The following is a 144,179-nucleotide window of genomic DNA, read 5'->3' as shown; positions in this document are numbered from 1 at the left end:
TGCACCCACTTGCAAGTGTAAAAATAAAGGACACTACTGATACAGATTTTGTCTCGGATTGCAATTATTGAAGTGAGTGAGCTTTGTTTCTCACAATTGGGGACTCTCCTGGGATTTTCTTCCATCGACGGGGAGAGTGGCTGACCTTAGACACTGGGAAGACGCATCCCGTTCCCAATTGATGAGCGGTTCGTGTCCCGGTTTGGTCTGCTCCCTTGGGCGGCTGGTACGGATCCCACAAGAGAGATATCTGAATCAGACAGTGATAGGAGGTTGATAGAAAATACGGCAAGAAGGGGCCAGGCAACTCTGTGCACAGACCAAGGAAAGAAAATTGACTTTTAAGTATTGCCTTGGTGGCCGGGATTGAGTTTTAGTAGTTAATAAGGGACTAACGAAGGAACTCAATATGGGTTGTGCCGTGGGTAAGGAACAAGCCTCCGGGAAAACAAAAGAAGAACAAGGCAATGGAAATGGAGGCGGGGTCCCTTACAACATACCTCCGGAAAGTCCTTTGGGCAGGAGGTTGTGGAATTGGAGAAATAATACTTGTACAAGCGAGAAAGATGATTAAATATTGTTGCTTTGTATGGACTAAGGAATCCATTCTTCGTCCCGCTGTCTTCTGGCCAAAGTACAGGTCAGACGAAGACTGGGTTTGTAAATATCTGAATTTATATGTCAATGTGTGAGGGAGAGAGAATGAAAAGAGCTGTACAGCTGGTAGAAAGTTTAACCCTTTGTGATTTGGTTTGAGTGAACATTTGTTTGTTGGTGATTGAATGTTTGTGCTTTATTCCCTGGAGCTTGAGTTCCAGGACTGTTTTGAATCTGATTTTTATTATGGAAACTTAACATGATTTCTTTTAAGGTTAGGGATTCTATCGAGATTATGAAGAAAAAAGAATGATAACTCCTGTTCTTTTTACAGATCATGACTGCCTTACTATCAGTTTCTAACTAATCTCTTTTATCTTTACATAAAAGCGATTTATGGAGGACCGTTGAAATTTCAGTTCAACATTAAATTGTAGTAAAAACAAAATTCTATGGTTAATGTCTGTGACCTTGGATTCAGCCATTGTTCATGCATTAGAAGTTTTTTTTTTAAACTTGAGTAGACAAATTCTTTTAAGGCAGCTCTGATTATTTTACGGCCTATAGTATTGTAATTGAGCAATGATTGGTCAGGACTACTTAAGAAAACTAATTTTGGATTTAAATTAAAGGACTAAAACTGGGTAATTACAGTGAATTTCAAAATTGTGAACTGTATGCATTTTACATTTTAAATATTAAATACTGAAGAAATCAACATAAATATATAAATATATTTACAAGTTAGGAACAGGCTTTAGAAGTTAGTTAAGCATGAATTAATGAATTGGTGTTTGAAGTTATGGGGGGCGAGAAATATTGCAATATTTCTTTAAAAAAAAAGAAAAAAAAAGGGAAGAGCGTAATGACTTATCCCCTTCGGGAGGTACCAATAGGGGACAAAGAGATTGCGTTTGTAAGTGCCCCCCCTCACCAGTGGGGAGGTCAGAACATTTAAAAAGGAAATGAAGGTCCTGGTTGAGGATCCGGTGGGGTTGTCTGAACAAATTGATCAATTTTTGGGGCCCAGTCTGTATACCTGGGCTGAGTTAATGTCTATTTTGAATATACTATTTACTGGGGATGAAAGGGGACTTATACGAGGAGCTGCCATTAAAATATGGGACAGGGAATACCCGATTGGAGATGGGGATGCTGGACAGGGAGAGGTGAAGTTTCCCCTCAGAGACCCCAGTGGGAAAACCAAAACCCGGAGCATAGAGAAGAAATGAGGGAATTGAAAGACCTGGTTCTAAAAGGAATAAGAGAGGCAGTTCCGAAGTCACGGAATTTGACTAAAGCCTTTGAAGTTAGACAGGAGAAAGATGAGACTCCCTCAGCTTTCTTGCAAAGATTAAGGGACTCAATGTGGAAATATTCTGGAATGAACCCTGAGGACCCAGTGGCACAGGGTCTTTTGAAAGTACATTTTGTGACAAAGGCATGGCCAGACATACAGAGAAAGATACAGAAGATAGAAGGGTGGAGTGAAAAACCATGAGATGAATTGTTAAGGGAGGCACAGAAAGTGTTTGTAAAGAGGGAGGATGAGAGACAAAAACTGAAGGTGAAAATGATGGTAGCTACGGTTGATGAGGTAGTTAAGAAAAGAATGGAACCAATAGTGAGCAACTGGAGTGGCGGGTGGCAGCATGTAGGGCAGAGAGAGAGAGGACAAGGGGGAGCATTTGATAGAGGGTATGAGCGACAGGGGCAGGGATGGAGGTCTCCACAGGCAGGATGTTATTATTATGGGAAGATAAGGCATTTTAAACGGGAGTGTCCTGATCTACAAAGGGAAGAAAGGGCAATTCCGCTTATGAATTTTGATGAAGAATAGGGGTGTCAGGGGTTCCTGCCCTCGGGGTCCCACAGGAACCCTTGATAAACTTGAAGGTGGGACCCTGTAGGGAAGAGGTAGTCTTCCTAGTAGATATGGGGGCGGCACAGTCATCGCTGAATTTTAAACCAAAGAAGGTAGAAATGTCGACACGGTCAATTACTGTTTCGGGGGCAAAAGGGGAAGGATTTACTCTTCCAGTATTTGAACCTATGATGATAGAAGATCCTAAGGATAGGGTCATAGGGGAACTGCTGTATATTCCTGATATAGGAAGTAACTTACTGGGGAGAGACTTAATTATCCTTTTAGGACTGGAGATTGGAATTCAGGAAAAATAATTAGTTGTACAACTGGCGATGTTGACAGAGGATGTGGAGAGAGAGAGATAGACCCTATAGTATGGGCTAGAGAAGGGAATCGTTGAAGATTACAGATCCCTCCCCTTTTAATAAATTTAAAACGGAAAGGGGACGTTGTCTGTGAACGACAATATCCTATTTCCATAGAAGGTAAACGGGGACTGCAGCCAGTAATTGAAGGACTGATTAGAGATGCACTGTTGGAGCCATGTATGTCTCCTTATAATACCCCAATTCTACCAGTGTGGAAATCTGATGGAACTTATCGATTAGTGCAGGATTTGAGAACATTAAATCGAATAGTACAGATCAGGCACCCAGTGGTGTCAAACCCCTATACGTTATTAAGTAAGATCCCCCATGACCACAAATGGTTTAGCGTGATAGATTTAAAGGATGCCTTTTGGGCTTGTCCCTTGGCAGAGGAAAGATTTGGGACTATCCCCCTATGAAATCTTTTTTGGATTACCTTATCTGGGAACGAATGGAGAATTGCCAATTTCCGAAACTAAAGATTTGTTTTTAAAGAAGTATATACTGGGCTTGTCCTCCTCTTTGTCTTTCCTCAGGAATCAGGGTCTGTTGGCACAGACTCCGCCCCTTGAATTCACCGTTCATCCCATCCAGCCGGGAGATTGGGTCTTAGTAAAATCATGGACAGAGACTAAATTGCAGCCAAACTGGGAAGGGCCGTACTAGGCTCTTTTGACTACTGAAACGGCAATAAGGACGGTGGAGAAAGGCTGGACTCACTACACTCGGATCAAAGGGCCAGTGGAATCTCCAGTTGAGGAAGAAGTCTGGACAGCCGAATCAACGCAAGACCAGCTGAAACTCAGACTAAAGAGACTTTGAGTAACTGATTATACAGTGGCGACGCAAGCGCGGGATTATTTCTGTAAGATTGTATATTAAGACTTTTTGTGCTTCAGTTTAGAATTGGGAATGCTTAGAGTTATGATGCTAACCCTCTTAGTATTGGGATTTTGTCAAATATCATTTTCATATGTATTATTAACGGTTCCTGAGTCTGATAATCCACAAGTAATAGACGCTGATGCATGCAGCTTAGTAAATTGTGGGGATGTAGATAATCAGAGACAGTACTGCAGCTCTGAGATACATCTTAAGTCCTATGCGGATGGTACTTGGTATAATGGTCTCGTCACAGTACACTGGCCCCCCCTTCCGACCAGCTCGCGATTGTCCCGATAAAAAGTGTAACCCAATATACCTAACAATAAGGAAAACCACATGGCACGAAGCAATTCTGGGGGGGGGGGCACTTATGAGATACAATTAAATGAAACATTTGGGATCGAAATGAAAGCAAATGGGAAGGATTTCTTGGGCTGTTGTTTTCGAATTAGTGTAGGACAGGGAAAATGGGCGGAATTATTGGGTAATAAGATACAACCTTTCACCCCTCCCGATGACCCTAAAGTAGTAAACATTATAGAGGTAAAGGACTTGAAACAGACCATAGAAATAGAAACTGGGTACGGGGATGCAATGCCTGGGTTGAATGGGTAAAGTATACTGTAAAGAGTCTGAACAAGAGCAATTGCTATGCATGTGCCTCCGGTAGGCCAATGGCCCAGGTGGTTCCCTTTCCGTTCGGGTGGAAGTGAGACAGGAAAGGCATGAAATGTATGATAGCCCTGTATCAGGATGAGACTGCATGGAATAATAGGAATTGTACCTCCCTATCTCTGATATTCCCTCCCTTGGAGAAGAAAGATGCAAAAGTCCCCCCCACGTTTTCCGCCGCAGTTGGAAATCACACGTTGTGTGTGTGTAGACGAGGTACAAATCGGTCGAGAGATTTGGGGGAGCTGAAATTATGTACAGAGATTAAGAATGTTACCGAAACGGAGAAGGGAGGGAACTACTCAGCACTAAAGGTTCCCCGAGCGGATCTGTGGTGGTACTGTGGAGGCAAAATATTGAGACCCACGCTACCTCCAGATTGGAGAGGGATATGTGCAATTGTACAATTGGCAATTCCATTTACCCTGGCATTTGAGAAGGAAAAGATAGTAGGGAAAAAGGGAAGGGGTAAGAGATTACTGTTAGATACTTCTTTTGATGACAGGATTATCTTGATTCGGTAGGAGTCCCTAGGGGAGTACCTGATGAATTCAAGGCTCATAACCAGATTGCAGCAGGCTTTGAGTCAGCTCTCTTTTGGTGGGTAACAATTAATAAAAATGTAGATTGGATAAATTATATTTTCTATAATCAACAGCGATTTATAAATTATACAAGAGATGCGGTTAAAGGAATATCAGAACAGCTTGATGCGACAAGTAGGATGGCATGGGAAAACAGAATAGCCCTTGATATGATTTTAGCAGAAAAAGGGTGTGTGTGTGTGTGATGTTAGGAGGAAGCTGTTGTACCTTTATTCCTAATAATACTGCACCTGATGGTTTAATTACTCGGGCCTTACGTGGATTGACTACTTTAGCAGAGGAACTGGCTGAGAATTCAGGAGTAGACACATCTCTCACGGGATGGCTTGAATCCTGGTTTGGAAAATGGAAAGGGGTGGTGGTTTCTATCCTTACTTCCCTGATAGTAGTAGTCGGGGGTATTGGTGGCCATTGGCTGTTGTATCATACCCTGTATACGAGGGCTCACCCAAAGACTGATTGAAACAGCCTTGATGAAACAGATGCCCCTAAAAGGGAATCAGACAGAGGAACTTTATCGACTAAATAATGAGGAGATGAGTGAAACCAAGATGGATGAAATCTCTGGAATGATGCTTGCGAATTTCGGGAACGATGTTAAAAAAAAATGCAGAAGATAACAAATGGTAATTAAAGAAAAAGGGGGAAATTGTGGGATATAGGTAAATTAATGTTATTTCTGCAATTATAAGTTTTGATACAGAGTAAATTAACTCACATCAGTGTGTAATTGTTTCAGCCAAGAGCTGAGTCAACAAGAATGGGGACTATGTGGAGGAAATACATAATTGTTTTCGTCTCAGCTAAAAATGGTATGTCAGCATGAGACGTGATTGCAAAACAATGGTAAAAATACAGGCACTAGATAAAATGCTGGGAAGAGAGGCCTGTATAGGTTTCCCACTTGTACGGAGACATAGGAACAAACCCTAATTAAAGAGGTCATAAAGGTCAGAGTGGCCTCTGGAGAAGCCCAGATGGAAGGAATAGATACTGATAAAGAAAGAATATGCCTAACGATGACCTGCAGTGGGATGACGTCAAACGACCTTATGGGGCCAGAGATAGGCATTTGTCACGGACAAGGCCAGATAAACAGAAGTTGTGGGATCAGTCTTAGGGAAATGAGTGACGTAAGCGGAGGGGGGGGGGGGGGGGCAAACAATGAAATAAGAAAAAATAAGTAGGGACTCAAATTGTATAAATTTCGAGAGTTTGTTGAATTTGATGTGTATTTGTCCTCTGCCTTGTCTGGCATTAGACATTGCACCCACTTGCAAGTGTAAAAATAAAGGACACTACTGATGCAGATTTTTGTCTCAGACTGCAATTATTGAAGTGAGTGAGCTTTGTTTCTCACAAAGCCTTTTTCCTGAGGCAGCATCTGTTAGCAGTAATCAAATTGGCCTTAAAACCGCTCAACCTCAGACTTTTCTGAATCTGTGGTTTTATGACAGGTTATAAAAGAAGGACAATATAACCTTGTTAAAGGAGCAGCATCATCACAAGTACCAACAAGTATTGAAGAGCTGCTGGTCACCGATTCTCTAGCAGACCTTGGGCAAGGGAGCGAGTTGCTTAATTATAATAGGTCATTAATTGTTTGATAGACATAAAATGGTGTTGATCATCCAGTGCAGAAAGGGGTGAGAATATGGAAGACCTATTTGAGGGGCCTTTGGTACTGGCCAAGGTGAAAATTAACAAGTACAGGCAATGGGTCATCTAGTGAGGTGATGGCCAAGTAGTATTGCACTAGACTATTCAGCTGGGAACTCAACTAAAGTGTCTGATTCGGAGAGTTCTGATATTCTTGCAATTCTTTGGAAACATCAGTTTATGACACTATCAATCCCAAAACGTTACTGTGACTTGGAAGGAGCAGAATTTATTCTACTCCCTGCAAACTGAAGCCAAAGGGTATGAACTCTTTCAGCCAACTGTTCCAAATCCTGATCCATCTGGAGGATCAATGGCAGTCAGTATGTCCAAGTGCATACCAGTCCCCACAAGACTGTGTCTGGGCTACCACAGCAAATGTAGACTATTCTGGAAGAAGGAAATACTGTCTTTGCTCAGAGTCTGATCCCAGTAATGACTAATCACAGGTCATGGACTTCCATGGTTTTGTGAATTTAGAGTATAACATAAGTAAGCAATTAGGTCATAATCTGCAATTAAGTATTCATTTCTTTGTCTGAGAGAGTTTCTGGTCAAAAATGTTGAGATTGTGCGCTACCATTGTGTCAACTTGATACCATGTTTCTGGAATGTCAAAAAAATCAAATGTGGGGATCATAGTCAGATGCGTATGCATTCTCACACCTGAGGCCATGAGTTTCAGGGGGAAGGGCTCCAACATCGGCATTAGATAACTTGCTTGATTAGACCTGCAGTAAAAGGCAGTATGCCCTTTGAAATTCATGTACAATTATATTATTACTGCTATATTGTCCCCAGAAGGCTGCGCTTGAAGAGACAGAACAATTCTTCTCCATCACAGCTGTCAATCAAGAATTGCCAGAAACCATTGCAAAAGTTACTTCCACCAGTGCAAACTTTCTAAAAGTTCTATTGTCAGAGCTAACATCAGAGGTGTAATAATTTCCAGGAACAGTAAAGCATCTTGGCCTGAAGCAATTAAGCCTCATTAGGGGAAATTGATTCATATTCCCTTTGGGCACACCTCTTTTCCCTTTAATTACTACACTTGGGTACCACGGTGCACAAAGATAATTCAAGCAGTTAGTGAGAAAGTCATATGAATTGACCAGCCTTTAACAAAAAAATGATTCTGAGAACATGAAACTGACACTCCTTCCATAATTAACATTGACAATGTGTTGAGTCATTATGTCCAGAACGACAGTGCTTATCAGAATTTTTAAGTATTAGAACAAACTATATGTTCTGTGTATTATCAAAAATCTAGTGATTAGTATCGTCATGTGTAATTTCTCCTTTTAGTATTTTCACAAAATTATTAACCCATTTAACATTGTGACTTAGTGAAATTGTTACATTTAGACATGTAGATCCACTTTCACACCCTCTTCAACCTTTCTTCCAATATCAAGTGCAAGATACTCACAGATATGTTTGTTAGAATCTCTCTATTACAACAAAGAAGTTCAACCAACTGGTGACTTTACACACGCCAGCAAAAAATAATGGTTATCCAAAATCCAAGATTAAGTCTATTGTCTTTTTTCCATCTAGATTTATTTCAGCTGGTTTTCTCCTTCCCATTTCTTAATCCGCTCCTACATGTATCTTTTTCCTCATTCTCTGAGTCTTTCTCCATCCTCTAATCATTTCTACATCCTCCCCTCCATCACATTTCTCCTACCCTCATCTTTTCCCTTTAAGTCATCTCTGTTTTTATTTTCCAAACCCTTCCTCAACTATCTTTAAATTCTCTGTGCACCATCTCTTTCTCCATCCACTGTTCCTTTCCATATCTCCTCATGTTTTTGCTATTCAAAATGAACCCTGCAAACCTGCTGTTGTTAACATCAGGATTCTTGTTGCTGATGCTGCGTCCTGTTCCTGGTGATACCTTGACTTCACGTTTAAACTATATTTATGTCTCTGCTACTCCGACTTGTCAGGAGCTCTGTCACAAAATGATACTCAATCTTCCTGCTGTAAGAGGTCTCATGCTCAGCACCCGAAGTCAGACAAATCTTAACAACCTTTGAAATACCATTGCCAACTATTTATGGCTATGCCATGGACTCTGTTCCATTTCTATTGATTTTTCTACAGATCTTGCCAAAACCTTTCTTTCAGGTAACACCAAACTGCTTGCACCACCTAAGGCTTAGACCACCCTACATTGAACTTTGAACTTCTTATGTAATATCACCAGCAGTACACAGAGCAGGGGGTGTGCAAAATCCTAGTTAGTCCTTAAAACTCATTATAGTAATCTCAATTCTCAATCTCACATTTTCTAACTTCCCCTCACATCCTTCTTTCTTGTCATTCTTCCCATTCACCCTGAAACATCCTTGACAATGTGAATAATCTTCAGACTTGAATGCTATTTGAATGAGTAATGACTTATTTTGGGTACAAGTTACAATATACAGTGACTCTGCTAACAAACTGAAAATGAGATCCAGTCAATAGTTGTCTCAGGTATTCAGAATTAGTGGAATTCTATACAATGAGAATTTGGTATTTGAAAAATACACACCTCAAATGGTTTGCGCTTCTCCCCTGATTTTTCTTATATGTTTTAATTTACAGGACAGTGTGGTATCAAGGAATCATGGAATAGTACAGCAATAAGGAAACAGTTTGGCTTATCCAGCCAGCTCCAGCTCCTTCAGAGAGCCTTCAAGACAAGTTATTACATTTAAGAATTTCATGTCAATTGCAAATGACAAAATGCACACAAAGTTAAAGTCAGGAATGTTCTGTATATCAAAAGTAGCAATGATCCCAAAATGTTATACTTTATCAAACTTCTGTGAAAGTCCAAATACAGAACATCAATTGTATAGCTGTCTGCTACTTCAGCAATATAAATTCAGTCAAGTTAGTCAAACACTTTTTGCCCTTAATAAATCCTTCTTGGTTCAGTTTTATCATTCCGTGCACATCCAAATGGCTGTTAATTTTCTCCAAGATTATTGCTTCCCAAGTATCCTCCAATGATGTTAAAATGACTGGCTTATAAGTTCTTGTGTCTATTCTTCTCCCTTTTGTTTTGAACAAGGATGCAACATTTGTAACCCTGCCAATGTGTTATGTTTTATTGTGTTACATTATTAAACATGATATAAATCTGGCAGCCTCAAGACCAAGGCTGTGCCAAATATCAGGAAAACATGGTAACACCTTAATTCAGAATTAGGGGGTGCAGGAGAACCAACGGATAAGATTGCAAAACATTTTAGGTTATTAATGATGTCATTGTCAATATTCTTTTAATTTTTGCTTATTGGACTTAATAATATTTTCCTACTTCAGTGCAAACATTTTTAAAATGAGAAAACATTTAAAATATAATAACTGAAGTTGATTTGGGCAACGCTTGCTTTGGGATAGCCGAATTTGAGAGAACATGCCAGTGTTAGCTTTCTCTAGAATCCCTACAACATGGAAGCAGGCCATCTGACTCATCGAGTCCACAGACTAATCCATGTAATCTGCACATCCCTGACAATTTAGTATGGCCGAACCACCTTACTTGCAAATCTTTGGACTGTGGAAGGAAACCAGAGTACCTGAAGGAAACCCACATAGTCACAGGGAGAATGGGCAAACTCCACACAGACAGTCACCCAAATCTGGAATTGAACCTGGGTCTTTGAGCCACAGTGCCACATACTCTCAAGTATAAATATTTGCAAGCGTGACATAACTTTGAAACTCAGTACTTGGTATTTTACAAATATACAAAAAGCAAAAGACATTTTTGTTTAAGTTGCTACACATCAGTACAAGGAAGGAAAGTAGAAAATAGGACAGGAGGTGGATATGTTGATACAGAGAGGGTGGTGGTGTGCTGCTTGTAGTGAATGGGAACTAACGGAATTAAGTGATGGTAACTGATAATCTAGATGTGACACCTTTGAGTGGAACCACCTCCACTGCACTGCAAGTATCCTTTAGTAAAAGCAAAGTTACCAGACACTGGGTGGTTCTCCCATTGGAGAGAGAGAGAGAGAGAGAGAGATGATTGTTTGTGGTTTAATCTGAGTGACACCACAGCTTAGGTGATGGGAGAGGTTGAAGAAGGAGAGTCCTTCGTTGTAAACTTAGAAAGTGCAGGAATTGAATTGATATTGTCAGTATCACTCTATTTTGCAAACCAACTGAGCTAACTGACCCCCAAGATTTAATAACATACAGCTCAAAGAAATGTATTCATTCTCCTTTTCTGTTTGCTCCTGATATTTATTGTGCACTGTATTTATCATGATGCGGCATATTTGATATCTGATCAATGATTATTGTCTACTTAATTAATCATTCACAGATTAGTGATGAAGCATCTTTGAGGAGTGTGTTTTCCAATTGTGTTCATGGTTAATTCCATTCTGGTGGGCATTGAAACTGACAGAAATCTAGCACATAAGATGAAGCTGTAATTGTTTTGAATTTATGCTGCTTACTAAAAAGTGACAGCAATTTATTTTGTTGGAAGTTTGGATATTAATCAATAAAATCTCCTGAGGCCTCATTAATGGCCTTTTGGAGAACAAAGTGACAATTTCCTTTTAAATGAAATTAAAATAACGAGTTAGCAATTAGCTCACCCACTCGAATGCAGTTAACTCAATATGATTTATTTATTTCAGTACAGATTTTGTTTCAATGGTCACAGTAGGTAGTTTTGTATTGTCTCTGATGGGGTTTTTTTTGTGTATATGTATGTTCAAAAGGCCAACATCTCAAATACCTGAGAGTGATCAGTAATCTAAACATCAATCATTGAACTAGGCTTCTTGTGGTGCATGGTTCATGTCTGCACTTTTGAACCAGGAGGGCTGTTCAGTTTAGCAATGGTTGCCTCAGTGCCAATTTTTAAAAATTGATAGTCAGCTGCACAAAATCTCCAGTGATTAGCCATCTATACATATCCGTCCTTCTCTTAAAAAGTAAAAATGTTTTGTTGTAATTGTATAAACCCTTGTTAAAACTGCATCTGAAATATTGTGAGCTCATGATAGTCAGGCTTGTACTGTGTCTTTATTGAATTAGCTGTAGGATGGATGCTTGGACCTCAGCACAAATGTCATAGAACTATGGCAAGGCAGGAGGCATATTAATACTGTATTGCCTTGCCATCCCAAATATCCCCCTTTTAATTTAAATAAAAATGTGCTATTATTTATGTTGTGAAATGCTGAAGTCACCCATTATGCACATAATTACTATCAAGCACTAGCAGTTCATTATTCTCATCAGTCTCTGCACTTGCATTGTACATGCAATCTGTAAATTGTTGGTCTCTCAATGGGACCTGCCTGCATTAGTATTGGCTGCTTACCTTTGTCTTGAGAATGTCATTTCCATTGTCACCTATTATTGCTAAGGCACCTATTGCTGATCAATTTCCTTTGTTGGGGTGCGTTGAACCTAAAGATCTGATTGCTGATCTGTACTCTGTGTAGATGTTGAGTTCCCATCTTTCTGACCAGCTGCCTGCAGTGAAGGAGCAGCTTCTCCAATTGTGCTTATGCATCTGCATTTTGTGTTGTCTCTGATGGGTTTTTTTTTGTGTATATGTATGTTATGTATAGCCGATTGTTCATTTCCACTACATATTATTGAAGTGAGAATTACTTTGAACAGGCCCCAAGTTCCAACGTGTCCTGACTCTTGTTGGGATCACTGAATATTTTAATTCTGATTGGCTCTGTCATTCCACATGTTAAAATTCTGGCTTGCCTGCCTTTGGAAAAGTAGCCTGGATGCAGTTTTTGACTAAAAATTGGTGTGTTTTCTACTCAAGCATTGCCTTGCATATATCTGTAATGGATTTCTCCATTACTTTATGATTCCTTCGGCAATCTTCACTGCCCTCTCAGTCTTTCCACTTGACCATGGAGATGATGTATGGTGTTAAATTTCTCAACTGTTGAAGAAACGGGTGAATTCTTCACTGATGAACTGAGGACCATTATTGTTCATTGTAATGTCTTGAAAGCCTTAACAATTGAAGGGTGCTTTGAGGCATATGATAACTTAAACTGTAGTCATTGATATGAGTTGGTTTACCTCCCAGCATTCAGAATAATAGTCTATGGTGACAAGGTAAGCAGATTATGCAAGAGTGAAGAGATTTAGTCTCAGTTTCATTCATAGTCTGTCTGGAATGTTATGTGTCACCAGCAACACTCTAGCTTGCTTATTTTGGTACTCATTACTACACTGCACAGGTTGATGTGGTCCATGATTTCCATTGCACAGGTTTGACCAAACACTTCTCTTGCTTTCTTCAGACTTGACGGAATCCCTTGGTGGCTTACATAGTTTAGTTTCTCGCTTCTTAACCGCTTAGGGATAATATCTCCATTTCCTTTACACAATTTGCCATCTTGGGCTATCCAATTTGTTTTTTTAAACAAAGGTGTATTCATTTATGCCTTTCTTTCAATACTTGCTGCTAGTTCACTTGATATGAATAGAGCATGTGACAGTGAGATTAAATGTCTCTGGTGAGTCAATGAATTCCACAGCATGTTGAGCTACTGCTTCATATTCGATACAGAAGATTTCATACCTTGTCATAGTACCCTCTACTTTCTTCACAGGGAGTGCTGCTCTTGACAGCATGTTCATGATGTACGGCTTGTGTGTCATTTTCAGACGATATTATTGTAACTGGGTAACATTCTTAGACACGTTTTCTAGGAATCCCTACAGTGTGGAAGCAGGCCATTCAGTCCATCAAGTCCACACCAACCCTATTCCTGTAACCCTGCATTTCCCATGCCTAATCCACCTACCCAGCATATCCCTGGACACTATGGGTAATTTAGCATGGCCAATCCAGCAGACCTGCACATCTTTTGGATTGTGGGAAGAAAGCAGAGCAGAAGTAATGGGGTTGTTGTCATGGGTGACTTTAACTTCCCTCATATTGATTGAAACCTCTTAGTGCAAATAGTTTGGATGGAGCAGTTTTTGTCAGGTATGGCCAGGAAGGGTTCCTGATGCAATATGTAGATAGGCCTGCTAGACGGGAGGCCATATTGGATTCAGTGCTTGGCAACGAAACATGCCAGGTGTCAGATGTCTCGGTAGGAGAGCATTTTGGTGACAATGATCACAACTCCCTCATCTTTACTATACTCATGGAGAGAGATAGGAGCAGATGGTATGGGAAAGGATTTAATTGGGGGAGGGGGAATTACAATGTTATTAGGCAGGATTTGGGGTGCCTAAATTGGGAACAGATGTTCTCAGGGAAATGCATGACAGAAATGTGGAGGTTGTTTAGGAAGCACTTGCTGATAGTGCTCTACAGGATTGTCCCACTGAGGCAAGGAAGGGATGGTAGGTTGAAAGAACCTTGGGTGACAAGGGATGTGGAACATCTAGTCAAGGAAGAAGGAAGCTTAATTAAAGTTGAGGAGGCAGGGATCAGACAGGGCTTTAGAAGGTTACAAAGGTAGCCAGAAATGAACTGAAGAATGAACTTAGGTGAGCTAAAAGGAGGCATGAGAAAGCTTAAGCTGGGAGGATTAAGGACAACCCTAAGGCCACTTATGTGAGGAACAAGAGGATGGCCAGAGTGAGGGAAGGGCTGATTAGAGATAGTGCAGGGAATTTGCCTGGAGTCAGAGGATGTAAGGAGATCCTGAATGAATATTTTGTTTCAGTACTCACTACTGAGAGGGATCTGATGTTTCTGAGGACAATGTGAAACAAATTGACATGCTTGAACAGGTTGATGCCAGGAAGGAGGATGCACTGAAAATTATGAAAAATATAAGGGTAGATAAATCCTTGGAGCCAGAAGGCATATACCTTAGGTTACAACAGGAAGCAACGGAAGAGATTGCTGCATCTTTGGCTATGATCTTTGTATCCTCACTGTCCACTAGAGTAGTTCCAGATGATTGGAGGGTGGCAAATGTTATTCCCTTATTCAAGAAAGGGAATAGGTATAATCCTGGGAAGTATAGACCAGTCAGTCTTACGTCAGTGGTTGGCAAAGTATTGGGGAGGATTCTGAGAGGCAGGATTTATGATTACTTGGAAAACCGTAGTTTGATTAGAGATAATCAGCATAGCTTTGTGAGGGGCAGGCCATGCTTCATAAACCTTATTGAATTCTTTAAGGATGTGACAAAACACTTTGATGAAGGTAGAGCAGAGGATGTAGTGTACATGGATTTTATCAAGGCGTTTGATAAGATTCCCCATGGTAGGCTCACTCAGAAAGTAAGGAGGCATGTGATACAGGGAAATGTGGCTGTCTGGATACAGAATTGACTGGCCCATAGAAAACAGAGGGTGGTGGTTGCTGGAAAGTATTCACTTTGGAGCTTGGTGACCATGGTATTCTACAGAGATCAGTTCTGGGACCTCTGCTGTTTGTGATTTTTATAAATGACTTGGATGAGGAAGTGGAAGGGTGGGTTAGTAAGTTTGCCGATGGCATAAAGATTGGTGGAACTGTGGATAGTGTGGGCTGTTGTAGGTCACAATGGGACATTGACAGGATGCAGAACTGGGCTGATAAATGGTAGATAGAGTTCAACCTCAAAAAGTGTGAAGTGATTAAATTTGGAAGGTTGAATTTGAATGCAGGATACAGGGTTAAAGGCAGGTTTCTTGGCAATGTGCAGAAACAGATGGATCTTGGGGTCCATGTCCATAGATCCCTCAAAGTTGCCACTTGGGTTGATCATGTTATCAAGAAGGCATATAGTGTGTTGGCTTTCGTTAGTAGGGGAATTGAGTTTAAGAGCCACAAGGTTATGCTGCGGCTCTGTAGAGTCCTGGTCAGACCACACTAAGAATATTGTGTTCAGTTCTGGTTGCCTCATTATACGAAAGATGTTGAAACTTTAGAGAGAGTGCAGAGGAGATTTACCAGGATGCTGCATGCACTGGAGGGCATTTCTTATGAAGAAAGGTTGAGGAAGCTAGGGCATTTCTCACTGGAGCGAAGAAGGATGAGAGGTGACTTGATAGAGGTGTACAAGATGATGAGAGGCATAGATGGAGTGGATAGTCAGAGACTTTTTCCTGTGGTGGAAATGTCTATCATGGCCAGCTTGATTCACCCCGCAACTGTGCGTGCACCTTGCAGACGTGCAATTTACAGCTCTGACATAATTTTAAGGCAATTGGAGGAAGGTTTAGGGGAGATGTCAGAGGTAGGTTCTTTACACAGTGAGTGGTGGGTGTGTGGAATGCACTGCCAGCAGTGGTAGTTGAGTCAGATACAATAGGAACATTTAAGTGACTCAGATAGGCACATGGAAGAAAGTAAAATGTAGGGTATGTAGGCTAGTCTGATCTTAGAGTAGGATAAAAGGCTGACACAACATTGAGAGATGAAGGGCCTGTACTGTTCTCTGTTCTATGTTCTATACATGAAGAATTATACTGACAACAAATTTAGGAGTGTCAGGATAGTTTGCAGTATTTTGTATTTGCATGTGTTTGAAGCTACATACAACAGGGATCATGCCTGCTGAGACATATATGTTCAACTGTGCATTTTTAAAATGTGACATTTGGGTTGGGTTGGGTTGGGATATATGGTCGGCATGGATGGGTTGGACTGAAAGGTCTTTTTCCATGCTGTACATCTCTATGACTCTATGACTCTATGACATCGGTTGTAATGCAGAGGCCAAGAATGGTGTCAATGATACCAAATCAACATTGCCAATGACTGACATCAGACCCTGCCTGTCTGGCATATTTTCAGCAGATCTTCACTGTACGTGGGCTAAGACCTGTATCAATAGAATGGCCAGCTTGATTCACCCCTCAACTGTGTGTGCATCTTGCAGACATGCAATTTACAGCTCTAAGGGCGATCATAGCACTTAAAAATTGGCACTGACTTGAGCAATTTCTTGCCCATAATTTATTGCTGGATAGAAATATTTTTTAAGATGTACAAATGGCAGTTTATATTTAAAAATAAGTTTAAAACTAAGTTACTGGGTAGAATGCTTGGAAGTTTAATTATGCATTGATCATCCTTCTAAATTTAATAACTTCTGCTAAATTAAATAACTTTTTTTAATGTTTGCTGTACAGCTTGCATCGTTAAAGAAGCTAGTATGTTCCTATCAAACCAACATTCTCATGTCAACCCAATCAAAACTCTCCATCTTGTTCAATGTATAATTTTCTAAAGTAAACAGAGAAATTGACAAACTGAGCCACATAGAAGAGCACATTTCTATCAGAAACAGAAATAGCCCATTTCGCTCTTTTCTCAGCATGGCAGCTTCAAATAAATCCCTTGGCGAACGTCAGCAAGTACATGGAGAGTGCATTTGCAGATTGGGAAAAATTATAGCTTAGCTATGGCAATCAGGCCAAATGAGTAGCTTCAGGAGATTCAGGGCCTGCAATAGGTTAGAAATTCTCTGGTAATGGGTCAGTGCTCTCAGGTAGAGTGCTAATACCAGAGGGTAGGAACTATTACTGTTCAACGATTAACTTATACTTTCTAGATAACTTTGCAGCAGTTTATTGAAACTGAACTATGTGACTTGGAATTGAGCATTAGATACATGTTAGTATGCATGTCCTATTAAGTTGTTCAACTCAATTTTGAAAATTGTGCATTGTAGTAGCAAACAGCAAGAATTCTATAATTTCTCAAAGGGATTTGCACGACGTGAAAATATAACATAGTTACTTTTAGCTTCTTATTCTTGTGTTTCACACTTCATCTTTTACTTACTATAATAACCCAATTATATTATTTCCCCTGCTTTTCATTATCAAAACTGTTGATAAAGCAGGGTGTCAAAATATTGTAAGCCATCTCATTTGGCATGGAGCATGAGCAAGAATTCTGCTGCCAAACATCCAGATATATCATACAGTGTTAATTTGTAACAAAAAACATTCTTAGTCCTGTATCCTCAGGTTCCAGTCTGGCAACATGGTTCAACATATTGTACATTAATGTATCTATTTAACAATTCATTTATCACTAATCATGCCCATAATGAAGAAGTTTTCAGAGCTTATTTAAACACAAGTTTATTTCTTTACCTTAGTTTGCTTATTTTACCATTTATCTTATGAATAACACCTCATCGATTGGGATGCAAAGTGTGGCAGCACATTTCTGGCTAAATATTCACACAAAGGAAACCATTTGGTTCACCTCTGCTCACTAAACAAGGGGGGAAAAAAAACAATTCACCATATCATCACCACATCAAACAAAGCATGCATTTCAGGTTTCAACATACATACGGTCATGTGAGCAAGGAGAAAGAGTAGGCCATTCAGCCTCTTGAGCCTACTCCACCATTTAATAAGAACATGGATCATCTGATTGTGACTACAACTCCATTTTCCAGCCTAACCTAAAAAAAAACCCTTTTATTTCACAAGAACCTATCTCCCTCTGCTCCAAAAATACCTTGGAAGACAATTACTAAGGCTCCAGACCCTCTGTGAGAAAAATAAAGACCTCACCTTTGTTTTAAATAGGCAACCGCTGATTTTTAAACAGTGACATTTGATTTAGATTAGCTTGTAAGAGAAAGCATCCTTTCCACACCCACCCTGTTCAGGACCTTGTACATTTCAATGAAATTTCCTCTTAGTCTTCTAAACTCCAGGGGGTACACGGCTAGCCTGTCCAATCTTTCCTCATACAGCAAACTGTCTATTTCAGGTATTAGTCTGGTAGCCTTCTCTGAAACATTTCTAGTGCATTTACATTCTTGCTTCACCTCACATCTCTTACATTGAAGACTGTTGTAAATATTGACCATACTTGCCCTGAGCTCTTCTTGATATCCCTCCAAAACTTCATTTTCACAGGTTTAAATTCTCAACTCACAGAATCCCTACAGTGTGGAAGCAAGTCATTCAGCCCATCAAGTCCACACTGGCCTTCCAAACAGCAGCCCATCAAAACTCACCCTTCTTTTATCCATGAGCTCACATTTCCCATGTGAGCCTGCCTGCACATCCTGGTCACGATGAGCATTTAGCATAGCCAATCTACCTAACCTGCACATTTTTACACTGTGGGAGGAAACTGGAGCAACCAGAAGAAACTCATACAGACACAGGGAGAATGTGCAAACTTCATACAGACAGTTGCCCGAAGGTGGAATTGAACCCAGGTCCCTGGCACTGTCAGGCAGCAGTGGTAACCACTGTGTTACTGGGCTGCCCTTTGTCATTGTCCTAATGTACCAGCCAACCTTGAATATTGTCCTGGATTAATGTTATCTGTGCCCTTTGTCATATCATAAAGTTCCTTCTCAGGTTCCTTCATCTGCGGATGAAGTCTTCAATGTCTTTTGTCATAACTCAATCCTTTGTTTATGGAATTCCTCTCTTAACTCTTCTCTGTGCTACTCTATGATTTACTTTTCCCCAATATCTTGATGACCAGAAGTCAATGCAATTTTCAAGCAGTAATCTTATTATGGGACTACAAAGCTTTAAAGTATTTAGTGATTTTTACCTTACATATTCCTACCTAAATATGTCACACACATTTTTAAAAGATTACTCATTTTAGTTTAGATCTCAAACATGAGAATGGGGGATGTAGTAATTGGAATGAGATTGGCCAGTTGGATATCATTGAGTATGCGTTCCTGATTGAGGCTGTTACCCTGGGACAGTCAGGGAGCCCTGGCTGACACATATAAACATGACTCTCAGAGATTCTCCTCACTCTAGGAACTGGCTCTGAGCTAGCTGGTCAGAGTCCATTTACTGTGCACAAGTAAATAAAGAATGAATTGGTGAAGGGATGCCAGCCTCCATGGAGTTATTAAAGAGGGATACTCCAAAGAAATTGAACTCTGTTTCATTGTAAAGGAACAAACAGAATTAAAAATCAAGACATTTATAATTATTCACCCATTTATATATGAGTTCCTCTGAGAAGCCCCAGCCTTGACAGGGAGGTCATCTTTCTTCTACCAGCTTTACAAATTGAATTTTGTGGAGTGGTTACATGAAGAAAGTACAATTATCCCACATTGGAGTTTTTCAAAATCTGTCATCTCAGCTGCCTGAAGGTGTGGGAAGGAAGAGGATGAACTGCATGGTATCCAACTGTTAAGAAGAACGAATTTGAATTCATCTTCACATTAGCTTACGTTTTCACCAGTAATTGTTTGTCTCATTAAATCTATGATTAATTCCAGTTTTCTGTTAAGCTATACCCAGAAAGTAAAATCTTTGAAACTCTCAGGATATGCAGTAAGGTTCTGTTTAATGGTGAGGCAAGGATAATGTGTCTGTTTCACACCTTGGCAATTTATTTTCTCATTACTTTTCTTGGTTGGTTTGCTCTCTTCATCTTATCTTGTGAAGTTAGAAGTTCCATGCTGGGTGATAGTGCCATCACCCTCCAAGTTCTTGCGTAAGTGATTCTGACTGGTGAGCCTTGACAGATATTCTCAGCAGGCTGTTAGCTATTGGGGGGGAGGGGAATCTCAGACATTTCCTGCATCTTCTTGAGCCTGCAACTACAAAGCCACATTGAGAAATGATAACAATGAACGGTCGAGAGAAAGTATCCTGAAAGAGTTTTGCTTTCCAAGCCATAGGGGTCTGAGTTCAATGGCAATTCCTGTTTCTCAGCCAAGACTGGATTTGATCTGAAATACTGAAGCCAGTGAAAAACAAAATTAAAGACCAGGAATTCAATTACACAGGAGTTGACTAATCCACTACCACTTGCTTTCTTATAACAACCGAAGGTTTAAATGCAATCTGCCCTTTCCGGTGCAAAATTTTAGAACTGTTACGCTAACAAAATAAACAATTATAAACATCTTTAGGCTGTGATAACATGCAAATTCAGGCATCTGCTGTCAAAAAGGAACAGACTGAAAACCAGATCCTTTTGAACAACATTGTTTTTTTCTCCCCTGGTTTCTGTAAGAACTAATAAATATTGAAATCAAGTTTGGGGAATCACTCATTAAGTGTGACAGTAAATGAGTGTCAATTTTACAAGAAGTGAATCAAAAGGTTTCTCAACTTGGAATCTCTTGAGGGCATTTATGACTGTTGGCATGTCAGAAAGTGTCATCTGGATGCTGGGCTGTAATAAAAAAAATCACAGACATCAACAAAAATAATCCCCAGAGTATAGAAATGGAGAATAATACAGCATAGAAGAAGGACATTATGTGCTTTAAGCCTATGCTGGCTCTTTCGAAAAGCAATAAAATCGCAAAAGAATAAGAGCAAGCACAGATTATATGGCCTATCAAGCTCGTTTGGCAATGCCTGCACTTATACAATACTGGCTAGAGAAGGGGGGTAAGAATTCCAGTTCTATTGGGATTGGTTCAGTAGGATATGGAACTATTATGAACCAGGCATGTGGGATTTCAGCAGGGCCAAGACAAATATTGTGGTGGGAGGATTGTTTATGCATTCAGAAAGGTTTAAGTCTAACTGAATTATAATCACTACCAACAAGTTACTCCCCCACTGATATCCGTCTGAGTTGGTAGTCTGAGCACAGACTCAGAAGAGAGAGAAGCAAACTTGGAAATAGAAAACAGAAGACCAGTAAGAACAAAGGCAGACAATGTAAAGTTGAGGTAATAAACAACAGGTAGGTTGTTCAGTAATCAGTGAATGAATTTCAATGCAATAAATCTAGTGAAAAATGTAGATTCACTGAGGAATCTGTTCAACCATTGAAAATATCTTAGCACATTCATGACTGAAGTCTGGTTCAAGAAAAGCAGCAATTGCTTGTAACATTCCTCATTAAAGGGTTTTCTGATTGGATAGAGAGGGTTTAAAAAGTGAGAGAGGTCATAATATTGGCTAAAAATAGCAGATTTGAAAAGGAATGATTGTCTGGAAGGATTATCAAATGAAAATAGCTGGGTTGAAATATGGGGGAAAATGGGAAAATTATACTGATGGGAATACACTGTATGCCCACCAACAGCCTGCTATGGGAAAAATGTTGTGAAACTTGAAAGGGCTCAGAAAAGATTTACAAGGATGTTGCCAGGTTTGGAAGGTTTGAGCTATAAGGAGAGGCTGAATAGGCTGGGGCTATTTTCTCTGGAGCATCAAAGGCTGAGGGTGACCTAACAGAGGTTTATAAAATCAAGAGGGGCATGGATAATGTGAAAAGTCAAGGTCTTTTTCCCAAGGTGGGGCAGTCCAAAACTAGAGGGCAGAAGTTTAAGGTGAGAGAGGAAAGATTTAAAAGGGATCTAAGTAGTAACTATTTCATGCTCAGAGTGGTGTGTATGGAATGAACTGCCAGAGGATGTGAGGAAGGTTGATAAATTACAACATTTATAAGGCGACTGGATGGGTCCATGAATCAGAATGGTTCAGAGGATATTGGCCAAATGCTAGCAAATGGAACCAGATTAATTTTGGATGTCTGGTCAGCCTGGACAAGTGGACTGAAGAGTCTGTTTCCATGCTGTACATCTCCATGACTCTGACTCTAAAAGAGCAAATATGTATAAAAATAAGAAGACTATAAGACTAGAGAATATCAACAACTTTAATATTAACTCGCATTAAATTGGCGCTAAAGGTCTATAATTCTCATCATGTGTCCAGGGAAATCACATTTTTAAACAATGCTAGCAAATGGAACCAGATTAATTTTGGATGTCTGGTCAGCCTGGACAAGTGGACTGAAGAGTCTGTTTCCATGCTGTACATCTCCATGACTCTGACTCTAAAAGAGCAAATATGTATAAAAATAAGAAGACTATAAGACTAGAGAATATCAACAACTTTAATATTAACTCGCATTAAATTGGCGCTAAAGGTCTATAATTCTCATCATGTGTCCAGGGAAATCACATTTTTAAACAGCATGTGGCAAACCAAGTAAGAAAAGAGATAATTCTGAATTTAATTTCAGAAATTAAATTTGGCAAAAGGGGGAATAGGTATAAGTGGTGGAACAACTTGGAGGCAGGGATTATAATTCAGTTAGATTTAACATTGCTCTAGAAAGGAACGAAAATATACCAGTAATAAAAGTTTTGAATTGGGGATAGCCCAATTTTTCTGAGCTGCAATGTGATCTAGTATAAGTCAGTTTAAAACAATACCAGAAGTGAAATAGTGTCTGAGCAATGGAAGGTATTCAAGGTAGAGACAGCTTCACATATGAAAAGTATGGGACACCAGAATATAGAAATGATACCCACTCTGCCCAGTCCTTGCCTGTATCAAAGAGCAGTAAAATTAACAAAGGCAACACCCCATCCCCCCAAAACAAAACAAAAAGCAAGGAGAAAGAATAGGGTTGATTTGAGATTGGAAAAAATAACTTTTGGGTGGTGACTAAAGACACGGCATGATTTCTCCAGAGAGTTACTGGAAAACAAAAGAGACCACTTGGCCAGTCAGTTCCATGGAGCTCTCTGAGGGCAATCAAAACTGTTTCTTTCTGATGTGTTTAGTTCTCCTAAGTCTCCAAAATTTCATTTGTAAAACATTCATTTCTGTACACACTACCCTCATAGTAAGGAGTATGAAGCCAAATATGAGAGTACTATACAAACCAGATATTGGTTATAACCTGGCTTGATACACTATAATTATTTAAAGAATATAATGGCTGGAAGAACCAAGCGTCATAAAATAGGTGACAAGATTCCAGGATTTAATGGAAACATCAATAGAAATGCTGCTGTACAAACTTTAACAAAACAGACACGCACAATAATGACAAATAGATAAATTGAACAATTATTCTAAAAAGTGTGAATTTCTACTTTAAACTCAATCCATTGACTTAGCTTAGCTCAATCTATTTACTGTGGCATTTACATTGATAAACATTATACTCATTCCTCAAGACAGCGCTTTTTAATCCTGTCTGTGGTTCATTGGTCAAAACTCAAGCTGATGGCTTATCACTACCAATATTTCCTGCTAGTCACAGTATCAGCCTCACTGATGGTCACACTCATGATTCCATGATCCATCACAGTTAACTAAACATTCCCTTGGTGTCTATTCCAGTGTTGCATACCTGGTCTCTTTACAGAGTTATTTGGTCCTATCCAATTCTCCAGAATTCAGCCAATTTCTTTCAGAGCATTTAGAACAGAGTTATTTAGCTGGTCACAGGTGATATGTTTTTGACAGCTTCTAGGTTCAGACTTCCTTGTTTTAGTGACTTTTTAAAACCAATATAAAATACTTCTCCCGGTAGCATACCTCCACCCACAAGACATTATCTACATAGCAGATTTGAAGATTTTTCATTGCCAAAAGTGTCTCGGCTGGCTTAAAAATTCAAGGATTACTCATGAGAACACATAATCATATGAAAATAAATTGAAAGTAAACAACTTCTAATTCATCATAAACTGAAAAGCAAATTGTACATCTTAATCCTTACTATTATCTAAAATAGAAACAATTATAACATCTCCTCACTAAAAAAAAGTGGTGTCCATCATTGACTTATTTTTAATGAACATCGTGGTATCTCTCTTATCTTCTTACCCTATTACATATATTTTATATGCTAATATTAACATTGTTCACTTGCTAACTACAGTCATTTATGACTTTGTTCATCTTCTCTAGAGTTTCTCCCTAAAGACAAATGTTTCACCCTTTCTGGAAAGCTCAGCAGGTCTGGCAGAATCTGTGGAGAGAAAGCAGAGTTAACATTTTAGGTCCAGTGACTATTCCTCAGAATACATCTGAAGAACTGTGTTCTCATGAAGAATCACTGACCCAAAACATTAACTCTGTTTTCTCTCCACAGTTGTTGCCAGAATTGTTGAGTTTTCTCAGCAATTTCTGTTTTTGAACCTGAATCCTCTCAACGGATGGGAAGTTGTCTGTCCTGTTTTTTGAGTCCCGTCATAGTTTATTTGTGTTTTCTCATCTTGGAGGCCATTTTATTTACATGTTTATCAAACTTTTGCTAAAGGTGTTTTGTTTAACTTTCCATTATCCCCCTCAATATAAAACTATGTTCTCTTTTGTTTGTTTAGGTTTGTGTAATCTATGGTAAAATTTTCCAAGTCCAAAGTTGTCTGACTTCTACTTACATTTTAAAAGAGAGATAAATTCTGGGACAGCTAATTTCTCCTAACTTTAAAAAAGTTAGTTCTGGTTAACACACTTTCTATTCCCTCCGAAAACAAACAAAAAAAATTTATTATATTGGGCGACCAAACTAAATGCAAAGCTCCTGATGCAAAGATCAAGCATGTACAAAATCAACTTACCTCTATAAAATACATTTCAGGTAAAACCTGATGGAGGTATTGAAAGAGTCAAAGACGAAGAGTTTGTGCTCAAAATGTCGATTCTCCTGCTCCTTGGATGCTGCCTGACTGGCTGTGTGTTTCCAGCACCGCACTCTTCAATTCTGATCTCCAGCATCTGCAGTCCTCACTTTCTCCTAGGAGGTATTGAAAGCCTTTTAAGGCAATGGCTGACAATGAGATAAAAAGGGAAAATGTGGTCAGGTTACCAAATGCATGGTAAAAGGGATATTTAGTAAGGTGTACCTTTAGAATTTTTTTTAGAATTAGAATCCCTACAGTGTGCAAACAGGCCCTTCACCCCAACAAGTCTACACCAACCCTCTGAAGAGTAACCAACCCAGACCCATTCCCCTACATTTACCCCTGACTAATGCACCTAACACTATGGGCAATTTAGCATGGCCAATTCACCTGACCTGCACATCTTTGGATTGTGGGCGGAAGCTGGAGCTCCCGGAGGAAACCCACGCAGACACTGAGAGAATGTGCAAACTCCACACAGACAGTTGCCAAGGTTAATGAGAAGCTTACAAAGGTGGAGAGGTATGATCATGGAATTCCAGGGCTTAGTATGTAATTCTCTTCTTTTCTTTCATCTGCTGAATCATGTAATTCATCCTTCATATCAGCTTAATTCAATTATTTTTCTTCCCACACTGTAGTTTTCTTTAGATCATTTGAATTTGTGCACATTGACAATAATAATTTGTCACAATATCCAGTTTGATGTCAGCAGTAAATTTTAACATTATGATTCCATGGCATGCTTCACAATTCTTCCTAAAAAAATTGTTGCCTAGAATGTCTATGGATGATTTTGGGCTAATAATTACTCAGAACTCTTATTTGGTAAGGACTTGGATATGACTATAAAAATATAAGACATAGATGCAGAAGTAGGACATTTGGCCCATCATATCAGCTCTGCCATGAAATGAAATAACGGCTGATCTGAAAATCCTCAACTCTATTTCCTTGCCTTATCCCCATAACCATTGATTTTTTTTTACCATTAAAAATCTATCTCAGCCTTGAGAATGTTTAACAATCCAGCCTCAACAGCTCTCTGTGTTCAAGATTTCCATAGATGGACTACCTTTTAAGAGAAATAAAACATCTTCTTGTTTCTGTCATAAATAGATGGTCCTTACAATGAGATTATGCCCTCTGGTTCCAAGCTCTCCCTCAAGGGGAAAAAAAACCTCTCTGCATCTATACTGTTAAGCCCTCAATTGTGTATGATTTAATAATGTCTCCTCTCATTTTTCTAAACTACATTTGTTACAAGACCACCCCCGCTCAAACCCTCTGCATGAGAAAAACTCCTCAAATCCCTGGCGGGGATTCTCTGAATTGCTTCCAATGCTGTTGTATCTTTCCTTAAATAAGGGGAAATAAACTGATAACAGCGTTCCAGCTGTGTGATCTGACGAGTGCATTACATCATTTTAGCAGAACCTTCCTATTTTTAACACTCCATTCCCTTTGAGCCTAACAATCTATTTGCCTTCCTGATCACCAGCTGAACTTGGATTTTTTGCTTTAGTGAATCAGGCAAAAGTCCCACAAAATTGTCTGTGCTGCAACTATCTGCAGAGTTTCTTCATGTAAATAATATTCAGCAACTCTATTCCTCCTGTCAAAGTGCATAACTTCACATTTTCCCATTTTATATTCCATCTGCTAAGTTTTTTTGCATTCACTTGTCCTGTCTCAATCCCTCATATCCTCACTACTTACCTTCCCACCTATATTTGTGTAATCCATAAATTTTGAGAAAGTACATTTACTTTCCTCATCCAAGTTCAAATAACTCTGGTCTCAGCACTGATCCCTGTGGCACTCTACTGGTTACAAACTGCCATCCTGAAAATGCCCCGTTTATCCCAACTTCTATTTATTCGTCAAATCTCTATCCATGCTAATATACTACCCCCAACTTGTCGGCTCTTATTAAGCATCTTCATGTGTGATATCATATTGGATACCTTTTAGATATCCAAACATAATAATTTTTCTGATTCCCTCTTACCTATCCTGCTGGTTACCTCCTCAGAAAGTGCAATAAATTTATCAGGCATGATTTTCCCTTCATACAGCGATGTTTACTTTGTTTGACCTATAATGTCATAGTCATAGAGATGTACAGCACGAAAACAGGTCCTTCAGTCCAACTTCTCTGTGCCAACTAGACATCCTAAATTAATCCAGTCCCATTTGCCAGCATTTGGCTCATATCCCTCTTACCCTTCCTATTCACGTACCCATCCAGGTACCTTTTAAATGTTGAAATTGTATGGATTTCTAAATTCTGTGCTTTATGATGGACTCTAACATTTTTGCAAAACTAACTGACCTATATTTACCTTTTTTTTGTCCTCCTCCTTTGTCATTTTTCTAATTCTCTGGGACTCTTCCAGAATAAAAGGATTGTTGGCAGATTACTACCAGTACATCTATTATCTCTGTAGCTACTTATTCTCTTGTTGGTGTAATATGGCCCTGCTCATTCAGATTAAGAGCTTCCATTATCACATTACTCAAGAGTAATCCTGAGGAACTTCAGTGTCTGGTTTACTGAAAGAAAACTGCTGCAAACTCTTGTCCTTTGTCAAATATCTGTAATCAGTGAATTTTTGAAATGTAGATGTGTATTTTTTTCGAATGTGTGGAAAACTTGTTAAACTAACAGACTTCAATAAATAAAGATAATTGTCCATTTTAAAATTCATCCCAAATCTAACACAAGACCTAAAGCACACTCTAGGAAGATACAGTTGAAGAGAATAGGATTCTTTTACAAGTTATAAAAAGAAATGGAATAGCTCACAATTCACATGGCTGTCTTACTTTTGCAGAAGATAATGTCACAGGCCTGATAAGAATTCTCCTTTGTATTTGAAGTTTAACTGTATTCATTAGCTAAGTCATTCACCGAAAGTGCTCCAAGGACTTTCTCAAAGGTCCAAAGTCGATTTCTTTTAGTCTTATTATCAGGAGTACAATTTGCTGTTTTGGAGTACATGCAATTGAAATTACTTGGAGACCTTAGAATATTTTAATAATTCTTAGGCATAAATGTTACTGCTTGTGTTGTTATTCCTGCAGCCAACATGCAAAGCAACATGGTTGCTTCACTGTGCAGCATCTATTAATTGTTTTTCTCCTTACCAAATATGACAGCGTTTTCAGATTGGTAAACCATATACATATAATGCCTCATTACTGATCCATTGATTTAAAACATCCATCTCAGTGAGTTAATGCATTAACTTTGTTTCTCTCAGGAGATGTATTCAATTCAGGAATGTCTTCTGATGTTCTTTGAAATATATGTAATTAACACCTCTTAATCTGAAATGTACATTTTTGCCTAGTAAAATAGTGATCAGAATTTTACCAGCCCCTGAGTGACATGGATTTGCAAGACTATTGAAACAAAGTACATTGCAAATGGAAAAATGAGATTCTCGACGTGAAAAAGGTCTGATTTTCTGCTTTAGGTCTCAATTGCTAGATGAGAATCTTGTTGTGAATATTGAGGGACATATTTGCATCCATTATAATATTATGTTCTAATCCTGCATCATAGTATTATACAGGTAAAAACAATGACTGCAGATGCTGGAAACCAGATTCTGGATTAGTGGTGCTGGAAGAGCACAGCAGTACAGGCAGCATCCGAAGAGCAGTGAAATCGACGTTTCGGGCAAACGCCCTTCATCAGGAGTAAAGGCAGAGAGCCTGAAGCGTGGAGAGATAAGCTAGAGGAGGGTGGGGGTGGAGAGAAAGTAGCATAGAGTACAATAGGTGAGTGGGGGAGGGGATGAAGGTGATAGGTCGGGGGCGGGGGAGGGTGGAGTGGATAGGTGGAAAAGAAGATAGGCAGGTAGGACAAGTCATGGGGACAGTGCTGAGCTGGAAGTTTGGAACTAGGGTGAGGTGGGGGAAGGGGAAATGAGGAAACTGTTGAAGTCCACATTGATGCTCTGGGGTTGAAGTGTTCCGAGGCGGAAGATGAGGCGTTCTTCCTCCAGGCGTCTGGTGGTGAGGGAGCGGCGGTGAAGGAGTCCCAGAATCTCCATGTCCTCAGCAGAGTGGGAGGGGGAGTTGAAATGTTGGGCCACAGGGCAGTGTGGTTGATTGGTGCAGGTGTCCCGGAGATGTTCCCTAAAGTGCTCTGCTAGGAGGTGTCCAGTCTCCCCAATGTAGAGAAGACCACATCGGGAGCAACGGATACAATAAATGATATTAGTGGATGTGCAGGTAAAACATTGATGGTGTGGAAGGCTCCTTTAGGGCCTTGGATGGAGGTGAGGGAGGAGGTGTGGGCGCAGGTTTTGCAGTTCCTGCGGTGGCAGGGGAAAGTGCCAGGATGGGAGGGTGGTTTGTAGGGGGCGTGGACCTGATCAGGTAGTCACGGAGGGAACGGTCTTTGCGGAAGGCGGAAAGGGGTGGGGACGGAAATATATTCCTGGTGGTGGGGTCTTTTTGGAGGTGGAGGAAATGTCGGCGGATGATTTGGTTTATACGAAGGTTGGTAGGGTGGAAGGTGAGCACCAGGGGCGTTCTGTCCTTGTTACAGTTGGAGGGGTGGGGTCTGAGGGCGGAGGTGCGGGATGTGGATGAGATGCATTGGAAGGCATCTTTAACAACGTGGGAAGGGAAATTGCGGTCTCTAAAGAAGGAGGCCATCTGGTGTGTTCTGTGGTGGAACTGGTCCTCCTGGGAGCAGATACGGCGGAGGCGGAGGAATTGGGAATACGGGATGGCATTTTTGCAAGAGGTAGGTTGGGAAGAGGTGTAATCCAGGTAGCTGTGGGAGTCGGTGGTTTTGTAAAAAAATGTCAGTGTCAAGTCGGTCGTCATTAATGGAGATGGAGAGGTCCAGGAAGGGGAGGGGGGTGTCAGAGATGGTCCAGGTAAATTTAAGGTCAGGGTGGATTGTGTTGGTGAAGTTGATGAAGTATTATATCCCCAGCTAGTGGAGTGAAACTAAACAATGCCTATTCCCAACATGAACGTCTGACAAGGCACCTGATAGCTGTAACTCACCAGCATGTTCTCTGGGCAGCCACCTTGGTCAGCATTTCCCAACATTTCAGGGTATGCTCCATGGGCAGCAGACTGCATGCACTCTCTCCCCATAGATGTTGACAATGGACACACATCATCATTATGGCATAATACAGACTCATTCATTGAGTTCACCACTCCTGAATTGCACTTTGGAGCTCAATGACACAGGATGTTGGCTCCTGTCATGTAAGGATGCAGGTATTATTACACTGAGGAAAATAGCAAATGGTTAAGACAGCACTCTGCATCTACATTATGTACATTAAAGTTACAGGCACTTACATGTCTGAACTCAAGCTAAACAATTCACACAGCTTCTGAAATGCTGCCAGAAAACAGAGAACAATAAGATGGAGCTATATACTATTCGGTCACATGTCACGTTACCGTGATGACATCATGAGCATGTCCCTTGTTTGTATATTCACATACCTGCTGTGAGACATAACACAACCTGTAATATACCTTGTGCTGATTCTGTGATTCTGTGGGAAGGTATATGCAATTTAAACCCCATACTACATGCTGAATTGTTGATGCCAGTATGACAGCTAAAGGTGGACTAAAGAAATAGTCTTGCAAGTATTGCGCATTTCCTAAGACTAAATATATTAAAAAATGAAATGAGCCAAAAGAGGAGCTGATTGTACCTTCTAATACAGATCCTTTCTTGCTGCCAATATGTCATTAACTCTTGATGCTGTGCCAAAATGGTGAATTATTTCATCATCAATGCTCAGGAACCTTCATGTATCCGTTTTTCATTTCTAAGTGTTCGTTCACATTATAAGTGTTCATCCCACAGATGTGCTGGTTGCAACATAATTCTGTGTTGCAATTGTCATCACACAGATTATGTGTCACTTCATGTCAGATTCGTATTTTTTCCATTCTTTCTTCAAAGACAGACAGTTGATAATTAAATGGGTGAGAATGAATTGGTCACTCCTTATATACACTGTCCTTCTTTTGCCCCAATACTTTCTTTTAAGCCAGTTTCTGTTGTACCTTCAATTGTCTTACTTGTCTTTTGGAAAACTTAGAAGCAGACAAAATAGTCAGGAATTCTGCACAACAGATTCCTGCCTCTAATATTTTTCCCATCTCTCATGAAATACTTGATTTTTTGACTGGTAATTCTATCAGTTGGTCACATTTTGCTCAATTTGCATATGCTTGAATCATTGAAACTTTGCTAATTAAAACTTAGCTTGTGTCATATCTATATTTACTACAAAAGTATGGGATATCATACAGAGTTTTCACAGTCCAATACAAAGTCAAAGCTCATATGATGAATGCTTTGGCTGCACCTGACTCAATTGGTCATACTAACCTACTAATCAGAATCAAAGCAATGTTTATATGATGCCATTATTTAATATATAGAATTCTCAGAGCGCACCTTGTCTGAAAAATGCTCTCAAGCAAAATTAAATGGCAACAACACTGCACTATCAAATTAAATTATTTATGTGTCCAGGCACAGAAATGTCAAAAATGTTAATAGAGACAGCAACATTAATCATCAGCAACAGAAAGAAATTTTACACATTGTGAAAGTGCTGACAGCCTTAAAAAATTAACACCACAAAATGATGACAGTGAGAAGGAGACATATAGAAGCTGGAATTATTTTTTTTCCCAGTGAACTGCATTTTACAGGAGTCTTAACAAAGTATCAATCATCACTAGCCATAACCATGCTGAAAGAAGAAAACCTACAAATTCAGTAGCTTGTGTGTTGACAAACACCTGAAGTGGTAACATAATGCATATTGCAGAAGTCCATTTCCAAAAAAAAAGGCACAACCTCACTAGGAATTGGCTAAGTGTCAATTTTGGCAAATTTCATCAAGGGTTTCTCTCCACATGGCTCGGAGGAGCAAGCAGTACAAGGTAACTCCTTCTGATTTTCATGGCTGAAATTTGTCACCATCCTGCAGGCTTCTGAATGGGAAATTACTTTATATAACTCAGATGAGATGAGGTAATAACAAGATGTTAATATATCCTACACCAGCATGCCAACTGCTTGTGATTCATGCACAAGAACATATAGATCCCCCTTTGCTGCAGTTTTTGTAGTCTTTATTCATTTAAGTAACAGTCTGCGTTTTGATTCTTCTCACCAAAATCTCTTTCTTTCCCTCCTTAAATTCCATCTGCAAAGTTGTTGTTTACTCACTCAACTACCCATATCCACCCATATCCTGAAGATTCCTCATGTCCTCATCACAAGATGCTCTCCCACTTATTTTTGAAACATCAGTAAATTGTACACAATATACTCTGCCTTCACTAAGCCATTAATATAGATAGTAAATAATTGATAGACTAGGCCTTGATAGACTAGGCACTCCACTAGTTACGTCTTCCTCAACAGAAATCCTTCACTAATCCTGTTTCACTGTGTATTAACCAATCTTTGAACTATGCTAATCCATTACCCACAATACTGTACACTCTTATCCCATGCAATAGCTTCAATTTGCCTTTTTGAACTGGAACAAAAGTTTGGTGGATAGGTGTTCCCATGTGCATTCCCTGTGATCATATTGCAATCAATTAAGTTCACTTTCCAAACTGCAGCATAAATGATTGCTTCCTTTGATACTTAGTATGTTTGAATTTGACTTGATGAATGCAAATGAAAAGCCCAGAGACTGTATGTTTCCTAACTACCTAACTTTGCATTGTCAGCAAACTTAGTACGATCACACTCAGTTCCCCAGTCTGAAATTTTGACAGACACTGTTAATAGTAGCTATGGATGCTGCTCGGAATGCAAAAGATAAATATAAAGTTAACTTGAGAAAACAGAGCTAGTAGTTAACAGGAGATGATAGACAGAAACCTACAGGCTTTGAATGACATAGGCTATGGTGAGATGTGTATTGGAATTACAGGAGAAATCCAACAATGCCTGTCTCAACTTCAGAAGCATCTCACTTCACCTTTGATGCATTTGATGAGCTGTGTGCCGAGGTCTTACTAGGCAGTAGCAAGCTGTGAATTAAGAAGAATTTTAACTTGTTGAAAGCCTTATTAATACCATAGTTATCAATTACCTCATTAATATGCAGCTTCCTCTCTTACCAAATGTGCTGAAGGAGCTCAATTTCACAAATTCTCAATATCACAGTCAGAACAGGAAGCTGGTGACTTCAGCTTGCTGCTGGCTGCAAAGACCATCCATGTTGGACACTGGACACCAACATCTCAGAGCACCTTCCCTAGACACAGGTTTCACACACTTCTCACGTCCACGGGCATTGGCACCCAAAAGGTGACACATTTACAATGCACTTCACTGTGTTAATCTTCCAACTTGGGCTGCACTAGCAATATAATTGTCATGCTGTTGCAAGGACACTGTGTGCTCAGGAACATGCACACAGCTCATGGTCTGGACCAGACTGCAACTCCTTGCTCTTTGCTAGCTTTCACAGCATTTAATCACATTGACTTTTCCTGGGTGCCCAGAGCATCCCTGTCTTTATTGCTTTGCTTTGCCTTTATGCACTTTGATCCATTAGCCAGAGATACCAGGCTCATATTATCTCTGACATGTGTTGCTATTTAGTGCAGGAATAATGGCTGGAAACCTGTCATGGTTGTCAGCAGGTTTCACTTAAGTTAAGGGCAATAGCCTTCACTCTGAAGGGTCTTGGCACAGTGAGCCATAGGTAATGTTCAATACCAAGCTAGGAGTTTAGGTTAAAGACAGTCTATCAACCAGGGTCAATATCCTCTGCCATCTGAAATCCAAATATACCACATCTACTGGTTTCCCTTCATCGATTCTTTTACTTACATCCTCAAAAACTCTCGGAGATTTCGTAAGTATGATGAGCCTTTCATAAATGCCTGGCTTTGTCTAATCCTGTTATTTCTTACCAAGTGTTCTGTTATCATTTCTTCTATAATAGCATTTTTGCCACTACTAATATTACATCAATTAATCTGAAATTCTCTACTTTACTTTCTTACCCTATTTATTAAATAGTGGGTAACATTTGTCACCCTCCAATCTGCAGGAACTGCTCTAAAGTCAATAAAACTTTGGATGATGACCAACAATGCAACAAATATTTCCATGGTCACTTCCTTCTGTACTCTGGGATACAGATGATCAAATGCTTGTCGTCCATCAGCCTTTCACTCCATTAATTTCCAGAGTACTATTTTCTTATCAGTACTGGTTTCTTTCAATTCCACCTTCTAAGACCATAAAGCTGCTCTTTTGTGAAGACAGAAATAAAATGTGTTCAATTCTTCTGCCTTTTTTTGTCCCTTTTATAATCTCTCCAGTTTCTGACTGAAAGGACTTACATTTATTTTTACTAATTATTTCCTCTTCATATATTTATAGAAGCTTTTACGGTCAGTTTTATGTTCAATGCAATTTACTCTTATATTCTATCTTCTCCCTCTTGATCAAACTTTTTGTTCACTTTTGCTGAATTCTAAAATGTTCCCAATTCTTAGACTTGCTGTTTTCTTCTGGCCGTTTTGATCCATTAGCCAGAGATACCAGGCTCATATTATCTCTGACATGTGTTGCTGTTTAGTGCAGGAATAATGGCTGGAAACCTGTCATGGTTGTCTGCAGGTTTCACTTAAGTTAAGGGTAATAGCCTTCACTCTGAGGGGTCTTGGCACAGTGAGCCATAAGTAATGTTCAATACCAATCTAGGAGTTTAGGTTAAAGACAGTCTATCAACTGGGGTCAATATCCTCTGCTCTTTGGTTCTAATACTATCTGTATTTTCTTGTGTAAGCCATGGTTGAGCCCCCTCTTCTCTTTTACTTTTGTGTCAGACAGATGAATAATTGTTGTTATTCATATATTGGAAAACCATCCTGGCATGGTTCCCTTAATTTATCTGGAAGATTGTCCCACAACTCCAACATCATGGGGTAAAGAAAATTTAGTCCAATGTGCTAACTTTTGTGACTATCTGATATCACTTTACTCTCAATAATGTGGTTGCTTCCACATAAGTGAAGCATAATACTTCCATCATTCACCAATAAACTGCATGTCTTAACAGAAGATTTTTACATCCAACAGTCTAATATCCAATGGGAATTCATGCAAACAACTTATTTTTTTGAATACAATTTTCACATTTTGGCATAACTAAGATTCATGACCATGTTTTGAGGGGAAATAAACTAACTTGGAAGTTAAGCTAAAATCACCCCTTGATGCTCAAGCTAGTGATTTATTCAATCATTCCTTCTTGGTTTATTTCATCAGGATATCTGTCGTGCTGTGGTGTTGTGAATGCCATTTAAATATTTTTAAATCCTCAAAATAAATAAATGTATTGCAATTTCACACATTCTCCAACTTTGTCTTATTTGCCTGAATGTTCATACTTACACTTCATGATAAAATTACCTTCAATTTAAGGTGATTGTAGCATGAAATAGTGCTGATAAAGTCTGTGGGAAAATATAATACACTACAGTTAGCTGGAAGTGCAGAATTAGATACTACAGAGGCATAGAATGTGTACTAAATGACATTTTGATGTAAAAGAAATCAACAGCTTCTCCACTAGAAAAGACAAATAAAAAACAAATTATTCTTGTGACAGCATCAAAATGTAAGTGGGGCATAAACCTTCAGTGAAAGAAATGAGACAATAATCAGATAATTAAAAGAAATGGAGATGACAACAGAAAGTCCAAAGTACAAATATGGATTGTTCATTGTGTTATCATAGCTAATTTATTGCAATAATATATCAGTGCTTTTCACATTAGATGACTTTATTTGAAACTTGGAAGTTATTAAAAGATGTCAGCTTCACAGATGGTTTTATAACACTGCTTATTATTTTTCTGTCTTGTTATCACGATGTATGAGTTTACTGGTTTGTTCCAGACAGTGAAAACTTTTCTGATGCACATCCTTCTCAAAAACAAAAATTATTCACAGGAACAAAACATTTTCAGAATTGTCAGCAGAAGAGAAGCTGTAGAAATATAGGGCTGAAACAGAACTAAGCAGCATTGTCACAATGCAGAATCCTATACAAGCTACTATCTGAAGAACTTCAATTTTGAGAAAATTGTATCAGTCTTTTCATGTGTTAGGTTTCTTTTAAAAGTCATTTAAATTTGAATTTTTATTCAACTGGGTCAGAAACAGAAATAATCACTGGGACTACTTTGAAAACTAAATTGAGAAATATAATTGACTGAAATTGAAGCCTCTCAGAGGATTACTTTCTATGCAATCTTTGATTATCTATCTTTAAGTAATTCAGCCTGAATTCCTTATTTATTTGAGCCACAGAAGTCATGCTATTTGAAACTCTTTCTACTACAGATATACTTAATAAATGTTGCATATTTTAAATCTTCTTCCTTTTATTGTGCCCTTCCATATCCACAACTTTCTGCAATCCTGATTTTCTTCACTGAATTCCCTGCTCTCCTTTTGCGATCTTATGTGAAACCTTCCTTCGCTGTCTTTGGGTTGCCGGTAATCTTAGAAATTATTTCATGAGTACAAAGAGGACAAAGTTAAGGCAATCACATTGTGCAGCCTGTTAGTATTTCTCCCATTGCCAGGCTAAATGCTTCATAATGTAGTGCTATCCCTGTGATTTCCGTATGGTTGGTAGAAGATCGTAGTTGATGTTCAGCTGAGAAGATGGCAGATGACCTTGAAGGGTGACATCAAGCATTCTGGGTCTAGGCTGCAGCATTCTGGTTTATGCTCACAGTGACAGATCAGGAGCAAGAATGCTGTCACCCTGAGGGAAAACAACAGGTCCACACTCCATAGAGCCACCATCACTCTGCTAACACCTCATTACTTCCAGTAAAAATACTGTGATTACGTAGATTCCTACAATTCCCTTTTCAATAATGATATTCAGAACCATGAAGGCAGCAATATAAGCTTGCTTAGCAACAAGTTGGGATTATATGACCACAGTGTGAACTTGTATGACAGCAGTGTGAGCTGTTATGATTTCAGTGCAATGGAAGATGAAGAATGGACTGCATCATGCCAGGTTTCACAGGGAATGTTAATGGAGATGGCCACCATGTTGTCAGAATGGACTTCACATTCTATGTAATTAACTGTGTAAAGTTGGTGTTGGACTCCATACTGCTCCTTGATATTAAGTACATCTTTCTGGCAGGTTTTCCATGCACCAATTTGTGTATGCATCTGGCCACCTTTATCTGTAGCCTGGTTCATCAAAGTTAATACCTGAGCACACGGGTATGTAAAATGATTTTGCAGTGAACTTATACCTCCACTATTCTTTTCCCAACTTGATTTCAGTGCACACATGGGTGTCTCACCACACAAAGATCATCAGAACATATTCTCCGCACCATGAGCAACCACAATGTACTTTAAAAGGTGGATATTGAATTGATGACATTGGTCACCCTGATTTGCTGGTGTGTGCAGTCAATGAACATGGTATGGAATACTGGTTATGTATAGTAACCATGGAAGTGAGCAGCAGATATGAATTTGACATTCTGTCTGCATTGCAACCAATGAGAGCATATTAATCATAGGTAGGCAGTTGTGTAGATGTAATGCCACCAGGCTAGTAATCCAAAGGCACAGGCTTATTTCCTGGGAACAAAGAGATCAAACATGGAAATTAAATCAATTAACAAAATCTGCAGATAATAAAGCATTTAATAGTGACTGTGTATTCATCACCAATTATTGGAAATCTGGAAATCTGATGGCCTAAGCTGGTTTAGCCTACCAGTGTCTCCAGGGCCATATGAACGTAGTTGATATTTGACTGATGATAGTTTTATCAAACTGTTACAAAGCCAAAAATAAATTAAACTGGACAGGCCACCTGGTATCTATCTAGGCATCAGAAATGACAATGGTGCATTCAGCAAAGGTCTTCTTCAGTAACATCTGAGAACTTGTACCAACATTAGGAGAGCTTTCCCCCATACTAGTCATAGAGTCATAGAGACATAGAGATGTACAGCATGGAAACAGACCCTTCGGTCCAATCCATCCATGCAGACCAGATATCCCAACCCAATTATGGTTCCACCTGCCAGCACCCGGCCCATATTCCTCCAAACTCTTCCTATTCACATACCCATCCAAATGCCTCTTAAATGTTGCAATTGTACCAGCCTCCACCACATCCTCTGGCAGCTCATTCCATACATGTACTACCCTCTGCATGAAAAGGTTGCCCCTTAGGTCTCTTTTATATCTTTCCCCTCTCACCCTAAACCTATGCCCTCTAGTTCTGGACTCCCTGACCCCAGGGAAAAGACTTTGTCTATTTATCCTATCTATGCCCCTCATTATTTTGTAAACCTCTATAAGGTCACCCCTCAGCCTCCGACGCTACAGGGAAAACAGCCGCAGCCTGTTCAGCCTCCCCCTGTAGCTCAGATCCTCCAATCCTGGCAACATCCTTGTAAATCTTTTCTGAACCCTTTCAAGTTTCACAACATCTTTCCGATAGGAAGGAGACCAGAATTGCACGCGATATTCCAACAGTGGCCTAACCAATGTTCTGTACAGCCACAACATGACCTCCCAACTCCTGTACTCAATACTCTGACCAATAAAGGAAAGCATACCAAATGCCTTCTTCACTATCCTATCTACCTGCGACTCCACTTTCAAGGAGCTATGAACCTGCACACCAAGGTCTCTTTGTTCAGCAACACTCCCTAGGACCTTACCATTAAGTGTATAGGTCCTGCTAAGATTTGCTTTCCCAAAGCGCAGCACCTCGCATTTATCTGAATTAAACTCCATCTGCCACTTCTCAGCCCATTGGCCCATCTGGTCCAGATCCTGTTGTAAGCTGAGGTAATGCTCTTCGCTGTCCACTATACCTCCAATTTTGGTTTCATCTGCAAACTTACTAACTGTACCTCTTATGCTCGCATCCAAATCATTTATGTAAATGACAAAAAGGAGAGGGCCCAGCACCGATCCTTGTGGTACTCCACTGGTCACAGGCCTCCAGTCTGAAAAACAACCCTCCACCACCACCCTCTGTCTTCGATCTTTCAGCCAGTTCTGTATCCCTGTATTCCATGAGATCTAACCTTGCTAATCAGTCTCCCATAGGGAACCTTGTCGAAGCCTTACTGAAGTCCATATATATCACATCTACTGCTCTGCCCTCATCAATCTTCTTTGTTACTTCTTCAGAAAACTCAATCAAGTTTGTGAGACATGATTTCCCACGCACAAAGCCAGACCTTGCCGTTCCAAATATATGTACATCCTGTCCATCAGGATTCCCTCCAACAACTTGCCCACCACCGAGGTCAGGCTCACTGGTCTATAGTTCCTTGGCTTGTCTTTACCCCCCTTCTTAAACAGTGGCACCACGTTTGCCAACCTCCAGTCTTCCGGCACCTCACCTGTGACTATCGATGATACAAATATCTCAGCAAGAGGCCCAGCAATCACTTCTATAGCTTCCCACAGAGTTCTCAGATATACCTGATCAGGTCCTGTGGATTTATCCACTTTTAACCGTTTCAAGACATCCAGCACTTCCTCCCCTGTAATCTGGGCACTTTGCAAGATGTCACCATCTATTTCTCTGAAGTCTATATCTTCCATATCCTTTTCCTCAGTAAATACTGATGCAAAATATTCATTTAATATCTCTCCCATTTTCTGTGGCTCCACACAAAGGCTGCCTTGCTGATCTTTGAGGGGCCCTATTCTCTCCCTAGTTAGCCTTTTGTCCTTAATATATTTGTAAAAACCCTTTGGATTCTCCTTAATTCTATTTGCCAAATCTATCTCATGTCCCCATTTTGCCCTCCTCATTTCCATCTTAAGTATACTCCTACTTTCGTTATACTCTTCTAAGGATTCACTCAATCTATCCTGTCTATACCTGACATATGCTTCCTTCTTTTTCTTAAACAAACCCTCAATTTCTTTAGTCATCCAGCATTCCCTCTACCTACCAGCCTTCCCTTTCACCCTGACAGGAATATACTTTCTCCGGATTCTTGTTATCTCATTTCTGAAGGCTTCCCATTTTCCAGCCATCCCTTTACCTGCGAACATCTGCCTCCAATAGCTTTCGAAAGTTCTTGCCTAGTCAAGTTTGACTAGAAAGTTCTGGTGTAATAACTGTCTGACATAATAATACTGACCGACAATATTCCACCAGCAGATCAGGCCCACTAGAGGTTGCACCACAATGGTGTACAGGAGAGAGTTGCCATGGGAGTCTTCAACACTGACTCTGGATTCCTGAAGCTCCTTGGCATTAGGTCAGCCATAGCCTCAGAAATCTCCTGCTTGTCACCACCCACCACCTCTTGTCAGATGATGTATTGGTATTCCTTTATTTTGAATACCAATTGGAAGGAGTACTCAACAGGGAAAGGACACACAATTTACATTGGGGTGAAGGACTTTCATTCCCATCATCAAAAGTAGCTCAATAACACTGACCAAACTGCCTGGATCCTCGCAGCAGCATTGGATATATATATATATATATATATATAAATGAGGTATAAACATGGTGAAGCTACAACACAGGACTAATGAGATATCAAAAAGCAGAAGCAGCATGTAATGGACAGGGCTAAAACAACCCTCAAGTAACAGAGCAAATCTAACTCTGCACTATTGCCACATCCAGTCTTGAATGGCAGTGGGCAATTAAACAACTAACAAGAACGGCAAGAGTTCAAATAAAAATAGCTGAGGTATTTTTATCCATTATCAGCCAGATGTGCTGAGTGGAAGGCCAATCTAGGCTTTCTTCTGATGTCCCCAGCATCACAATGCAAGTCTTCAACTAATTTTATTCACTATATGTGGCATGAACAGTGCTATTAATCAGCATCTGCTCAGCAAAAACCTGTTCAATGACACCCAGTTTAGGTTCTGCTAGGGCCCCTCAGCTCCTGATCTCATTACAGCCTTGGTTCAAGCATGGACAAAAGAGATGAATTCCAGAGGTGCAAGTGACAGCCCTTGACATCAAAGTTGTATTAGACCGAGTGTGGCATCAAGGAGCCTTTGTAGAAATAGAATTAATGGGTATCAAGGGGCAGACTCCCCACTGGTTAGAGTCATACCTGACACATAGGAAGATGGTTGCAGAAAGACAGTCTTCTCAGCTCTAGGATATATCTGCAGGAGTTCCTCAGGGTAATGCCATTGGCCCAGCCATCTTCATCAATGACATTCTCTCCAGCATAAGATCAGAAGTGCAAATATTTGCCAATGATTGCAAGATGTTCACCATCAGTCATGACTTCTCAGATACTGAAGAAGTCCATGTTCCAATGCAACAAGATCTGGACAATAGCCAGACTTGGGCTGAAAAGTGGCAAGTAACATTCGTGACACACGAATGCCAAGCCATGACCATCACCAATAAGAGACAAGCTAACCACTGCCCCTTGATATTCAATGGTATTACCATCACTGAATCTCCCACTAACAACATCCTGGGGGTTATCATTGACCAGAAACACAAGTGGACTCACCACATAAACACAGTGGCTACAAGAGCAGGTCAGAGACTAGGAATAGAGTAGCAAGTAATTCATGTCCTGATTCCCCAAAGCCTATCCACCATCTACAAGGCACAAGTTAGGTGTGTGATGGAATACTCCCCACTTGCCTAGATGAGTGCAGCCCAACAACACTCAGGACAAGTGTTCAACACCATTCAGGACAAAGCAGCCCACTTGATTGGCACCACATCTACAAGCATTCATTCCCTCCACCATCGATATTCAGTAGTAACAATGTGTACTATCTACAAGATGCACTGCAGAAATTCACCCAAGACCCTCAAACAGCACCTTCTAAACCCTTGGCCATTTCCATCTAGAAGGATAAGGGCAACAGATACATGGGAACATCACTGCCTTCAAGTTCCCCTCTAAGTCACTCACCATCCTAATTTGGAAATATATCACTGTTCCTTCAAGGTCGCTGGGTCAAAAACCTGGAATTCCCTCTCTAATGGCATTGCTGGTCAACCCACAGCAAAGGGACCCGCAGCGGTTCAAGAAGGCAGCTCACCACCACCTTCTCAAGGGCAACTAGGGACGGGCAATAAATGTTGGCCTAGCCAGCGATACCCATATCCTACAAATGAGTAAAAGAAAAAATCAAAAATTGCTGAAAACATTCTAAATTGCAAAGACTATGAGTCCTGTCAAATTCCTGTCATAGTGTTGGAGAATTGTACTCCAGAACTAGCCATCTCCCTGGTCCTTGACTGACCATTCAACTCTGTAACCTGTAACTGCTTTTGTCCCATGCTCTTTAATCCCTTTAGATCCATATCTATCTGCTTCTGACAAATATTCAAAGTTTTGGATCCAGTTGCTTTCTGGTTCAGAGAATTCCCATTACTCTTAAGGTGAAGAACTTGTCTGAATGAGCACAGCTCTAAAAATGCACAAGAAAAACAGTATCATTTGGGAACAGACAGCTCGCTTGATTGGCACAGCATCCATCAATATAAACAATAGCCTCCTCTACCATTAATATACAGTGGCAGCATTACAATCTATCATTAAGGTACATTGTAATAACTCACAAGCACCCTTTAATGGCACCTTCCAAAACTGTGAAGAAGAACAAGGGCATCAGATGAATAAAAGTCCACCATCTTCAAATTCTCCATTAAGCCACGTGGTTTCCAGAGTTGGAAATGCATCATTCCTTCACTGTATTTGGCTTAAAATCTTGGAACTTCTTTCCTTGCAACATTGTGAATATTCCTAAACCTCAAGCACTGCAACTGTTAAAGAAGGCAGATCATCACTACCTTCTCCTGATTATAATGTGGAGATGCCGGTGTTGGACTGGGGTGGATGAAATCAAAAACCACATGACACCGGGTTAGAATCCAACAGGTTTATTTGAAACAGCAAGCTTTCGGAGTCATGTGATTATTCACATTGTCCTGATTAATTAGAGAGGGCCAGAAATGATGAAAATAGCTTGTTTTCAAATGTCATGTACCGTTTACTTCTCCCTCCCTTCCTCCCTCCGTTCCTTTCTCTATTTTTCCTTTGATGTAATGTTCGAACTATCTAACCAAAGGAGAGGATGAATCATCAAAACTAACAGATTGTCAGCTTCAAAGTTTAAATAGTAGACCACAAGTCAGAGGAAGTCATGAACATACTTTACTGCAGTTAAACTGTATCATGAATCTGGTATTCTGTGCTGTTTATCAGGAATGACTTGGAAGTTCCGGTGTTGGACTGGGGAAGACAAAGTTAAAAATCACACAACACCAGTCATGATGTGTTGGTGTCAGTGTCGGTGTCGGTGTCGGTGTTGGACTGGGGTGGATAAGGTTAATAATCACACAACACCAGGTTATAGTTCAACAGGTTTATTTGGAAGCACTAGCTTTCAGAGGCCGCTCCTTCATCAGGTGATTGTGGAGGTTAAGTTCATGTTCACAGAATTTATAACCAAAGGAGCCTAGTGTCATGGAAATGTGATAAACAATCTTAGATTAAAACTTTCATCTTTTACAATGGGAGATGCTGTGTTCTGTTCATTGATATGTAAATCCCAGAACTTCTTTTTAAATTACATTCTCAGGATGGCTCAACGTTTTAAACAATAGGTGTGAAGTCTGTCTGTGACCCAATGCTACGTCAGGCTGAGAAGCCGTCTATTCCTGATGAAGGGCTTTTGCCTGAAATGTCGATTTTCCTGCTCCTCGGATGCTGCCTGACCTGCTGTGCTTTTCCAGCACCACTCTAATCTAAGCCCTCTATATAGTTTTACATTGTTTGAAATGGATTCATGCAGTTTTTGAGCAAAATAAAATGTAATTCTGCAAAACATATTCACCCCATAATCTTGTATATATGTGTATGGAGAAGCGGCAGATTGGGTATGCATGCGAGTGTATGTGTGTGGGTATGGGTGCACATGATAGAGTTGTGTGTATACACGTGTGTGTGTAAGCTTGGTTAAGTGTGTATGTGAGTCTGATTGGGTATGTTTGAGAGGGTGCATGTATTGGTGTGAGTGCGGGGGGTGTATGTGTGTGCATATATGAGGGAGCTTGTATGTAAGGGAGGGTGTGTGTGTGTGTGTGTGTCTAGTGTAGTGGGGTCACCTGTAGCGTAGTGTGACATGAAGCCAAGGTCCCAGTTGAGGCCATTCCCATGGCTACCGAACTTTGCTATCAGCCTCTGCTCAGCCACTCTGCATTGTTGTTTAAAAAAAAATGGGTTGGACTATAACCTGGTGTTGTGTGATGTTTAACAGGAAAGAAGAGATGTTTTTAAAGTAGAATCTTACAGGAATCTGAATTATGTGGGCCACAATGTGACTTGTGGCAAAATTGATCTAGGAGTCCAGCAAAGCCTTCCTGATGTCCAGAACATCTTGAACCATCTTTTATGCTTTTGAAAAGCAGAATAGCAGGTATTTCACTAGGCAGGAACAAGTTGCCAATTAAGGGGGATTATTGTTTATTAAATGGATCAGTTCATTGTATTACTATTCAGCTTTCCAACTTATCAAGCATTGGAAACAAGCCACATATCGAGAATTGACCCGGGTTCAATTCCCGCCTCAGGCGACTGACTGTGTGGAGTTTGCACGTTCTCCCTGTGTCTGTGTGGGTTTCCTCCGGGTGCTCCGGTTTCCTCCCACAGTCCAAAGATGTGCAGGGTCAGGTGAATTGGCCATGCTAAATTGCCTGTAGTGTTAGGTAAGGGGTAAATGTAGGGGTATGGGTGGGTTTCGCTTCGGCGGGTCGGTGTGGACTTGTTGGGCCAAAGGGCCTGTTTCCACACTGTAATGTAATCTAATCTAATCTAATCAATACATGACACGGATACCAAAGCAGGTATCTGGCACATTTAATTTGCCAGTTGCTTCAAAAAACATCCATGTTTTGTCTAAATCACAGAGAATGATCCACTTGATCCTGTTACATGGGAAGCAGGGATGATATGCAAACCAGCTTAAAGGTTTACATAGGTCTGGGAATGTGTGGGGAAATGACATTTGCAAGAATAGGGAGCCAGTGGAGGGTTGTTTAGTGGAGAATTCCAGTTATAATTCACATGGTTGCTCTCAATTAAGTGTCAATTCTCTGTGTGTGATGATCTTTGCCAGAGAAACGTGCAGTACTCTGCTAAAGAGTATGAAGGGGATGTAGATTCAACAGTAAAAGGTAACTGTTAGACTGATATTGTTAGGTTGTTTTTCAGACAATAAATGCTCAGCACATGCAAAATGCATTGAAGTAGTGATTTAGAGGCAAACAATTAGGACTTATTTAAGAAATGAATTACATATATCAAGGTTGGAATTTAGTTAGTTTGGATTGATATATTATGATGAATGAATGGTCTTCTTCATTTCTAACTAGTTTATGATATTGTAAACAAACTGCAGGCCAATAACAGATTTGTGGGGAGTTGTCACAGCAGTTTCATTATCATGAATCACAGCCACAAAGTTCTGTTCTACACTCTCTAATGCCTTCACATTCTTCTAGAAGTACAGCATCCAGAACTAACCAGTTGAGATTGGGTGAGTCAATTATCCATTTCTTCAGCACAACTTATTTGCTTTTATACTTTATGCCATTAATAGAAATCTCAGATATTGTATGTTTTATTAACTGTTCTCTCTGTCCCTCCTACTGCTGTGAAGCATTTATGTATATATTATGTATATATGTATATATTATGTATATATGTATATATAGACCCACATCCTTCTGCCTTTGCTCTCCCCCCACCGCCACCTCCTTAGAGTTGTTTTAATTGTGAAAGTTGTAATATAATAAATCTAGATTTTAAAAAAAAAGTTGCTCTCAGTGACAGGAGCTTGAGAGGTGACCATATAGAGATTTATTAAATAATGAGGGGTTTAGATAAGGTGAGTGGCAGGTGTCTTTTCCATAGGTGAGGGATTTCAAGAATAGGACATATAGAGTCATAGAGTCATAGAGATGTACAGCATGGAAACAGACCCTTTGGTCCAACCCGTCCATGCCGACCAGATATCCCAACCCAATCTATTCCCACCTTCCAGCACCCAGCCCAAACCCTTCCTATTCATATACCCATCCAAATGCCTTTTAATTGTACCAGCCTCCACCACTTCCTCTGGCAGCTTATTTCATACACATACCACCCTCTGTGTGAAAACATTGCCTCCTAGGTCTCTTTTATATCTTTCCCCTCTCGCCCTAAACCTATGCCCTCTAGTTCTGGACTCTCTGACCCTAGGGAAAAGATTTTGTCTATTTATCCTATCCATGCCCCTCATAATTTTATAATCCTCTTATAAGGTCATGCCCTCAGCCTCCGACACTCCAGGGAAAAAATCCCCAGCCTGTTCATCCTCTCTCTATAGCTCAAATCTTCCAACACTGGCAAGATCCTTCTAAATCTTTTCTGAGCCCTTTCAAGTTTCACAACATCTTTCCGATAGGAAGGAGACCAGAATTGCACACAATATTCCAAGTGAGGGGAGAAAGATTTTTTAAAAATGTGGGATAATTTTTTTACACAGAGATCAGTGTGCGGAATGAACTTCTAGAGGAAGTGATGGGTGGGGGTACAGTTACAACATTTAAAAAGCCATCTGGATAAGTACATGAATAAGAAGGGATTGGAGGGATATGGAACAGGTGCAGACAGATGGGACTAGTTTAGTTTGGGATTATGTTCGGCATGAACTGATTGGACAAAAGGGCCTGTTTCCGTGTTCTATGACTCTATGACTCGATGATAGTGACAATGAACTCTCCAGATTGTCATTTAAAAAAAAATCTGAATCCCCACTGTACCATCAGGAAAGGCCTTCCTTGCATAATCTAGTCTCTATATTATTTCAGATTCACAACAAATTAAATCATTTAATTTCCTTGAGTGGTAGACCTTGAGCTGATCATTTAACTCCATATAGCACTGTTCTGATGTGTTGAAAGAGAGAACAGCAGCAATCAACCAGAACTAGCTCCTTCAATGTTATTTTGCTGATTATTTATGGTAGTCCCTTTTCGTCAAAGATCACCAGGCATTTAGCCCTTGTCTGATCTAATCAAGAAGTAATATTTAGCTATTATAATTCAAACAAATATTTATTTGGGAAACAATAGCCATTGAAAAAATTGTACTATCTACTGTAGCTTATTGCTCCACCACAAAGGCTACAGTTGTCCCAAATTATGTTACCAACTTTCACATTAGCAATAAAAAAATTATTGTACATGATGCTTTCTTTCTATGATAGCTGATATATTCATAATATTTAGACACTTTACAGTCACCTTATCTAATTCAATAAATTACCAAACATTGTTAAAGTAGTAACATTTGTTTTGTAATTGTTCTTTGAGTTTAGTTCTAAACCTTTGCAAAAAGAACTTTTGACATGACATCAGGTCCACTTGGAGAGCAAAGCAATATTTAAGTCATATTAAAAAATAGGGAATATTGAGTCAGTTTCTAAACTTGCACCAATTCTTAAAAAAAAAATTCAAAATCAATGAAGCATAATTATTAAATCTTTCCACAACTGAGTATAGGAGAGTATTCAATTTTGTGATACATTTCCAGTTACTCTGTATTCCACAAGCTAATATTTCACTGCTACAGCACTTGACTACCAGCAATATTTGAAGAATTTGAATTAGGTTATTAAGCTATAAGATCACTTAACACTGAAAAACTTTAAAATTTATACATGAACAAAGTTTGAAGTGAAAATAAAACACAAAAGATCTCAACTATAATGTTTTGACATTTCTTCACTTCTTCTGATTATTTTCTAATATTTTTACTCTTGTAACCATTCAACTTTGAATATATTTCTATGTAAACCATTGTGTTACTTTTATAGCATTTCCACTTTTCATTTCTTAATTTTCGAACATACATAATGCAAAGAGGTTTTTATCGGGCCAGTTACAATAGGTAGAGGCATATATTTTGTTAGGATGAGAAATGCATCATACCAAGCAATATATTCTTGTGTTGCTATGATACAGAAGTGTGTAATGTGACCAATTCCTTAAAGGCCACAGAGTCTAATTGCTGTAAATAGTAATTAAGTCCAAAAGAAGCCAATTACTTCTGAAGTCAATTAGAAGCCAATTATTTCTGAGTAGGCTAGCTGTAATAAATGACTGATGTCCTTTTTTATACTTGTTTTTGAAGATTGTTTTCATGTGTAACAATGTGCAACAGTATAAAATATGACCCAAACCTAAAATGTTTGATCAATTCCAGGACTGACTCAGTGGTAACACTGTACTGTTCAAGTCAGAAGGTTTTTAGCTCAAGCCCTGCTCCAGGGATTCTAGAGAATAATCTTGACTGACAGTCCTGTGCATTATGGAAGGATTATTGCACTGTTGGCTATGTTGCCTTTCAGATGAACTGTTTAACAAAGTTCACATCTACCCTCTCGTAAAAGATTGCAATTTTCAACAAAAGGCCTGTGAAGTTCTCTTGATTTATTTATCTCTCAATCAATGCTTCAAATAGATAATCTGATCATTGGCATTCCTGCTGATTGTGGGATATCACTATGTACAAATTGGAGACTAGATCTACTACGTTACTTGGGTAACTGCACTTCAAAATTAAATCACAACCCTGAGGTTGTGAAAGAGATAATATGGAATCAAGTACTTTTTTTTAATGTGATACATGGATAATAAAAATTCTGGTATTTAGAATCCCTACAGTGTGGAAACAGGCCTTTTGGCCCAACAAGTCCACAGTGAACCTCTGAAGACTATCCCACCCAAACCTATTCCCTATTACTTTACATTTACCCCTGACTAATGCAACTAACCTACACATCCCTGAACACTAAGGGCAATTTAGCATGGCCAATTCACCTAATCTGCGCATGTTTGGACTGTGGGAGCCCTATATCTTTTCTTAGTTTAACTGAATGAATGTGCAATGATCATAGTATAATCATACTCTTTTAGGTTGGGTGTGTTTGCACAGTCGGTTGAGGGAAGATGGGAGAAGACTGGTACTGGTACTGTTACTACATTAGTAATCCAGAGACAGAAGCCTAATGCACTGGGGATATGAATTTAAATCATACCAGTGCTGGTACAATTTAGGTTTTATGAATAAAATCTGAATTGAAGGCTAGGCTTGGTAATGGTGCACATGAAACGATAAAAAAAAATTGATCCATTGAAGTCCTTTAGGGAGGAAAATCTATCGGCATTATCTGGTCTGGCCTATATATGGTTCCAGACCCATAGTAAGGCTTTAAACAATTTTCTAAAATAATCTAGCAAGGCTCACAGCTCAGGGGCAATAAGAGATGGGCAACAAGAATTGCCCACATCCCATGAAAGAATACATTTAAAGAAATGACATGATAGTGAATCTAGCACAGTAACATGTGCCGTCCAGAAAACAGTATTAAACTTGAATGTTTGGGAATATGAAGCACAATTTGCTTCATTCTAAAACTATATTAAAGTCACAGATAACATAAACAAAGTTAACAGACTCACATACAGATACTTTTTGAAAATTTTTATATTTTTAATCAGCACATCTGTGACGGTTGAACTGCAGTTCAAACAACCTAATTATCATCACTGACATTTAAAATCTCTCCTTGCTTCAGGGTATTTTTCAGCACTTTGATCATAATTAGTGATGCAGATATCATAGAACATGTGAATATTACTACAATAAAAAGAAACAAACATCAAAATAAAGAACTAACCAGTATTGCTGATTGCTGGATTCCAGCATCAGTTGCAAAAAATAATCAGTGACCTACTTCAAAGTATTGCTGAGTGATATTGTTATATTACTATGATAATATGCAGGTCAGAATCGGCTATTCTGTGAATTTTAGCTTCCTAACAGTGAAACTTTGCTTTGAATCCATCTCAGACAGTTGGTACAAGCTTTCTATTTAAGAAATCTATCAGACAGAGTTTGATGGCGTAAGCTTAATTCCAAGTGAATAACAATTAACTGGAAAATAGCAATTCTTATTCTTGAAAGAACTGTCACTAATTCTGCAGTCTCCAATTTTAAAAATGTAACTACAAAACACAAGTCACATTAAATAGTCTATCGAGATTGAACTCATAGTGCTGAACTTGTGCTCTGCATTGTCTGTCTCATGTGATATCTCATATAGTGTTTCTACATTCTGTAACTGAGTGCCAGATTTCTTATTTTTTCCTCAAAAATTTAAAGTATCAAAAATTCTTCTTGTGAAGATTCTTGGCTGGATAATTCATGCCCCAAAGTAAGAATTTTAGAATAGAAAATCATGTATCACATTTTGAATTGGAGGCTTTATTCTTCTAAAAAGCATTTTGCAATTGTTTTATGCTTTAGTAAGATCTCTCCTACTTACCATTGATTATGCCAATTGTAAACCGATACTGCAGCAGAATATGGCACATGGATAATCATATAATATGAGAAGAGTTGTAACCCAACTGAAGCCCAAGCCAGGTGTATGAGTGTGGAGATCAAAGTTAATTTCTGTTTAATCTGTAGGCCATATGCACTTTTTAAAAAAAATACTGCGATTTAAAAGGAAAATAAGTTTAATTGTACTGTTTTCAATTATGTGAGTCTTATAACTGTGTTTTCCTCACTTTACTAAGTCTGGTGACTCAGAGCTAAAGTAAACAGACACTATGGAGGCTACAAGAAGCCGAGCATGTGAATATGATTGCAGACATTTTGTGACTGCTGAGATATTGTAAAATTTATGTAAATAAACTTGTACACTTTGAAGCTTTTGTCAACTCTGCTGCAATTCAAACATATTAAATATACAACTAGCCAACAATCACACTTTCTTTTCACAGTCTCGGGTCACTGTTCAGCATTTTACCAGAAGATCACAGACTTATAAATTGTTACAGAGCAGAAGAAAGCCAATTGGCTCATCATGTCAACATTGGCAACAAAGTACCTCAGAAGTGTAGTCATCATTGTATTTACGAAATAGAGGTTATCAATGAACACACAGAAAGTGCCCATAAATAGTAATGTGACATTAAGAAATTCATTTTTAAAAAAATGTTTTGATTCATGGATAAATATTGGATAGAACAATGAGTGTAGCTTCTATAATCTTGTTTCAAGTAATGTTATGAGATCTTTCATATCCCTCTGAGAGAGTACAGAGGTTTGTTTTAGCATCTCATCAGAAAGACTGCACCCCCAAAAGTGCGGTATTCTCAGTTTTGAGCTGAAATGTCAAACTGGGTCTTTTAGATTCAAGTTTCTGGTTGTCACAAACTGCTGATGCAGAGGAAGATGTGTTCCAAATTAAGCCATTGCTGATATAAATTAAGTATAATAGGTATCGCTGGAAAACTAGTGAAAACTGATAAAACCTAAGCATTTAATATTTTGAAATGTCAGTTTTCAATTATGATGTGGAGGTGCAGGTGTTGGACTGGGGTGGACAAAGTTAAAAATCACATAGCACCAGGTTAGAGTCCAACAGGTTTATTTGGAAGTAGAAGCTTTCAGAGCACTGCTCCTTCGTCAGGTAGCTCCGAAAACTTGTACTTCCAAATAAACTTGTTGGATTATAACCCGGTGTTGTGCGGTTTTCATATTAGTTCAGTCTTTTTAAAAAATCCGACTCCAAAATCAAATAGCTTTCCAGAGCAATAGACTCGTTGGTGCATGTAGCTTACTTATTACATTATCATTTGGTACACTTCAAGAGATTGGGTCATTCCTGGGTCACAAATTCAAAACACAGATTTAGATCACTTTCTGGAGAATAACCCTGTGCCACATTTACAATTGTCAATTGTAAATATCCTAACTGAGCTGTCAATGAACTTTGTGCTAAATTACTGGTGTTGAGTTTGATGGATGTTGGGAACTGACTGGTAACTATCATTATCAATGGAGGAAAATTATTATGATAGGATCTGCTGCTGCCATACTGAACAGTGAAGGCAGAACATCAGATAGACTTATGGCATAGAGAAGTAACCAAGCTGTACCCAATCTGATTCCTGAAGAAGGGCTCATGCCTGAAACGTCAATTCTCCTGCTCCTTGGATGCTGCCTGACCTGCTGCGCTTTTCCAGCAACACATTTTCAGCTCTGCACCTAATCTGACATAATATTCAAAATCAACATTATTTAGAGACATGTCGCAAAGTACAGAATAGACAGGTGCTAACATTATTGAGACTATTCAGATTGGTCAGCTTTATGTATTGCTGCATTGCTCTATAAACACTTGTAATTGCCAGGGACAAGTTGTTCATGTATGTGTTCCAGGGGATCACATTCACAGCTGCACCAGAGGTTCAGTTCAGAGCTAACAAATCGGTAGCTGAAGGCATCCTGTTAATCAGATGGCATGGCAAATGGATTCAGGACAAAAAGCTCTAATCTTTACAACTTCAAAGTGTGATGATTACTTCTAACATCTGGGAACTGGAAACACAACTAGTAGGCAGAACAGCCAATCTGTTATTGGAAATCATCTTCTAGTTCTCCTCAGTTTGTTAACAAGCTGTTTAATTAGAATTTCACGGCGAGTGAGGTCTGATGCACACACTTGCTTTGAAAATAACAGGGCAATGTGAAGACATGGGATGTCAACAAATCATCTGGTTGCTCTATTTTCAAAGTGTAGATGCATTTTGTTTTGCCATGGGCAACTGAAAAGAAAATGCCATAAAAATTATTTTAAAACACTGCAGTCTCAGCACCAGACATTTCAATAGGCCTTTCCATTTCTGTGCCAAATGGTCAGCAGCTTCCCCAATACATGTACACATTCATTGTAAGATCAAAGCAATGTGGTTGTCTGAACAATACCACAAACAGACCAAGTGTTTCCTGTTTTGAGAATCACTCCCTTCTTGGATATAAGACTTTATTCATGTTTGTTTTCCCAGAATATTTCTACTTCATTTAGATTGCTGACTATATATTTTCAAACTGATTAGTTGTTATCATCGGTTGGGGGTCATTGACCTGAAGTATTAGGCAGAAATTTCCAGTTTGTTGACGGGCGAGAATGTGGAAAACTGCACTGAAAACAAAACTAAAATCAGAAGAAAGACAAGAAGAAAATAGCAGTGTTCTACTTAAGGTTCAATATGTTTTGAATATTGTTAACAAGTAGTAGGAGTTGGGAGGTCATGTTGCGGCTGTACAGGTCATTCGTTAGGCCACTAGTGGAAAATTGCAATTCTGGTCTCCCTCCTAAAGGAAGGATGTTGTGAAACTTGAAAGCGTTCAAAAAAGATTTACAAGACTATTGCCAGATTTCAAAGGTTTGAGCCATAGGGAGAGGCTGAATAGGCTGGGACTATTTTCCCTGGAGAGTCAGAGGCTGAGGGGTTACCTTGTAGGACATTTATAAAATCATGAGGGGCACAGATACGGTGAATAGCTAAGGTCTTTTCCCTGGAGTAGGGGAATCCAAAAGTGGAGGGTATAGAATTATGGTGAAAGAACAGATATTTAAAAGGGACTCAAGGAGCAACTTTGTCGTGTGGAGGATGGTGTATATATTAAATGAGCTGCCAGAGGAAGTAATATAATTGGTTAGTACAATTAGAACATTTAAAAGTGATTTGGAGGTGCCAGTGTTGGACTGGAGTTTACAAAGTTAAAAATTACATAACACCAGATTATAGTCCAACAAGTTTAATTGGAAGCACTAGCTTTCAGAGCACTGCTCCTTCTTAAACTCCACAACTACCTGATGAAGGAGCAGTGCTCTGAAGGCTAGTGCTTCCAAATAAATCTGTTGGACTCTAACCTGGTGTTGTGTGATTTTTAGCATTTAAAAGGCATCTGTATGTGTATCTGAATAGGAAGGGTTCAGAGAGATATTGACCAAATGATTGCAAATGGGAATAGATTCATTTAGGATTTCTTGTTGGCATGGACGAGTTGGACTGAAGGGTCTGTTTCCATACTGTACAGCTCTATGACTCTAAACAGTGAACCTATATTTCCATCTCAATAATTGTGCATTCACCTCATTTCTATGTAGCTTTTAATTCTCTTCACCTTCAGACCTCTATCTCAGTCCATTCTGGTTGGGCAGTCAGCAGGATATGGCACTGCCCTCCTTTCAACCACCTCCTCCACCAACACCTCCAGATCAATGTTGGAAATCTGAGGAACTAACGTCACCAGAAATTGCTGGAGAAACTCAGTAGGTCAGGCAGCGTCTTTGGACAAAAAGCAGAGGTTAGCTTTCAAGGCGGCACGGTGGCTCAGTGGTTAGCACTGCTGCCTCACAGCGCCAGGGACCTGGGTTCAATTCCTGCCTTGGGCAACTGTCTGTGTGGAGTTTGCACATTCTGCGTGGGTTTGCTCTGGTTTCCTCCCACAGTCCAAAGATGTGCAGGTTAGGTGAATTGGCCATGCTAAATTGCCTGTAAAGTTAGATGCATTAGTCAGGGGCAAATGTAGGGGAATGGGTCTGGGTGGTTTGCTCTTTGGAGGGTCAGTGTGGACTTGTTGGGCCAAAGGGCCTGTTTCCACACTGTAGGGAATCCAGTGATCCTTCTTCAGAACTGCTTTTGTTTCAGATCTTCAGGGTCACCAGTTCTTTGTTTGATTATTGAGGAACTAACTTGTCTATTTTTGGCTACTTCCTTGGGGATAACAGTGCAGGATTACAATATAAAGGTCAGTTCCTTGTTTGCAGCACCTGAATTGCGATGGAAATGAGGTTTAAATATGGTGCCAGTAACAAATACTTTGACCTCTCCCCCTCTTGATTACACAGGATAGGTTCCAAAAGGACCAATTGCATGATTGATGCAATGAATGTTGGGAGATTACATGAAAAAAGTTGCCATGGGTTATGCTAGACAAGGTGCCATAACTCTCACTCAAAAAAAGAGAAAATGTAGCCAACTATTCATTCTTGTCTCGTTCTGTGCTGCTTGAACTTTTCAATGTCACCAGCATTTTGATCTCTGGTTTGCAGAACAGGAAGCATTTTGCTTTAGAGTTAATATCAATATTACTTAAAATAAAATAGCGCCAAAGGCTAAATTATTGAGATAATTTTCTGGACAATGTTGAATAAGTAGGGAATAAACATTTATTTGAATATTATAAAATGACAGCCCTTCCTTTGCAGAACTGCTAACTGGAGCAGGAGCATTTAACTGCAGGTGTTTGTCAACCTTTTCGATAAAGTCCTATCAAGCACATTAAGAGGTTGTCATCTTAAAGCTGTAGGGATTTAATTATAAAAGTAATCCTTGATCCCGAGTCTACAAGTTGATGATCCATATTGTGGCAACATGAGCTGTACTAATATGTATAGTCTAGGTTCAATTCCTGGTCTGTGCTGTGCTCGGTCATCTCAGTGGGAGCATTAGTGGAGGTGTTATCACTGCCTTTGGGCTAGAGAAGGGATCAGCTTGGTTTAATCTGATTATTTGCTTTATGGCTTTGCTAGAAAGTGCAAAATTGCCCAGATTGGAAAAGATAAGATCAGGTTCAGCCGTCCCTTAATCACCCACTGAAATTTCCTGCTGTGCTCAAGGATGACTGGGTGAAGTTATTGCTCGGGCAAATTAAATGTCTTGTGGCATGAGAAGAAGAAAGAAAAATTAAAGAAAGAAGGAATTAGATCATTAGGACACGGTTAAAAATGAGCTGCTTATTATAACTCGCATCATATTCTGTCATTACTTAAAATTTTCTTTCATTTATAATGTTTTGTTTTAAACAATGCCTCCTTATGGTATAAATGACACCATTATTGAGTTCTGTCTATAAAGAGCCAGAAAAGGTTCAGTAGAAATATTGAAAAAATCTGAAGCTGTCTTTGTATTGACACTGTATGTTAATTCTGTTCCATTACATTGTCAAACCAGTAAACTTTCTAAGCTAAAATCCCCTAGGATGTTGTTGATACTTGCTGAAAAACATGATGATGCAATCTTAACACTAGTCATGCCTGCCCCGAGAATTTTTAAATTTTAATTCAAAATGATCAACCAAGCAAAGAATAATTTGCTAAAGTTTGAGAAGAGTCAGAAATTATATAGAAAAAAAATTAACACAACAGTAAACGAGTTTTAAATTTTGAGTGGGAAAACAATCTGCCTGATAAATATTTTATTGACAACAGGCATTCTGAATAATACTCTAATTAAAGTAGGAATATTGAGCATAGTTTCTATTTAAGAAACAAAAAAACACAAATGATTGTTTTGCTGATATTGTAAAGCCAAATCATAACTCAGAAATTGCTGTTGGCCAAATATTCCATTTGTTTAAATATAGGTGCCAGTCAGAAAATGTAAATTGTCATAAACCTTGCTTGAGGCATTAATAACATCTTTTCAATGCACAGGCTGTATAACAACAATTTCTTAACAGGAAACTTAAAGTGTATATCCCTAGATATGATTTGGAGATGCCGGTGTTGGACTGGAGTGTACAATATTAAAAATCATACAACACCAGGTTATAGTCCAACAGGGTCATTTCGAAGCACTAGCTTTTGGAGTGCTGCTCCTTCATCAGGTGGTTGTGGAGTATAAGATCATAAGACACAGAATTTATTTGCTATAAATTCTGAGTCTTATAATCTTATACTCCACAACCACCTGATGAAGGAGCAGTGCTCTGAAAGCTAGTGCTTCCAAATAAACCTGTTGGACTATAACCTAGTGTTGTGTGATTTTTAATTTTGTATCCCTAGATAAATATGGATATTTATTCATTTTAAATAAAATTGGATTTTTATTTTTCATAACGCCAGCAGTAGATTTTCTCTGTGTAGTCATGGTCACTTTAGAATTAGGAAATGTCTGACTTGAGATTTTTCTGAGGCTTTCTGTGCTTCTAGTAACTACATTGTTACCTGTTATGATCTACAGTTGCCTCCAGCTGAATTCTGTTGTTATGTTATGTTAATGGATTTAGGCTTTTTGGAGGGTTCTGAGTTGTCTTTTCCTGCTATGTATTTATAAAACTAAGTTTCATTTACTGCTTCATTCTGTGTTCTTTCTTCATTCTCATGCTTAGAATTAAGCATATGCTGCTTTGCAGTATGGTGACAATATTGTCTCATTACCTATCCATATTCATTTGTTGAAGATCATTTGGTTTGATGACAATGATATGGGAATTGGGCGCAAGGCATTTTAAGCTTTCAGTACTTCTGGGTCGCATCTACAGGCATGCACTGTTTCACTTAGGAAATAGTTATATTAAAATTAATACAGAAATGTCAGCTTAACTCACCATACTGCACAACCATCTTAGACTCAAAAGCACACTCTCAAATGACATCACATAACCTTGACTAGCACTTCAGAGCAGTAGTGAAGACAAGATACATTTTCAGCACTACGTTTTTTAGCTTAATGACATGGAAGATAGAGCATCAAATTGACATCTGAAAGGTTGCACCTCTGACAATTCAGCACTCCCTCAGTATTGCATTGAAGCTCAGCCTTGAATGAGATTTTTACATACAACCATCTGACTCAGGTGTAAATTCAGCAACTGAGTCATGCAGCATCTTACTAAACAAACATAGACAATTCTTCAATAAATTTTGTGAAAATTGTACATGCTAGATTGGATGCGTAACAGTGTAGCATATAAGATTATGATATACCCTAAGTGCTGCTGGCCCTGGCTTATGCTTGACTTTATTTGTCACTCAGTTTGTCTGAAATATCTCTGCACAGGAGCATTTTTTCCCTCCAAGCTGTTGAGAGTTAATCCTATATCACTGCATAACTAGGCTCAGATTTAATTTATTATTTTTCTTGTAAATGACGCAAAGCTGTTTCACCTTCTCTGTATTTGGAGACAGATTTGCTTTAACCTTTATAAACATGCTGAATCTTTTACTTCAAAAATACCCTTTATAAACTATAATGAAACAAATTGCAACAGCCATTTTTTAAAAAAAATGTTTGAATGGAAAGCCCACCATTATGGTATCACCAAATGATTCAAGCTCTTCATGTATCAAACATTTAATTTCTTTCTGTGCAACTCGTGCAATGCAAAAGACTGAATTACAAAGTAAGATGCAATTTTAAAATCTGATTGTCTTAGAACTCCTTATTATTTGATGGCCTTTGCATACCTGTGAGTACATTATAATGAAGTTGGTGAAGAAAATTCAGATTTTTACTTTGTAGAATCATAGAAACATACACTACTGAAGTGGTCCTTCTGCCCGTCAAATCTGCACTGACAGAAATCTACTCTAAATCTATACTAGTCCCACTTTCCAGCACTTGGTCCATATACTTATATATTATAGCATTTCGGGTGCTTATCCAAGATTTTTTTTAATGCTGTCAAGTTTCCTCTTTGACCACCTTCCTAGGCAGTGCATTGCAAATCCACACACCACCCCCTCTGGGTGAAAATAAATTGTGTCAATTCCCTCCAAAACCTCCTGCCTTTCACCTTAAAATTATGCCTCCTTGTTATTGACACTTCAATAATAACTGCTTCCTACATAGCCTGTCCATATCTCTCATAAGCTGATGTTATCAAGTCCCTTATAATGTTCAACATTATATTTGTTTCTTTATGGAGAATGGCATCAGAAAGCATAAGTAATGCTAGAATTAATCTAATGTAAAACAGTATCACTCTAGGAGGTGCTAAAGTATTACAAATAAGCTAACCATGACCGCAGCATTGGAGTTTTCCTGAAAGTATTGTGATTTACTTGTCCTTGCAAAAGTATGCAGAACAGGCATGTTATTGTCAGTTTCTGACAGACATTGACTAATAGTAGTCTGGGCAAGTATTCAGAATTTCATACATCATAATGCAGGAAACTTGTTGAATTGATTTCTGAAGGCTTGTATCATGTACTTGCTATCTGGCTTGTGCTTGTGTTCATCCTTGGTGCTGAGCACATCCCCAGCAGTGTGGCCTCTTATTATGTTACATTTATTGAAGCAACGTTCTTCCATTGAGGTGTGACGGAATGCCTGAGCTGCAGAGAGATGATGCAGTTGTCAGTTCATTTATCAGAAACAAGCCCAAGTTTACTTACTCACTCCAGTTCCATGGCGATGTGCAGATTAAATTGTGCTTCAGAGCGAGGAATATTGCAATTCGATGATAGCTTCTTTGTGTATTACAGACTATACACGAAAGATACAACAATTGTTAATTGTTATCCACAAATAATTACTGTGCATTCATCTTTATTCTGTGAGCATAATTGGTCACTTCAACATTTCACATGTGTAAAAAGCTGAAATAATGCGTCAGAATGAAATTAAGGACAGACAAAATGTTTGACTTGGAGAAATTGATTGTAGCTTATTTTAATGGCTTAAAAGACTCACTTACATAGCTTGCCTGATTGACTAAGAGGTCATTTATACTCACAGTAGAACTGTTCTAAATTAGCATTGCCCATGCAGCACTAACACTGATCCATAATGAGTCCTATTACTACCTCTGTGGGTTCCATTTGCATTATTTTGCTTGCTGTTTCTCACTATGTCAGTCAAGAGTGTTTTTGCACCGTTCGAAACAACAAATGCAAAATGACCTGCTCAAGCAATCATGACTTTTTTTGAATAACGTGGACTAGTATAACACATTTCAAATTCACTTGGCAGATGGCCTCTTTCTCTCACTAATTTTTAACTCAATGTAACTAACCTTGCCTTTTCCCTTTAGGTCTGTAGGTCTTTCAGCTTATCTCAGCTGTACACTCTGACTTGATTTCTTTGATTCTTTGTCTCCCTGTTTAAAGCAGCAATGCAATATACTGATACTGACAAATGGACTCTGAAGTTATAAATCGAGTCAGAGAGTCATAGAGATGTACAGCATGGAAACAGACCCTTCAGTCCAACTTGTCCATACCGACCAGATATTCCAACCCAATCTAGTCCCAACTGCCAGCACCTGGCCCATATCCCTCCAAACCCTCCCTATTCATATGTCCATCCAGATGCCTTTTAAATGTTGCAATTATACCAGCCTCCTCCACTTCCTCTGGCAGATCATTCCATACACGTACCACCCTCTGCGTGAAAAGGTGGCCCCTTAGATCTCTTTTATATCTTTCCCCTCTCACCCTAAACCTATGACCTCTAGTTCTGGGCTCCCCCATCCCAGGAAAAAGACCTGATCTATTTACCCTATGCATGCTCCTCATGATTTTATAAACTTCTATAAGGTCACCCCTCAGCCTCTGATGCTCCAGGGAAAGCAGCCCCAGACTATTCAACATCTCCCTATAGTTCAAATCCTCCAACCCTGGCAACATCCTTGTAAATCTTTTCGGAACCTTTTCAAGTTTCACAACATCTTTCCAATTGGAAGGAGACCAGAATTGCACACAATATTCCAAAAATGGCCTAACTAATATCCTGTACAGCTGCAACATGACCTCCCAACTTCTGTACTCAATATTCTGACCAATAAAGGAAAACATACCAAATGCCTTCTTCACTATCCAATCTACCATTGACTCTACTTTCAAGGAGCTATGAACCTGCACTCTAAGGTCTCCTTGTTCAGCAACACTCCTTAGGATCTTACCATTAAGTGTATAAGTTCTGCTAAAATTTGCTTTCCCAAAATGCAGCACTTCGCGTTTACCTAAATTAAACTCCATCTGCCACTTCTCAGCCCATTGGCCCATCTGATCAAGATCCCGTTGTAATCCAAGGTAACCTTCTTCACTATCCACTACACCTCTAATTTTGGTGTCCTCTGCAAACTTACTAACTATACCTCTTATGCTCACATCCAAATCATTTATATGGGTGATGAAATGTCGTGGACTCAGCACCGATCCTTGTGGTACTCCAGTGGTCACAGGTCTCCAGTCTGAAAAACAGTCCTTCATCACCACTCTCTGTCTTCTACATTTGAGTCAGTTCTGTATCCAAATGGCTAGTTCTCCCTGTATTCCATGAGATCTAACTTTGCTAAGAGAAAGTGAGGACTGCTGATGCTGGAGATCAGAGCTGAAAATGTGTTGCTGGAAAAGCGCAGTAGGTCAGGCAGCATCCAAGGAACAGGAGAATCGATGTTTCGGGCATAAGCCCTTCTTCAAGAATGAGGAAAGTGTGTCCAGCAGGCTAAGATAAAAGGTAGGGAGGAGGGACTTGGGGGAGGGGCATTGGAAATGCGATAGGTGGAGGGAGGTCAAGGTGAGGGTGATAGGCCGGAGTGGGGTGGGGGCGGAGAGGTCAGGAAGAAGATTTCAGGTTAGGAAGGCGGTGCTGAGTTCGAGTGTTGGGACTGAGACAAGGTGGGGGGAGGGGAAATGAGGAAACTGGAGAAATCTGAGTTCATCCCTTGTGATTGGAGGGTTCCTAGATGGAAGATGAGGCGCTCTTCCTCTAACCATCATGTTGCCATGGTCTGGCGATGGAGGAGTGCAAGGACCTGCATGTCCTTGGTGGAGTGGGACGGGGAGTTGAAGTGTTGAGCCACGGTGTGGTTGGGTTGGTTGGTCCGGGTGTCCCAGAGGTGTTCTCTGAAACGTTCCGCAAGTAGGCGGCCTGTCTCCCCAATATAGAGGAGGCCACATCAGGTGCAGCGGATGCAACAGATGATGTGTGTGGAGGTGCAGGTGAATTTGTGGCGGATATGGAAGTGTCCCTTGGGGCCTTGGAGGGAAGTAAGGGGGGAGGTGTGGGCGCCAGTTTTGCATTTCTTGCGGTTGCAGGGGAAGGTGCCTGGAGTGGAGGTTGGGTTGGTGGGGTGTGTGGACCTGACGAGGGAGTCACGGAGGGAGTGGTCTTTTCAGAACGCTGATAGGGGAGGGGAGGGGAATATATCCCTCGTGGTGGGGTCCGTTTGGATGTGGCGGAAATGACGGCGGATGATACGTTGTACATGGAGGTTGGTGGGGTGGTCGGTGAGGACCAGTGGCGTTCTGTCCTGGTGGCGGTTGGAGGGGCGGGGCTCAAGGGCGAAGGAGCGGGAAGTGGAGGAGATGCGGTGGAAGGCATCGTCGACCACGTCTGGGGGGAAATTGCGGTCCTTAAAGAAGGAGGCCATCTGGGTTGTACGGTTTTGGAACTGGTCCTCCTGGGAGCAGATACAGCAGAGACGAATGAATTGGGAATATGGGATGGCGTTTTTACAGGGGGCAGGGTGGGAGGCGGTCGGTTTATAGTAAATGTCCGTGTTGATTCGGTCACTCGAGATAGAAATGGAAAGGTCTAGGAAGGGGAGGGAGGAGTCTGAGATGGTCCAGGTGAATTGGAGGTCGGGGTGGAAGGTGTTGGTAAAGTGGATGAACTGTTCAACCTCCTCGTGGGAGCATGAGGCAGCACCGATACAGTCATCGATGTAGCGGAGGAAAAGGTGGGGGGTGGTGCCAGTGTAGCTGCGGAAGATGGACTGTTCCACATATCCTACGAAGAGGCAGGCATAGCTGGGGCCCATGCGGGTGCCCATGGCTACTCCTTTGGTTTGGAGGAAGTGGGAGGATTGGAAAGAGAAGTTGTTCAGGGTGAGGACCACTTCAGTCAGTTGAAGGAGGGTGTCAATGGAAGGGTCCTGGTTGGTACGGTGGGAAAGGAAGAAGCGGAGGGCTTTGAGTCCTTCGTGATGGAGGATGGAGGTGTACAGGGACTGGATGTCCATGGTGAAGGTAAGGCGTTGGGGACCGGGGAAGCGAAAATCATTGAGGAGGTGGAGGGTGTGGGTGGTGTCCCGAAAGTAGGTGGGGAGTTCTTGGACTAAGGGAGACAGGACCGCGTCGAGGTTTGTAGAGATGAGTTCGGTGGGGCAGGAGCAGGCTGAGACAATGGTTCGGCCGGGGCAGTCAGGCTTGTGGATTTTGGGCAGGAGGTAGAAACGGGCGGTGCGGGGTTGTGGGACTGAGGTTGGAGGCGGTGGATGGGAGATCCCCTGAGGTGATAAGGTTATGGATGGTCTGGGAGATGATGGTTTGGTGTTGGGAGGTGGGGTCATGGTCGAGGGGGCAGTAGGAGGAGGTGTCCGCGAGCTGGCGTTTAGCCTCAGCGGTGTAAAGGTCGGTGTGCCAAACTACTACCGCGCCTCCCTTGTCTGCTGGCTTGATAGTGAGGTTGGGGTTGGAATGGAGGGAGTGGAGGGCTGCACGTTGCACCCGATGTGGCCTCCTCTATATTGGGGAGACAGGCCGCCTACTTGCGGAATTTTTCAGAGAACACCTCTGGGACACCCGGACCAACCAACCCAACCACACCGTGGCTCAACACTTCAACTCCCCCTCCCACTCCACCAAGGACGTGCAGGTCCTTGGACTCCTCCATCACCAGACCATGGCAATACGATGGTTGGAGGAAGAGCGCCTCACCTTCCGCCTGGGAACCCTCCAACCACAAGGGATGAACTCAGATTTCTCCAGTTTCCTCATTTCCCTCCCCCCACCTTGTCTCAGTCAAATCTCTCGAACTCAGCACCGCCTTCCTAACCTGCAATCTTCTTCCTGACCTCTCCGCCCCCACCCCACTCCGGCCTATCACCCTCACCTTGACCTCCCTCCATCTATCGCATTTCCAATGCCCCTCCCCCAAGTCCCTTCTCCCTACCTTTTATCTTAGCCTGCTGGACACACTTTCCTCATTCCTGAAGAAGGGCTTATGCCCGAAATGTCGATTCTCCTGTTCCTTGGATGCTGCCTGACCTGCTGCGCTTTTCCAGCAACACATTTTCAGATCTAACCTTGCTAATCAGTCTCCCATGGGGAACCTTGTCGAACACCTTACTCAAGTCCATATAGATTATGTTTAATCGTCTTTGTTACTTCTTCAAAAAACTCAATCAAGACATGGTTTCCCATCCACAAAGCCATGCTGACTATCCCTAATCAGTCCTTGGCTTTGCAAATACATGTGCATCCTGTCCCTCATGCTCACCAGTCTATAGTTCCCTGGTGTGTCCTTACCACCTTTCTTAAACAGTGGCACCACATTTGCCAACCTCCAGTCTTCTGGCACCTCACCTGTGACGATCGATGATCATAACCATAACATCGGTCAGAGATTGACAAAATACAAGAAAGGATAAAAATAGTTAAGAATAACCATTATGAAAATTTCACCAGGGTTCCACCAATCTACAACCAAAATTACAATAAAAGGTCAGCACCATTTCCTGGAAGTTCAAGTCCATTATTATAATAGTTAATCGTGTATAACTAATAGCCCTTCATAGTAATTGAATATTATAAAATAATGTAGTATGCAATGCTTTTCGGTGTTTGTTTAGTTGTGTGTAACTCCCATTCTCAGTGCACTATTCATCAATCCAGAGTGCAATTATGGAGAGACACAGAAACTAAAATGAAGGACACATCTGGAAGCATGAGAGAGCTAATATTTTAGAGCATTGTTAAAAAAAACCCTCTGCAGGTATTGAACCTGATGCCACCTCTGCATATCTCCAAGGCACAAAACACAGCATATAATATTGGTTATATCACAATTTGAAAATTTAGAGGGAAATGAGAAGATCTTTATCCTCATTCACTTTAATAAGGCGATAATGTTAAAATCACTGTGCACCGCATGAGGCTCTGATTTAAATCATTTTTGTATACGTGAGGTAAAAATGGAATGATGAATATAAGGACAGCGTTGAAGACAAATTCGAATGTGGAGTAATTCATGTGCAGCATAAACACTGACAAAGATCAGAATTGAAGATTACTGCATCAAATAGTACAGGGAAGAAATGCACTTTAAAATTCCCTTCACCACAACAATGTTTCTGAAATTAAGTCTCAGAATATAGTTTCAGTATGAATTTATGCCTCACCACCGTCAATAATCTTTGTAGTATCTCTGAATAAGATGATTAATTTAGTGCAATATTTGGGGTATATTTTTTAACTCGATTAAAACTACTAATTTTTCTTCATACAGGACTCTGCGTTAATTGATGGAAGGCTTTCATCACTTCAGTCTGATTCAAGTCCAGGGATAAGATGCTCTGAACACTCAGTCTACTGTCCATTTTAATGTTTGATGATTAATAACTTGACCCAGATTTAATGAACTGAATACCTCTATTGAAGATATTTCCCAAACAACCAGTTAAGCTGAACTTTGCTGCTTCACATGCTAACAGAACTGTGAATGCTCTTGTGATATTGTTGTTTTGCAGAAATATAATAGTGGACCTCTTGTCCTTTTGAACCAGCTCTACCATTCGATAAGAACATGGCCAATTTGGTTGTGGTCTCAATTCTACTTTCCTATCTTCCAGCCTCCCCCATCAAATAAAGCCTTGACTCCCTGGTCTGACAAAAATCTATCTAACTCAGCCTTGAATAAATTCAATAACCCAGCTTCCACTGTTCACTGGGGAAGGTAATTATACAAATTAACAGCCAAATGACAGAGAAATTCTTTTTTTCAATATTTCTTCTCTTAAAAAGGAGACATTTTATTCTTAAACTATGTCTCCTACTTAAAGTCTCCCCCTCCCAGTATCAGCCCTATCAAGTCCCTTCAGGATCTTACAACCCCACAAAATCACCTCTCATTCTTCTAAACTCCAGTGAGTATAAGCCCAATTAATTCAACCTTTTTTTTTTAATGAGACAGCCCTTTATTCTTAAGTTAAATGAAAGTTAAATGGACTTCCTCTGAACTGCTTTTAATATAATTATATCTTTTTTCTGAATAAGGAGTGTGCACACACCTATCTGGTCTCACTAACACCTTGCCGAGCTGCACTAAAATGTCCTTACTTTTACATTCTGCTCTCCTTGCAATAAACACTAACATTCCATTCACATTCCTGATCACTTATTGTACATTATTATGGAACATTTGGGATTCATGTACCAGGATACCAATGTACTATTAGGTTCAACCATTAGTTTTCTCCTTTTAAATGGGATACTACTTTTTGAGCTGCTAAAATGAAGTAGTTCCTGTTCCCACGTTATACCCCTTCTGCTAAATTTGTGCCATTCACCTAACCTGCTTCTGTCCCTTTGTAGACTCTTTTCCACTCCTGACAACTTACCTTTTGTATCGTGGTGCCATCCAAAGATTAGCCACCTTGCAATCGGTTCCTTCAAGTAAGGACTTGATGTAGATTGTAAATCTATTGTTCATCAGGAAAAGCTAAATGCTTGTTTCATGTCCCTAAGGTTACTACCATCATCCTGGAATGCTGGAGACTGACTGCAAAAAATTGCAAAAAGAAAATAAACAGCACTTGTCGTTTAACAAACTTTAACTTGCTTTGACATAAACTGTTACAGTTATTCCTGATACTTCTTACAGAACTTTTAGAATATTCATCAAAAAAGGGAACTTCAGTTTGTTTTTTTTTGTCAGATCTGCTGATTCTCTAATACTCTCACTGGGAAGTTTCACTTCATTGAGTCTGAAGTTAATTTAGCATACAGAAGCAGACAGTCCTTTTCCTTGGTCTCATATTGATGCAGCAGCTGGTGCTGTTGTACGCAAAGAAACTTGTCTCCACTAAACATTGGTGTTTCTTTACCTGAGGGAAAGATGGAAACAAGAACTTATCAGGCAGCTGGCCACACATTTGAAAGTAAGTTGGCAAAGGCTGTGGATCGAGTGATAGGGTTCACAGAAGCAGTTCAATTCATCATAAAAGACGAAGTTGAAGGGCTCCAGAACAAAATAGGAACATACGTACATTTGCCACCTCACTAATGAAAACCTGGGCCTTTTTGATTCCATTATAAATGCCGATAGAATCACAGATGTTTCAGTAGAGAAGGCAGCTTTTTAGTTTGTTGTGTTCGTGCCACTTCTCTGCATAAGCAACTCAGCTAATCCCAGGATCCTAGCCTTTCCCGATAGCCTTGCAATTTATTTATGCTTCAGATGCTTATCCAATTGCCTTTAGAAAGTCATGATTGTTCCTCCTTCCTATATACTTTCAGGCAGTATGTTCCAGATTTAATGATTCACTGGATTGAAAAAAAATTCCCTCATATTGGCATTACGTCTTTTAGCAATGATGTTATATCAGTGTTTTCTGGTTCTCAATCCTTACATATTGGGAAATTTCTCTCTGTATGTACCCTCAAAATTTTGAACAGCTCCATCAAACTATCTGGTAACCTTCTCTTCTATAAGGAAAATGACTTCACCTTTTCCAGTCTGTCTGCAAAACTGAAAACCCTTATCCCTGATGTAGTACTAATATATACAATTGATGATGGTCAAACAAATGATTTGACTCTGATATCGACAAGAGATATCAAGGGAAGATAATAGACTAAAACGAGCATTTAAAGAGAGAGATTGTAGACACGACACTCGAGAGCTACATTTACAACCTGTTATGTACTAAAGTAAATAAAAAAGATTTATAGTACACCAATACATGAAGCATAGGGAGCCAACAGCTCAAGCTGAGTCTTTGTACCAACTTCCACAGCCTAGGGATACAAGGATCTAACTATACTATTAATAATATTCACCTAACACATAAAATAAAGCATGCTGGCAGTTAAGGAAATTTCTAGAGCCAGAATGGATGACTCTGAAGGTTTTGTAGGACCGCAAAGATCCCAAATGTACAGCTGAAAAAATGTGGGAAGATCACAGAGTAAGTCAGGAACTTGGGAAACTTCAAGTAAAAAGCTGGAAAAGAAGCAGATCACAAAGATGCCTCAATACATACAAAGGTTCAGGCTTAGACTGATAAGATATGACTGTGTCATTGTTTATGTTGGTACAGCATGGGAACTCTGCACCTAGCCTGTGCCTGCCATGATGCCATTCTAAGCTAATCCCACCTGCCTAGATATGATCCATATCCCTCTATTTTTCATCAATTCATGTAATGAATGACAGACTCTGGAGGGCAGCAGTAGATCAAGTAGAAAGGGAAGATCTTATTCTTGTAGAAGCATGGAGTCTTATTCCATGGCAACCAATTCTTTACCAGGATCTGAGAAAAGTCAGAGAAATTCATGTGGCTCAGAGAACAGAGAAAGCACCAAGGTCAGACAACTCTGTTTGGCAGGCCAAGTGCTACAAAAAGTGCCATGAGCAAAAACAATGCTTCACAGTAACATAAGATTTATTAGTGGTACAACCAGAGAATGATTATGTCAAAGTCAGTGAGTTGAGAAATTCTACAAGCCTTCTATAGTGAGGTGTGGGCAGGGTATGAATATGACAGTAGTGGTGCATGTTGTTGGAAAGGCCAGGGGTGGGATGGAGCATCTGAGGGGTTAGACTGTGTGTGTATGTGTGCGTTTGTGGGGGTTGGTGGGGGGGGGGGGGGGGGGGGGGGGCAGAGTGGTAGGGGTGCCTGATGTTGAGAAAAGGTCATTCCTTGAGGCACAACCCCTGTCCTTCCTGATGCTTGAAGAAGAATCACTTTCTGGGCTTTAATCATACTCTTGAACTCCTCCTGTTAACCTGGAAATTGAGGCTGGATGGGCAGGCCAGCCTAGGCCACAGTTGTCTCACAGTAAAGTTAGAGATAAATCAGGATAAGATGGAAAGGTGGTGGGAAGACCTGGGGAATTTCTGAATTAACTACGTAACCCCTGGTGTAGTAAGATAAAATACTGTCCCTATCTCCATTTGTAGAGACTCAAATATCTCTCACTGCTTTTTAAATTGCTTTCTCAAACCCTGATAATTTCAACTACTTATACACATATAACACAAAGTATTTCCTTTCCTCAACTTCCTTTATATTGCCTTACCTCATTTTTCATACGAAAATGGAGCCCTTCACACTCGATGCATTAAACCACATCTGTCATGTGTTCGCCGTTCCCCCAAACTAAGACCTCTTGAAGTCAATCGCTTCCTCCTTACAGTTCACATTACATCCAAGCTTCATGCCACCTAAAAATGTTATAATTTGCCATTAATATTGATCAAGAAAAACTTTGGACCAAACATCAAACCCTGGAGAGAAACACTATTATATACCTTTCTCCCAAAGAAGCAACATTTCTCCATATACTGCTCTCATTTTCCTAACATTTTGATAAGTTGGATATAAAGGCTGATACTGCTCCTTTCATTCCACTGGTTTCATCTTTGCTGGTTAGCACATTAAGGGGCCCTTTATTAAACATCTGTTGGCAATCCATCTACACCACATCACCTTCACCAACACGTCCTGTACCCGCTCAACAAACTCAATCATGTTGGTTTAAAATAATTAGCCTGTATCAAATCCATTCTGGCTTTCATCATTTAATCCACAGTTGTTCTAATGATTATCAATTTTGTCCTGTACAGGTGTTGTGATTGCTCAAAGGTTTCCAGTCATTGTAATTAAACTGACTGGCCTGCAGTCGCTGGCTTTATCCTTGGGTATTTCTCCAGTCCTCAGGCACCTCTCCTGTATTTATGGAAGATGAAACGATTATGACCAGTTCTTCTACAATTTCCATCCTTACTTGTCTCAAAATCTTAAAATGTATCTTAATGGGTCCTTGTAGCTTATCAAACTTCAGTTCATCCAGCCTTTCTAATGGTTCACCTTTATCCATTCATAGCTTATTCGATATTTCAACTACCTTCTCTTTCACTACAATTTGGAGACACATTTTACTCTGATAAAGACAAAGATGAGTACAAACTGTTCACTTAATAACTTAGCCGTATCCCCTCCCTCCATGTTTAGGGCATCTTTTTGATCCTCAGTTGACCTGACCCCTCTTTTTCCTTTATATATTATGTATATTGTCACAAAGCTAGTCCCTTTTTTCTAAAAGTTGTTCCTTTTCTCAAGGATACTGTGTCCTTGACTTTTTTCAGAGGGGTCGTAAACGGGCCGGGCTACGATTAGATTAGTTTGATACAGAGATGAAAAGGATTTTGAGAGGCCTTTTGTTTATATGAGAACAGATGAGACTTCAGGCCAAAGTGGTCAAGTTTTAATAGTGACCTGTACAATGAAAGGGGAGTGGTCAGCTCTCTAGCTGAGTAGTTCAGTCCCGAACTAGTTAGGAGTTCAACCGTGAGCTGTGTGGAAACTTCTCTCTCTTTTTGCCCTTCTAACTTCAACCTGTCAGCATCTGTTCCATTTTTTAAAACTATTTTTAAGGGGGTTTGCTTATTCAGACTGTTGTGTATATTTGGAACAGCATAATTAAGTCTAGTTTGGATAGATTGAGTTCTGTATGGGTTCTTTATTCTGATCTCTGTGTTTCATTGTGTAATTTTGTCAATAAATTTCTGTCTGTTCTAAAACCTGGTGGTCAACCTAGCTAACTTGTTCTGGGTAATTCTCACTGTACACTGACCAAAACAAATTGCAAAGTTATGGTCTGGGCTGCCTACTTAAGAATGTTTTGAGTTGTCTGGCCTAGTCCATAACAGACTGGAGGCTCTTTGCAGGATTTTAAACAGTGAATGGTAAGTGCCAGTGTCTTTATTTCAGGCATTGGTTTGGTTGGGTAGACAAAGCTTGGGATAGGAATGGCTCTTTCAGTTGCCAAAAGTTTTGTGGAAGTGGATGCAGTGACTTTGAAAGTTTTGCAAAAGGTGAATAAGACCAAGCTGCAGGAATTAACAGACCAACTGGGATTGGACCTGCCTGCCTCTGTGAGGAAAGGAGAGATAATTACAGCAGTTGCTCAATGTTTAAACTTGTTGGAGAAACTATCAGAATCTATAGAGATGGCAAGAATTGCAAATGAAGCAGCTTGAGTTGGAGGTGAGAGATAAAGAAAGGTCAGCAGAAATGAGTGAGGGAAAAAGAGAGAGCAGCAGAACAGAGAGAAAAAAGAGAGAGCATAAAGTCATAGAGATGTACAGCACGGAATTAGACCCTTCGGTTCAATGTGTCCATGCCGACCAGATATCCTAACCCAATCTTGTCCTAACTGCAAGCACCTGGCCTATAAGTCTCCAAATCCTTCCAATTCATATACCCATCCATATGCCTTTTAAAAGTTGCAATTGTACTAGCCTCTACCACTTCCTCTAGCAGCTCATTCCATACATGTACCACCCTCTGTGTGAAAAAGCTGCCCCTTAGGTCTCTTTTATATCTTTCCCCTCTCACCCTAAACCTATGTCCTCTAGCTCTGGATTCCCTACCCCAGGGAAGAGACTTTGTCTATTTGTCCTATCCATGCTCCTCATAATTTTATAAACCTCTATAAGGTCACCCTTCAGCCTCCGACGCTCCAGGGAAAATAGCCCAGACTATTCAACCTCTCCCTATAGCTCAAATACTCCAACCCTGACAATATCCCTGTAAACCTTTTCTGAACCCTTTCAAGTTTCACAATATCTTGCTGATAGGAAGGAGACCAGAATTGCACACAATATTCCAAAGTGGCCTAACCGATGTCCTGTGCAGCTGCAACATGACCTCACAATTCCTGTACTCAATACTCTGACCAATAAAGGAAAGCATACCAAACGCCTTCTTCACTATCTTATCTACCTGTGACTCTACTGTCAAGGAGCTATGAACCTGCACTCCAAGATCTCTTTGTTCAGCAACACTTCCGAGGACCTTACCATTAAGTGTATAAGTCCTGCTAAGATTTGCTTTCCCAAAATGCAGCACCTCGCATTTATCTAAATTAAAGTCCTTTTAGCAGAAGCGAAAGAAAAAGAGAGAGCTTTTAAGCTTCAGAAACTGACACTTAAAAAGGAAAGTCAGCTGAAAAGGCTGGAGGTAAAGGCTGAAGGTAGGCTTAGTGAGGAAGAGATTGAGGATGAGCAAGCCCCTAGTGGTCAGAAGCCTAGTGGGAAACCGTTTAAGTAAGTTCAAGTATTGCCTAAATTTGATGAGAAGAATGTGGAAGCCTTTTCCATCTCATTTGAAAACATGGCCAAACAAAGGCAGTGACCAGTGGCAATGTGGGTTTTGTTAATCCAAACGAAACTTGTAGGCAGGGCTGGTTAAGGTATTTGCATCACTATCAGAGGAGGTATCTGGGGAATATGAGGAGGTGAAAAAGCCATTTTAAGTGCATATGAGCTTGTACCAAAAGCCTGTGGACAAAGTTTCAGGAATCTAAGGAGGGACCCAGGTCAAAGCTACATTGAGTTTGAAAGGATCTCTCTCTCTTTCTGCCCTTCTAACTTCAACCTGTCAGCATCTGTTCCTTTTATTAAAACTATTTTTAAGGGGTTTTGCTTATTGGGACTATTGTGTACATTCGGAACAGCATAATTAAGTCTAGTTTGGACAGACTGAATTCTGTATGGGTTCTTTATTCTGTTCTTTGTGTTTCATTGTGTAATTTTGTGAAATGCAAATTGCAAAGTTATGGTCTGGGCTGCCTTCTTAAGCATGTTTTGAGTGGTCTGGCCTAGTCCATAACAATATATATATGTAGTATTAATCCTATTTGCTTCCATTCCTCTCTCTTACCTCAGTTCTTTCCCTGACCTATAACTTTGATTGAATTGGAATGTGCTTTTTCACCTTTACTTTGCATATGCAAGAAGGGTAAATACTAAATTACACGCAATACAGAAGGCTTGGTTCAGGATATTACAGACACACCACAAATTGGTTTTCTCGTCTGATTGTCCAAAGTTGGGAAGTAATGAATTACTCATCTGAAAACAAGGTGCTCGAATATGAAATCAGCTTTAATGCGTGAGAGAAAATGGTTTATGAAACTAAATATTCTATTTCATATTGTATCTGCATGATACAATCATAGGAGGGATGCGAGTATAAAAACTTCTTTAATTAATAGAAGTTTTCTTTGTGGAAGAAAAACTATTCTATGCATAGTGTCAGATTTCTCATTTGTTGCTGTGCCAAGAGAGATTCATGCAGCACAATAATGCATACTAAGCAGTTTCAGTGACCCAACAAATCTTAACACAATAGAGTTGGATTTTCAGAGGATTTTTTTCCCCCAATCTCCTGCTATAACTTTTGGCAGAAGATTGGAAGAAATTGAGAAACTACAGACACAGCAGAAGATAAAGATAATCCCTGTGGAAATTCAAGGAACATCAAAGAATACATTAAACATCAATGCAACTATTGATATGAAGGTGATCAAAAGCTGTGCATGATATATATGGCGCAACACAAAATTCAATCAATCAAGTGAGCAGAAATCGTGATTTCTTCCTGTCGATAGCCCATTTGTCATAAAATTGTCAACTTGATTTTGTGCAGCTGGGTGGATCTCCACGCTTGGGCCTCTTTGTCAGGATGCCACAGTGAACTGTCTAAGCTAGACATGCCCATTCATCAGTCAGGCCTTCTCTATCTAAGTTAGAGGAGGAAAATTAGTTTTCAGGTACAGAAGCCATGGTTCACCAGAACTCTGGACTTGATATGCTTACGTCACACAGCATGTTAGTTTCCTTTTTTTAAAATTCATTTACGGGATGCGGGCATCGTTGGCTTGCCAGCATTTATTGCCCATCCCTAGTTGCCCTTGAGAAGATGGTGGTGAGCTGCCTTCTTGAACTGCTTCTGACCACCTGCTGTGGGTTGACTGACAATGTCATTTGGGCGGGAACTCCAGGATTTTGACCCAGCAATATAAAGGAATGATCTCTGGATGATCACTGGATCGCCGGTGGGTCAGGAAACATGTTGATGCTATTTCGGTGTCATGTTCTCAAGGTTGTCCTGATTGAAATCATTGGCTACAATTACAAGACTGTTTGTAATGCTGTATACTTTTTCAAGTGCACGCTTCACTTTTGCATGGGGTGGAATGTAGACCGCTGTCAGGATAGCGAAGGTGAACTCACACGGGCAAGTAGTAGGGACATCGACACAGAGTCCAAGAGGTCAGGCACTCAGGAAATCTGCTCCTCATTTGAGAACGAAGCCACGGAAACCTCAGATCCTCCAGTATCTCCTTGCACAGACTTCTACACTCTCCCCAAGTTTCGATACTGACATCTCTATAAGTCTTGTAAGCTGGATTAGAGTCAGAAATAACTGCTGGTGAGCCCTGCACTGTCACATTTCTGGAGCTGGCTGAAGAAGAAATTCACAAAGTTCCCGGCCTTGGTGTGCTGCCAAAGATCAAGCTCCTGCTCAGCAGGAGAGGACATTGTGGTGCCAGCAAATTGAGCTCGTCATACAAATATACAAGCAGATGCAGGAGCAGCAGGCAGGAAGGAAACCTGACAAAAATGTTTGCAGGACTGAAGCATGACTGTTGGCGACCATGGAAAGCCGAGTCCAATTAAGTCAGTGTCTGCTGGATCCATGCATTGGTGCTGAAAGCCAGGTGACAGGGAGATGAGGGACCTTGACCTTATCCTGGGTCCCCCTTTCTCACGAGGAAACAGGGTGGTCCCAGTAAGTACCCAGATGGAGAAGGAACCACCAGGAGTCTGCTTTCAGTGCTCTCCAATGTTGGCTGGGAGCTCCACCTCCACCCTGCCTGCTACCCTCAGCCCTGTGACATTTGGAGCCAAGATGTATGCATTTGCCTCTGGGCAGGACATACTCAGCACATCTGAGCTCTGTCCTTCCAGGTCACCCACTGAATAATCCAAGGCCAATGGACTCCACTATTGGGCAGGCCCCCTCTACTCCAGGCCAGACCCCTGGAGTGCACTGAGAGGTAATGGGAGGAAAGAGAACACCTTCTGAAGGAATACAGGTGAGGGTATGTTCTCCCATTTATAAACACATGATCATCTTTTCTCATCAGCTGTGTCTGTCTGTCCAGCTGCAACTGCAACATTGAAGGTTCAGTGCTGAGTTATCTTTAACACTGCTTAAGGTTTTCATGGTTACAAGTTCTGAAGTGAGTAGCGTTTGTACAATGTACAGGAAAAGGGAACCTGGAAAGTACTTATTACTTTGGTAAGGAGGGTGAAACTTTCCAGTTTGCAGTCGATTGCTTAGGGATTGATTCCTAATGCAGCAGGATGTGGTTAAAGGTGCTTGGGTCCAGGATTTGTTCTCTACACGATAGGTTGATGCATAAAGTTCATATGGAGTGTGCACTGCTTCTCTTTCACCCATATTGTATGTGTGATTGTGTCATGGTGAGACCCTTTGAAGGGTCTAACATTGTTCAAAAATGAAATTTTCACCCTCAACAAATGAAGAACATAAACTACATTCTTTGGCAGCCATTTTCAGCTCAATTACACACTTCTTAAGTGGATTGATACAGAAGTCATGTATTTGTTTTTGAGAATCAGCCTCTTAGCCTTGGTGAAGCTCTAAACATACATATTCTTTACTTGTTTGTCCTCCCCATCAACTATAAACATTTCCATGTTCTCACTCAATCTATTTAACTAATTTTCCATATCCTACTTTACTCTCCCAACCCAAGCAGATTGAGTCACCACATTAGATGCGCTAGTCCACTGGGCGACTGGAGAAGGAAGACAAGATAGGGACCCTGTGAGCATTTAAGGTGGCACGAAGTGAATGAGTGCTAAGAAAGCAAGTGAAGATCCCTGAGGAAAACTCTTGTGGAGGGAGATGGGGGCCTGTCCTTGCAGGCCAAGTAGTCTGACAGCAGCATGATAGTGAAAGGTGCGGGTGCACTGCAAAGTACAGCACTGAAGTACAGAGTCATGTCGAAAATGGATTGCAAATGTGCCATGAAGGTTTGGGGGATGGGTGCAAACAATCACTGCACATGGAGTAGCTCTGGGACATTGGTTTCTAGTGTCCAAGAAAAAAGTCTGGAGGGGGAAGCGACAAGTAGGACTCACCAGATAACTTCTCTGACTTTCATGTCAGGAATTGTTGCTATCCAGTTTCAATCTAGGGTTTGGGAAGGGAGGGTGGTGTGGGGGTAATGGTGCTGAATGGGAGGGATAAAATAATATTGAGAATTTCATGCATTACATTGGCTATTAAGAAGCTAACGTAAGAAGAGAAGAAGGAGGTGGAAGGGAAATCATGGAATGACTATCTGGAATCATCCCACTATCTACAATTTACACAAGCAATTTGTGGTGGACTATTACTCTGCATCACATATAATGGGGATTCACGAGACTGATTAGATTAGTTTATTATCATTGGGTGTTAATTGGATAGAATTGTATGTGATGGATATTTAGTACTGACTTTATTTCATGAGCAAAAGAGGTTCTGTTTATATCTTTATGCCTCTTCTTCTTCCTCCCTCTCTCCTTCCTAAACTGGCTTCTCAATACCTCGAGGAGTGGACTCAGCCCTTATGGTAGGGAATTTGTTGAAGATGCAAATGACCACCACAAATGTTGATGCAATGACAACTGGAAGAAGTGATTCTGAGCAGTATAGAAAGTGTATATTTTTGTTTTATGACAACAGTGGCTTGATTCACTGATCCTCATTCCAGGTGCAGTGTCCCCATGTGTTCAGATGGTGGAGGAGAATGTACAGAGCAAGTATCCATTGTCAGGAGTTGCCAGTCTCTGGGTATATGTGGGGGACCAAAGGCAGCAAGTAATGCTGACAGATCCAGAATAAGGCCATCCTGGCAGCAGCTACAGCAGCACGCATTGATCGAGAGGATCTCCTCATTGAGGTCATATACCAACCAGTTCAGTGATCACCTCCTTGTTTCAAGATAAACACTGCAACCTGGTATGGACTCAACTAGAGACAGGGAATGTGCTTCCTAAAGGCATTTTGTCCTGTTGTCTGTGCTCTGTTTACAAAGATAAAAAATAGGATCAGAAATAAGTCATTTTCCCTCTGCAGCTTACTCCATCATTCAATAACATGGTGGCTAATCTGTTTTTTGAATTCCAAATCTCCATATCCCTGATAATCTTTAGTTCCCTTGCCTAACGAAGATCTATCCGCTTGTACCTTAAAGATATCTAATGACCTCATTTCCTTTGCCTTCTGAAGCAGAGAATTCAAAGGTCTTCAGCCTACTGAGAGAAAAAGAATCTGTTTATTTGGTCCTAAAAGAGTGACCTCTCATTGTTATGCAATGCCTCCTTGTCTGGTCTCACCCCAATACGAAACATCCTTTCCACATCTACCTTGTCAGTAACCTTCAATACCTTATATACTTCAATCACGTTATTCCCCACTCATTTAAACTCCAGTGAAAACATGCCCAACCTTTTCATATGATCCTTATATCACACTCAATCCAACTTTCATGTTTGGAAATCTCGTTATAGCCACCTTCAATATATTTACATCCTTCCTTAAACCAAGGAGAGCCAAACTGCAAAAGTATTTAAAATGTGGTATCACCAATACCCTGTATAACTAAAGCATAACATCCTTACATTAACGTTCAGTTTTTTTTGTAAAAAGGAATAGCATCCTGTTAGCCAACTTGATTACATGCTGTACCTAAAAACGAATTTATTGTTCACTCTGCACTTTCGAATTCTACATTTCTCCTCTGTTTAAGGAATACTGTTCTTTTTCATTCTTACTCCGAAAGTGAATTACTTCACAGATGCCCACATAATATTCTATCTGCCATAGTTTTTTTTTCGACTCAACTTACCTATCTGTATTCATCTGCAAACTCTTTGTTTTCTTCACAGCAGACTTGCCCATCTATGTTGGCATTGTCTGTGTATTGATCTATTATATTTTTGTCCCCTTCATCTGGGTTATCAAGGTAAATTGCAAAATGTTGAGGGCCCAGTACAAACTCTGGCAGAACTCCACTTGTCACATTAGATAGGGATCCACTTAGACATGGTCTCTGTTTTGGTCAGGAAGCTAATCTTTTATCCATGAGAATATGTTATCCCATACACCATGAGCATTTATACTCTGCTGTAACCTTTGACACAACACCTTATCAAATGGTACAGCCCTAGAGGGACAATTTTGGCTCATAACTTAACAGATTTTCTCTTAACAGGGCAAAAGACCTTTCTGTCCTCCTTCTCAACATGCAGTTCCACACTCCTGAGAACCCAAGAAGAAAATTGACAATTCCTCAAGAATAAAATATTCACCACATACTCTACGCTAGGTAAGCTAATTTAAAAACTCCTCACATGGAAGTCAGATAGTTGGTGCGGTATTGTACTATTTCACAAGATTGTGCAGTCATAATTTGCAGTGTTTCCTTAAAGCTGCTATATAGGACAACACCAGTAGATGGAGGTGTAAGATGAAGCAGACAAAAAGCATGGATTGATCACTCAGCAAACCTATAACGTTGCATATGTGCTTTAAATTCCAACTGTCTCTAGCTTCTTCCGAATCTGAATGGTCTCACTCTTTGTCCTTTAAGTAATACCACTGCTGGAGTGCAATCGAGGGAGGCAGGACATGAGGCTCGCTTGTTCAGCCAAGTGTATCTTTATGGAAACCAATTCCATGGTTAATGTATTCACTATCTTGTCTGCTGGAAGTTAAAGTAAGAACTTGTGCACTCAAAATGGTTCCCTATTTCAGAGATGACCCGTACTGCCACTGTGGGATCTTGAGCTGGAGTAAATGCAGTCATTTTCTGTTTGTGGGATCAATTGACAGCACTGTAAGCACTTAACAATGGATTGCATTTCAGCTTATTCCATAATAACTGAATAAGGCAAATTGCTTGCAGAGCATCCAGGTGTCACAACATCACATTTGGTAATGATGTTTATTACCAAACATTTTTGTAGCACTGCTTTGTAACACACTATCTGTTGGTTGAATTATGGCTATTATATTTAGATGGCATAAATATTAGTTTTGCTGTGTTTTGGTACAGGAACCTTACATATGTTATCTATCAAAGCAAATTTTCTGAATTCTGATACCATGCTTCAATTTGAACACCTCAACAAGAGCACAAATTTTTCCATGCATATGTTGTTCTACAGCTTCAAGCTAACATAAAGACTGTTCTGTCCACAGAACTGGCCACAACCCACAGAATGGATTAACTACTGTGATAAATTTATGTAAGTTACAACAATTTGTAGGCCTTCAAGGCACTTTTTAAAATTAAACTTGCAATTGTCCAATAACGGGTATATTTTAAACATTAAAACTATTTAATTACTAAGAAACTGACTGTTGGTATATCAATAAAATGAATGGATGTGTAGTGATTTGTGAAATAATATTCAGTTATTTAAGATTAGTAAACTCACTGGGCAATGAAATTGACAACTTTTTTCTGACTAAAATTATACCACCACGCTTAAATGTAAGCACAATGTACTCCTTAATACAAAAAGACATTCTAAAGCATCTGATTTCAGTCACTTGTGGAAAGTTTTATGATTGGTTACATGCAAATGAGTTTGAGCAGAAACTTGAGTAAAAAAAATCATTTTGAAACACTGGTAATTTTGAGCACAATTTGGCATCCAGATCACTGATGCACCAAGGTGGGAACTCTGCCTCTGGGCATTTGGAATTCTATATCTGCAGCAGCTTCCTTTCTCCTGCAGTGTGTGCCCAAATATAACCGCAATTTGCTGCTTAGCTTTTTTTTGCTACCTGAGCACTTTTAGAGATGGCAATTTATTTTTTCTTTGGGCAGTTTATAAAATAGTCCGGTTTCTGTTTTTTTCTCAAAATCAACATCCTCAAAACAATGGTTATTACAACCATTATTGCTATCTCAACCACAATTAGTGTACCTACTGTTATGACTGTAATGCCTGCACGTGAAAAGAAAACATCCCAAGACCTTTCATTAGATGAATATTAAGGGGAAATATGGAGATTTTAAGAATGGTGACCAAAGATTTTATCAGGGAGGGGGATTTTAATGACGGCCTTGAGGAGACAAAGATGCAGAAGGTTTTAGGGATAGAATTCCAAGGGCAATACTGCTGTGTTTGTGGTTCACTAGAACTATAAATGGAACATGAGGTAGATGAAGGCTAAACAGGGAATACTTTATTACACATCCTCTCAGCTCTACAGTTGGTCTTAGACTGACCTCCTCACTCCTATCTCTGGGTCAACTGACCCACTCTCTTAAAGGGACACACACACCCAACTCCATGCACAACAAGTAACTAGTGGATTGAAAGATCAGATGGCAATGAGGGAAAGAGAAACAAAAAAGACTTGAGAATTTAGGACCGTTGCAGTATTGGAGATGGTTTCATATATAAGGAAAAAGAAAGATCAAGGAGGGAATTAAGAGTTTTAAATTATTGAAGTTGATGGACTGCGATTCAACACAAGTTAACAAAGAGGAGTTAGGATAGGATTAAAATACAAGCAACCATGTTTGAATGAGCTGGAACAAAGTGGAGGATGAGAAGTTACAGAGGGCAGCATTAGAACCATTAAACCTGAAGTTAACAAATAATGGCTAAATGTATAATGGATAAATGTTTGAACTCCATTTCCAGTTAGGGATATGGGTGTTGCCATAATAGAGGTAGCTAAGTGAAAGTGAGGACTGCAGGTGCTGGACATTAGAGTCGTAAGTGCAGTGCTGGAAAAGCACAGCAGGTCAGGTAGCATCCAAGCAGCAGGAGAATCGATATTTCTGGCAAAATCCCCTCATCAGGAATGAATAACAGAGATAGTTGTTTATTGTCTTTGTTATGATCAGGATAGCAAGCCAGGGAATTAATTTTAGATCAAATGGGATATTGATGCTGTGAACACCGCTTGCTTGATGCTGAAAGTTGGTTCGCACGCACAGGGGCTGGTCTCAGTCCGCTTGCATACATGTGGGGGGGGCGGGGGGGGAGGGGGGGTTGCAAAGATGATGGTATCAGTCTCTTTAATAACTAAATGGAGAAAATTGAAATAAGATTGGATGTTGGACAAAAAAAAGGTATAGAGTAATTTTGATGTGTCTTGAGAGTTTCAGCTGAGTGTTGTCAGGCTATTCACTCAAGTTGAACCTTTATCTGCAGATGGTTTGAAAAAATATGGACTTATTAATGATAGGTAGCATGGCTTTGTGTGGGGGAGGTCATGTCTTACAAAATTACTTGCATGTTTGAGGAAGTGACCAAGGTGGTTGATGAAGACAGGGCAGTGGATGTTGTCTACATGGACTTTAGGAAGGCCTTTGACAAGGTTCCACATTGCAGGCTCTTACAGAAGTCACATGGAATTCACTGTGAGCTAGTAAGATAGATAGAGACTGGCTTAGTCATGGAAGACAGAGTAGTCGTAGAAGAGTGTTTTTTTTTTCAGTGAAGATCTGTGACCAGTGGTGTTCCTCAGGGCTCAGTGTTGGGATCCCTGTTGTTTGTAAATATATATAAATGATTTGGAGGAGGGAGTCGTGGTCTGATTAGTAAGTTTGCAGATGACACAAAGATTGAGACAGTGCAGATAGTGAGAAGGATTACCAGAGACTACAGCAGGATATAGATAGGATGGAGACTTGGGTGGAGAAATGGCAGATGGAATTTAATTCAATCAAATGTGAGGTGATGCATTTTAGAAAACCTAATATAGGAGGGAAGTATGCAGTAAATTGTAGAACTATTGGAAGCATCAACATACAGAGGGATCTAGGTGTACAGGTCCCCAGTTCCCTGAAAGTAGCACCACAAGTGGATAAAATGTTCATGAAAGCAATGGCATGCTAACCTTCGTTGGTCAGGGTATAGAGTTTAAAAATTGGCAACCCATATTGCAGCTGCATTGAACATTCTGAAGGTCACATTTAGAATATTGCATATAGTTCTGGTCACCACAGTAGCAGAAGGATGTGGAGGCTTTGGGGAGGGTACAGAAAAGGTTTCCCAGGATGTTGTCTGGTTTTGAGGATATGAACTTTGAGGAAAAATTGGACAAACTTGGATCATTTTCACTTGAATATTGGAGGCTGAGGGGTGTCTTAATAAAAGTTTAGAAAATTATGAGTGGCATGGATACCCTGGGTAGTCAAAGTTTTCTTCCTAGAATAGAAATACGAGTGGAAACAGTTTAAAGTAAAAAGGGGAAAGCATAAACAGATTTTTTTTACACAGAGGGTGGTAAGTGCCTGGAATACACTGCCAGAGAAGGTAGTAGAAGCAGATACAATAGCAATGTTTAAGAAACATCTTGACAGATACACGAATAGGCAGGGATAGAGGGATATGGGCCATGGAGAAGCAATAGATTTTTAGTTTAGAAAGGTGTCATATGTTAGTTCAGGCTTCATGGGCCGAAAGGCCTGTTCCTGTGATGTACCATTCTTTGCTTTCAATAATGGCAATGCAAGCATATCAATTCTGAAGAAAGCTACCAAAGGTAATCTCCAACAGACTAATGAGGTGGTAATATAGTAGTGAAGGGAAGCACGTTTGAGAATATCAGGCAACAATCACCTATACAGCAAGTCAGTGCTAAGGATGTCTTCAGGCATCCATGTCTTCAAGATGAAATTTCAAGCATTTAATCAAACCCTCATTTTTAAAACATTTTGTTGGTTACATAGCTTACATACTGATGTGAAATCAAGCTTGATCACATTCTTGGATTGGGAGGTATTAATCTACAATGCAGAAGCAGCATCAATTCTGATTTCTTCAGTGAATTCATTCATTTATTCCAGCACAATGAAGTCTGATACCTTGGGAAGATTAGCTGCTCCTACCTGCATGAATCAGTTCAGGGTAGTTGAGATGCACATCCTTTTCCTTTGATGCAGTGTGATATTTTGTGTTTTTTGGGAATGACTTACCGATTTCCTGGTAGATGGAGAGAAAGTGAAAGGAACTTAAACATGCTGTGCCATATGTTTTCCCATTCCTCCAGGGTGATTTCCTACATATGTGGGCGCCTCATATTACTTATGATATCAAACGTCTCTCAAACTGCTGCCTTGGTCCAGTTGAAGGGATATAGGAGCATTCATGTCTCTGAAGTTGATCATGTAATCAACTTGAATTCCATGGTGTTTATCATTTATCACTTATACAAGGTGTGAACATAAATTCAAATTAACCAACAGTTTAAAGTAACAGCTTCTGTTTAAGCAACAAATTTTCAACACCTTTACTTTGGAAAATGGTTTTTGCATGATTTGTTTTCAGACTAATAGAAGAGTCAAATAAAGCAATTTTGAATTCTGCAAAGACTCTAATAACCAATAGTTTATTTGGAATAGAAACAGAAATATAACGTTGTAAGAGGAGATAGATTTCACATTAGTCAAGGAATTAGTTTCAAAACATACTTCAAATTTCTGACTTACATGTGTAATTAAGTGCATGTATGCATTGGACTTTTTCATAAAATCCTCCAAATACATTTTAATCAAATTGAATGTATCTTAGAAAATGAATTGTAAAAATTGCAGAAATTATATTATAGTATATTTCAGTTGAATAACATTTCAAGTAGACAATGGTAAATTATTTTGTCCTTGTCTGTTAGCTCCACACTGAATATGCCACAGAAAAGGTTAATGCCAGGAATTGCTTTGCCAGGGCTCCGAGGAAGAGTCAGACTGGACTCAATCCCAAAACTCTGTTTTTCTCTCTCCACAGATGCTGTCAGACCTATTGAATTTCTACAGCATTTTGCTTTCACTTCAGATCTCCAGCATCTGCAAACCATGACAAAAACAGAAATCGCCAGAAAATATTAGCAAGTCTGGCAGCATCAGTGGAGAGAAATCAGAGTTAACTTTTCAGGTCCAGTGACAATTTGTCAGAACTGCAGGAGTTAGTTTTTATTTCTATGGTTATTACATGATTTCAGTAAGAACTTAAGGCTGAATGTTGCCAGAAATTGGCTAACTATTATTGTTTGGTGAGTTCCTTGGAGGGTCTCTCTCCACAAAGCCTGGCTAGTTTTCTCATGCTAATATCCCAAACTTGCCTTATTTCCTTTGTACTCCACCCACATGACACCTCACTAATAGTATTCTCCATTTGCCGAGGCAAAAGTACTCACTGGAACTGTGACTTTGCAGGATTTATAGAGCCAGTGCCATGATGAAGGATCTGTTCATCTGCTCAAGCACCGGCAGGCTGGAATTGTCCTAAACCACATACATAGTGACAGAACAACCAAGTGTATGCTCCTCAGGGTACAGAGGTGGTCTGGCTGACATTTCATTGCACTTACTACTGTACAATCTCACATGTAGTGCTCTTTAGGAAACCTATTCCAATTTACCACCTTGGGAATGTCAGTGTAACTCTTTTGTCAGTGCCCAATGTAGTCCATATTTTTAAATCACTGATCAATGTATAACCATCATGTATGGGGAAGCTTTCATGTGATTCAAAACAATTGTTTTTATTCCGGGACTGGCCAATAATCAAACACAAAGTTTGAGTCTTATAACGAAAACAGACTGCTTGCCTTTCAAACAACAACAAGTTCACAGTCAATGAATGATCAACTCTCATTGATTGGGACCAGGTGCGTATAAAGTCCTGTCTGACTTGTTGCATCTGACATTGCTGTGATCTATCATGAGGAAGGTGATATTCTTCCTATTGGATGTCCTTGTCTCCCTCCTTGAAACATTGCTGCCACTCTCCCATCTCTTCAGCATCTATCATATCCTCTCTTTACCTGCCTCGTGTTGTGTAAAGCACAAAGCACTGTGATAATGTGGCACACTCTGTCTGGATTGTATAGAATGGCCTCCTCAGATAGGTCCCAACATCAAAGCTCATCCCCAGCAGGCACATTGTTAGCTCTACCATATCCTAGATGGAAGAATGGCATTGTTGTACATTCCTTTACTATGTGGAAACTTCTCTGACCTGGTGGCTGGTCCTGTGGGAAGACAATTTCCCTCTCCAACACCACAACATTGACAAGGTCCCTGTATGCAAAGCAGGCTGCCAATTTATCCTTGTCTGTCATGTCTAGGGAAAAGTGATGAAACTTGCAGGGCAATGCCAGTACATGACTGGCTATGCCCTGCATTTTAAAGATGGTGTCAATGTCAGTGATGCCAAACCACTCTGGGATATCAGGAGAGTTGTGTATTCTTTTGGCTACAGCAAGAGAGATAATTGGGTGAGTATCAGAGAAGGGCATCAGAGGAATGTGGCAGATAGTTAATGAGGTGAGGTTGGGATGATACTATACCATGAGATCTCCAGAGAGTAACCCTCATTGAAATTTGATGAAATTGCCACCTAACCATTTGTGTTTAACTCTGAAACAATGCTATTTCTTAAGAACCATTTCTTCATGGCGTCTAACCTTGTGTACTGTATATGGTCCTTCTCTGACCTTACATTTTTGTGGAGGTATGATATCTCCTTCTGTTTCTTCTGATTTTCATTTTCTTAGTTTGGATTACTGTGAAGATATTTTAAATCTGTGTGGTTGCAATACTGCTTGTAATCTGTTTTCTCCAAAGCTTGTGTTCTTGTATTCATTAATGCTGTTTAAGTTCAATTATTGCTGAGTTATCCAGGATCAGTGCAGTCCTTTATTTTTTCCAGTATTTTTAAAGTCAATATTGCATTAATGTGGTATTACATTCTGCAATAAGACTTTGAAGCGACCAAATAGACATTATCCAACCTTTCATCGTCAAAATCGAAAAGCACAAACTTCCACACAAATTGTAAATTGAAATTCTTTGGCTGGGACCCCTTTAAAGCTTCTTACTGAAAGTGTGATTTAATCTTTGAGCAAGAGTCCTTTTAAATCTCTAGTGTCTTCTGATTTCTTATACTGCTTGATTCTCACTAATTTTTTCCAAATTTGCTCTTTTTCAGCTTAAATAAGTATTGTTAATTAAAGAGGCATCTTGTCAAATCTTTATCTCTTGCATTCATCGGAAAGATCCACAAGAAATACCTATGTAAAGGCAAAGCAACACTTACACTGTGTGAGAGAAGATTGCTGAGTGGTTGGTAAATTAACTATTATTGGTAGATGCATTTCCATAGAGGATACAACAGCTAAATTTCGAAGATCCTCACAGAGCATCATCTCGATGCCGTTGTTGTTCATTGTGTTAGGTGAGAGCTCTTTTTTAAAAATTATTCCCTTGCCTTTCTTGACAGGTCTCTTATTAGTTTTACTGTCTTTCCCTCGAACACAGATCCACTGTCTTTTACAACATCCTGGCAGAAGTGGGTACTGCAGATGCTCGAGATTAGAGTCAAGATTAGAGTGGTGCTAGAAAAGCACAGTGGGTCAGGCAGCATCCAAGGAGCAGGAAAATCGACGTTTCAGGCAAAAATCCTTCATCAGTTCCCTAAATCCTTAGTCAACTGCCACTGTAATCCCATATTTAGGTTACATATTTAGCCTTTAACATCAGCTGTCAAAGTGCCTGGCTGAACAGCTGGACATTTAAATCTCAGCACATGGCATAGTGGTTGCTGAAAAAGAGAGTGTGGTTTGACTTTCACTTGATGTCCTGCATTTTTGGGAGAATTGATTGATTCCACATACAATCCCCATTTCTCAAGAAGCTAGGATTGGGATTTCTTGCTCGAAAGGCAGAGCACACTGAAATGGGAGTGGCATCTGACTGTGATTGCCATTCCTAGTAACATCTGGATTATTGTTACTTGACACCTGACTGCAATGCCACCTCAGGATATATAGTCACACAACTAATTCCTTGTTCTTATTGAATAATATAACCATCCCTCCATAAAGAAATGTTGCCTCTAAATCAATATAATTGTTCCAATCGTTAACTTTTTTAACACTATTGTGAATAAACAGAACATATTAACAGAGTGTGGTGCTGGAAAAGTGCAGCAGGACAGGCAGCATCCCAGGAGCAAGAGAATCAACGTTTCGGGTATAAGCCCTTCATCAGACTTATACCTGAAATGTCAATTCTCCTGCTCCTCGGATGCTGCCCGATCTGCTGTGCTTTTACAGCACCACACTAATCTTGACTCTTTTACAACATCCTTTCTCACATGGAACAAAATGTGCTGGCATTTGTGATCGGGGGGCAGTCATGTCTGTCGTGCCTAAAGAAGAGGCTGCAAAGGTTTGTTCACATTCTGTTCTTTTTCTCTCTTTTTCATTTCTCATTGTAAACACATTCTGTGTGACAATAACAGCTGTTTGATAAGACCATAAGAAGTAAGAACAGGAGTAGGCCATTCAACTCCTTGAACCTGCACCAACATTTAATAGGATCATAGCTTATCCAACATTAATACGTCCACTTTCTCCATAGCTGCCTTTTCCCCATACACCTCAATTCCCTACTGATCAAGCATCAATCTATCTCAGCCTTAAACATGCTCAAGGGATATACACAGTCACTTCTTGCATAGCTCTGTCTTCCCTCTAAAAGCTCGTACTCAGGCCTCCTTTTCTATTTGAAGATGCAAAGGTATGTGGAGGAAGATAATCTTCCTGAAGATACCTTGACATTCAATCTATTCTGATCAGCTATTAGCATCGTACATGTTTTGGAGGATAGGCTAGCATCTGAATAGAGAATCAAAATCATCTTTTAAAGACAAAATAGGAAAACGCCTGTTTCCCTCCCTAATTTATGACCCATGGTTTCAGGGAATTTGATGTATTTAGCCAGATATTACTGAATAATGGAATATGAACATATGAATTCTCTCATAGTTTGAAAGAAGAATTTAATCTCCTAAGATTTTTTGGCACCAAGCACATTGTCAACTTTGACTAGTGCATCTGTTTTCTTTCCACAGCTGAACCATGGTGATAAATCTTTTTAACAGCTGAATGTCTTCGCTGACCAAAACTAATTGCAGATGATGAGGATTTTACACTTCAGTCTGGTGTTGCTAATGAACGACTTGAATATCTGCTGTGGTTAGTGGCAGCAAAGTAAGGTCATTTTAATTCAAATGGAAGGAGATTTATGTTTTTTAGTTTCAAATGTCTGCACTCTAGAAGATTAAAGTCTCATAATTTCATGGCATTGTGGCTGAATTTTCCGATTCTGCCGTCCACAGTTGTGGTTACCAAGCATTCACCTTAATGTTGTGACTCCACCTCCCACAGTCCACCAGACCATTCTTTCTGAGCAGATATTTCACTCTGCAGTATGAGTGTCCATTTCCCGTGGGTCATTAATTATGCTAACAATTAATTGGCAAATCAGATTAATTAGACATTGAATTACTTTGATATTCCATGCAATTCTTCAATGCATATTTTGCAGAAAGAGTGTCTTTATGACTTCTCAAATAGTGAAAGAGGCATAAGCAAAATAAACTTGCTGAACAACACAAAACATTAGAAAATGAATATAACTCCTGTGCACAAAAAGTGGGGAGACAGAAAGCAGGAACTACAAGCAGATCGCTTAACAGCTGTCAGAGGGAAAATGCTGGAATTTTTTATTAAGTACAGTTAAACTATCTGATGACTCAGACCATCTCAATGTAATCAGACAAAATCAATATGGTTTTATGAAAGCAAAATAGTGTTTTGTTAACTTGTTGGAGTTTCTTGAGGATATAACAAGCAATTTGAATAAAGGGAAGCCAGTGGATGTGCTATACTTAGATTTTTAAGAAGGCATTTGACAAGGTACACTGCAAAGTTTACGACTGAAGTAAGAGCTCCTGAGTAACGTAATTGTGGTAATGGAGAATTGATTAGTTAACATGGAAAAGAAATTCAGCATGAAAATCATTTTTGCTTTGGAAAGATATGATGAATAGATTGTCACAGGAATTAATTCGGGGTCCTCAAATATTTGCAACTTATTCAATTAACATGGATTAAGGAAACAAATGTTAAATATGCTGATGGCAACAATTTAGGTAGGAAGGTAAAGTTTTGAAGAGGTCGTAAGGATTTGTAGGAGAAAGAGAGAGAGCGAGGAACATAAGGAACCATAAAATCATACAACACACAGCCCTTCTGCAAATCTAGCCGGCACTGACCTATCTACACTAACCCCATTTTCTAGCATTAGCCTTGAATGTTATCGCATTTCAAATGCTCATCCACATATTTCCCACCACCCTAAAAAACATTTTCCTCAAATCCTCTCTAAACCTCCTGCCCTTCAGCATAAAATTATTCCCCTTATTACCGATCCTTCAACTAAGGGGAGCAACTTCTTATTCCTAATTACTTCCTATTCACACTATCGATGCCGCTCATGATCTTACACATCAGGTGCCCTCTCAGCCTTTTCTTGTCTGAACAAAACAACCCAAGCTTTTCCAGCCTCTTTTTATAGATAAAATGCTCTATCACAAGTACCATTCTGGTGTATCTCCTCACCCCTTGAGTACAATCAGATCCATCTTATAGTGAGGTAAACAGATCTGCACACATCTGTGACCAAGCCAAAGTCCTATACTCTATACAGCTCCAAGATAATCTCCCTGCTCTTATAATCTATGCCACTAGTGATAAAGGCAAGTGTCCCGTAATCCTTCTTATCTACTCTACTAACCTGTCATGCTGCCTTCAATGATCTATGGATAAACATCTCAACATCCCTCTGTTTCTTTGAGCTTCCTAGAATCTGCAACTCCTTGTTGTGTTATTTCTCCCAAAGTTCATCATGTCACACATTTCAGTGTTAAATTCCATTTGCCACTGATCTGTTCACCTGATCAACTTATCTACACCTTCCAATAATTCTCCTTCCTTGCTATTGACTGCTGAACCAATATCTATGAAATTCACAAACTTATCAACCCTCACAATCGCATCTATATCCTTTATATGTATCACAAGCATTAAAGGAACCAGCACTGATCACTGTGGTTCGCCACTGCACATTGGGCTCCAGTCACACAAACAGCCTTCTTCCACCACTCTTTGTCTCCTATCACTAAACCACTTCTGGATTCAACTTGTCAGGTTATTCTGTGTTTTTCCTTCTTTTCCAAGTCTCCCATGTGGGACCTTGTCAAAGACAGATGTGAATTTGAAGCCACAATCAGATCAGCCATGACCTTACTGAATGACTGCGTGAGTATGAAGAGTTGAAAGGCCTCCTCCTCATAAATTATACATTCATATGTTTATAAAGGTTTGCTTGAAGAAGTTAGTTATTGTGTTCTTGCATGGTCATTTCTACATATTGCTTCTGTTTTGCAAAGAAATCTAACTTATTGTACATAAGTTCTAGTAATATTTTCATAATTGGAAAGCAACTGATTTGTAACAAACACTTTAGAATGTGATATTCATCATGGAAGTTCATATTCTCATGTTCAGAGAAGGAGGGAAGAAGTAGAACATTGATCAAAGATGAAGTGTATTTTCAATAAATAAGCTTTGTCATTGAAAACTAGTTGCCATAATTTAGCAATAACACACTCACATTGAGAGTGGATGTAAAAGTCTAATGCCTCTGCTAACCTTGAGATGTCAAATTTCAGGAGAGATATAAATAAAGATTGGAAGGTAATTGTAAACCCTCAGTGATCATAACTTGTTTATAAGTCATCTGAGGATATAAAGGAGAAAAGCTGTGGGGCTGAAACCTTTATAGTTGTATTTATCCCTCCTCATTAAGAGTGTTCTGTCAAGTTGGCAAGAGTGCTTCTCAGCCAGAAACATTGCAATTATTTACTGAGTATGTCATGATTTATAAAAAGAATACATTTTGCTTAGCATTCACTTTGTGAATGTAAAAGTTTGTATAATGTGTTTTCCAATAATTTGCAAACAAAAACTGATTTTTCTTATTTCCACTTCTCGTTTTCACTTTCTCAAGATGGTAACTTCTTCTGCCATGTGACGGTTTTCTAGTATTTCACACAGTGTTAGTTTACATGCACAGGTCTAGGAAGGGAGAGACACCAATCTATTGGACAGTGAAGGTTAAGGAATTGGAGGAACAAACTTAATTAATCTTTTTCTTCACCTATAATCAAACAATAATCCAAAAAGGGACAAAAGGAAAAACACCAGGATGAATGTCAGTTTATACAGTTGTGTTAAAGGAATTCAGAAACCATCCAAAATTTACTTTTAATTACTATGCCCTTTTAGAAATATGACATGTCAGTTCACCAACTCTTCAATAGACAATCTTGAATTCTGAGTTAACATGAATCTATCAGCATTAGTATGATAAAATATTTCAAGTCCTTATTGCTCTTTGTTCTCTATGGAAGCAATTCTTGATTCCTGTTGACTAGTCTAATGTTAAAGCACGATCCAATTAGAACATAGAACTTAGAACATAGAACATTACAGCGCAGTACAGGCCCTTCGGCCCTCGATGTTGCGCCGACCTATGGAACCAATCTGAAGCCCATCTAACACCCACTAATCCAGCTTCATTCATTTTTTTAAATCCAATGACCATTTAAATGTCCTTAAAGTTGGCGAGTCTACTACTGATGCAAGTAGTGCATTCCACACCCCCACTACTCTCTGTTATCTGTCCTATATCTATCACCCCTCAGATTAAAGCTATGTCCCCTCATGTTAGCCATCACCATCAGAGGAATGAGGCTTTCATTGTCCACCCTATCTGACCCTCTGATTATCTTATATGTCTCAATTAAGTCACCTCTCAACCTTCTTCTCTCTAACAAAAACAGCCTCAAGTCCCTCAACCTTTCCTCATAGAACTTCCCTCCATATTAGTAATATCCTAGTAAATCTCCTCTGAACCCTTTCCAAAGCTTCCACATCCTTCCTATAATGCAGTGACCAGAAGTGTATGTAATAATCCAAGTGTGGCCACACCAGAGTTTTGTACAGCTGCAGCATGCCCTCATGGCTCTGAAGCTTAATCCCTTTACCAATAAAAGCTAACACATTGCATACCTTCTCAACAAACCTATCAACCTGGGTGGCAACTTTCAGGGATCTATGTGCAAATTATTGATAAGACCTACTATCAAAGATCGTGTGATTACAATTTCTCTCAAAGAAATTACTGAGTTCAATAACTTTAGAACCTGAACACCTTCTTTCTTGTCCTTACCTACTCCCACACCCCAGGGCCTGTCATGATATAGGCTGCTTTCAGCACAGCCAACCCATTTTCACCCACTTATTGTCCCCATTATCATCCATTCTTTCTCCCTGGAATATCATCATCAATCCCGTTTTCTGCCTACCTGTCAATCTTTCTCTCTGGACCCAATCTCTGTGTATCTGTGCCATCCTTCTCTGCTGCACCTCTAATCCAAACCTCCCCCACCCCCGCCCCCCATCTTCTGCATATGTAGCACCTATTCCTAGCTTCTGTCAGTTCTGAAGATGCGTCACTGGACTTGAAACATTAACTCTGCTTTATCTCCACAGGTATTGCCTGACCTGTTGAGTCTCTCCAGCAGTGTTTGTATATTCACCCAGTGCTGTAAAGCACTTATAAGTTGAATGTGATATCCCTCCAACTCAATGTCCTCACCTTCCTCCTCAGAAGACTGGTGTTACTCTTCAAGCTCTCTGCATCGATCATTGCCCTTTCTTGTCTGCTGTAGTCATACAGAGCACAGCATGAAAGGATTATGTAACTCTGTCTGGATTAAAGGCTCCCCAGACTGATCCAACTTCATCTTCAGCAGACCTATCTTCTGTGCCATGATGGCCTTGGATTACATTGCATTTACACTCCGCTTCAATTAGGGGCTTATATTATGGAGTCATTATCCATGACTGCTGAGAGTAACCCGAGTCTCCTAGTGGCCATCTTGATATTGGTAAGGCATCTGGCCCTTGAATTGAAGAAGGAACATGGGAGTCCTCAAAGATGTAGACATCATGGCAGCTCTCAAGGTACATTAGCTTATCTGGCATCAAGGGGTGTCGAATCTGGGCCTTCTGTCCTTCCTCGGCACCTTGAGGAGACCGTCAGCAGTGACCCCTGTCTGTGGAGGCTGTTCACCAGACATTGGAGGTTGCTGTTGGCCCTCTGCTTTGCTGGAAGGTTTGTTTATCCTGAATTTCCATGAGTCTTCTCTGCATTGCAGCAACAGAGATGATAAGCCTTGCTGTGGCTGGATCTGTTAGTCAGGTTTCTAATGAACTTGCAATGGGAATATCAGAGGCAAAACACCTCCTTAGTACTGTAACTGGAGAAATCAGTAATCAGATCACCCACAAATGACAGATTATCATTATCCTCAAAACTGGGGATGTGGAAGAATCCAACAAGGAGGGTCTCTACATGAAGCTTTGCTATTTGTAAGAAGTCACAACTAGGGTTAGACAGCAAACATTTGGGAATGGTCTAGCATTTGTGAGTTTAGTCAATGATATTCTTCTGAAGTAGATTACAGACGGTTTATGAATTTTCATTTATCTCATTTTCTTTTATTTTTATGGCATGGTTTCGTAACTGTAGCAAGCTTTCTGTAAAAAAAACCTTGTCTTTTTGTATGCACTATTACACAATGTAAGATAAAGATATTCATTCTTAGTATGAGGGCATTGCTGACTTTATTTCCCATCCCTAACTGTCCAGAGAGCAGTTCAGAGACAACCACATCGCTGTGGGTCTGGAACCACATGTAGGCCAGACCAGGTAAGGACAACAATTTTCTTCCCTTAAAGACATTAGTGATTGCATCAGAGATCATCTTGTCCTCAAATAAGTGGTTTCCGTGTAAATTATAAGGCTTTTTATTGGACACCCGGGTGAAGCAATCTGAATTCAGTGGAGTGTAAATCAGATGGGTTCTGTAAGATGGCAATCTACTTCAGATTACCTCCCAGATCACAAAACATTACTTCAAGTTTTGTTTGAACTAAGCAAAAGAAAATGCTGGAAGCAATAAGAATATAAATGACTATTAATGTGGTTCAGGAGTGCACTTAAAACAGTATGTGACATTTCATACTGAAGAAGGAACAGATTTGAACACTACTACATCAAATTGATAGGCAATATTTTAAGGCCAGTGCACCAGGAGCTGATTAATAGTGTGAAACTTACTGAAGATGTGTCTTTCATCCTGAAGCAAGGGCCATATGTTACATTATTACTGTATGTCAGTTTATGACAAGAACAATTCTTGACAAGCAAAGAATGCAGATGCTTCAGAATAGTATGATGTGAAGAAAGGAAAATAGCAGAAGAGCCATAGTGCAGGAGTTACTCTCAGGCAAAGTCACAAGAATTCCACACTTTCTTTGAAGAGTCTCTCACCTTTAGCAAACATGTGGTATTCACATTCCATTCCTGAGAGGGATGCATCTGAACTGTGCGCTAATGTAACCTTCACCGCATGAAACCTGCAGCGAATGTTCAGCTCATGTCTGATGTACCTACAGTGGCTTGGAGAAAGGCTGTCATTTCATTAATATTCAGAAGATATTTCAAAATGAAGAATCCTCTCCCAGCTGTGAATAAGCTAAGAGGTTACTATCTGTGAAGGTGAGTCTATGTGGATTAACTAAAATGATCTGAATTAAAATTGGAAATGCAATTGCCGTTAAAATTTGGAGAACACAAATTGTCGAAGGAATGATTTTTCATTTGGTACAATTTAAAACGATATAGATGCGCTCCTGTCACAGTTATAAGCTGAAGTCAAATTTCATATAATTTCCAAGTTTGGTGCTAAATGTTAACATTTCTAACTTTGTCCCCTATCTTAGTTGAGTCAGCTATAATTGATTTTTTTAGACTAGTCAAATAATCACTGTAACTAACGTCTGAAACTTCAATCACCTTCAATTTTTGTAAATAAAATCTCATCTGCTATGAGATTACATTTCAGTCCATTTACATTGCATGTGTTAATTTATTTTGCTTCATTCATAACCACCAAAGGTGACACATACTAACTGCTTCTACTTTTTTCTCTTGAAGAACATACCCTGAAGATATAGTACCATGTATTTGATTCTATCGGGCAGCAGTTGGACACCATAGCTTGAGAAATATTTTAGTATTGTGAATGGTTCATCAATCAGTGGGGTTAAGAAATGAGTGGTTTGAGTGTGGAATTAGAGTCATTGAGTCATAGAGATGTTCAGCACAGAAACAGACCCATCAGTCCAACTCATCCAATGCTGACCAGATATCCTAACCCAAACTAATACCTTTTGCCAGCATTTGGCCCAGATCCCTCTAAACCCTTCCTATTCTTATACCTATCCAGATGCCTTTTAAGTGTTACAATTGTACCAGCCCCCACCACTTACTCTGGCTGCTCATTCCACACAAGCACTACTCTCTGTGGGAAAAGGTTGGCCCTTAGGTCCCTTTTATATCTTTCCTCTCTCACTTTAAACCTATATGTTCTAGTTGTGAACCCCTCCACCACAGGGAAAAGACTTTGTCTATTTATCCTATCCATGCCCCTCATGATTTTATAAACCTCTATAAGGTGATCCCTCAGCCTCCGATGCTCCAGAGAAATAGCCCCAGCCTATTCAGCCTCTCCCTGTAGCTCAAATCGTCCAATCCTGGCAACATCCTTTGTAAATATTGAGTCAGTATGAGTATTTCTTGAGATCTGGAATGGAAGTAATATGGGGAGCAATTATAATTAATCCTCAGTCCATTAATAACACTTTAAAAGTTTACTTTTTCTGTTTTAGTATGCCCTGCAGTGGTCTAGCATAAGACTACAGCTGAATTATTCAGTGCAAACTTCTTTGGCTGCCATTCATAGTTAGAAATTGTATTGAGACAGTATTGATATTACAGCTGTCGAGAGTGTGGTGCTGGCAAAGCACAGCAGGTCAGGCAGGCTCTGAGGAGCAGGAGAGTTGACATTTTGGGCATATAGCTGTTAATTTTCATGAACTACTAAGGTACCAATTGCTTTTGGTGGTACCTGGGCAGTTTAAGATGGCTGTGGGCTGTGCATGGTCACAATATTGTAAGAAACACTGCACTGCAATTTCCTCTTTTTCTGTTCCTTTTCATGACTCAAATCTTCTGAGTTCATTTATAAGATTCTTATATGAATAAATTTACATTCTTTTAATTTGTGACAAAAGAGACAAGCAAGCCTCCTTCCCTGATGGATAGAATAATTTCAGTTTTTGAACTACAGTGGATAAATGGCTCACTGATATGAGGTTCTTTAAGAAGGACAAGGACAAACAGAAAAAATTAATATCATTTAACATTGTCATCTGAGGAAAACATAGTCCCATTCTAATTTTGTAGTCAGGAACCAGCATTCCAAATGCAGTGTAGTTTAGCATTGTCATAGAACTAAGGCTTTAATTGAAGAAAAACTCTTTTGTAATTTCAAAAATATACTTTATTCATAAAAAAAACTCTTTGTATATATACATTGCCACAAAAGCAATTCAGTTCACTACAATTGTATACCAAGTAAATAAATAAAACTTTGGGCTTTGACTCTTTCCAAAAACACCAAAGACCTCTCTTACACATACAATGTTTTAAATATATTTGAGGCACTGAGAGGGTCCAATAACTGAACAGACTCCTTTTTACCGTTGGCAGGAAGACTCAGAGAGAAGTGGTCTTTCTCCACTGCACCTTGGTGGCTGCTGTGCCAAGCCTTAGTACCTCTCTCAGTACATTGTCTTGAAACACTCAATCAGGACAAACTCCTTGGTCTGGGAGACCAACAGGTTTTGGGTACATCAAAGAGCATCTTTCACTAAGTTGAAAGTCCTGCAGCTGCAGTTGATGATTGAAGACAAACCTCCTTTCCTCTACTCAAGTCAGTTGTGTCACTGTTTTGCAAATGTTAACTGAACTCTTGGTCTCGAATCAAGTGACCATCATTTGGGTGCCACTGAGTTTTGATACACAACCCAAATAGAAGATTATCCCATTCTAAATTGCTCTGCTGGAGCCGGTGGAATGTCAGTTCTAATTATTTAAAATCTGAGAGCATTTTATCTCCTAGAATCGCTCACACTGGGGCCAGTCTAAAGTAATTTGAATTTGAAGCCATATAAGTCATTAGAGAGAATGTCTTTATCCTGGTTTGGTTGGGTGAGATTGGAAAATAGCTCTAAGAGGTAAAATAATACAATTGTAAGCAGCTCTATCAGATGAGCCTATTTGCTTCAGCCTCATGTTAATAAATTGTTTCCCTGTTGCCTCATTAGCACATCTACAGCTATATAATTCTTTGGTTGAGAGGACAGTTAGGCAATTTATTTTCAGTCCTCTGACAATGCTGCTCCTTAATTTGCCACTGGGAGGTGCATAATGCCAAGCCATTTTCTAACTTTTACCACCCTCCATCAGGCAATGTGCACTACTGTGACATCTGAGCTGAGATTAAAAACTGATTGTGTGGAGAATCATGGGAAAATCATGCCTAATTAATCTGCCCTACATGAATGAATATAATAAAATTGTGCATGTCAACAGGCCATCAAAGTATTTCTAAATGGTCTTGATATTGCAATACATTGGAAAATATGTCAATTGTAAGATTTTGAGAAATTGGATGTTTTGAAAGGGGAAGCTCCATAGTGTTTAATACTGTTTGTGAGATAAAGAGTGCTAGTGCCTCCACCAAGATATTTGGAAGTACATGTAAATGCTATATTCAGCAGGCAGCAAATAGGATGATGTAAAAGGGGACTTTTAAGTATTTTTTTTCCAAATTCTGACACATAATTCTCTCAATATCATACGTTATTCCTTAAAAGAATTAACTTGTATTGCTGGAGCACAGTACGCTTTACTTAAGACATTCCAAAACACTAGTCAATAAAGTACATTGATGCTTTGAGTTTGTTGTAGAGTAGGGATGGTAAAGCATTGGTCATGCTGATTTTACCAGTCTAAAGGTTTATTAGACTAATTCCAAGTGATGGCAGGGCTGAGATATGATGAGTGATTAGATTGCTTAGACTATATCCACTGCAATTTAGAAGAATGAGAGCAGATCTCATAAAACTTATAAAATTCTCAGGCATGCTATTGTTGGCTGTCACCATGGACAGACCTGAGCTTGTATGGTAACTTGTTCCATATTGTCCAAGTGGATTAGTGCAGAGGTGCCATGGGAGCATAGTTCCTTTTTGTACCTGTGGCGATATAGACATAATAAACACAGAAAGGATACTCTTGATGACAGGGGAATTCAGAACTAGCAATCAAAGCAATCAATAAACAAACGGGGTAGGCCATTTAGGAATGAGATGAGGAGAACCTCCTTGACTCGGTGTGGTGAGCTTGTGAAATTCTCTGCAACAGCAAGTGTTTGAGGCCAAAACAGGAACAAGTCACTGAGTTGGATGAGACCAGAAGAAATTGGAACGGGAGTAGGCCATTCGGCCCCTTGAGCCTACTCTGGTATTCAATAGGATCATGGCCAATCCAACATTCCTCGCTCCCATTTTCCTGCCCTTTCTCTATAATCCTTGTTTCCCCTACTGATCATGAATCTATCAGTTCAGCCTTAAATATAAACAAGGACCCAACTCCCACACTTCTCTGTGGCAAAGAGTTCCAATGACCCTCAACCTTCCGAGAGAAGAAATTCCTCCTAATATCAGGCTTAAATTGTTGGCCCTTTATGTTCCCTGGTACTAGAGTCTTTCTTGAGGGGAAACATCCTCACAGATCTTAAGTTCAATTTCTAGCCAATAATAACTAGATAGTCAGAGATTCAGTGTTGTTGATGCCATTGGAATAACAAGGGGAGATAGTAGATTCTTTATTGTTCGAGGTATTCATTGTCTGGTTCTTGTGTGACATGAATGTTACTTGCTACTTGACATCATCAAGAGTTGCAGTATATGGCCAAAGGCTCCTTCAGTGTTTGAGGTGATGCAATATACTTTATGAGTTGTATATGTCACTTCCTTGGCTGGTATTTATCATCTGTCTATAATTGCTCTAGACAAGGTGATGAACCGCTGCATCCATGCAGTGGAGGTACACAGATAGTGATAGTATGAGAAGTGTGGAACACTATGCAGTTGTCAGTGAATGTTCTCACTTTTGACTTTATAATGGAGACAAGGCCATTGATGAAGCAGCTGAACATGGTTGGATGCTGGACACTACACTGAAGAACTTCTACATAGATATCCTGGAGCTGAGATGATTGACTTCCAACAACCATGACCATCTTTCATTGTGCCAGGTATGACTCCAACCAGGAAGGTGGTTCCCCTTTTTCCCATTACTCCAATTTCACTCGGGCTTCTTGATGCAACACCCAGTCAAATGCAGCCTTGACCAATGGTGCTTTCCTCTTTTGTCCATATTTGGACCAAGACTGAACTGAGCTCAGAAGCAGGGTGCCCTGGCAGAACCAAAACAAAGTGTCAGTGAGAGGCTTAAAGTTGCTACCTTATTTGAATTCAGATAGTTCCTTTCTGTACCTGTGGCATGTATGCAAATGTTGTACTTTCAGGTACAAGACAGCACGTTCCCCATAGTGTTGCAGCATTTCTGCAGCCATTTCACTATGGTGACTATTGGCACACAGAGCCACAAACCACAAACCTGCTTGCCAATTGAAGGTCTGCTTGCACAATTGAAATGAATTCAGGAATGATCAACGCCACAGTGTCCTCTCCTGCCTAGGTCTCTTACAGCCCTCCAAATGTTAGCAACCTGGGGCTTTTCCTCCTTGGCGTGATACAGAGACATGGCAGTGAGGTACTCACCAGCTAGTTCTCTGACAGTAATCTCACAAAAATACCCACCAAGATAGCAGCGGCTGAGCTGGTGGCGGATGCAGAAGGTTGCCTTGCCAATGATTCTTGTGAAGGAGCTGTGGCTTCTACCCTGGAGATGCTGGAGAAGATGTATGGCACTGACAGCCTCTTGTCCACCAAGCTCTTGCCATCAGCAAAATGTAAAAGAGAAGGTGTCACGGCTAATTGGAGGCTGGTCATGGCAGATGAACACCACATTGACTGTGGGATTAGTGCACTGTCGGAAATGTGGCTTCTTACTCAGTTGGTGGGACATGGATGTTACATCATCTCTGCAGAAATGAACCTGGCGCCAGGATTCTGTCCTCTCTGAGGGAGAAAGAGACTAATATCGCACACCCCAGTGCCCATCGTGGCTCTTTCTGTCCTGTTATGGGGCTGTTTTCTCTTGGGAAGAGAGAAAGGGAGGGACAGAGTGAAATAAGAAAATCTGTCACATCTGGCAGTGCTGGTATACGTATAGGTAAGGCAATCAGGTGACCCGAGTGAATGAGTAGACAGTGCAGAGGGCATGTAGCATCAGTAGAGTGGGCTGGATCACAGCGAGTGAGGGAAAGTGTTGCATGCGAAAGTGAAAGAAGCAGAGGGAAAACATTGGCACTTACTCTGGTGGAGGACAGAAGGTCTGTGAACATTCTTCCTGCTCTGCTGGTTGAGACTGCTCTGACTCGGGTAACATTGGTCCTGACTAGTTGGGTCTGTTGCCATGGCACCCTTTGCCATTCAAGGGGGAAGAGAACAGCATGAACCCATTTACAGGACATCAAGGTCCTTGTCTGCAAATCATGGTAGTAACTCCCCCTTACCAGCTTCACCTCCTCAGAGTGAGTGCATCCACTGACAGCAGCTTTGCAATGCCAGCTCTTAACTGGATGTGCAATAGTGTTTTAAAGATGGCACCAATGCCAGGGATACCATTCTATCCTGGGATAAGGTGTTCCTACAGCTATAGCAAGTCGGAGAATCAGGCCAGCATCATGATAGGGGAAGGGTAGTTAGTTAATAAGGCAAAATTGGGATGACACAACAAGAAAACACAGTCAGCCTTACAAAGAGAAACCCTCCATGAAACCCAACGAAAATGACACCATGGAAATATTGTAAGATCCAACTCAGAATTTTATTTTGTTGTATTCATTGGAACCTTTCTCAACAGATTCACATGCTTCCCTGAATTATATGAGAATCAGAGCTTCAATAAATATATTGCATAAAAGATGCGCAGGCTTGAATTGTTTGAAGCGCTTCTGGGTTGTGCTATCCAGAACTGCATAGATTAGATTAGATTACATTACAGTGTGGAAACAAGCCCTTCGGCCCAACAAGTCCACACCGACACGCCGAAGCGCAACCCACCCATACCCCTACATTTACCCCTTATGTAACACTACGGGCAATTTAGCACGGCCAATTCACCTAACCTGCACATCTTTGGACTGTGGGAGGAAACCGGAGCACCCGGAAGAAACCCACGCAGACACGGGGAGAATGTGCAAACTCCACGCAGTCAGTCGCCTGAGGCGGGAATTGAACCCGGGTCTCTGGCGCTGTGAGGCAGCAGTGCTAACCACTGTGCCGCCCACGTGCCGCCCACGTGCCACCGTGCCACCCACAAACATACAACCAGCATTCCATGAATCTGAGCACTGTTTATATGGAAAGGCAACACACAACATAGAGCAGCATTACTAGCACTTCACAAACTCAGGACTTGTACCACCTTGAACGATGATGACCGTAGAGGCCTTGGAACAAGGCAATCTGTAAGATTCATACCCCCTCTCAAAGGTGACACATCATTCTTGACTTGGATCTTGCTATTCCTTCACTGTCACAGGATCAAAACTAGATCATAAGACTGTGAGACATAGGAACAGAAGTAAATCATTCAGTTCATAGAGACTATTCCACCATTCAATTAGATCATGGCTAATCTGATAATCCTTAACTCCCTGAGTTTGGAAACTCTTAATGAACCAACCTCTACAGCCTTCTGTGTTAATGAATTCTGTAGACTCACTGCCCTTACAGAAGAAATTTCATCCTGACATCTGCCTTAAAGGAGTGATCCCTTATTCTGAGATGAGACCTTCTAATACTAGACAGTCCCATCAGAGGAAAGACTTTTCTACACTGTCAAATACCCTAATAATCTTGTATGCTTCAATAAGACACCCCTCATCCTTCATAAATCAATGAGTACAAGTCTAATCACCTCAAAACTCTCTTTACAAAACAGTCCCTCATACCTGGTTTCAACTGGGTCAACCTTCTTTGGACTGTGTCTAGTGCAGAAACACTTTTCCTTAGGTAAGTGGTCCAAAACTGTTCACAGTTTTTGATCTGTGGTCTCACTAGTGCCTTAGTATAGGTTCAACAAGACTTGCCTATTTTTATACCCCATTCCTTTTGCAATGAAGGTTGGTGTTCCATTTGCATCGCCTCCTAGACTCCAGCTAGAGAATATGGCCCAAATCAAGGTTGGAACCCCTATTTGTAACTGAATGGATTAAAACTTACCCATTTACCTTCAGATATCTCCTGTGCTGAGAATTCCTGGTGTCTCATTATGAAGCTGTCCATGAATTAAACAGCGAAAATGATCATCACACAAATTCATTCCATTTTTCAGCAGTTAATGTGCTTTGTTCTGTGTTTGTGATTTAAATATCCAGCAACCTATCCAGACCCAATGACAGCTGCTGCAAAAGTGTTTATATGTAAGTAAAGGCGAGGGTGAGGATGGGGTGGGGGTTGGGGGGGGGGGGGGCGGGGGGGGGGGGGGGGTAACATGCAGTTGTGATCCAGGGGTGCAGCTTAATAGTCACCTTGGGATTAGACAAGGTTTCTAATTCCCTAAACTTTCCTAGTAATTATTGGCTTAATTGAGATGAATTCCCCTACTTTAAAAGAAACCTTGGAGAGTTCTAATCATAGGCTAATTGGACAATTCAACTTTCCAGATAATTTCCATGGAATCACCAATATCTGGCATTTGCATGGGCCCGATGTGTAACTCCAGTGTGCACTGTTCCAACATCTCTGGCTATGAGGATATTTGGGTTTATGCATTCTCACCATCCTCAGCAAGTTTATTGCTTGCAGAAATAGAAGAGTGTGAAGGGCTTTTGCCTGAAACATCGATTTTCCTGCTCCTTGGATGCTGCCTGACCTGCTGTGCTTTTCCAGCACCACTGTAATCTAGACTCTGGTTTCCAGCATCTGCAATCCTCACTTTTGCCCAATACAATATGCAATTAAACTGTCTTAAGGACTGGCAGGCCATGCTAAACAACATATTACTTTGGCTGTTCATGACAAACAAAGTACTGACACCAGACCACACTTGCAAAACTCACAGCACAGTGTCTAAAATTGGATGTGATTCCACAATTGGACAGTACATGCTGCATAACCCTGAGTGTGTGACGTATTAAACTAACAACCAATTTTAGAATGTCTGTTGGGTTCATAATGTAGTGCATGGGCTTACTACAAATATTAATATACTAGGCTCTGTTCTTTACAGATATAAAGAAAATATACACACAATGTACCCAATTAAACCGTGTAAAATTGGTGGCATCCAATGCCAGCGTATTTCTCAGGGTAATGCCCTGACTAGTCATGGTCAGTCTGTCCATTTAAACAAATCCTGGCAGTTAACTGTCAATCATAATTACTTGGTACAGTCTGGCAATTCCAGCACTGATCAAAGTTGAACTGCCAACCAATTAGCACTTTTCTCTCATTCTCCTCATATAAATAGTGGTTTTCCTCTGGAATTAGTATTGTTGCAAATTGTCATTTTTTTGTTCACTTGTGGGTATCACTGGCTGGTCACCATTTATTGTCTATCCCTAGTTACCCTTGAGAATGTGGTACTGAGCTGCCTTCTTGAACCATTGCAGTCCAGATGGTTTAGCTTGACCCACAATGGCCTTAGGAAGGGAAGTCCAGGATAATGAACCAACAACGGTGAAGGAACAGCAATATATTTCCAATCAGGATTGTGAGTAGTTTGAAGGGCAAATTGCAGGAGGTAGTGTTCCCATACAAGGTATTCGCCAAAAACAGATATCCTCGCAATTTCATCAACAGATGCCTAAGGGAAAGACAACAGAACGAGGACATGCCACAACCCAAAGGACTAGCCACACTACCATACATCAAGAATATCTCTGAAATGACAGCCAGACTACTGCGACCACTAGGACTCATAACAGCACACAAACCAACAGCCACTCTCAGACAACAACTCACCAGAACGAAGGACCCGATACCCAGCATGAGCAAAACCAATGTAGTGTACAAAATTCCATGCAAGGACTGCACAAAACACTACATAGGACAAACAGGAAGACAGCTAACGATCCACATCCACGAACACCAACTAGCCACGAAACGACACGACCAGCTATCCCTAGTAGCCACACACGCAGGCGACAAGCAACATGAATTTGACTGGGACAACACTACCATTATAGGGCAAGCCAAACAAAGAACAGCCAGGGAATTCCTAGAAGCATGGCACTCATCCACAAACTCCATCAACAAATACATCGACCTGGACCCAATATACCGACCACTACAGCGGATAGCTGAAACTGACAACCGGAAGCGGCAGGGACAGGCCACTATAAATGCTGGAGGAAACACCTCAGAAGCGCTTCACAGGAGGCTCCCAAGCACTGAGGATGTCACCTAGACAGGGGACGAAACGTTTGCAACAAAAACTTCCAGCTCGGCGAACAGAACCACAGCAACAGCAGTAGTGTTCCCATGTATCTGCTGCATTTATAATTCCAGATGCAAGTGGTACGGGTTTGGAAGGTACTGTCTTGGGATCTTTGGTAAATTTCTGCACTATATCTTGTAGAAAGTAGACACTGCTACCGAGTATCAATGGTAGAGGGAGTGGATGCTTGTCAATGTGGTGCCAATCACACATCACATCCTGATGAATACAAGATTAAAGATTTTGACAAATGGGTACTTTTTTTCAGCAATAATCAAATTCCATACAAACAAATTCTTTGCATTTGTGACCTACTTATCAATTAGAATATATTCATATGCAATAACAGAAATTATTTAATACATACTCCTTAATTGAATGAGGAATGAAAATAATTTTATTTATATGATGAAATTGTTATTATTAAGTTTGACATTGTTTCTTCTGTATAGTATTAAATACACTTTTCCAATGTTTCAATAAACTGCTTTTGTTTGTATACAACTTTGCACAACATTGTTCAAACTTGAATGTAATAACAAGCCAGACTTTAATTCTGAATGGAACATATGTTGGTAAACAAGAGGAATGACATTATTGTGTGCTTGTGACTCTACTAAAATATTATCATGATATTGTTTCAAAGTTTCTACACATTGTAAACCAACCTCTAATCCTGTATTCTTAACACACTTAGCTCCTATTATACAATAGCCCCTAGCTTTTTGTTCACACCAGTCCTTAATCCTCAAACCAGCTATGGCTTATCAAATTGATGTACCTCATGTAATACTGCTGAGCTGATAAATTACATTAAAATATTGGCATTGACAATATTAATAAAAATGTAATGCTGTAATCTGGAAAATAAACGTAGATAACTAGACATTATCAGGTTGCTATGTTTAATTGAACAACTATTACTTTTCATTTGCCATTGCATATAAAAATATCTTTGAAATCTCACCTTCAGGTCTCTTCCATTCCATATTAACATAGTTTAATACCACCTTCAGTAACTACTGTCAAAATCAAATTTAACATGTGTAATCCATAATTGAAAATAATTTCTTTCATACGACTATGGCAACAGACATACTTCTGCGCTGCAGCTAAATAAATTGGCAAGCCATCAGGTTATGTCCTTTCTTAACAGAGGTTAATGAGAAACTTCTTTTCTCCATGTCATTCTGTCACAATGTAAGTTATATCTATGTTGGCAGCAACAAAAGCATTACTGAATGACAAGTTTCATTGAGTTTAATCCAATAAACTTTGAACATATGAATTAAGATCTGGAATGACCCATTCATCCTTGTGCCTATTGTGTCATACATTGAGATCATGGCTGATCTGTTTGTGGCCTCAACTCTAGTTTGCTGCTTATCCTCAATACCCTTTGATGCCCTTGACAGTCAAGAATCTATCTAAAATAAAGAATCGATCTACCTCTGCCTTAAAAATATTTAATGATGGTATCCACCGGTCTATGTGGAAGAGAGTTCTTCAGACACACAACTCTTTGAGAGAAGGAAAAAGACTACTCATCTCCATCTTAAATTGTAATTTTTAAAGTGTGGTCCTTAGTTCTAGTCTCTCTCATGAAAGACAGATTAACAGCATCCCCCCTGTTCAGTATACTTAAGATCTTGTGTGTCTTAATAAGATCACCTCTCATTGTTCTCAAATCTAATAGATGCAGCACAAAGCTGTCCAACTATCTTCATAAGATTTTCTGATTAGTAAGGGTTCAAAGATAACAGGAAAAAGGCAGGACAAAGCACCTGGAATCACTGGAAAAGATACTGGCAGAAGCAACTTTGTCAACCCTGCACAGTTCTAACGTTTGGGGGCTAGTACCAAAATTGGCAAGCTGTCTCACAGACCAGTCAAACAAGAACCTGACAAAGTCATATCACAGAATCATACCTGTCAGGAATGTCCCAGACACTACCATCACCATCCCAGGATATTTCATGTCCCACTGGCAATAGACCAGATTGCATACATTTGAGAGGGAGTTGTCCTGGGAGTCCTCAACATTGACTCTGAACCCCACGAAGTTTCATGGCTTCATGTTAAACATGGACAAGGAAACCTTCTGCTGGTTACTGTCTATGGTCCTCCCTTGGCTGATGAATCAGTGCTCCTCCATCTTGAATAACACTTTGAGAAAGCACTGAGGGTGGCAATGGTGGGAGATTTCAACGTCCACCACCAAGAGTGGTAAAAAAGCAAAAAGCAGGACAACATGGACAATCGCCCCATCAGTCTATACTCGATCTTCAGTAAAATGATGGAACATGTCATCAACAGTGTTACCTGAGTAATAACCTGCTCAGTGACACCCAGGGGTTCTGCCAGGGCCACTCAGCTCCTGACTTCATACAGGGATGAAAGAACTGAACTCCATTGGTGAGATTAGAGTGACAGTCCTTGACAGCAAGGCTGTATTCAACTGAGTGTGACACCAAGGAACACTTGCAAAACTGGAATCAATGGGTATCAGGGGACAAACTGTCTGCTGATTAGAGTTAGACCTTCCACATAGGAAGATGTTTGTCATTGTAGGAGATCAGTCACCTCAGCTCCATGACATCACTGCAGGAATTCTTCAAGGTACTGTTCTCGGCCCTACGAACTTCAACGGAATCACCTGTGACAACTCTCCATCATAAGGTTAGAAGTGGAGATGGCTGCCAATGATTGCACAATGTCCAGCAACATTCATGACTCCTCAGATACTGAAGATGTCCATGTTCAAATGCCACAAAATTTGCACAATATTTAGCCTTGGGCTGACACATGGCAAATAGCTTTCATGCCACACAAATGCCAGGCAATGACCATCCCCAATAAGTGACAATCTAACCATCGCCCCTTGACATTCAATAGTATTGTCATCACTGAATCCCCCACTATTAACATCCTGGGAATTACAATTGACCAGAAACCCAACTGGATTAATCACATTAACATAGTGGGCCAGTGGTGAGGAATACTGGAGTAAGCAACTTACCTCTTGATTCCCAAAACCTGTCCATTATTTACAAGTCAGGAGTCGGATGAAATATTCCCCAATTGCTTGGATGAGTGCACCTTCAACAACACTAAAGAAGGCTGATACCATCCAGGACAAAGCAGCAGATATAGTTGACACCACATCATAAGCATCCACTCCCTTCACCATGAATGATCAGGAGCAGCAGTGTGTTCTAGCTACATAATGCACTGCAGAAATTCACCAAAGGCAGCACCTTTCAAACCCATTCACTTCCATCTAGAAAGACAAGAGCAGCAGATACATGGGAACACTACCACCCATATGATCTGTCCAAGCCAAACCTGGTGGAGAAGACTCAATGATCTGAATGGCCTTATTGCTCCTGTATCACAGGGATCATGAATGAACATTATTCAAATTGGTTCAAATGTGTTTATAATGTTCTTTAATAAGGCAACCAAAAAATGTGTGTTGTACTTCAGATAGGTCTTACTAGTACCCTGTATAACTGTAACTAAACACCTCTAGTATTAGATTCTATTCACCTAACAATAAGCAGCAATGTCCATTGATGACTTGCTCTTCCTGCAGACTAACATTTCATAATTCTTGTATCATATCATCAAATTCTTTATTGAAGTAAAGCCCTGATTTTCCATTCTTCATTCCAAAGTGGACGCGTCTATATTTTCCCACATTATCTATTTGTATCTATTTTGTTGTTGTCCAATCTCTTAACTTCACAATATCCCATTGTGGACTCTTTACCTCCTCTTGGCAACTTACCTAAATTGGTGTTAATCATTGATATAACTTATAAATCATTGATTTCTCATCAGTAATCCCTGTGGCGCACCAATCATCACATCTTGCCAACCCAAACGTGACCCATTTTTGCGTATGCTTCCTGTTAGCTAACCAATTCTCTATCCATGCTAACATATTGCCCCTCATACCAGAAACTCTTATCTTCTGTGGTAATTTTTGAGTGACACCTCAATAAACGCCTTCTGGAAATTTAAGTATACCACCTCCACAAGTCCAAAGTGCTTGTTACCTCCTCAAAAGAAACTAATACATTATTCAAACACGATTACTCTTCACAAAACCATGTTGACTCTGCCTGTTTAGATTAAGATGTTCCAAGTGCCCTGTCATAACCTCTTTATTAATGGATTCAGCAATTTTTTCATTTCTTATGGCAAATAGCCAAACAGCTGGCCTATGATTTTCTGCTTGCATTTCCCTTGTTTCTTGAATAGTGGAGTTACATTCTTGACTTTCCAATCTGATAAGTCCTTTCAAAAATCTCGGGAAATGTAAAATCAACACCTCCAGTATCTCAGCAGCCGTGTCTTTCAAGGCCCTGGGATGAAGTCAGTAAAGAACTGTACACTTCCCAAAGAGGAATTTACAAACTATTGTATGGATTGACTGTCTGCATTGACTGCCGATCGGTTGAGTATTTCTTGAATAAAATAGAATGTAACTGTCAATATAATTCTGGCAATACAAATTCATCCCACAGACTTATATATGTGGGCGATGCAAAAGAGAGAGAGAGTGAAAGAGAGAGAGTAAGTGTGCGCATGTAAGTGTGAGTTCATTTGAGAGAGTGCGTGCTTGTGTGTGTGCAAGCTTGGTAACGAGTGTGTGAGTGTGATGGGATATAAGCCTGTGAGAGGGTGTGTGCATTGGTGTGTATGTGTACTTGTATGAGAAACAGCATGTGTATGAGAAAGTGTCCAAGTGTGTGTGCGTGTGTGTGTGTGACGGAGGTGAGCCCAAGGTCCCAGTTGAGGACATTCCCATGGGTACCGAACTTAGCTTGGCCACTTTGTGTTATTGGAGGAGAAAGTGAGGACTGCAGATGCTGGAGATCAGAGCTGAAAATGTGTTGCTGGAAAAGCGCCTGATTCCTGAAGAAGGGCTTATGCCCAAAACGTCGATTCTCCTGTTCCTTGGATGGTGCCTGACCTGCTGCGCTTTTCCAGCAACACATTTTCCACTTTGTGTTATTGCCTGTCTTGAAGTTTGCCTTGGAGGATGGTCACTCAAAGATGTGGGGCTGAATGTTTATGACCGGTGAAGTGTTCCACAACTGGGAGGGAACACTCATGGAGTCATAGATTCATAGAGATATACAGCATGGAAACAGACCCTTCGGTCCAACCAGCATCTGGCATGCTTGCCTTCATTGGTCAGAGCATTGAGTATTGGAGTTGGGACAGCATCGTCTAGTGCTACAGGACATTGGTGAGGCTACTTTTGGAGTATTGTTTACGGTTCTGATCACCCTTCTGTAGGGAGGATATTATTAAATTAGAAATGTGCAGAAAAACTTTATAAGGATGTTCCCGGGACTGAAGGGTTGTGTTGTAAAGAGTGGCTGGAGAGCCGGGGACTTATTTTACTGGAGTGTAGGAGGATAAGGGTTGACCTTATGGAGATTTACAGAATCATGAGAAACATAGATAAGGTGAACATCCAAGGTCTTTCCCCAGAGTAGGGGCATCCAAAACTAGAGGGCATAATTTAAAGATGAGAAGAGGAAGATTTAAAAGGGGCCTGAGGAGCAACTTCTTCACACAGTGGGTGATGCGTACTTGCTGGAGGATGTGATAGGCCCAGGTACAGTTACAACTTAAACAACATTTGAGCAGGTACGTGAATACGAAGGGTTTAGAGAGAATTGGGTCAAATGCGTGCAAATGGAACTAGTTTAGTTTGGGAAACCTGCTTAGCATGGAAGAATTGGAATGAAAGGTCTATTTCTGTCTCTATGGCTCTATGACAGCTATCTTGGCAGTTCTCTTGATAACTGTTTTGACAGTTCCATCAGTTCTTGCATGTTTTATGCTCATTCCTGCTTAATATTAAAAATTCAAAAAGCGTTTTCACATTTTCTAAAAGAGCATCAGACCACTTCCTGAATACAGTGTGGAACCACACACACAAAAAAATGTACCTTACATCTCCAAAACAGTACTTCTCTAATTCACTATAATGAGTTTAGATATTTTGACCAGGATCTAAAATGTACATGTCATGTTTTGGACAGTCCATGAGTAAAACATGCATTTGATTGAGGCAGCTGGACTTCCATGGACCACATGTTGGCAAACTGGAACAAACCACCCCTCCCCTCTCCAAAATGGTAGATGTGGGGATATGAGTTTGGAGGTAGATCGTCTGGATTTGGATAGTGGGTGCCATTACAGTTATATCCAATGTCACAGCAGAAACTGCTTGAAATGAAATGTCAAAGATTATGGTGCTGGAATGGAAAAGGAAGGCAGAGATCAACAAAATAAGAAAAAGAAAAGTGCCTAAATTAATTAGACAGAAAATTTAGTAAACGGATCAACTAATCAGCAGGACCCCTTCAAGAAGGAGATAAATGTATTCGTATTGGAGATAAATCAAAGAGCACATCTACATGGAATAATAGAGATTAAATCAAAAGGTTAATGCTAAACTGGCCCATAAAACGAAAGCACTGGATCAAATTACAACCGGTAATATTAACGATAATCACAATGAATATATTGAGAATAGTGGGAAAATGAAAAGGAATCTCAGAAAGCCTAAAATGTCATTTGAAGAAAAGTTATTTCATAATATAAAGGCAGCAGTAATAGTTTTATCAGAATTCAAAACATTAGTGTTAGAGAAGTTAGAAGCACTTGGAAACAATTGGACTTAGATTTTGATATTAGTTTTTAGATTTAGATTTAGATTTTATTGTCATGTGTACTCGAGTACAGGAATACAGGAGAACAAAAATAGGCTTTTCAACATAAGTGGTCCATGCCAATGCTTTCCCTCTACATGCAAAGTGTCCTAATAATGTGCACTTACCGTGCTTCTATACATGCAACTTCATTTAAATCACAATCAAGTCATCAATATATATGGTAAAGCAGAATAGTGTTACAAAACAGGGGATGTTTTTCTGCTATAAGTTTGATAACCTGATGAGGACCCACCTTGCTGGGACTCACTCCTTTCTTCCATTATCACAATCTTATTGGACCGATTTTAGTGACAAAGTCAGTACATTTAATGGAGGGCCCACATCTCTCAAGCTATGGACGTCTGGAATTTTACAGTGCTTTGCAACTTCTTGAAGTCAAGTTGACATCCTTCCCCATTTAGAAACTCCAGGATCTATAACATCCCATTGTCCCTATGGATGCAATCACTGCCCGCAAAACTATTCCACTTGACCAATAAGAAATCTGGCATGTTGTCATGATCAGTTGTTCAGTTGATTAAGCAGCAAATACTTTACCTTGACAAACTTTGGTTGTATTTCTGCTTTGGAAAATACAATTAGGTTTTCGGAAATAGATTATCTCAACTCCCTTTTCTCATTAATTTTGACATATATCTTCAAACAGAAATCCAGGTTTTATTTGGGAATATTTATTTTCTACACTTCTTTCACTCAACAACATTCCTGCTAAAAAGTATGAAAAGTTGCTCAATGTGTTAGAGGTGATGCAGTTTAGATTAGATTCCCTCCAATGTGGAAACAGGCCCTTCGGCCCAACCAGCCCACACCGATCCTCCGAAGAGCAACCCACCCAGACCCATTTCCCTCTGACTAATGCACCTAACACTATGGGCAATTTAACATGGACAATTCACCTGATCTGCACATCTTTGGACTGTGGGAGGAAATCCACGCAGACACGGGGAGAATGTGCAAACTCCACACAGACAGTTGCCCAAGGATGGAATCGAATCTGGGACTCTGGTGCTGTGAGGCAGCAGTGCTAACCACTGAGCCAGCTTGAAAAAAAACACACAGCTCCTTTGCAAGTAACTGCCTGCAGCACTTCAGCAGTAACTTGGGTAGCAGTAGGATTTGAGCCTATGGTGAGTTAGAGACTAGAGCTTGAATCTAATGCCTTAGACCACTCAGCCACACTAGCACAAGCCACTTGTAAGGTAAATATTATTGATTAGCACTTGAAAGGGAAAGTGAGCTTTCCAATCTAGGTAGAAACCTGAGTAAAATTTTAACCCATTGATCTCTATTGGTTCTTGACATAGTGATTTTCTAGCTTGTTCCTTTTCCATTATGCATAAAGGTATTATTGATGTGAATAATGTAATTTTTATTTACTTTACAATTAGGTGACAAATGTCTTCAGCAACTGGAATTTTTAAAAAAAATTAAATAACTAAATCATCTAAAAGTTAAAGATAAGGGCCTTACGTTTTTGCAACATAATATTTGGAAGGTGATAAGGCTGATTGTTTTACTTAACAAATTTGATAATTTCAGATTTTATTATTTTGATGGTGAAGAAATATTGATCTATCTTAAGATGATAAAGCACCAGATTTCACATAGATTCTGTAGCCTCAGTATATTGATTCAGGGTTGAGGAAATATTGATAAAAGAAGGAAATATCTTACAGTGTAATATGACTGCAGCATAGTTAAAATAGTTTTGGATTTTGTTACCTGTTGGAAATGCAGCAACCACTTTATGTACATCATTGTTTCAAAGTTAAAATAATGAACAGATATTTTAGTTGATGTGTAAGTGTCAATTGAGGCATTAGGAAAGATTCCCTGCTTATCTAAACCTTCACTGCATGATCATGCACAAAATTCTATTCACCCATTACCTCTCTGCTCCCTTAAATGGCAGCAGTGACATTGCATTGGTAGCAGTATTGGTGAGAGTGAGATAAAGTAGTTGGATATTTATTTATGCCTTGAGCACAAGGGATTTGTGTTAGGTGGTAGATGTGTAATGAAAGTGCCATGCACTAAGCAGCATTGGAGGCCATTGAAGCAATGTGTCCAAGATGTCACATAAAGATGGGTTCACTCATTTTGATTACCAATACCAGTGGCCGTTTTGTGATTCTGTTGACACGTCCTTGAGTTCAGATGTTGGAAATTAGCCTACCTGTTCCCAATCCATTCTGCAGATTATCCCTAAGAACGTAACATCACCCTTAAAACCGTGACACCTGTGTTCTTGTCCACTCCCACTACAAAGATCTCTAGCATCATATCTGTGACCCTGAAGATATCTGAGTTCAATTTTCCTGGTTTTACATTGCAGTACTAGTGCTTAGCAGCAGTATTCTGAGTCAGTGTAGCTTCTTTCAAGAAAGCCAGACTGCCTTTAAAACAGAAGGCTGACTCTATCACATGCAATGAGCATATGTTTTCCCATTTCCTGCTGAGTGCAGATGCAGTTGTGGAAAGGAATTGACAACACCTAATTTGGGTGTGGCCACCCTCTACCAGAACCAGCACAGACAGATCCCAAATCTTGACTTTCACACTCAGTAAAAGCATGGAACAAGTTTTACCCTTCAACATAAAAACGTGATAATTATAAACTTTTCAATTGATCTTTTCAGGCTGTGTGGTGTTATGTAGGGAACGTAGGGATTTTTAGGCCCTCAAACCTGTTCAACCATTCAGTGAGATCACAGGTGATCTGTGACCTAACTCCATATACCTATCTTTGACCCATATCCTGTAATACCTTTGCTTAACAAACATTTTTGTATCTCAGATTTAAAATTAGCAATCAATCCAGCATCCACTGCCATTTGTGGAAGAGACTTCCAAACATCTACCACCCTTTGAAAGGAATTGGATTGGATTGGATTGGAATTTGAATTTATTGTCACGTGCACTGAGGCACAGTGAAAAGCTTTGTCTTGCGAGCAATACAAGCAGATCACAGAGTTAAGTAGCAGAGATAAGTAAATAATACATAAACAGCAGCAAAAGCAAAAACACAGGTACAGGTGAATGTTAAGGGTTTGTTAGTCCATTCAGTATTCTAACAACAGTCAGGTAGAAACTATTCCAAAATCGGCTGGCGCATTTGTTCAGGCTTCTGTGCCTTCTTCCCAATGTTAGAGGTTGTAGAAAAACTTGCCGGGGGGGATGGATCTTTGAGAATGCTGGCGGCCTTTCCTTAATAGTGGGCATGGTAGATGGAGTCTGTCGATAGGAGGTTGGCCTTTGTGGTCGTCCGAGCTGAGTTCACCACTCTCTGTAACCGTCTCCGATCTTGAATGGAACAGTTGCCATACCAGGTAGTGAGCTGAAAATGTGTTGCTGGAAAAGCGCAGCAGGTCAGGCAGCATCCAGGGAACAGGAGAATCGACGTTTTGGGCATAAGCCCTTCTTCAGGAATCCTGAAGAAGGGCTTATGCCCGAAACGTCGATTCTCCTGTTCCCTGGATGCTGCCTGACCTGCTGCGCATTTCCAGCAATACATTTTCAGCTCTGATCTCCAGCATCTGCAGACCTCACTTTCTCCATACCAGGTAGTGATACATCCAGACAGAATTCTAATGATGATGCATTTATAAAGGTTGGCAAGGGTATTCGCCATCATGCCAAATTTCCACAGCTGCCTGAGGAAGAAGAGACATTGTTGGGCTTTTGTAACCAGTGTGCCCTCATGACGAGTCCAAGAAAGCTTGTTGTGGATGATCACTCCAGGAGCTTGACTCTCTCCACTCCTTCCACCTCTGTGCTGTTAATGTGTAGGGAAGGGCCTGAATAACATCTTGCCGAAAGTCACTAATGAGTTCCTTAGTTTTGCCAGCACTGAGAGCTAGGTTGCTCTCAGTGCACCGTTTTTCCAGGTCTTCCACCTCCCATCGGTATTCTGTTTTGTCACTATCTGAGATTCGACATACTATGGTGGTGTCATCAGCGAACTTATAAATGCCATTAGTTTGGTATTTGGTGACACAGTCATGGATATACAGTGAGTACAGTAGGGGGCTGAGTTCACACTCCTGGGGGCTCCAGTGTTGAGTGTTAGTGAGGATGAAATGTTGTCTCCAATCATCACTGATTGTGGCCTGTGGGTCAGGAAACTGAAGTTCTAAGTGGGGCTTAGTCCAAGATCATTAAGTTTAGTAATCAGTCTCAAGGGGATAATAGTGTTGAAGGCTGAACTGTAGTCAATGAGTAGGATTCTTGCGTAGCTGTTCTTGGTGTCAAGATATTCTAGCGAGGAGGTTAGGGCAAGTGATATGACACCTGTCGTGGATCTGTTGGTCCGATAGGCAAATTGGAGTGGGTCAAGAGTAGTGGGGAAGCTGGAGTTGATTAATGTCATGACCAACCTTTCAAAGCAGTTGCTTTGTGTCTTAACATCTCTGCTGAGCTATCTGAAAGGGTTAAGGATATCACAATATACGATCTTCCCACCAGGAATTACAGCTTATTTCCGGGTGGAGTCTACCAGGATTGCAGAGAGCTTTCTATGAATTCACTGATGTGAGTTTACAGCTTCAGTAAATGTTCTCAGTGTTAATAACAAATAGCTTAAGTAGTACTATCTATTTACTTTTGAGGATGAGAATAGGCTAATAGCAGGAAACAGTGAGTGGGTACAAAGAGCTCTTTTGTAGAATAGCAAGCTGTAACCAATGGGGTTCCACAGCAATCAGTACTGGGATTGCAACTGTTCACAATATATGTTCATGACGTGGGGAAGGATGTGACTGTACTGTATCCAAATTTTCAGATAACAAAAATAGGTGGAATAGCTGGTTGAGAGAGGGATACAAATAATTTGCAGATAGATATAATGGAATGTTAGCTCTCATTTCAAGTGGATTGCAGTATAGGTGTCGGGAGGACTTACTGCAAATGTACATGGTGCTGGTGTGACCATACCTGGAGTACTGATAGAGCAGTTTTGGTTCCCTCATTTAAGGAAATATATCATTTTATTGGAGGCAGCTCAGAGAGGGTTTGCTAGGATGATCTCTAGCATGGACAGAGCATCTTATGCGCAAAGGCTGGACAGTTTGGGTCTCTATTCATTGGGGTTTAGAAGAATGAGAACTGATTTCATTCAAATGTAAAAGATTCTTAAGTGGCTTGACAGAGAATGTTTCCCCTCCTGGGAGTGAGGAAGACCAGAAGGCATGGTCTCAGAATAAAGAGATACCAATTTACCATAAGACCGTAAGACATAGGAGTGGACGTAAGCCATTTGGCCCATCGAGTCCACTCCTCCATTCAGTCATGGCTGATGGGCATTTCAATGCCACTTACCCGCACTCTCCCTGTATCCCTTAATTCCTTGGGAGATTGAGGAATTAAGGGATACAGGGAGAGTGCACCTAAGTGCAGGTAATTTAAGACTGAGATGAAGAGGAATTTCTTCTTTAAGAGGGTTATGAGGTTTTGGAACTCTTTGCCATAGAAAGCTGTGTGCAGAGTCATTGATATATGTAAGATAGACATATAGACTGAGAGTCAGATAGACAGATAGACAGATTCTTAAGCAGTTGGGAATCAAGGGAAATGGGGAAAGGGGAGGAAAGTGGACTTGAGGAGGATTAAATCAGTCATGATCCTATTGAATGGTGGAGTAGGCTTGAGGGTCTGAAATGCCTGTGTCTTATGGTCTATGGTCTGATGTCTCACAAAAAAAAAGTATTTTAGATATACTGTAACCAGCTCCTAAGTAATTTGCAACAAAGTTTTTATGTTTAATCAAAACCAAGCCCACTTTCTTCTGAATTGATGGTGTGGGCATCTTCGCAACGTGGTATCAGTAGCATGAATAATACCAGCAAGAAGGATTAGTAACAGTGAATCTACATTTAATGTGTTACCAGTGCAGGTCATCATGATGATAAGATCTGGTAATCTATTATCAAAGTCACAATAGGTTTTCAGTACATTTCTCAAAGAATTGCAATGCCAAGATATTTATAATAGTCAATAATTCTCACCAAATGGATTAACAAAATTCCAGAGATTATACTCTGCACCTCTGAATAGTTTCCTATTCTTATGCATCCTCCTTCATGATTGATTGCTAATCAAAACTAGAACTTAAAGTATTAAATCTTGGATAGATAATGAAATAAATGAGTTAGGACAATACAAATTGTCCACAAAAGTCCCCTGACCTGAAAGTAACCAAACCCACGAAGGAATGTCTAATGGCTGAGACTGACTACCATACCCATAAAAGACTATCCAAGGGGTAACTACTTGGAAAATTCATTTCATCATCTAGGTATATAGCTCATAATGTCTCTAAGTTGGTCAAAGTTTTTAAGTTCATTTTACATGAAGCTATACCTGTCTGCAATTTAAAATGTGGTTAACTATTTTTGCTGCGAGCAATAAGATTTAATTAACAAGGTTTGCTGCATTTAACAAAAGAGCACATTTATTAACTGTGAAACCCAAGGAAAAATATTTGAAAAATGAGATGAAGGAAGCCATCCTCATACAGCCAGTTGGACAGACAGAGGGAGAGATGGTCTACACACACACACACAACACACACACATACACACACACAGACACATACACATACACACACAGAGTTAAAGTTGATGTTTGTTCTATGTCTCTGTGGGAAGCAGGGTGTTGTGAACTATTCAGGAGGTTGAACAGAGGGGAACTTATTCATACCTTCTGATCTGGTCGTGACATTATCATTACAGCCTGCCCAAAAAGCAAAAGACTAAAATTGATGATTTTTAAAAAACAACAATGTGTTTAAAATCTGATTATTCACTGCATTTAAGGATAAAAAAATCTGAGGGTGCCTTATCAGGAACATAAATAATTTATTAACTCCTTTTTAAAAATAACATAACAAGCTATCTAGTGTGTGGGTGAAGCAGCTGGACTCGAGAAGTCCCATTTTTGATTTTTGGTCTGCATTGAGTTTCACTATTGACTTTAGCATCTTGGGGGGAAAGAAAGGAAATTTGGTCATAGTCCAAGTGTTGATTTTAGTTTATAATAACCACTGTACATAACAACTGTTAATAAAAATAGACACCAAGGCATTCGCAAAGCTTGGTAAGAGTTATGCAGTTTATTACTTTCTGTCTATAATGATGGAAAAAGTATCTTTGGGATACTCTCACAGATACATAACTAATCTTATCATGGAACTATAATTGCAAATTGAAAATATTTGAATTTATATTGATTTTCCTGCCTCCAGTGCTAAAATACACCATCAATATCTCAAGTTATAAAATGAAAGACTTTAGAATAACCCTAAGAATAGAAATGAGAACATAATCCATGATCCAGTATTGTGCTTCAAATAGGTTTACCTTTCTTCACTTTGCTCTGTTCTGTACTGATTACCAACAGATGGATATCAAAGTTAAATTTCAGGCCATAGCTGTGACAATCTAACAATTGGCTCACAGCATGAAACTAGAGTGAAGATACATCAAAAAGTTCTGACTGCCAACTTCCTGACAAATCTTTATATGTACTTAAGAGATTTAATTGTCGAAGTCTTTGTTTGCTATGTGCATATAGAACAAAGAAAGATTTTTTTCTTTCTACCAGGAGCATCCAATTATAACAATCCCCCAGACAGCGTGAAAGTATAAAATAGTGTGATTTACTGCCTATACGAAGTGACTGTAATCATGTGAATTCTTAGTTGTATACTGAATGGAAAACACATGATCTAATTTAGGTAAATTTGAAGGTGTGTCAGCGCATGTTTATGAGAATTCCTCTATGCATTTGATGTGAAGTAAATGCAGGAAGATAACTACTAATTGACCAAACTGACTAAAGCTGCCCAAAATTAGAATATGTTAAAACACACAGGATAGTGATCACCTGATGAAGGAGCGTCGCTTTGAAAGCTAGTGTGCTTCCAATTAAACCTGTTGGATTATAACCTAGTGTTGTGTGATTTTTAACTTTTACTCCCCAGTCCAACACCGGCATCTCCAAATCAGGATATTGGTGAGTAGCAGAAATCCTAACAAACCTGCAGCTGACACAAACACCCAGGTGAAATCAAAGCAGAAAATGCATTCTGCCTAAATTAAACCGACATGACCCATTTCATTTTCTGGGGTAAACTTAACTTTAATAATACAGAGAAGGTTCTGGAGATCACTCCATCACTGCATCAGAGGCTGCTATTTTGGAAGCAAAAAATTGAGTAGTGCTGCAGTTGGAAAAATTCTTAAAGGAGCCACACAAACAGCAATAATTTAGGGACGAGATATTTCCATTGCTCATGAAGAAATTTGTTTTGATAAAGTGGTAGAATTGAATATTGAAATCAGTTTCTGAATAAAAATGAACAATGAGGAAAAAGCATAAGAAACAGGCCCTCTGGACCTCACCTTTCCCTTTACATTTGCTTGTATCCGGAATGCCTGTAAAGCCTGCAGGAAGATTGAGAATCCTTCACCTCAAGGAGAAAGGGATTTGGAGATGCCGGTGTTAGACTAGGGTGTACAAAGTTAAAAATCACACAACACCAGGTTATAGTCCAACAGGTTTATTTGAAAATACTAGCTTTCCTCTATGTTGATATGTGTGATCTTCTTGGAGATGTTATCCACCTTGAGCCAGCAATTAGTTGTGTCATGGTAGTCATGATTTGGAGATGCCGGTGTTGGACTGGGATGTACCAAAGTTAAAAAATCACACAATACCAGGTTATAGTCCAACAGGTTTATTTGGAGGCACTAGCTTATTATGCTACACTAGTTTATGTGGACAATGGGCCAGGCTGTTTGGATTTTAGAGAAATAATCCCCAATAAAGATGGACAGAGCAGTTGATGACCAGAAGTATCACAAAATTTAAATACATTACATGGGAAAGTGCGGGGAGAGAGAGAGAGAGAGCACAGGTAGTCAGTCATTTGGAGACAGTGCCTGTTTCCTCACTGTAAACAAAAGATGTGATCACTGTTGGAAACACGTCTTTGATGTAATGTTTCTATCGGGACCTCGAGGTCCCCTTCGAATAATCCGATTTTTGGGTAATTAGTATTCGGATAATTGAGGTTCCTCTGTAAATCACAAAAAGTAGAGGACCCAGCACTGATCCTTGTCACTTCAATGGTCTCCAGTCTGAAAAACAACCTTCCGCCACCACCCTCTCTCTTCTACCTTTGAGCCAGTTCTGTATCCAAATGGCTAGTTCTCTCTGTATTCTGTGAGATCTAACTTTGCTAATCAGTCTCCCATGGGGAACCTTTTCGAACGCCTTACTGAAGTCAATATAGATCACATCTACCACTCTGCCCTCATCAATCCTCTTTGTTACTTCCTCAAAAAGCTCAGTCAAGTTTGTGAGACATGATTTCCCACGCACAAAGCCATGTTGACTATCCCTAATCAGTCCTTGCCTTTCCAAATACATGTACATCCTGTCCCTCAGGATTCCCTCCAACAACTTGCCCACCACCGACATCAGGTTCACTGGTCTGTAGTTCCCTGGCTTGTCCTTACTACCCTTCTTAAACAGTGGCACCATGTTAGCCAACCTCCAGTCTTCCAGAACCTCACCTGTGATTATCGTTGATATAAATAGCTCAGCAAGAGGCCCAGAAATCACTTGGAGAAAGTGAGGACAGCAGATGCTGGAGTTCAGAGCTGAAAATATGTTGCTGGAAAAGCACAGCAGGTCAGGCAGCATCCAAGGAGCAGGAGAATCGACGTTTCGGGCAGGAAGAAGGGCTCATGCCCGAAACGTCGATTCTCCTGCTCCTTGGATGCTGCCTGACCTGCTGCGCTTTTCCAGCAACACATTTTCAGCCCAGAAATCACTTCTCTAGTTTCCCACAGAGTTCTAGGGTACACCTGATCAGGTCCTGGGGATTTATCCACCTTTATCCATTTCAAGACATCCAGCACTTCTTCCTCTGTAATATGGACATTTTGCAAGATGTCACCATCTATTTCCCCACAGTCCATATCTTCCATATCCTTTTCCAAAGTAAATACTGATGCAAAATACTCATTTAGTATCTCCCCCATTTTCTGTGGCTCCACACGAAGGCTGCCTTGCTGATCTTTGAGGGGCCCTATTCTCTCCCGAGTTACCATTTTGTCCTTAATTTATTTATAAAAACTCTTTGAATTCTCCTTAACTCTATTTGCCAAAGCTATTTCATGTCTACTTTTTGCCCTCCTGATTTCCCTCTTAAGTATACTCCTACTTCCTTTATACTCTTCTAAGGATTCACTCGATCTATTCTGTCTATACCTGGCATATGCTTCCTTCTTTTTCTTAACCAAACCCTCTTTTTCTTTAGTTATCCAGCAGTCCCTGTACCTACCAGCCTTCCCTTTCACCCTGACAGGAATATACTTTCTCTGGATGCTCATTATCTCATTTCTGAAGGCTTCCCATTTTCCAGCCATCCCTTTACCTGCGAACATCTGCCACCAATCAGTTCTTGAATGTTCTTGCCTAATACCATCAAAACTGGCCTTTCTCCAATTTAGAACTTCAATTTTTAGACGTGGTCTATCCTTTTCCATCACTATTTTAAAACAAATAGAATTATGGTCGCTGACCCCAAAGTGCTACCCCACTGATACCTCAGTCACCTGCGCTGCCTTAGTTCCCAAGATTAGGTCAAGTTTTGCACCTTGACCTACTCTTGGGAACTAAGAGGAAACGGAAGTCTTGGAGGAGGTGGATGGGGCCGGGGAAACGGAAGTCTTGGAGGAGGTGGATGGGGCCGGGGAAACGGAAGTCTTGGAGGAGGTGGATGGGGCCGGGGAAACGGAAGTCTTGGAGGAGGTGGAGGGCGTGGGTGGTGTCCTGAACGTATGTGGGGAGTTTCTGGACGAGGGGGGATAGGACAGGCTCTCTGCCTTTATTCCTGATGAAGGGCTTTTGCCCGAAATGTCGATTTCGCTGCTCGTTGGATGCTGCCTGAATTGCTGCGCTCTTCCAGCACCACTAATCCAGAATCTGGTTTCCAGCATCTGCAGTTATTGTTTTTACCAAGGTTTGCACCTTCTCTAGCAGGTACATCCACATACTGAATCAGAAAATTTTCTTGTACACACTTAAGAAATTCCTCTCCATTTAAACCCTTAACACTTTGGTAGTCCCAGTCTATGTTTGGAAAGTTAAAATCCCCTTCCATAACCACCCTATTATTCTTACAGACAGCTGAGATCTCCTTACAAATTTATTTCTCAATTTCCCTCTGATTATTGGGGGGTCTATAATACAATCCCAATAAGGTGATCAGCTCTTTCTTATTTCTCACCTCCACCCAAATAACTTCCCTGGATGTATTTCCGGGAATATGCTCCCTCAGCACAGCTGTAATACTATCCCTTATCAAAAATGCCACTCCCCCTCCTCTCTTGCCTCCCTTTCTATCCTTCCAGTAGCATTTGTATCCTGGAACATTAAGCTGCCAGTCCTGCCCATCCCTGAGCCAAGTTTCTGTAATTGCTATGATATCCCAATCCCATGCTCCTAACCATGCCCTGAGTTCATCTGCCTTCCCTGTTAGGCTCCTTGCATTGAAATAAATGCAGTTTAATTTATTAGTCCTACCTTGTCCCTGCCTGCCCTGACTGTTTGACTCTCTTCTGTTCTCAGCTGTACCAGTCTCAGATTGATCTCTTACCTCACTATTTCCCTGGGTGCCCCCCACCCCCCCAACCCCCAAAACCTTACTAGTTTAAATCCTCCCGAGCAGCTCTAGCAAATCTCCCTGCCATTATATTAGTCCCCTTCCAATTTAGGTGCAGTCCATCCTTTTTGTACAGGTCACTTCTACCCCAAAAGAGATTCCAATGATCCAAAATTGTGAATCCTTCTCCCATACATCAGCTCCTCAGCCATGCATTCATCTGCTCTATCCTCCTATTCCTGCCCTCACTAGCTCATAACACTGGGAGTAATCCAGATATTACTACTCTTGAGGACCTCCTTTTTAAATCTCTGCCTAACTCTCTGTAATCTCCCTTCAGAATCTCAACCTTTTTCCTTCCTATGTCGTTGGTTCCAATGTGGACAATGACCTCTTGCTGGCCCCTCTCACTCGTGAGTACATTCTGCACCCTCTCTGAGACATCTTTGATCCTGGTACCAGGGAAGCAACACACCATTCTGAGTTTTCACTGCTGGCCACAGAAACGTCTGTCTGTACCTCGGACTAGAGAATCCCCTAACACAATTGGAAGCCAACGTACCCCTCGTTGCATTAGAGCCAGTCTCAATACCAGAAACTTGGCTGTTCGTGCTACATTACCCTGAGAATCCATCACCCCCTACATTTTCCAAAACAGCATACCTGTTTGAAATGGTATAGCTACAAAAGACTCCTGCACTAGCTACTTACCTCTCTTACCTTTCCTGGAGTTAACCCATCTATGTGACTATATCTGAGACTTTCCCCCCTTCCTATAACTGCCATCCATCACATACTGTTGCTGTTGCAAATTCCTCATTGCTTCTAACTGTCTCTCTAACCAATCCATTTGATCTGATAAGATTCACAGCCAACAGCATTTATTGTAGATATAATCTGCAGTAACTCGTAAACTCTCTTTCAACTCCCACATCTGACAAGAAGTACATATCATTGTACTAAAGGCCATTTTTGCTCCTTCACAATCTACACACCCAGAAATTAACACCGCCTTATTCCTTTACAAACACTGCCCCAGGTTAAATTAATAGTTATGGCTTATATTTTAAGTTTAGTCAAGAGACATATCTCCAAAAACATATAATCAAGGAAGAACCCACTCTATTCACTACTGTAGATTCTCTGTAGGCCACACCTAAAACAATGATTAACTTATCTGATTCTGTGCTGTGAACTTCACCCAAACAGTTCCTCCAAGATCAGCTGTGAATTTCGCTGTTTGTTAATTTTCCCAGATGCACTCTGATGTCCAACGATACATGAATTCAAACAGCAAACCAGAAGTATCAGAAAATTTAAATACATTAGATGGGACAGCCAAGTTATTAGAAATCAATTACATTTCCTCATTCTTTATCAAAGAGAATAAATCATTTACAGCCAAGCTCAGGAGATAAAATAGTATCATCATATCATTAGAATACATGTAGAAGTTTTATCTTCCTCAGAGAATTATCGCACTCATTTCCTTTCATGTACTGTATTGCACATACGTCCATTAAAAATTTGTATTGTACACTTCAACTCTCCCAAATTTTAAGACATCATGGAATCATACAGTATGGAAACAGACCCTTCAGTCCAACTAGTCCATGATGAACATGTTCTCAAACTAAACTAGTCCCATTTGCCTGTGTTTGGTCCATATCCCTTCAACTCTTTCCTATTCATATACTTATCCAAATGTCTTTTAAACATTAAAACTGCGTCTTCATCCATCACTTCCTCTTGCAGTTCATTTTTTGCCCGCTGTGTAAAAAGGTTTTCCCTCATGTCTTTTTAAAAACTTTTTCCTCTCATCTTCAAAATATGCCCCCTAGTTTTGAAGACTCCATCCTAGGGAAAAGACCCTTGCTATTAATTTTATCTATGCCCCTCATGATTTTTTAACCTCTATAAGGTCACCCCTCAACCTCCTTCACTCCAGTGAAATATGCCTCAGACTATTCAAAAACAAAAACAGAAATTTCTGGAAAAGCTCAGCAGGTCTGGCAGCATGATGGAGAGAACTCAGAGTTAATGTTTTGGGTTGAGTGACTAGTTCTGAGGAAGGTCACTTGACCCAAAAAGTTTTACTAGGAGAAATTGAGGACTGCAGATGCTGGAGTAGCAGAGTCATGATGATGAAGTCCATTCCTGATGAAGGGTTTATTCCTGAAACATCGATTCTCCTGGTCCTGGGATGCTGCCTGACCTGCTGTGTTTCTCCAGCACCATATTCTCAACCCTAAAAAGTTTAACTCTGATTTCTGTCCACAGATGCTTCCAGACTTGCTGAGCTTTTCCAGCAATTTCTGTTTGTGTTTCTGATTTACAGCATCCGCAGTTCTTTCAGTTTTTTTACTCAGCTTAACCAGTCTATTTTTGTTTTACTCAAACCTTCCATTTTCAGCATAATCCAGGTAAATCTCTTCGGAATCCTCTCCAGTTTAATAACATTCTTCCCATAACAGGGCGACTAGAACTGCACACAGGACTTCAGAATAGGGTTCACTAACATTCTGTATAACGTCAACATCTTAACCACCTATCTACCTGTGTTGCAAATCTCAAAGAATTTCTACCTGAAGCTCGAGGACTTTCTGTTCTACAACACTACCCAGGGGCCTACCATTAATTGTATACGTCCTTCCCTTGTTTGTTTTACCAAAATGCAATATCTTGCATTTATCCAAATTAAGCTCTGTCTGCCACTCCTCAGTTCATTGACCCAATTGTTCAAGATCTTGTAATTTGAGATAGTATTTCTAGATTAGATTACTTACAATGTGGAAACAGGCCCTTCGGCCCAACAAGTCCACACTGACCCACCAAAGCGCAACCCACCCAGACCCATTCCCCTACATTTACCTCATCACCTAACACTACGGGCAATTTAGAACAGCCAATTCACCCAACCTGCACATTTTTGGACTGTGGGAGGAAACCGGAGCACCCGGAGGAGACCCACGCAGACACAGGGAGAATGTGCAAACTCCACACAGTCAGTCGCCTGAGGAGGGAATTGAACCTGGGTCTCTGGCACTGTGAGGCAGCAGTGCTAACCACTGTGCCACCCTTCTTCACTATCCACTCTGTGCACAATTTTGGTGTCATCTGTAAACTCAGCAATCATATCTTCTGTATTTTCACCCAAATCATTTATATAAATGACAATCAAAAGTGGACTCCACCACCACTCTTATCTCCTACCACCAAGCCAAGTTTGTATCCAACTGGCAAGCTCGCCCTGAATTCCATGTGATCTAATGTTACTAATTAATATACTATGCAGAACCTTGTCGAAAGTTTTTCCATTTATTTCAAGGAGAAGACAGACGGTGATTCTACTTTTTAGAAAGAATAGTAATGGCTTTATATCACCTTTCCACTATGTCAAACCCTGACACCCAGGAGAGGTACAACGATAATGGGCTCCAGGCACATTCACAAAACACTAATGCATTGATGTTCATAAAAATAAGAGAGATTTTGTTTTGTATAAAAGATGCATGAGTTAAACCATACATTAAAAGCAGTGTTGATTATACCTAAATTGTAGTGAAATAAGGGAAACGGTAGACAGGATTGGTCATCCCCTGGGCAAGAGGTATAGTCAAAACAAATGGCCCATATGAAACTGAAAACACTTTTTGCAGACGTCACCCAATATTTTTTGCATCTTCTTCAGACTATTGCTGATACTTTGGCAAGCACTTCCAGCTGCATTGAATATCATCCTTCTTGATTAAGGCTCTTCATAAAGTTCGATGTACTGATATGTTATTGGCAAGATTCTGTTAGTATTGGAGATATTTTCCATTTGCCTTTCTAAGGTTCATGGGAGGAGAAAATGGAATTGCTACAGCATTTGCCACAGCAGACCAGCTCTAACTGAAGAAACAAAATTCATTTGTATTTAATGTTTCACTTTTCATGCTATGATTAATCGTCCCACAATCAATTTCATATGGTAAGGTTGCTTTGTAATTTATCAAAAAACAACTCTGTAATTTAGTAATACTGTATGCTAGGGATGCATGAACATTCCTGGTGGCCAGTGTTACTAAAATATTAAGGAAAGGAAATTCATCAGAAGATGTATTGCTATAATGAATTTCTAATTTGAATCCAGTCATAGGTGGTCATAGCCAAGTAAGAAAATCCAATAATTGCTGAAAATCTCTGGAAAATAACTTCACAGCCCAATTGCTACTCCCAGCACAAATTAAGAAAACTCCCACCTTCCGTTTATATACTCTTCTGGCATGAAGCACATGTCATTATGAGATGTTTTTGACAATTCCACAAGAATGTCATTCCATTCATTTGGTAGGCCATGAGCTTTCTTGTAATATTGCTCCTGTGACCCTTTCAATGCACAACTGCCTCTTCTGATCGCTAAATAAAAATTGACTGTCCATCTCATTTGGCTAATCTTTGCAGGGCTATTGCTAAAGTGCTGGGGTGTGGGACGAAAGTGGATAGCTCTATCAAAGAGACAGTTGGGTTGAGATGAGCCTTTTTGTGCTCTAAGGTCTATGTTTCAATGTATCCTAATAAATAGAGCTATGGAAATTGGTCCAGGGCTGACAACTCCAATTGATTACTGACATTTTGTAGGTGAATCTCATTGTAGAATGTATTAGGTTATATAAATCTGGTGAATCATATTAGCACCTGAAAATTGAGCAGTGAAAAATGGAAAATACAGCTGGCATTCATATCTCTCTGTGAATTTACACAATCACTCTGTCAAACCCAACTGCACACCAAGTTTTATGTAACAAAGATGTAGAATATTGCTGCTGGCAAACACACAGTGTATTTCTTTCAGCCCAACATTCTGCTAATAATGGTGTCTGAAACCAACACTGATTGTAGCTAGTTCAGATAAAGTGATAGTTGATTGAAGTATTGAAGTTAAACAATTGTATAAAATTGTTAGCCTATTACCTCATGGTTTGCTTGAAAAAACATTATTATAGTTTGTTCAGCAATACTGAGATTAGCCATCAATAATTTTCCAAACCACATTTTAAGTACCGAAAAAAATCTTGAGTACATTTGAATCATAATGTTTACTCATGAAACCTTATGTTGTCACATAAGATTTACATTTAAAAGTTATTAGACGCAATGATTTTGCCGTAATTTCTGAATCCGACTCTTTGTCCTCCTGGGGTTTTGTTTCCAATCAGTTCATAAATATAGCTTAAAAATAGATGTGAGCATTCATGAATTACTTTGCATTTTTAACCTTTGCCTGAAGTACTCTAGCCAGACGTTTGTTCCTTCTAATTGGCATGATTTAAAAGCCAAACAGCAGATGGGGAATAAAACCAGTGTAAGAAGAGTTCTGCTGACAGGGACATCTGTACAATACCTTGCAATCAAATGAGTGTCTGAATTAAATATATGGTTAAATGTAAAAAGATTTTAAAATGGCAGTCGAACAGATCAGGGTGGGAAAGAAGTGAGTAAGCCACTGTTTCCACTTTAACTAACTCATCCAATTTAATGGTTAGACTTAAAATTGTGCAGTGCATAAACATTGGCACAGGCCAGTTGGGCTAAATAGCCTGATTCTGTGCTGTTCATTCAATGTAACACTACTAATTATACATTCAGCCACATTTGCAATTTGTAGACCAGTGGAAGTTTGTTTCTGCACACAGTAGTTTGCCTCTGCACAATGCATATAATTTATTTCCTGTTACTTACAAAGAAAACATGCAGGAATGTTTCCTCTGTTCACCATTTGTGGAAAATTCTCTCCATGAGTTTTTGAAGAGAGAATTATCACTCTTGTGGCCTGAGATGGACCTTGCAGTGTAATATCCCTTTGCTTCTACTTTAAAACATAAAGTACAGAAGATAATTGTTGCAGTAGTGTTGGCACTCAAGCCCTAGTCTTTTGTTTTGGTTCAAACCCACAATTAGGGTGGTTTCTGAACCTTAATAGTTTCCAAAGGTATGGAAATGGATCTATGAGGGCACCTAGGTCCAATGTTTACTATTACTGGATGCCTGTCATATTCCAGTTCTAGGTTGCTGCATTCCCAATGTAGAATCATAAAATCCCTACTTTGCAAAAATAAGCCATTTAGCCTGCATCAACCATCCAAACCATCCCACCCAGACCCTGGCAAAATCCCCTATCCCCTCATTTACCATGCCTAACCCACTTAACCTGCACGTCCCTGGACACTACAGGGCAATTTAACATGGCCAAATCAACTAATCTGCACAGCTTTGGACTGCGGGAGGAGACTGGAGCACGTAGTCAAGGGGAGAACGTGTAAACTCAACATTGACAGTCACCAAGGCCAGAATTGAATCCAGGTCCCTGATGCTGTGAGGCAGAAGTATTAACCACTGAACTATCATACTACCCAGTAACAAAAACTCCTGAATTTTACCCGTCATTGTAAAGCAAGTCACAAAAATCCTGAGATGAAAACAGTATCCTATAGCAGATTAAAATTTAAACATCGTTTATAGTTCTTGGACCTTCTTGCTGATTTGAGGTTACCACTGCTACTCGCACAGGCTTTCCAATCTGCAAAGAGTCCAGATGTCCACTTCTGGGTGGAATCTGTGCTTAGATTATGCACACTGTTGTAAAGTGAAAGGTGAGGACATGTGCCAGAACTAACCTTGACCAGTTTGTAGTAACCCATTTAAACACAGGTGGCATTACGTAATGAGATAGGCGAGAGTCATGGGAAGGTTCAACATAACTTTGTTGAACACTTTATGAAGGAAAAATAATATTTATCAGATTCTACTGTTGGACTGCAATTAAACTCTATTGAATCCATCAATCTCTTCACAGGACCCTTCATTAAACAGTCTTAACTTTCTTAGTAAACAGTCTCAAATCTACACTAGCTATATACTTTTGACACACACTTCCAAGGATTCACTACACGTTATCCACAGGTCCCTACCACTATATTTGAAATGTTTGTCTGGTTCCAGACTGGTAATATTATTCAATAATGTTGGGACAGGCTGTTCCTTGGTCTTTGAGTGTTGGCTGATGTTTCAGGACCTCCAGTCAGAGATTTGGGCTTCCCCTCTCATTCAGGACTGGTTCTAGTCTTCGGGTCAGCTCATTGAGGTAGTGATTCTGAGGATGCCATTGATGAAGGTGCAACAAGCAGAGACAGCTGAGGCTCCAGGTTTCCCATTTAATTCCCCTTTTCATGCCCTTCTCAAGAATTCTGTGGCCTGTGTGCAATACTAGTATTGGGTGTGGACAGGAGGATCCAATAGGTGACTACTTGACTTATTTAGAGGCCACAGAACATGGTTTTGAACCTTCAACAGTCAAGTGCTGCCCTTGTCACGCCAAGCCTCTAGCCTCCTCCTGAGCTGGGTGCCACCAACTCTGTGTAGCATTCTTCTAACAAAGCAGGTTCATTGGAGGTGTAAACAATTGCCTGTTCTGAAACAATGTGACCAATACAGCCTGGCCAGGCAGCTCCAGACCTGAAAGGGCATTGATTGTCCATGGTCTGACTTCATGAACACTGTCTGTTTCACCTCTGCAGGTTACAAATTGCAGAGGCCAGCTAGGTATAAGCTTGGCTTCCACAGTTTGAGTTTTTATTCATACTCTTAAAAAATCTTGCCAAAATTTCTGAAACAATCCTGGAGTTCATGGGTCACCTGACCACAGTGGAATGTATGGATTTTATCGGTGATATTAGACCTATTTCTGGGCTGATTAATATACTGCAGTGAAAGTAACAGCCAACAATTGGAATATGGATTGAATGCTCATGGAAAATGTTTAGAATTAACTTTATTGTCAAATGCTACAGATTGTTAAGTACAAATTCTTATGGGAAAAAAAATTAGAAAAATGAAGAAATAAAAAAATCCAGCAACAAATTAGTAAAATAGAGAAATACGAGTTCATAATAACCGGTCTTCCAACCCTCACAGCGTTGTGCTTTACCTCAAACCTGGGAATGCCTGGCGTCGAGTCCCTGCTGAGGCTGGGAGTTCCATTGTGGCAGATGTTTAGGAGCCCACACACCCGAATCTTTGTGAAACCTCTCTTTTGCTTGTGCATGCAAAAGGCAAATCTTCTACAATCCTGTTTGTGATTATGTATGATGTATTGTCACAGCTGCAATAAATTCATGAAAGGACTCAGCTGACAGATGTTAATGAGCCAGGTTTCCCGATGAGTTTTATTTTATTCTTCATTCCTGGGATGTGGTCATCCCTGGCTGTCCCAGCATTTATTGGCCATTCCAAGTTGTCTCAAGAAGGTGGCAGTGAGTTGCACATGCAGATCAACAATCAACTTTTATTCCTCTATTATCTTCATCAAGAGCTGCACCATTCTGGCAAGATTTTCCAGGTTCAGATCCTGCAGAAATACAGAATGTTCAATCCAACTGTGTCTTGTAGTACGTGATCATCAGGGAAATGTGAACTCATGCACTTTTTCACAGTTGGGACAACAGGTCTGGTTGCGGGGGAGAAGTAGTGTTGGGTCCCAGGTACACAGAGAGGGTGGTTGTCCCAAAGGGGTCAACACCATATTGGAGTTCCACAGACTGATATTCATCTGGCAGATTAGATAGCAAAGGGCCTTATTAGAGATTTTATTGCAATCTGTAAGATTGTACACACATAGATTTTTTACCTTTCCTTTCTGGACCCTTTCATTATTCAGAAACTAACATGCACTAAGGCAATAAACCAGTTTTGTTAGAAAACTGAAATCGAGGTATCTAATCATCCAATTGATCATTTATAAACACTGGTCATGAAGGGCAGCTTGACAATAATAAAAAAGCATGGGTGTGAGGTGTGAAAACCAAAGGGATCTAAGTCAAATTGGAGTTTGTAAGGGAAGTAACGTATCCCAGACCCCATGGTGCCCACCTCTTGTGAAAAGATTTTGAGGGTACTAATGGACACTACAAGTTCCCTCTTCAAGACACCCAAACGTAATCACAGAAGAGGGGCAGGCAGCCAGGAATGATGATCCCTCTCCATAGTCAGCTAATTAGACCTACTGACAGCTAATTTACTCTGGACGAGGAGCAGGACCACAAGGAAATCCTTCTGTCTGTCAATATCCCCTTCCATTATGGGTTCTCAAAGATCAGGAGCATGGGACTGAAGAGCAATCAAAAGAACAATGAGAGGTTTTTAAGAAAACTCAACAGCGGTGCAAATGTTCACAACCATTTGTTACGACATAGCTGTGAACCCCTCTGTTAATCAAACCAAACACCCAGAAAAGCTCACCTCGCCTCATAATTTGTTAAAATATGAGTGTCAGAGAACTCCCAAATTCCACTATTCAAAGAAAATAATATCAATTTATTCTTTAACTCTGAAAGGGAACATTAAACAACAACTATTCCCAACTCTAAGCCCCCCTCCATTTCTCTTAATTGCTTATTATCTGCCTCCAACTCTATAACAGTACACTGTTCCAATAAAATACTTAATAAATTACATCAACTTAATTTCAAAACAATACAGCGGCTGTTGTCTTCAGTGTCTGTCTTCTTCTGGCTGAAGATCTCCCTGGGTCATTTTCTTTCTTTTTACTGTGAAGATGTTTCATATGAAAAGGTACCTTTGATAGAGAGTGTTACAATCTTTTGGGTCTTGTTCTCTCTCTATGGCAGTTACTCTCTCAATGGCAGTTACTCTGTCTGATTTTCTAACTGCCTGCTTATTTTTATACTCCCAAAATCAGATCATCTCACTGGTTCAATGTTGGCAAATAACAAAATCAAACTTGATTGGGTTTTGGTAGCTTGGGGAATAATTTAAACTAATTTGTTAAATTTGAATTGTTGTCAAAACAGCAGCCAACTCAAGTATCTATTTCACAGCCAAAAGTTACATATTTTCAACTTTCCAGTACTCTCTGAGATGGCTAGTTAGTCATATGACAGGTGCTATAAGATCTCAGTGCAAAACAGCACTCACTCTCTCTTAAAAGTATAATATACACCTTCAACTTCATAACACAATATATACATCGTCTATGGAAAGACTTGGCTCTTAATTTTTTTTTACAAATTTAATATTGTTTGTAATTAACATTTTAATCAAGACCAAGACCTTTAAACTCTGAAGTTCTCAGCTGATGCATGGTTTTAGCAATTTGAAACCAACCTGCTCAGGTGCGTGGGACCTGAATCCAAAATTTCTAGTTTAGAGTCAGGGACACTACCAGAGTGTCCAAAGAGAAGGCATTCACTGTATCCCTCAACAACTCTAACCTGCGGTGTGACCAGTTCATTAAACGTGCTATTCACGACCTCCTCAGCATCGCGGATGCTCCACAGTGAGTCCATCCACAGCTCCAGAGCCATCATGCGGTCAAACAAGAGCTGCAGCTGGACACACTTCTTGCAAGTGTAAGAGTCAGGAATGTCAGACACGTTCCTAAGCTCCCACATCAAGCAAGAGGCACATGCCACGGGTCTGAGGTCCCCTGCCATTGGAAGCTTAGCTCTATATGAAGTAACTAAAACCAAACAATGCACTTAAATAAATGAAAAAGAAAGATAAGAAATAAAAGCCTTACCTTACAGGGTCTTTTTCTTCTGGTTAGAGGATGGGGGCAGGAGGGAAATACTACACATGTAGTATCTCGGGTTTAGCTACTGCCCAAATATAAATTAAGCCCTTACCTTCCCAGCAGCTCACTCCTCGCCGCTCTGGCAAAATGGAGGCCCGACTCCCAAGGTAAGTCCCTTTTTATGCGAGAAAACTCACCCTTCCCTACTCATGGTGATTGCACACATTCCTTCATTGAGCCTCCTGAGGCACTTTATGAACAAAAGTAAGCTAGGATTTTCATGGGAAAATTCATTTTGATATACTTATGGTGGTGTTGGACCTAAAATATGCATAAGTGTTTCTAGCTATCAATCATGCCTCCTTGGGAGTATCACAGAATTTGTTTACAAATACTTCTGTTAATTCTGTTTATACAACACTTCAAAATACTTACATAAGGAGCACAATCTTAGAAATTCTAAAGTGCATTTTCTTACAGTTAAGTGTATGAGCCAACATTAAGTTGTTGTGAATATGAGGAACTTTTGAGCATGGACTGGAAGTTGCCTAGTTTTCATTAAACTGTGCAGGGCTAATTTTGAAACAGTGTGCAGTAAACAAATCTATAAAGTCATTGTCACAGATTTCTGTGACTGTTAGTTTCACTCACTTTATCCATGTACTGAGCAAAGCCAATTGAAAATTCTAGGCTTCATGTTCCTTTTATTTGTCCAGAGGATTTTTTTTTTAGTGTAATAGGGCCCCACAGAGTACTATCACTTTAATTCAGTAACATAACCATTTCATAGACCTTCAGGCTTCTTCATAATCAGGATTGCCATGTCAACTGAAGCAATAAATTAAACATTTTTCCACAGTTACTGTGAACCTTTTATCTGGTTGGCTATTAGCTGCAGATTTGTTTTCATAAGAATTCAGTATGATATTAGTTCCCCAATTAATGTGAAATTATGTTAACTGGTAATGCCATACAGAAGTGAGGAAAATGATTAACACGTGGGAACAGAAAGGTTAAGGAGTTGAAAGTGTATTGGGAATGGGTGAATCCTGATGTAATTGCTAGGATGCACATATCTGGGTGCCACATGACACTTACCCCCACAATCCTAAAATGTATGATCGTGAGAGTTTGAACAGAACCTTCCTAGATACTGAACGATGTGGCCATTGGCGAGTCAATTGGGAAAATATGGCAAAATCAAAAAAACAAGATGCTTGACGTTGGGAGAAACAAGTCTGGTTCTACAAATAGGTTTTGAATAATGAGATGTGGATCTCACTAATGAGTGGCAAAAAAGTCTATTTGCATCCTTTTGCATGCAGCAGCATCCATTAGCTGCTTAATCTCACTTCACTGATATGCAGTTTCCTATTCTCCCATGTTCCAGGTGGATGCTAAATGGTAACAATTTCTGACAGGAAAATCAGAGTAGAAACTCCAGCTTGCCACTTGCTGGTCCAGGCCTGCAGCTTTGAATACAGCCTTCAATATCTCAGGGCTCAGTCCAGGAGCAGTAATTGTCTGAATCCTCATTCACAGAGGTGGTCATCAGACATGTACTAAACGTTCTGCATAATCCTTGATAATCTCCAATCCATATGCAATGTAGATCTCAGCTTTAATGCTGCCCTTGGAGCTCAAAGATACCTTTTATTTTAATGTTATTGCCAGGATACCATGTGTGGAGAGACAGGCACTGTCTCATGATTGAATCGAGGTGCATCTTCAGGCTCGTTGCTTGCTTTCCCACCACTCACTTCCTTTGTACCTGCTTGGATGCTCACAGATTTTCTGTCTTACCTTTCTGTGTATTGATACTCCGCCAGACCTTAAGATCTCAGTATATCTGTCTTGCTGTGTATTTTAGTACAGCCACAAAGCTAGGCAACTTGTCATGGCTGTCAGCAGTGATCAGTCACGCGTACAATAGGTGGATGGGGGTGGGGATGAAGATGATAGGTCAGAGAAGAGGGTGGAGCGAGGGTACCCCAGTTCCAACCTTCCAGCTCAGCACCATCCTCATGACCGGTCCCACCTGCCAATCTTCCTTCCCACCGATCCGCTCCACCCACCTCTCTGACCTATCACCTTCATCCCCACCTCCTACACCAATTGTACTCTTTGCTACCTTCTCCCCAGCTCCACCCTCCTCCCATTTATCTCTCCACCCTGGAGGCGCCCTACCTTCTGTCCTGATGAAGGGCTGTTGCCCGAAATGTCGATTTTCTTGTTCCTTGGTTGCTGCCTGACCAGCTGTGCTCCTTCCCCTCTTATTCCAAGTTTCCTTCCAGAAGAGATGTCCTTAGCCTTGGTACCAATGAGGGAACTCAGCCTGAGTTTTGAATGGGGAAGTGATTTTTACCATTGAGCAGCATTAACATTTATCAACATGGATTGGCACTTATTGGTAGCCTCATCATTACTTCATTTTGCTTCATTAATATGGAAACCAGATGTTAAGCATACTTGATATGAGAGTCAGAGCAGGTGTTTGACAACCCCACTAGGTGAAAGTGAAGACTGCAAATGCTGGAGATCAGAGTCTAGGCTAGAGTGGTGCTGGAAAAGCACAGCAGATCAGGCAGCATCTGAGGAGCAGGAAAATCGATGTTTCGGACAAAAGGCATAATTTCTGATGAAGAGCTTTTGCCCGAAACATCGATTTTCCTGCTCTTCGGATGCTGCCTGACCTACTATGCTTTTCCAGCACCACTCTAGTCTAGTTTGGCAAATCCAGTTTGCCGCCCACTCTCTGGATCTCCACCTTGGACACATGGTACCAACAACTCAAGACACAGTCTATGGGCAGTGACTACACACACCAATATCCATGGACCTTGCATTTAACATGTTTAGGGGCTGAGAAGATAACTTCATCATATCATCATGGCACATCTCTTTATGGGCGGCACGGTGGCACAGTGGTTAGCACTGCTGCCTCACAGTGCCAGAGACCCGGGTTCAATTCCCGACTCAGGCGAATGACTGTGTGGAGTTTGCACATTCTCCCCGTGTCTGCGTGGGTTTCCTCCGGGTGCTCCGGTTTCCTCCCACAGTCCAAAGATGTGCAGGTCAGGTGAATTGGCCATGCTAAATTGCCCGTAGTGTTAGGTAAAGGGGTAAACGTAGGGGAATGGGTGGGTTGCGCTTCGGCGGGTCGGTGTGGACTTGTTGGGCCGAAGGGCCTGTTTCCACACTGTAAGTAATCTAATCTAATCTAATCTAATCTCCAATCCTTGTATAGTACAGTTCTGCACTTCAGTGCTGTACTTTGGAGCACACCGGCACCTTTCATTGCAATGCTGCTGCAAGGACATTTTGTATGCTCAAACAGCTTGAAGCATTTGAAGGCTTTTCTGTATGTGATAGCGCCACATTGAACAATGTAAAGATGCTGGGTTGCACTAAGGGGAGGTTAGCAGTGATATAGAGTGATAAGAGGAGAGGTGAGCTGTGTCACTTGGTGCTTTGATAACAGTGCATGCAGGAATATATGTTATATGTGCAATGACATACCAGCAACATCACCTGGGTGCTCTGAGAAGCATCGATTTGTGGTTGCTGTCCTAATTTGTGCACATTGAAGGGCAACATCAGTGCCAATGCTTGACCAGGTGCAAGGTTGCGATGCAAAGATAGTGCCTGTGGCTGGGATCTTGGAATATCCCAGCAATGGCCGGTACTTCTGTCTACGATGAGTGGAATAATCAAGCTAGCATTGGACAAGTGACGGGGCTCCATGGGGCCATGCTATATGTTCAACAAGATGAGGTTGTGACAATATCACGAGAAAATGTGCTCATCCTCAAGGAGTGAAAATGTGCAGGAAAACCGGCAAAAATGACCCTTTGTCAATTTCATAATTTCAAATTTTTAGTCTTGCAAAGTACAATCTCAAAATAAATTCTAAAATTACATGATAATGTTCTGAATAAAGGTGTATCTTTCCCACTTCTTTGTGACAGAATTGCTAATCTGAAGCCTCATTAAAATATCAAAAAACGTTTGTGAAGCACCCTAACCACATAGGTGAAGAAAACATACTCCAGTGTAAAAGTTATAATTTTATTCAAGAAGACAACAAGAGAGAATCAAAGTCATGTGTAAACTCCAATGCTTGGTCTATGACACTTTCATTTACTTTTAATTTACATTTGCAAAGGAAAGTAACTCATAACCCTACTTGCCATATCAACTCTTCTATTTTCCTGAGTTTACAAACTGTGGTAGTTTTCTTCTGATTTCCAGTAGATGTGAGCAGAAAACTGAATGTACAGCATTAACTTCCCACTGCAAACCGGTCTTCTAAGATTTTCTCCAAAATACCTCAGTACTCAGTACATTTGTTTATGGCTCCAAATATTTATTGTCATCCTTTCAATGTATGATTAGACTAAGTACTGGAATTGCCTGTGGAAGTATGTTTAACAGGGCAGACAGCATATTTAGGTACGGCACCGGATGCATAAATGCAGTGGGGAGGGAAAAGAGATACTCCCTATCCACAGCATGGGGAGAGAGACCAGCATTAACAATCGATGAGCCAATGTATTCAGATAGCCATCACTAGCTATGCCAGTAATGTAGGCGGAATATAATATAAATTATTTCATGCACGTGATCACAGTCACTGAATTCATCTTTAAATAGCATATTTCCAGACTCATATACCATTTAATTTGCAACACGCCAGATGCGTTCTGATTAACAATCGATCAATTGTGACTCATGCCTGCCGTCAAAACTTCCCCTTACCCTCATATCACTGATGTGAGCCGCATACTCACATTTCATATTTCGTTGCACACATTGTTAGCTATTCAATCAAGGTAGTCACATTATCCTAACAAATTGCATCACACTCACTGATCTACTTCTCCCTCTCTTGTAGGACAGAGTGTTGCATAATGAGAAGCAGAACCTAATCAGTAGAGAAGCACAGTGTATCCTCTAATGGTGTAGAGATGGTGTCTCTGCCTCTGGCTGGAAGGTTCAAGTCCCACCAACACCTGAGATGTTTAATAACATTTGTGTAGAGATTCATTTGAAAATAACCAGCCTTACCAGCATGGATCTGGCATCACTGAAGCTTTGGATGATAGCGGCATTGAAATCATTAAACATGTGCAGTCTTTTCACATTTCACTTCTGCCTCATTCCACAACTCCTTGGATTACAAGCTGCAGACTGTATCAAGAATAAATGACTTGCTTTGCTCTCCTCTTGTCAACACAATGCCACCCTTATGTCTTTTATCAGTCACATACCCAAGAACTGTAGCCTGATCAAGCAGAGGTCCAAGAGGCCGAGACAGAGTAAAGGGACAGTGAAGATGAAGAAACAGAGTCTTCCACTTTCAAACATACAGTTTACAGCTCATACTGGCATTGCATATGCTTTAGAGGATAGCTTCGTGAAAGAATCTTCATCATGTGGCCTGAATCCAGATTTGACAGCCTGGGACAAATACATCTTCCTGCTGTAGAGCATTGCTGTGGATTGCAATATTGCATTGATATCCCGCCAACAACATTGAACCATGATAGCTGACTTGAGAATTAACACTGCACTCTCTTTGGCCCCATTTTCTCAAATTTATAAGGCAGTCATTGTGGAGAATGTTACATGTTACGTAACTGTATACCATCTTTTGTTTTACCATTTCTAACCTTTCTCTGACAATAGGTCTGCAGATTTGAGAAGCCATTTTGAAATCTGTTGGGAAACCTTTTGAATTGCTTCATCAAGACTTCAACAGCACTTTATGATATTTTTTATTTTGCCTACCTTTTAGTGAAATATAAATAATGATTACAATGGATAGAATCTTCCCAACAGCTGATATGGGTCACCATGAAAATGTTGGGAAATTTGCGTGAGGTCTCAGCAAGGAATTTTCAACATTAATAGCAACAGGTCTCATTTTTCAATGGAGAATAGAAGAGTGAGACAAGATTCCCACCAGTGAGCAGCAAGGCTCTTATTTGCATGTATTACCATATATTAATGTTCATTACTAGCTAATCTCAACTCATTGTTATGTAACTTCCCATTTTCCCACCCTCTGGATAGAAATGAGATGGAAACAATTCCTAACACAAAAGTCAGAGTAGTTATCTGCAACTCCAGATCACTGTTTGTATCTCTGGAACACCAACTGGACACTTGTCCCATCCATGGATCTTGGCACCATATCTCTGATTCACTAACGCTACATCTCTGCTTCAATAATATACTTTGGAGTACACCAACATCTTTTATGGATAAGAACACTTATGAGCAGGGAAAAGCATTCAACTCATGGATTAGATCCAGGCTATATCTTAGGGCTACTCACTCATACTCTTATGCACATACTCACTCTGTGCCTATCTGGACACCCACAACATCTCTGCCTTGTCATTTTGAGCATGCTCTTGGGTCCTGGGATGGCCTGGCAATAGAGAGAACATCTGACTATAGCAAGTGGGAGACCAGGAAAAGTGGGATGCCACAGTGGTGTCATGCTTTAATGAGGCAAATGTGGAATGATAATACCAAAAGCTTTTCACTGTAGTTGGTACACGTGACAATAAATGCAATTCAATACAATTCAATTCAAACTTGCTAAGCCTCACAGAATGAAACCTCTCTGTGAATCTCACCAAAAATCACATTTAGCTGATATCTGATAAAGTTTCAGCCAATTTAACAAAGTACTTCATTGGCTATGAAGGGAACATTGGTAAGTCAGAGTTTTTGTCCCTTAGATGAGGTAATGAACAGAGGTGAAAATGTGTTGCTGGAAAAGCACAGCAGGTCAGGCAGCATCCAGGGGACAGGAGAATCGACGTTTCGGGCATAAGCCCTTCTTCAGGAAGGGCTTTCCTGAAGAAAGGCTTTTGCCCGAAACGTCGATTCTCCTGTTCCCTGGATGCTGCCTGACCTGCTGCGCTTTTCCAGCAACACATTTTCACCTCTGATCTCCAGCATCTGCAGACCTCACTTTCTCCTTAATGAACAGAGGTACCAGTTCCAGTGATTTAAATGGATGTAAATTACCAAGGATATTATTTGAAGAAGATGAATTCTGGGATATAACTTTTTATGGGAATGCTATGATCTCCTGTGTTCTTTTTGTATGTGTCCTCATAAAACTAAAATAAATGACTTTTCAGCAGATGAATCTTCATAAAGTGTAATGCTTTGAAACTTGGGTGGGTGTATATGAGGTACAGAGAAAGAGAGCCAGTAGATTTAGAAAAGTGATTAAACAGCAAGATTAGTCAGATAGATGGGTTACTGTCAGGAAAGTAAGAAAATAGTTCAAAAGTCTCCAGTAGTTATGCTTCCATCAAATAGGTATTCAATTTTGGAACTGTTGAAAAGGATAGGCTCCCTGAGGCAAATGGAAAGGGCAGTAAGTTATTGAACACTTGGAATGATTCTTATGTTAAGCAGAGTTTGACAAAATGTAATAGAATTATTATGATAGGGGACTCTCCTGTCAGGGGCATAGCAGATTCTGCGGTAGTGAGTGTAAATTTAGGATGATTTATTGCTTTCTCGGTGCCAGGATTACAGATGTCACTAAACATTTCAAGCATATTGTTAAAGAGATTGAGAAGCCAGAAATGATTGCATACATTGGTAGGAACGACATTTTTAGGGATAAGTTTAAAGCAGTACAGAATACATTTAAGAGATTAGGTAGAAGATTAAAAAATAAAACCTTAGAAGTAGTAATTCCTGGTTTACTCCCAATGCCAAACTCAAAGGGGGGAAGGAAACAAAGAACAAAGGAGGTAAATCAGTGGCAGAAGAGCGGGTGTACTGTTCAGGGGTTCAGGTCTTTGGAAAATTGGAATGCTTTTTGGGATAGAAAAGAACTGTTCAAAAAGAATGGATCTAACCTGACCTGGAAAGCGACCAATATTTAACAAGGAGATTTCTTCATTATATTAGGGGAGACTTTATATTGATAGAGAGGGGGAGTCGAGGAATTTTAAGTAGCAGTGTAAATAGAAGGCTTGATGAGAAGGTTCTGAATGTGAAGAGAGTGTGTCAGTTAGAAAAGAAACGCAAGAGAGGGTAAAAATATGTTGTAACTCTGCAGAACAAAATTACGTTTATTGCAATGCAAGGGGTCTTACAGGTAAGGCCTGTTTAAGAACATGGGATTGGGACATCATAGCTATTACAGAAACATGGCTGAGAGATGGATAAGACTGGCAGCTCAGTGGCCCGGATTTTAGATACTGTAGGAAGGACAGGAAAGGAGGCAAGAAAGGAAGGTGATGGCATTTTTGATTAAGAAATACATTACTGCTGTAACTGGAGAAGATAGCATTGAAAAATCATCCAATGCAAATATATAGGTAGAAATTAGCAATAAGAAAAGAAAAATCACTTTGATAGAATTGTATTATAGGCTCCCCAATAGTAAGAGGGAATTTGAGAAACAAATATGCAGGGAGATCTCAGGAATATGCAACCATAATATAGTTATAATAATGGGGATTTTAATTTCAAAACACTGACTACCATAGTGTTTGAATGGTGAAGAATTTATCAAATGTCTTTGAGCAAATTTATTTTGTCAGTATGTGGATGCTTCTACTAGAGAAGGGGCAAAACCAGACCTTCTTTGGGGCAATAAGGCATGGCAGGTGCCTGAAGTAAAAGTGGGAAAACACTTTGAGTCGAGCAATCATAAGTCTCCTTGTTTCAAGATGGTTATGAAAAAGGATACGCCTTCCATAAAAATTAAACTTTTTAATTGAAGTAAGGCAAATGTTAATGGTATGAAACAAGAACTTTCGAAAGTTGATTGGAATAGACTGTTTGCCAAGTAAAAGGACATCTGACAAGTCAGAGGCATTCAAGAGAGTGATGATGAGAGTACAGGTGCATTTTATTCTTGTTAGAGTGAAGAATAAGGCTGGTAAGATTAAGGAACAATGAATGAATAAAGATATTGAGGTTCTAGTCATGAATAAAGGGAAATCCTATTTTAGATATGGACAACTTGGTTCAATTGAATCTTTTTTTCAATATAAAGAATGTAGGGACATTCTTAAGAAAGAAATCAGGAAGGCAAAGGGAATATGAGATAGCATTGGCAGATAAGGTTAAGGGTAATCCAAAGAAATTCTACAAATACATTAAGAACATGAGGGTAAATAGAGAGCAGGTAAGGCCTCTTAAAGATCAAGGAAGTAATTTTTCTGTTGAACCTCAGGAGATGGGAGATTACTACATGAGTACTTTGCAACAGTTTTTACTGAGGAGAAAGGAATGGAGTCAAGAGAATGCAGAGAAATAAATGTTTATGTTTTAAAAACAGTTGGCATCACTGAAGACACAACCCATGATGTCTTAGAGAATCTAAAGCTGGATAAATCTTCAGGACCTGATTGAATGTATCCCTGAACATTGTGGGAAGGAAGGGTGAAATTTATGAGACCCCTTGCAGAAATATTTGTATCATCTAGAACTACGGGTAAGGTTCCTGAGGACTGGAAGCTGGTAATGTTGTACCTTTGTTAAAAAAAGGTTGTAAGGAGAAACTGTGGAACTATAGGCCTGTGAGTCTGACTTCAGTTGTTGGTAAATTATTGGAGATGATTATAAAAGATAGGATTTATGGACATTTACAGAGGCAAAGATTGATTAGGGATAGTCAGCATGGTTTGTGCAAGGAAAATAGCTTCTCACAAATTTGATTGAATTTTTTGAGGAAGTTACCAAAAGATTGATGATGGCAGAGCAGTGGACATTGTTTATTTGGATTTTAGTAAAGCCTTTGACAAGGTTTTACATGGTACACTAATTTGTAAAATTATGTAACATGAGAATCAGGGTGAGATTGCTAATTGGATACATAATTGCCTTAATGGCAGGATTCAGACAGTGGTGGTGGAGGGCTGCTTTTTGGACTGGAGGCCTGTGACCAGCAGTGTTCCACAGGGATTAGTATTGGGTTCTCTTTTGTTTGCCATTATATAAATGTTATGGATGAGAATATAGAAGGCATGGTTAGTAAGTTTGCAGACAACACCAAAATTGGTGGCATAGTAGACAATGAAGAAGGTTTTCTAAGATTACAAAGGGATCTTTATCCAATAGGTTAATGGGCTGAAAAATGGCAGATGGAGCTCCATCTAGATAAGTATAAGATATTGCATTTTGGTAAAAGGATAGGGCCTCGAGTAGTGCTGTAGAACAGAGGGACCTAGAGGTGCAGGTACATAATTCTTTACAATTTATATCACATATAGACAGGGTGGTTGAAAAGGCATTTGGCGTGCTTGTCTTCATTGTTCAGTCCTTTGAGTACAAAGGTTGCAAAGTCATGTTGAGGTTGTATAGGACGTTGGTGCGGCCTCATCTGGAATACTGTGTCTAGTTCTGGTAACCCAGTTATAAGAAGGATATTATTAAGCTGGAGAGGGTTCAGAAGAAATTTCCCAGGATATTGCCAGGTATGGAAGGTTTGAGTTATAAACAAAGACTGAATAGACTAGGACTTTTTTTACTAGGGTGTAGGAGGTTGAGAGGCAACCTGATAGAATTTTATAAAATAATGAGTGCTATAGATTGAGTTAACAGTAGATGTGTTTTCTCAATAATGGGGGCTTTAAAGACTGGGGGGTGCACTTTTAAGATGAGAGGAGGGAGATTTTAAAGAGATATTAGAGGCATTTTTTTGCAGAGGGTGGCTTGCCTGTGGAATGAAGTTCCTGAGGAAATGATGGATGCGGGTACAATTACAACATTTAAAAGACATTTGGATAGGTACATGAATAGGAAGGTGGGATTGGTTTAGTTTGGAATTATGTTTGGCTTGGATTGGTTGGAGCAAAGGGTCTGCTTCCATTTTGTATGACTCTATGACTCTATAACAATCTCCCCTCAGTCAGCAGCTCCAAAGCAGCAGAGTAATGGATCAATAGAGAAATAGTTGGAAAAGCTCAGTAGGTCTGGCAGCATCTGTGAGGAAAAAAAACAGTCACTGTTTTATGTCCAGTGACCCTTCTTCAGAATATTGGACTACTTACAGTTTATGGCTTCTTGCTGTCTAAAAATTGATTGCAATGTTTAACCACATAACAACAATATCTCCATTTCTG

This window comes from Chiloscyllium plagiosum, unplaced genomic scaffold, assembly GCF_037043375.1.
Source record: "Chiloscyllium plagiosum isolate Xiang-an unplaced genomic scaffold, Cpla_swu_hap1 HiC_scaffold_1, whole genome shotgun sequence".
Lineage (NCBI taxonomy): Eukaryota > Metazoa > Chordata > Chondrichthyes > Orectolobiformes > Hemiscylliidae > Chiloscyllium > Chiloscyllium plagiosum.
Note: the sequence above shows the minus strand (reverse complement) of the source record.